A 140991-nucleotide genomic window follows, 5' to 3' on the forward strand; every position below is an offset into this window, starting at 1 on the left:
GTGGATGAAGTGCTGGCCTGTGAACTGAAAGGTCACTGGTTTAAATCCCAGTCAGGGCACACGCCTGGGTTGCGGGCCAGACCCCCGGTTGGGGGCGTGTGAGAGGCAACCAGCTGCTGTATCTCCCACACTCTGATGTTCCTCTCCCTGTCTTTGTCCCTCCCTTCCCCTGTCTGTAAAAATAAGTAACTAAAATAAAATAAAATCAACTATGAACATATAAACTATAGAGAGGAAAAGTAGACAATGAATTTCACAGTAAATATACTACCAATATATTTTTGTGTTTATGTTTAGTATGTACAAAAATCATAATATTTATGCTGTTTTCCTCAACTGAATGTTACTAATATTTGTAGTGGACACTCAAAGGAGATGGAAATTTGTTACTTAGTGCTTTGTAGTTACATGAAACTTTAAACAAATTTAAATTTTAATATATATACATATTTTGGTTGCAGTGATGTGATCAATAAAAGACTTTCAAGCATAAAAATAAGTTACATTAAGACTAGATTGTCGATGGGGGGAAGGAATAGAAATACAAATACCAGGAGAAAAAGAGATAATGTAAAATATTTTATTGCTAAAGAAGGGCTTGTCCATGTACTTTTAAGATGCATGATGGTGAGCATCAAATCACTGTGGAATTTGAGTCTTGTCCAATATATTTAAAAGGGTAACATTGTTTTATATTAAAATGTCAATATTGCCCTGTCTGGTGTGGCTCAGTGGATTGAGGGCTGGCCTGCAAACCAAAGGGTCAACAGTTCAATTCCCACTCAGGGCATGTGCCTGGGTTGCGGGCCTGGTCCCCGGTTGGGGGCATGTGAGAGACAACTGATTAATGTTTCTCTCTGTCTTTCTTCCGTCCTTTTCTCTCTCTAAAAATAAGTCAATAAAATCTTTAAAATGTCAGTATTTATTAAAGAGTAGAAATTACATTCATCCTCATCAACTGTTAAGTTTTAAACTAATAATGAAAAATATTAGATGTTACCTTAAAAATGTGCCAAGACCTATATTGTTTATTGTTCTGATATATTTTTTCAGAAGGAGAGGTATTACTGGGAATATTGGGGTCCCCCAAAGGGAAAGTTCCCCCACTGACCTGGGTGGGGGACAGAGAAGTGGAGCAGGGCCATCGAGTTACTTTGCATGTCTAAAGAACTTGGCCAGCATGTTAGTGATCCTAATACCCATGCTTGCCTGCCCTGAGCCAGGGAAATGGGTTGGACTCTAACCTGTGATGCTATGTAGCCAGAGCAGCTAGCCTGAGCCTGAGAGAGAGCAGGAAGGCAGTTCATGTGTTACTGGGAGAGGCCTGCCTAGACTAAAAAAGGCAACCTGAGAAAGGCAGAAGAAACCAGAGTACTGGCAGATGCAATACTTTGTGGGAGGAGTCAGAAATGGGATTATGGAGGAAGACCTGTGCCAGGATTTAAGCTCGAGCTCTCTCTCAACCATGAGGCTTGGGAGTGGAGGAGACTGTCTTGGCCATGCGGTTTGAAAGGTATACAGACTTAAAGTAGTGACCCAACGTCTTCATTAAAATATTAAAGTCTTCTAGGAGACTCACAGATGCACACAGTCCTTCATTCTCCCTCTGCCCTAATCTGGGGTACCATATCTCAGGAAAAGAAGCAGAAGTCTGTGATTCAGGCTCCCGGCACCATTAGCTGTGTCGCCACCAGGATCTCCAGCTAATCCAAAGCCATGTGGAACCTTCTCATGGCCCACTAGCAAGAGTCCTTTCACCCCTTTTCTTCCAGGCAAAGTCTCTCCTGCTTCCTAAGCCATGTGGCAAAAGGGAACACCCCAAAGCTGCGGGGTCTCCACTCTGCCAAAGTGGCATGATTCTCTTTCCAATGGCTGCTGCATCTGGGTTTAAGTCCCAGCGCCAATCTTCCTCTGCAGCCTTATTTCCGACTCCTACAATCAGTTACACCTGCCAGCATTACCGTATCTTTCCAGCTTTACTGGGCTGTCACCGTGAGTCTGGGCAGGCATAGCCCCATGGTGTGGAGCCAATCATCTCCAAGCTCTCACGCAGGTGTTGTAATGGGGGGGCTGGGAGTTGCCTCCCAGTTACATCTTAGGTGGAAGTCACTTCTATCCCAGTGGCTCAAAGCATGGCCAAAGCTATTTAACATATCTATGAAACCAGTTAAAGGTTATAGATATGTTAAATGATGGCCAGAGGTTAGCTGCAAGGCTGTTGCTATGCAAAACAGCTCTGCATGTTCCTGGTCCATGTGTCCCTTCCCCCAACTCACACCTGTAGGGGGAGTGGGGAGGACACTAAATATTTTTCTAATATTTTCTGGACACTTTGAGTTCTGGACCCCATTGCAAATCCCTATTTGGGGCCCCCTCTGGGCTGCGCCCTGCTACACTATGATGGGACACAGGAGAGCCAGGTGGAAGAGTCACCTGGCTGCCTGAATGCAATCCACACTGGGACTGGAAGAAGAAGCTGTCAGTCCTGAGGGCCATTACTAGGGGGCAGGAGAAGACATTTCCCACTCTTTCAATTCCAGGGTTAAAAAATAACTCCCTCGTTCTTTCCAACATTCTAGACAAAGCCAAGTGTCAGGATGGGCGGGGTAGGACAAAATGGCGGCTGAACTACAACCCAAAATGGTGGCTGAACTACAACCCGGAAAAGATGTAAACCAGAGATCAAACCAGAGAGCCGAAAGGGTGGGCTTTGCCAAAATGGATATCTGTGTAGCAAACTGAACCCAAGGGAAGCCACCAATGATATATTGCCGCTTTGTTCAAAGGGGACCAATCCCCAGCTCCCACGAAGAGAGCCAACCAAAATAAAACCCCAACATATTCCCTGCTTGGGCGCAACTTCCCCGGCCCCACTCTGCAGACTGGAGAACCTCTCCCGGGTGTGCAAACACCAATAAGGCTCCATACTGCCTAACTTTGTGGCTGAGCTCTCAGCAGAGCCTAAGAAAACCTTTCACCAAGTGTGTTCAATCTCTGGTTCTCTCAGAGACACCCAGAAACCTGGGGCCACATGGAAAACGCAAACCACGTGGCCCCCTTGGTCCCAGGTCACCCCTTCGTGGTTTGTATGTGAGGAGGTGACTGACTAGAGAGTAAGTAGCTTGTTGCAAATCCTTCCCAGAACCCACGAAGATCTCTGGCAGGTGCAGAAAGTGCTGCAGAAGCTCGGTGGGAGCCCGCTTTCCCCTCATGCTGTGCCTGTGGGCAAGTCTAGCCAAAGTGAGGATCTGGGGAAGCTGCATTAATCTGGGTTTGTGATTCAAGAAACAGACTGATTTGAGTAAAAATGAAATTTATTAATAGAGTTTAGAGAAGTTCCTTATGTAATTGGGAGGATGGAGGAGGCAGCCTGGAGGCTGTACAGTGAAGAGCAATACCAAGAATCATAGCACTTGCTGTTACAGAACAGGCGGGGCAGGACATATGATAGACTATTACCGAAAGGACCCGCCCTCGTGCTCCAGGGGTCCCCCCATCTGTGCTAGGTTGGCCCTGCCCGCTGCCAGGGAAAGATGTCTCTCAACGCCAGAGATTCGTGAAAATAAAAGGGATTATTTATTTAGAAAGTTATACAGACTTAGAGTAAGGACTTAATGTCTTCATTAAAAGTGCTGAAGTCCTTTAGAATACACACAAATGCATGGTCCTTCCGTCTCCCCTTTGCCCAGTCCTGTGGGTCACCGTATCTCAGGAAAAGAAGTAGAAGCCCGTGGTTCAGGCAGCCCCTCTGTTCTGGCACCATCTGCTGTGTCATCACTGTGATCTCCAGTTAATCCAAAACCATTTGGCACTTTCTCATGGCCCACCGGTAAGAGTCCTTTCAGCCCTTTTCTTTCAGGCAGTCTCTCCTGCTTCCTAAGCCACGTGGCAAAAAGGGAGCACCTGAAGCTGTGTGGTCCCAAAAAGCCCCAGCATGGCTGCCACACCTGGGTTTAAAACCCTGCACCAATCTTCCTCTGTAGCCCCATTTCCAACTATTTCCACAATCAGTTACACATGCCGGCATCCCCTTTTTTTTTTCAGCTTTACTGGGTGCCACAATAAGTCCGGGCAGGCATGGCCCCATGGCGTGAAGCCAATCATCTGCAAGCTTTTGCACAGGTGCTATACCCAGAAGGCGTTGCCTCCCAGGTACATCCTGGGTTGAAGTCACTCCCATCCCCCTGGGTCAAAGCATGGTCACAGCTATTTAACATATCCATGAAACCAGTTAAAGATTACAGATATGTTAAATGACCATGCCAGAGGTTATCTGCCAAACTGTTGCTATGCAAAACAGCTCTCAATGGCCTTGCTCCACGCGTCGCATCCACCAGCTCAAACTTGTGGGGATGAGGGCATCCTCTCTCTCTATATTTTTTGAAATATTTCCTGGACACACTGAGTTCTGGATCCCATTTCAAAACCCAATTTGGCCCCCCCGCCTGTTACAATAATAGTTTTCAGGACACCCAGGACACCCTGGGTGCTGCCACCTGTAGGTACAGAGATAGCTGCCTCGGTGGCTAATGTCACCAGTGCTGGACTCTGCTCTTACACTGGAAATTAGGTGGAACTGCTGCTCTGCTACTTACCTGAATGGATTATTTGTACTCCCTACTTCTTCATCTTCCAGATTCCAGTGTGTCTAATTGGTGGAGCCTTGGTCATGTGACTATGCTTTAGCTGCGGTGGAGGCTGGAAGCAAATGCCTGACATTTTCAGCTCCTGAAGTGGGAGATCCCCACATATGAGAAGGTGATTCAGAAGTTAGGAGACCCAAACCAACAAAAGCCTTGAACATGGTACATTTTGAGGCCAGCATTCTGGGTGGCAAAAGGCCCATGATCATTTATATGAGGAATGAAGGATGTTGTGGCTTAAAGGAGAAAAAGTTCTTTAGGGGCCTGGGGTCACAAGGGCTCTTATATGGAGAACAGTTTTACCTAGTGTACCTCCAAAGCCTAGAACTAAGAGGATGCAAATTTCCACAATATAAGGAAGATAATTCTGTTTGTTCCTAAAAAACAAACCATGTTTCCATTATGAGAAAAAATATGCTCAAAATAAAAATATAGAAAGATAAGAACTCACAGAACCACAACCCAAATGCAACTACTAATAACATTTTAGTGTGTTTCATTCCAGTTTTTTTCTATGCTAATTTTTAAAAGATTTTATTGATTTATTTTTAGAGGGTGGAGAAGGAAGGGAGAAAGAGAGGGAGAGAAACATTGATGTGAGAAGGAAACATCAATCAATTGCCTCTCCTAGGTGCCCCATCTGGGGACTGAGCCCACAACAAACCAGGCATCTGCTCTCACTGGGAATCCAACTGGTGACCTTTCTCTTTGCGGGAAGACACCCAACCAACTGAGCTATATCAGTCGGGGATATGCTAATTTTTTGTTTCCCAACCAATATACATGTCTATACACACATATATTTTTTGCACTGAAAATCAGGTCATAACACTTTTCACTTTTTCAACCAAATCTTTGTAGGCATTTTTTTTTATCCTCACCCTAGGAAATTTTTTGCATTGTTTTTGAGAGGGAGAGACATTGATGTGAGAGAAAAACATTTATCTGTTGCCTTCTTAGACCTGTTCCAACTGAGGATCGAATCTGCGACCTAGTATGTGCTCTGACTAGGAATTGAACCCATGAAGTTTCAGTCTGTGGGATGACACTCCAACCAATTGAGCCACACTGGCCAGGGCTGTAGGCATTATTTTTAATGGCTGCATAACATCCCATCAAGAGCATGTAGCATAATTTATGAAATAATTCTCTGCTGTGGGACAATTAGGTTATCTCCAGTCTTCATTGTTTTAAATGACATTGCAATAAGCAGTGGAATTATGGGGTCTAAACATTAAATATATATTTCTTAAACATATGAAATGTTATGTCCTCTTATTTTTTTTAAATAATTTATTTCTTTATTTTTTTAGAGAGGGGAAGGGAGGGAGAGAGGAAGAGAGGGAGAGAAACATTATTGTGTGGTTGCCTTTTAAAGGCCCTGCACTGGGGACCTGGCCTGCAACCCAGGCATGTGCCTTGACCGGGAATCGAACCAGTGACCCCTTAGTTCATAGGCTGGCTCCCAATCCACTGAGCAACACAAGCCAGGGCAAATATTATATCTATCCTTTTAAATATAAAGTAAAATGAGGTGAAAATGTTGTATCTTAACAGTGTTCCCTTTTAAGGAACACTGTTAGGGAATTCTTTTAGGGAGAGAGCTATCTTTTTTAGGGGAAATAAGCCTGTTAGGTGCCATTAACAGAAAGTGAGATCTTCAGGGTGTGAGTGTTGACGGGAAACCTAGCAATGGAGGAATGCAGCTAAGGTGTCTCTTTCTGCCTGAAAAGCCAGAGGAATTTGTTTTTTCTCCGGAGAGGGTGAGATAAAGAAGAGAATATCAGGGCAGGGAGGAAAGGTAGTATCATATTTTTTGGACTATGAGATGCATGGCCCCCCCTCCGCACCAGTTTGGGAGGAATAATGGTTGTTCACGCTGCTGTTGAGTTCTGTTTATATTTACATCGGTGAAATATTATGTTATTTATGTTATTAAATATTTTACCACATTTTTTGCAAAAATTTTTCCCTGTTTTCCTTCTCTAAAAGCTAGGTGCGTCTTATAGCCCGAAAAATACAGGTAACTTGAGGAAAGGCCCTAAGAGGTAAGAGGCCAGTTAGAGAAAACTTCAGTTGAGGAACTGATTGAGCTGAGAAGACTTAGCTATATCTACTTAAAAGGAAGAAGGTCCATGTACTATAAAGAAATGCAACAAATGTATAAATTTGTAAAGCCATGGAATGATTTGTGTAGAACCTCAGAATATTTACAATAGTCTATCAAAACCTAAAGTATATTTTTGAACAATAAAAGCCTTCCTTTTAAAAAAAATACCAAAGAAAGCCTCAATTGGGGGTGAGAACGGACTTTAAAGAATGTCTTTTGTGTGAGTTTAAACTGTTCCTAATGCACCATTTGCCCTGCCCCGGGGCCCAGAGTATCCTAGTGACTCCTATACCCATGAATGTTCTGTGTGGGACGGTGTGGGCTGTCCTCGGGAAGGGTGGGGCTTCGTCTCTGCTTTTCTGAACTGTAGGACTGCAAAGGCCAGGCTGAAAAAGGAGCCCACTTGAAGACACTTGTCTTAAAGTGAAATGGCTGTAAAATCAGTATTTAACTAATAAATTTACCTGTACTCCTTTAAAAAAGAAAGAAGAAAAGAAAAAAGAAAAAGGAGCCCAGAGGCAGAAAGATTTAGGAGAATATTAATCCCCAGAGATCTGTAGAAATCTTGGGGAAGGCTTTGACCTTCACAATCCATTCTCACTGTTACTGAAATGGAACCTGTGGGGTGTCCGAAACAAGCCCCCTCCCCTGGGGTCTTTCTGTTCTAGGTTCATCTTGCCTGCTGTCAGGTGTTAGGATCTACGGCTCTCAATGCCAGAGTTTGGTAAAAATGAAAGGAACTAGTTGTTCAAAAGTTATACAGGTTTAGAGTAATGGCAGAATGTCGTCCTTAAAATCCTAAAGTCCCTTAAAATATCCACAAACACACAGTCCTGCCTTCCGCTTTTGCCCAACCAGGCTAGGCAGGGGTACTGCATCTCAGGAAAAAGAAATGGAAGTCCATAGCTTGGCTAGACTCCCGGTTCTTCCCAGTAACCTGAGCTCGGCTGGGCAGGTCTCCCGCAGTCCCCAGCACCATCAGCTGTGTCTCTGTGATCTCCAGTTCTTAATCCAAACCCACGTGGCACCTTCTCATGGCCCACCAGGGAGAGTCCTTCCACCCCTTTCCTTCCTGCGTGGTCTTGCATTGTCCTTCCCGTCTAGTCCTGTGTTGTCTCTTGTACATTCTTTCAAATCACTAAGAGAGAGCTCTGCACAGCTGCTACATCTTGCTCTCCTGCTCCCTAAGCCATGTGGTCAAAGGAACCTCCTCTCTGCTCCCAAAACCTTGTGGCTAAGCCTCCACATGGCTGTCGTGCCTGAGTTTAAATCCTGGGGCAAATCTGAAGATTTGAGTCCTTTCACAATCAGTTATACCTGCTAGCACTCCTGTATTTTTCAGCCTTTCTTGGCTGCCATAGTTAGTCATGGCAGGTGCAGTCTCATGGTGTGGAGATAACCACCTCCAAGCTCTCACCAAGCCCTGTAAGGGGAGCTGCCTCCCAGTTACATCATGGATTTAAGTCACGCCCATCTTCCTAGCTAGCCTGCTGTTGATATGCAAAACATGGGTATGAAGCTGGCCTATTATTACTGGTATACAAAATAACTCTCAATGGCCCTGCTCCCTGTGTCCCATCCCCCAGCCAGACTTGTGGGGCTGAGGATTTCCTATATTCCAGGTTTTGGACCCCTTACAAATTCTCCCTTTGGGGGATCCTGACTGCACCCCATTACATTGCTTCGATCTCAAAAGGCAAGAAGGTTGACATTTGAATTACAAAAGTTATGAGTATTCATTTTATTTTTATTTTAAAATTTTTATTTATTTTTTATTTTATTTTTTGATGTTTATTTATTTATCTTTGAAGGGAACGGGAAAGAGAGAAGGAGAGAAATATCACTGATATTTCTCTCAATGTATGGTTGCCTCTCGTGAGTCCCCTGCTGGGAACTGGCCTGCAGCCCAGGCATATGCCCTGACTGGGAATCGAACCGCGATCGTGTGGTTCGCAGGCCTGTGCTCAATCCACTGAGCTACAACAGCCAGGACTAAAAAATTTATTTATTTTTAGAGAGAGGACAGGGGTGGGAGAAAGAGAGAGAAACATCGATTGGTCACCACCCCCTCCTCTTAACCAACTGAGCCACACCAGCCATATTAATTAAAAAAACTAGAAAACAGCCCTGGCTGGTGTGGCTCAGTGCATTGAGGATCAGCTTGCAGACTGAAAAGCACTGGTTCGATTCCTAGTCAGAGCACATCCAGGTCCCCTCATCCAGTGAAAGGCAACTGTTCGGTGTATCTCTCACATATTGATGTTTCTCTCCCTCTCTTTCTCTCTCCCTTCCTCTGTCTAAAAATAAATAAAATCTTTTTAAAACTCCTAGAAAATAAAAATAGAAGCAGAAAGGAAAAAAATCACTCAATAGTTCTACTATCTAAATATCTGAAGGTGTGGCCTGAGATATGTATGCCAGAGGGGAGGGGGGTAATCTTTAAATAGAGTGGAGAGGAGAAAGTTCCCCATTGATCATATATCCCACGACAAAAGAAGCTTCTTCCACCAAACTGTGTCCCAGCTGCTAGGTCCTTTTTTTTTTTTGAGAGGGGAAGGGAGGGAGAAAGTGAGGGAGAGAAATATTAATGTGTGGCTGCTTCTTGAGTGCGCCCTCCACTGGGGACCTGGCCTGCATCCCAAGCATGTATCCCAACCAGGAATCAATCGGACTGGCCAGCCTCTGGTTCACAGACCGGCATTCAATCCACTGAGCCACACCAGCCAAAGTTTTTTTAAAATTTATTTATATTTTTAAAATTATTTTAAATATTTGTATAGGTATTTTTTTGTAGTATATCTGAAAGGGCTGGCTGGGATAACAGGTCCCTTCCAGGTCCTAAAGACCTGGGTTAAGAAGCAAGAACAGAATTTTCTACAACTGCAGGGAGGATGCGCCCCATTTATGTGGGCAAGCGTATTAGGTAAGTACATGGAAAGATAGGTAAGAAGTCCAGAACCATAAATTTCTAGTTGCATAAAGCCTCTGGAGGGAGGAAGGTCCTTTTATTAAAATTAAAAGCAGCGCAATCTCCTCCAGGAGAGTCTGGCTGGAGTCTGAAGATTCGGGGCCTGTTGCTTCCTTACAGCAAGTCACGCACCTTTTCTTCATTGGGCGATGAGCAGGGTATACTGGATGATCCTCTAGTTCCCTTCCAACTTTAAATTCCCTTTTGTATTACTTGCTAGACTTGTTTTACAGGCCGGGCACTGCCTCCCAGCCCCTTCCCAGCTGCCGCCCGCATTTCCCACCAGAGGGCGCTGCAGGCAGGCCCAGGGCAGCGTGAAGTGGGCGGAGTGGCAGAATAAAGCAATGTCCAGAAGGCGTGGTGATTGGCCCCTTCACGGGTGGACAGGGGTGTGGGCGGGGAATCCGAGCTGCGCGGTAACGTCACGATGTCGGGGGCGGAGCCTGGCCGCGCAGCGTGTGACGCCGCAGCCGCGGCGGAGCTGGGGATTAATGGGAAAAGTTTTGGCAGGAGCTTACGGAGCCTCCGGAGCCTGCGGAGCCTGCGGAGCCTGCGGGACGGCTGTCGTGGCGCGAGAGGCTACCGGCACAGGTCAGTCGGGGTCGGGAGAAGCGGGTAGACAAACAGCGGAGGTAAGCGGCGGGCCCAGGTTGAGGCAACCATCGTGGCTGGGACGCGAGGCCAGGAGGGGCATGGGGTGGGGAGAACCGCAGGGGTCCAGGGACCGAACTGCTACCGCTTCCCGCCGCTCGGACCGGGTGCAATCTGAGTTGGTCCTTTGCTGTCCTGGCGCCCTGCCGCTTCTGTGCCTCCAGCCCTTTGGACCTGCATTGCTGTTTGAGCACAAACTGCAGGCCTCCCCACCCGACTCTGTGACCCTACTTGGGCCTCGTGGCTCCGTCTCCTCCCACTTGTGTTCCGAGAGTCGGGTCTCGGGCTTGGGGTTCCCCATCCTTGCTTCTGATACCTTACTTCATTTCTTATGTGGTGTCTCCAAATCCATTGCCCTCTACCCAGGGTCTCCGTGGGGATCTTCTCATTCCCCCTCGTTATCCTGTCTTCTGCCTTCGTCCTTCCTCCATCCTTTCTCTTTTCCCGTCCCTGATCCTTCCTTCCCCCGTTGCCTGGCCGCTCTCAGTATTAAGATTCTCCATCATCTTCGTTGTGGTGGTACTAGGCGTTTTCAGCCCGTGCTTACTTACCCTGTTTACCTCTTCCTCTCCTATTCTGGCTACTCCCCCATCTCCCATCTTAGCCAGAGGGCCTGCTTTGCCCCTCTCTCTGACGTCCCTATTAGCCCTGTCAGCCGACCCTCCCCTTCTCTCACAACGTGCTTCAGGGAGAAGCATGAGCTCCACACACTACTGTGCTTGTCCCTCGACCTGCAGTTGAGATACCGGTGGGGTTAGGGTGTTCAGCCCCTGATTGAAGTAAGGAGCTGAATTCTGAGGTAAATAGCAGGTTGGTTATGTCTACGTGGGAGAATTTCCTGGAGTGTTGCATCAGGGATGATGTTCAGTTTGTAGACCATTCTAATCTCAGCTTTAATACTTCTTTATGGGTTTGTTGACTTCCAGGAACCCTTGGGAAGAGACTGGCCGCCGAGTTGGGTGTGCGCCAGGCGTAGCTGGAGGCCTCGTCCAACTCTTTTCCCCTTCCAGGAAACAGGCTCTGTGTCTTTGCACTCTGAGTGTATTGAACACATTTAAACCACAACACCCCAGCCCTTTCTCTGCCCTGACTCCCACCTCTGCCCTGTTCCTCATCCCAAAGATCTAAGGGAAGTCTCTAGAAGATATGTCTCAGAGAATGCCTGTGTTTCTCAACCTTTTTCCTCTGCACTGACTCCAGAAATTTTTTTTTCCTGTTTGAGTTTTAAATAGATTGCTGTCCGATAGCTCTAGGGCTGGCAGACATTTGTCTCTTTTATTATTGGTGGCTTGAACCAGCTGCTGATTTTCCCTCGTGCATCTCTGATCCACTGAGTGTGTCCGGGCTTCCGGTCTTGGTCACTCCCTAAGCAGGTTCTCTTGATGTTTCTCCCTCCATTTTCCTTGGGACCTTGAGTTCCTGTGGATCCAAGAGTTGACACTGAAGTTCTCTTCCCTTTCCTAGGCGTGACATTGTCAGCTCACTACCTGCCTGGGCAGTTTGTGGGGCTGCATAGTTAGACTGTCAGGAACTTAAGTTCCCTCTAGTCATAGAGATCATTCTCTCTGGGGCTAGAGAGCCCACCACCTTTGTGGTATGTCTGGGTACTTACTTAACCTTCTGCAAGGTAGAAAGTTCTTTTCAGATGTCTTCAATTTGAAGTCCTTTGTTTGGCGTTAGCCCCCTGGAGAGATCGTGAGGAAATAACATATCCCCTGTTTCTGCCCAGGGGGGATTCAGAAAGCGTGACCCACTCTCACATTTAGAAGTGAAGGCCTGTTGTCACACCTGGCTCTGGGTTTCTAGGTCTTCTCTTTTGAGGATCATGCTTTCTTTGAGCCAGAATTGGACACAAAATTGGCAACTTCCAGGAGCTTTGGAGGAGAGCCAACTGAACCAGCTAGACCAGACTTTTACGTTTTGGAATTCTCTTATGCACTGAACTTTTCTGAGAACGGAATAGGATCGTGGATGGCTGAGTCAGTCCTATTTCTACTGCACTCGAGGGCCCCTTCCCAAGCAGCACTTAGGGGAATTTGGGCAGAACAGACCAAAAGGGGTCCCTTGTTCCTATGAAAACATCCTTCTGGGGTTTTAATGGGTCATTCTAATGAAGTTGCAGTTGTATGTTTGGTGGTAATTTAGTCTAATCTGTGGCTCGAGAGGATTTTACCTGACTCTTGAGTGTGCTAATCCTCTGTCTTTGCTCACCTTCGCTCTCCACTGAGGTGGTAGGTGAGAAAGACTTGAGAAGAGGTTAAGCTCAGTCCTTGTGAAGTAGCTTGGCCACCAGCAGCTCTGGCTGGATAGCTTCTTGCAGTTTGTCCCCTCTGTCCTTTTCTGTGTGGGTAGTCGTGATTGTCAATTACCAAGTTCCCACATGTGATTTTTATGAAGCCTGGGTCAGTCTGCCTCTCTTTTTCAAAGGTGTGAGCAGACAGGCCTCTGACATTATTCTACAGATGGCGTAGCCCATCACTTCCTTGGTTTAATGGACTAAGTTTACGGAACCCCTCCTTTGTTTGGCTGCCTTCCTCCCTGCCCCTTCACCGCTACTCTCTTCTTTCTTTGGTGTGTGCCTCAGCCTACTCAGGAAGGACTGCTGTTACTCAGCCTGCCGACACCACCTGTGGTTCCTCAGACCCCTTCCCCCAAGAACCCATGAGAGGACAGCTAGTGCTGGATGCTGGCCTGGAAGCCAGTGGGCCCTGCTTTGGGTAGACTGCAGCTGTCCCAGGGCCTGCAGGTGCTGGCATGTGGGACTAGGGAGCTCCTGTCTTTCAGGAGGAGTCAGACCTGTCACTTCTAAAGGCTTCACCTATATCCTGTCACTGAGCACCCCTCTCCCAGGTGTTCCCTGCCATCTGGAAAGCTAGATTGTGGGGCCCTCCTGGAAATGCCAGGAGCCGTGCATTATCCACATGGGGAACACTCTTTTCCCACACTATGGACTCTGTCTGGCCAGGCTCTTGCTTGTGTTGTGTCGGAAGTTCTGTGCGTGATGCCCTTGTCTGTGCCGTGTTGTCCCAGATTGCCCAGTGGCTGCTGCTTATAGGTGGTTTGTTGTCCCTGAGCATTTTTCTGTGCCTCTCCGGATCTAGGGGGAGGAGCTGCTTGCAGCAGCGGAGTTCCATAGTGTCAGAGAGCTGGGCTTTTGCTTCAGTCTGGTAGGGAGGAAGTGTCGCTTCACATCAGATTTCAGACATGTGGGTGTTCTTGCTTGGTAGGTAGTTCCTGTCTTCACAGCTCAGAGGCTGGTGACTGGGGTGTGACTCCAGTCCTGTCTCCACGGGCTTTGGTCAAGGAATCAAGCATGACTCAGGGAATCTCCATTTATGATCTGCTACCCACTGGGAGTGCTGGGCTCTGGCTCTTTCTTCACCTTGCCAGCTCCTTCAGCCCCACCCTGGTACAATCAGCAAACCCAGTGTCTTCGTACTTGGAAAGGAGCTGACTACTTCCAGGATTGGGAAATATTTGCTAACTCAGGCTCAGAATAACTACGTATTGGTATGTGTGTGAGGTACAGAAGCAGAGCCAGCTTGTCTTAGCAGCACTCTCAGAGCCCTTGTGTATAATTATAACACATAAGAGCTGCTTTTCTGACCCCTGGCACCCCTGAGCTAAAGATGTTGGGTTTCTTTCTATCCTGCAGTGTTGCGTGGTGTTTTGGGCATGTACGTGGTACTCACACAGTGGCTTCTGCTCACCGACAGATGAGGACAGATGCACCAAAGAGGTAATCCCATTTTCCTTACCCAGGGCCCTCTAATGACTGACACACACATCCCAGCTTTAGGGTGTGTGTGTGTCAGTCATTTCCTCCAGAGGAGGAAATAGGGCTGAGTCTCAGATCCCAGGTGCCTGTTACAATATCTGGTATTCATCACTTGCACATAGCAGGCACTTAATAAGTAATTATTGAATGTCTGTGACTTACATAGTTTTTGTGGGAGCATTGAGATTTTTACTTCTACACCCACTAAAACATAAACTCCACAAGGATAGGGACTTTGTTTCCTATTGTATCTAGGACAGTGCCTGGTACAGAAGATGATAAATAAATCTTTGTTGAATGAATAAATGTTCTTTCAGCATACTCCCTTCCCTGCCCGCATGGGTGCCAGGCCACCAAGGTGGTGTTTATCATTCTCTTTTCATTTGTGCAACAAACATTTTTGAGTGTCTACTATGTGCCAGGCACACTTCTGGCACTTAGGCAATGATGATAGTAAAAAAAACCCCAGAATCAGTCCCTGTCTCATGGGTCAGTAGTTTGCTGGCATATGTGAGAGCTGGGCGTGATACACAGAGTTCTTTCTTCCATTTCTGCTGGGGTAGTGGGCCCTACCAGAGTCTGAACAATGCTCTGGGCTTCCCACTGCCACTTCCCTATTCTCAGGATGCCTGGCAGGTTTTAGAATCTCCCAGAAGGGGAGCTCCAGGGAATTCGATGTTCATTGTCCCGAATAGGGAGGCTGAGCTCTGGTGGGGTCCCTGCTGGGGCCGGGGAAGCATGGGACTCCTGTCTGATTTGTTGTGGTCCCTGAGTCTCAGTGGTTCCAGCAGTTGTTTATGGGCTTCACTTCCCTTTCTCTGCCTTTAACACCCTGTGGGTTTTCCTGTTGCCAAACAGGGTGCTGAGCCCATGTGTCTCTGTCCGTGGGGGTCAGCTTGTTTGTGGATCTTACAGGAAGGCCTCAGGCAGGGGCCCCTCCTGGCCTCAGACCCGTATCAAGGCCTTTCCTCGGAAGGAAATGTGAAGGAGGAAGAAGGGGGGCTTGGGAGGCTTCTGCGATTCCCTGACAGGGCTGAAGTGGAAGTTCGCCTGAACAGGCAGAGCTTCTCAGCTGGCTGATTTGCTTTGTCATTGGTTTCGGCAGCAGCTGGCTGTTGTGGCAGCGGCGTGTGTGTCCAGGGGTCAGTTGTTCCGTTCATCCCTGAGCTGGACTCCCAGTTCCACCTAGAAGTGTTCTTTTTCAGGTTCCCCTGGCAAAGTGAGGCTGTGACTTTATCAGATTTTTCAGTGCTAGTATCGATATAAAAAAACGTGTTGCCATCTTAGTCTTTCCTACCTGAGGCACTTTTGCGGGCCAGGTGCTGTGAGAGATGTTCCGCACACGGTCCTGTGCCCCAGGTGTGTGGAATCTAGTTGGGGAGAGAAGACATGTGCACAGAGGGTTTTTAAGACGCCAGAGAGCCGGTGTGTACTGAGAAAGTGCTGCTCTCCGAGGATGCCCACTCGGAGGAACAAGTCATCGCTGAGGACTGGCTTTGTCCCTGAAGTGGTTTCAGATTGGCCTTTAACGAAAGGTGGCTCATTTTGAAGTCAACTTTAGACTGTTGTAAAACAGTGATTCTTAAACTTTTGGCCTTGAAACCCTTTTACACTCTTAAAAATTATTAAGGGCCCCAAGATCTTTTGTTTACCAAATTCAAAATTAAAACAGAGGAATTTTTTAAAAGATTTTATTTATTTATCTCAGAGGGGAAGGGAAAGAGAGAAGGCGAGAAATATCAATGTATGGTTGCCTCTCGTGAGTCCCCTGCTGGGAACTGGCCTGCAACCCAGGCATGTGCCCTGACTGGGAACCAAACTGTGATCGTCTGGTTCGCAGGCCTGCATTCAATCCACTGAGCTACATCAGCCAGGGGGGAATTTTTAAGAATTACTAACTTATTAATTCATTTATCGTAATAATACTTAAAACCCACATTTCTCACAAATGAAATTTTTAATGAAAAACAGCTATTTTTCAAAACAAAAATGTTGTGAGGAGTGAGATTGTTTTACATTTTTGCCAATTTTTTTAATGTCTGGTCTAATGGAAGGCAGCTGGATTCTCATAGCTGCCTTTATGTTCAACCTCTAAAAATACAACTTATTTGAAGGAGATGAAGCAAATCTGATTTCACATGGAAATCTAGTTGAAAATGAGAGGGTTATTTCATTATGTTTTGCAGGTAATTGTGAATATTCTTTGACAAAGATGATACCAAAATTTGACAAGTGGTAGAGTGATCTTAAAGGTTGGTTGGGATGTGGGGTCTAAAACCCTGTCTACAAGCTGTTTGTGCTTTATGACATTAAAATCCCTTTTGCACTTTGAATTGGATCTTTTACTTTGAATTGGTCATTGGTTCATTGAGTTACAGAGATCTTGTAGATGTTGGCATTTCATTTTACAACATCAGTAAATAATATTCATTAATAACACCAATGATCTCACCAAAAAAATCTTCAAGTATTGGGAAGCTGTCGAGTTCACAGTGGTGAATACAGGTTTTCCGTGATTTTGAATTTCTCATTACAGCTCGGTGTTTTTTTGTCACTGGTCATATACTGTCAGGGTTTTATTTTTTTCTTGAAGTGAATGTGTCACTCATTAATTTTCAGGAAAGTTTGTCAAATACCCAAATCTAGATAATTATAATTTGTTCATTTTTTTCTTCAAGTAAAAATTGTGTTTCGTGAGAAAAGTGGCTAGTTTAGCTTGCAACTCAAATACACAAGTGCTTTTTTGTATAATTTCTATTTTGTGACAGAAGATTTAAAAGACGTACACTCAAGGGTCATGATTTAATACATTAGTTTTTATTGGTTCATCTAGGACATTCCTAAGCGAAATTGGCACTTTATTGTCTTTAAGGGTTCTGTGGGTTGACTGGGCTCAGGTGGGCGGTCCTTGACTGGGGGCTGTAACTTGCTGTAGTCCGTTGGAGGCTGGGGCAGGAGTCATTTAAAGGCCCAGCTGGGCTGGACGTCCACGCTGGCTCACTCATGTGCTGGCTCACTCGTGTGCTGGCACTTGGGGTGGGCTCTTCACTAGAGTGTCTGCATGTGGCCTCTCCATGTACCTTCGGCTTCTCACAGCATGACAGTTGGATTTGGAGTAGAGACATCTCAAGAGTGAGTGTACTGGGAGATCCATGCATAAATGGCGAGATTTCTTATGACTTAGCTTTAGAAGTCACACAGTGTCACTTATGTATTTTCTTGATCATAAGACCAGTTCAGATACAAGGAGGGGTCTGCATGAGGGTGTGAATGCCAAGAGGTATGATTTATTGGGAGGGAGAGGCCTCCTGGAGACCAGCATCCCTTATGTGAGGTAACTTGGCCTGTATCCAAATACTTCTAGGAGAAAAGCGCATCTTCTCATGATTTCCATTCTTGGAAACCATGGTTGGCAAGTTTCTAGGTTGATAGAAGCTTTTGAATGCCAGATGAAGGAATCTGCACTTTGAGCAGTAGGTAGCTGTTGGTGGTTCTGAAGTAAGGAGTGATTGTATTAATGTTGCAAAAAAGGAGAAATGAATGGAGAAAAAATGGGGGTAGAGAGGTTGGGTAGGAGACTGACTACTGCAGTAATTTAAATGTTGGAAATTCTTCCTCTTAAATTTGAGTTTCTCACCCTGGCTGGTGTGGCTCAGTGGACTGAGTGGCAGCCCAAGAACCAAAAGGTTGCTGGTTTAATGCCAAGTCAGGGAACATGCCTGGGTCGTGGGCCAGGTCCCCAGTTGGGGATGTGTAAGAGGCTACCAATAGATATTTCCCTCTCATGTCAATGTTCTCTCCCTCTCTTTTTTCCTCTCCTCCCCACAAATAAATACATAAGTAAAATATTTAAATATGAGTTTCTCTGGTTACTGTTAAAATTACTGATTTTGATCTATGTGCCACACAGATTATGTACCCAGAGCAGGGGTGGAGTGGCACCCCCATCCTGTTATTTAGGGGTGCTGATACACGGGAGAGATTTATAGGTTCACAAAAGTTGAGGCAACTAAATTTAGGTTTTATTGTCAAAATACTTTAAAGTTACTCATAATTAATTTTGAAAAAAGCAGGGAATATAGAACTTCATGTAACACCACTAACAATGCTCCAAATACACTTCCGTTTCCTTACCATCGACCAGTAGTAAGTGCCAGTAGTAAGTGCGAAGAAAGAGGGGACAGACTAGAGAGTGGGAGGGAGAAAGACAATGGGGCAGGAAAAGGAGGAGGTCGGGAGGGGAAAACAGCAAGAGGAACTGGGAAGAGGATGGGATCGGAGGAACTGCGTGGGACCCAGCCGAGGCTCCGCATGGACTGGTGTTAGCAGAGCTGGCTCCTCTGTGGTTCCCTGTGGCCCTGGCTTCTGGGCTTTAGCGCCTCCTGGCCTTTCCCTGACTCTGTAGCTCTATCTGTGAAGACACCAGGGGACGGGCTGGAGTGGATCTGGTGTCGAGCAGAGTTAAGGCTTAATGAGTATGATTAACATGAACCTCAATAAGCGCTGGTTCGCCCCCTTCCTGAGCTCAGTGCTGAGGTGCTGGACTCAGGGAGGATGGCCGGTCTGCACCAGTCCCTCCCGAAGTGCAGGCTGTGGCACCAGGAGCCCAGCCTCTGCAGGCGAGTCTCCGCCTTCTGTGTGGGCGTTCAGGCAGGGCATTGAGGCACCCCTCCTTTTTGTGTCGAGCCCAGTGTTCAAAGCCTAACTTCTAACTCAGTTGCGCCCTTGTCTTAGGGGTTCTCCTGAAGCCATTAGCGAGTTCTCCATAGCTAATGGTGACACAGCTGTGAAAGAGTTCTCTCATGAAGAGGATGCTGAAGGAGAGGCTCTCGGGTGTCATGGGGGAACCACCTCAGGCCTAAGTTCTTTTCTACATTATTGTTTTAAAATAGATTTTCATTGCTTCCGTAAGTAATCTGCTTTAATTCTTTGAGCCTTATCTTATTACTGCTTTTCGCACTTTCCTCCTCCATGAGTTGTGGCTTCAGTGGCACAGAGTCCTTGGTTACCACCTCAGGGGCTGCACAGGCCGAGTTTGCTCTTTCAACAGCCGCGTTAGCCAAGCAGGCTGCCCCGCGTGCACAGCAGTCTGCGGGCTCGCCCGCCCCACAAACAGGCCGCCCTTGAGTTTGCCAGACTCAGAGTGCTACTCATCACCCTCCTTTCCAAACAAGCAAGTGTGGTATGCTTTTCCTCAATTTCCCTTAATTGCCTGAAACATTTCCTTGTTTATAACTCTCATTTTACTTCCTTTGCCTGCAGTTCCATTTCCTCTAGTGCACGGTTTCTCAGCCCCAGCACTATAGACGTTGTGGGCTGGGTAGTTCTTCGTTGTGTGGGCTATCTGTGTGTAGTAGGATGTTTAGTATCATCCCGGTTTCTGCCCACTAGGTGCCAATACCTGCCTCCCAGTCCTCCAGTGGCGAAAACCGAGAATGGCTCTAGACGTCACCACAGGCCCCCCAGGGGCCAAATCACCTGTGGTTGAGAACCTCTGCTCTGGCACCTCCCCACTAAATGTTTCTGGCCAACTGGGTCCAATAAACATATCAGTAAAATCAATAAGATAATACAGTTCTTATGTTGGAAATTTACCCTAGTCAGTCACCTCACAGAGGGTTTTGGGGGTGGAATGAAGTCATTCACAATGAGCAGGGTGTTCCAACTCAGAAACCATGTGATGTCACACGACGGAGGGAGGGTGTCTGAGGTGTCGAGCTGCTGTGTCCTGGAGTGGTTGTGTTTCTCCAAGTCGTCCAGTGTTCGGGCAGAAGCCACCTCCATGCAGCTCCTAGTGGTGCCATGTGGAGCAGAGCTGGTAGCACGTGGCGTGTGGACTGTCATTAACTGGTCAGTCCCTGGTGTCATATCACTGGCTGATCTGGCAGTCTGCTCACAGCAGCCTTCCTCTCCAGACCGAGATGGGTGCTCAGGACCCTCCGCCCCAGACAGTTCTCATGAGGGAAAGCTTACCCACCACCCTGATGTCAAGCTTGTTCGTCTGATCCAGACTGTTTTATTTTTGTTTTGTTTTGTTTTGCTTTCAGCTTTCCCTCCTATAAAAGCCTTTAGGATGGACAGTCTGGAGATCCTGATGGGTTCTCCTTGACCCTCACCACCTGTACCCTGAAATGAACTCCTGACCGGTCCATTGGGGGCTTCAGACCGGAGAACAGAAAGCTACCCTTCTCTTTTAAGAAAATCCTCCAAGGGCCCTAGTGCTCAGTTTCATGAAATTAATTCCCCACTCCCTAGTATTATACCCCCTGTTGCCCTGTAAAAAATCACCACGAATTTGTGGCTTAAAACATATTTATTTTCCTACTGTTCTGGAGGTCAGAGTCCAAAGTTCATTTCACTGGACAAAATCAGGACTGGCAGGGCCAGCAGCCGTCATAGCCACAGAAACACCCTGGCCTAGGATGCTGCCAAGACTCCTGGTCTGACTCTTTCATTCTTTTTTTTTTAATTAAAAAAAATTTATTGATTTCAGAGAGAGAGAGTACGAAGCAACAAGTTGTTGTTTCATTTATTTATGTATTCATTTGTTGCTTCATTTTTTAAAAATCCTCACCCCAAGATATGTTTACTGGTTTTAGAGAGAGAAAGAAATATCAATTGGTTGCCTCCTATACACACCCCAACTGAGGATTGAACCCACAACCTAGGTATGTGCCCTCACTGGAAAGTGAACCTGCATCCTTTTGGTGTATGGGATGACCAAGCCACCTGACCGGGGCCATTGGTCGTTTTTTGTATGTGCTGTGACCGGGGATCAAACCCACATTCTTGGTGTATCAGGATGACGCTCTAACCAGATGAGCTACCCGGCCAGGACTGACTCTTCTTTTGTGTGGACCAGAGGCCTGAACTATGTTTCTTCCTAACTCTCGGAGTCTGTCTTTCATGATGGTAGGCTAGGCAATGTCCCACAAAGATATCTGGGTCGTAACCCTGGGACCTGTGGATTCTACCCTCTATGGCAAAATGGACTTCGCAGATGCTTTGAAATTAAGGATGTTGAGATTGAGAGATTATCCTGCATTATCTGATAATCCAGGATAGGGCCCCAGGTGCAGTGACTCTTTTACAGAGGGAGGCAAAGGCAGGTGTGATGCAGGAGAGGGCGGTGTGACTGCTACAGCAGCGCGCTGCAGTGCCGGCTCTGAGGATTGGGAAGAGGCCGAGGGATGCGAGGGGTGCACTCTCGAAGCTGGAGAAGGCAAGGGAGCAAATGATCCCCGAGGCCCTCTGGAGGAAGTGGAGCCTGCGGGTACCTAGATTTTGGCCCAATGAAACTGACCTTGGACTTCTGACCTCCAGAACTATAGGGGAATACGTATGTTTTGTTTTAAGCCACAAGCTATGGTGGTTTGTTTCCATGGCAGTAGGAAGCCACTACAGGGCTCACCTACCGCTAGGTGACTTGGCTGGCCCTTGTTCTTATTTTATGGTGGTCTCAGAGCATCCCCTTCATGACAGTGGAGATCTAGGTTCAGCCTCTTTCCAGAACAATATTTGAGACAATATGCTCTCAGGGGAGTCTTCGGGGCTACCTGGGAGTAACAGAGAAGGCCTCAGGTAGTATTTGGTCCTCACTTGTGGACCTCACCCCACACATTCAATTAAGTCAGTAATTAAGGTTTCTTTTAGACTGTTGAGGATCCAAGATTAATTTAAATCTGACTGATTTCACCTTTTCCTCCTTTTGTCTTCCTTCCATTCATTCGACAGGTATTTATTGGGCACCTTCTATGTGCTAGTCACTGTTTGAGAAGCTGGGGATGGAGGAGTGAACAAAGCAGATGAAACTATTTCCTGCTTTTGTGGTGGTGGAGGTGGGAGACAGGGGAGAGAGCCAGAATTAAGTGGAAACTTGTCAGATGATGATAAATGCTGTATCGAAAAATAAAACAGGGAAGAGGTAGTGGCAGCTTTACATAGAGGACTTGGGGACAGCCTTGCTGAGAAGGTAATATTGAAGCTGAAAGAGGAGACTGGGCCATGTGTAGGAAGAATCTTAGAGGGAGAGGGAAAGCAAGTACAAAGGTCCTGAGGCAGATATGTTTGAAGAAGAGTCAGGAGGCCAGTGTGGCTGGAGCAGAGTGCGGGAGGAAGAGACTAGGAGACGAGGTCAGAGTTGTGATTGGGGTCAGCTCACCAGTGCCCCTGAAATACTATAAAATTTACCTTCGCATAGCCCTTTGCCCCTCCCTCCCTCCCTCCCTCCCCACACCATGTCTTGATCTATATGCCTGTGTTCCTTTGTTCCTTTCTGTAGAATGCTTGTCATATCATACCTAGGGAATATCAGCAGGTAAACATAGTCAACTTAAAATATTAGAAGGAGGGAGAAGAAGCATCCTTCTCATTGTGGTTAATGAGAGCAGCCCCACCATCAGCAGTGGGTCTGGAGTTGTGTACCTAGCAGTGGGGATTGGCTGCCCTCACTGGCGGTTCTGGGGTGGTTTCGGGGGTCTTCACTTACTGTCCTCCTTCTTAGCTCCATGAGGGCCCCCGAGCCTGCCACTTATTTCCACTCCACCCATCGTGGTCTACCGAGTGTGGGTCCCACAGTTGACCACCTGAAATGCTTTTTTAACAAGCCCCTCACCTCCCTGTTCTTGTCTCCCCAGAACAGTGCCAAGCCCGCCCTCTTCCCTGTTACTCCACCCAGGTGCCCCGGGGGCTGCCAGAGAAGGAACAGAGTACCTCAGCTGGTGCCGCTGCACAGTTACAGACATCACCGGGGTGCTCAGCTCCTCCCCATCCCCCACCCGTCCCTGAGCCACTGCTCATTCCTGGGAGTGGCCATTCTAAACCTCAGGACTCCTATAGAAAGAACCTCACAATGTTGCTTGAGTTTCTAAGAATCAGATCCCAAAAGGAAGCCCAGCGTGAAAATTCACTCCGTCAACAGTGCTACCCCAGGCAGTTCCGGTGCTCTGACAACTTTCCAGAACGACAGGCTGGCAGTAGTCTGCGCTAAGCTTCGCTGTCATCTGGGGGCCAGGTGCATGTCGTCTTTACAGATCCGATCCTCCAGGTCTGTGTCTCTGATTTTACAGTCCTCTGCCCATTACCTGCTTTTAATAGTGGCACCAAGTAGATTGTCATTGAAAAAAAACTTTGATAATAAACAGATCGACATTGAAAATGAAAAAATTTTTGGTAATGAACAAATTGACCGATATTAATTTCTGTCTCCCAAGTAAAAGCCACTCAAGGTATTCCCGAACTGCGGGATGCACCCAGTCACAGCTCTGTCGGCCCAGCCCTGTTTACAGGGTCGTACCTTCTCATTCCTGTGATTCTGTTCTTGGCATCTTCACACCTCACTGTAGTTACACCACCTACTTACAGTTTGCCTTTCGTATCCTTGCAATGTGTCCCCTTTCAGAAAAATATTTAGCCCGTTTTCTAGCCATTCCCTAATCCAGTAGGCACATCTGTATCCAGGCCAAGGCCTGTCTCTGTCCCCTGCAAGCCTAGGGTAGGCTTGTCTTTTCCTGCTCTTAGCAGGACCATCTGTCTCTGGTTCACTTTTGCACCCCTGCCCTGGGCATGTTGTGGATAGCTGAGGGGTACCCCTCACGGGGAGGTTCCAGCGCTCCCAGAGCCCCTGCCCGTATACTTATCTCTCTCCATGGACTGCAGCCTGAAACTCGTCCTCCCGTCTGCTTTCTACTTCTGTCATGAGAAACAACTGCTTTGCTCATCCGATGCACTCTGAATCAGACCTTGTTCAGTCTCAAGGGAGCGGCCCGCAGTATATGGTTATGTCCTCAGTCCTAGTGGGTGGTCATTGGCTGTGGTCGGAGATTAACTCCTTAGGAATTGGCTCCTTGATGGGCAACGGCCTTGTGCAGAGAGGCTCACCAAGCACTTGTTGTATGGACTGGAAATGGGGGACGGCCTGAGTGGCTTCCTTCCCACAGCATGGGCCTGGCACTAGCCTGCACCAGAGCACTGTCTGGGAAGTAATTTCATGGGGTAAGAGTCGTACACCTTTTGAACGAAATTTAGGCTGACATGTTCACTCTTGGACCCCTTTCCTAGTTGTTACCCCTCCCTTTGGTTGAAGCTCACTAGAGACAACTGAGATTTTTGGCTTTGACAGTCTTTCCCAGTTGCCTCCTTCTCCACTCTTTCTCCACTGTGGGTCACATTAGGCTCCCTCCTCACACCTCTAGCTTGGCGGGTGCCATGTGGGGTTTTGCTTGCATTCTAAGCCGTGCTGTTGGACTCTGAGTTCTTCAGGAGCTGGGCTCACCTCTGTATAATCCCCTTTCCGTGGTTTTCATGTGCTGAATGCACTGTTAATCATTCTGCCTCGCCTAGTTTTAATTCACACCAGCCTTAGAGGTGGGAATCATCAAACCTCTTTTACAGATGGGGATGCTGAGGACCAAACTGGTTAGGATAGTTGCCAAAAGCCGCACAGCTACTAGCAACAGAGCTGGGATTAGAACCCAGGTGATGAAAGTCTGTGTCTTTAATCACCACATGCGAGGCCTCCCCACAGAGGGCTGGCTGGCCAGATCTAATTCTTCCATTTCGGAAAATACCCGCTTGACTGGCCAGATTGGAGGTGGCTTCAGGGAACACTCCCTGCTTTCCAGTACCGCAGTCTTTTGCTGCTCACTGATCAGAAGCAAAACATTGGCAGGCTTTGGGCCCCCTGCAGAGTCTCATTTCAGGTCAGTGGACAGAGGAGCCCTGAGAATGGCTGTACTTTGTAGCTCCCTGGATGTGCTCCAAGGCAGTGAGCAGCCTTCTAGAGCCGAAAGAAATAACCAGCTGACTGGTAGGGTGGGAGGGGCTCATAGCAGGAAAAACAGTATCTTCTCCAAGTGATTAATTAGCCTGCTTTCAGTCTGGTGGAGGGAGAAGAGGAGAAGATGGCCCAGATGTGCACACTGGAGAGCAGGAATGAAGGGAAATTGCCTTTATTCAGATTTTCCCTTGGGCCAGCTGTTAACCCATGGATAAGCTTACTCGCCCTCACATCAGCCTGCAAGATGTGCATATTGGTGCTATTGCCACTTAACAGAGGGGGAGGGTAGGTAGGATCAGAGAAGGGCCAACAACTTGCTCAAGTCACACAGCTGATAAATAATGGAGCTGGGGTTTGAGCCCTTAGAAGCCCCTATCTTTGTCCAGTAACTGCTCTTCCTGTTCCTGTCACCTTAGCCTGAGCTTTCCAGTCAAGTGCAAATGGGCCCAAGTATGCACGCACAGGCCGTGAGCAGAGGCTGAGGGGAATCAGGGCCTCGGTACCTGTCCTGCCCAGCAACACGGGCCCTTCCTAGACCAGCAGCCCTTATTGGGCTCAGACCAGTGGTGACATTTCATTTTATTTCTTTCTTGTACCTTGCCATCCTGGTTTATTTTTGGAGAGCTGTATTTATTTCGGTTCCCACTTCCTGGCTGGAGGCAGGGGTTGGGCTGCATGGAAGGTGTTGGGAATCGAAAGAGGCAGGCATAGGTGGCATCTCATGGGTGACCTTGGCTGAGCTCTGGGAACTGTGCCCACCTGTCTGCCTTGATGGGCCCTCCTCAGGCCAACAGTGGGCCCATGGCATCCTAGACAGAGAGATGAGGCACTCCTCATTTCCCGACTTCTCAGGAGGAATGAGCTCTTCCCAGGAACAGAATAGGAAATAGCAGGAGGCACTCTGTATTTCCAGATCACTGGCTGTTTCTGAGAGTAAGGACTTAGAGGCAATATGGAGGGGTAATGGCTAAGAGCCAGACAGCGTGGGTCTAAGTCGGGGCTCTGCTGTGCCTTATTCCTTGATGGCTTCCTCATCTGTAAAGTGGGGCGGGGGGGGGGGTAACTCTGGGCCCTGCTGCTCAGTGCTGACTGGAGGGTTGAAAGAGCTCATACATAAAGGCACAGAGGAGGCACTCGGGGAGTGTTGATTGTTTTATTGTTAGTATGACTCTGGACCCCGGGAACCCAGCACCATAGATGGGTGCCAGTAAGTGTTGGTTGGACCAAACAGAACTTCAAAACTGTTTGTCTTTCTCTTTGTATCTGAACATTGGCTAGAGTGGGGGTTGACTCCAGACCGTGATTGCCTGCGGAACTCAACCCCACAGGGTAGTTTCCGTGAGCTGCCGTAGTCCACCCCTGCCAGCCCCTGCCTGGGCCCTGGAAGAGGCAGCCAGGTGAGGTGAGGAGGCTTCCAGTCTGAGGATGTCAGTTGTCCGAAGCCCTGTTTCTGCTTTCTTAGTCTCTGACTCCGGGTATGAGCTCTGGAGGGGTCGCAGCCTGTGTCTCACGGGTGCAGACACTGCCAGGTGCTTCTGGGTGGTTGGGCCTGAGGTTTTGGAGGAAGGGCTTGCTCCAGGCAAGCTGTTTATTTACTTATTTTAAATCATTATTTATTTATTTATTTTTAGAGGGGAAGAGAGGGAGAAAGAGATGGAGAAAAATATCGATGTGCAAGAGATACATCAGTTGGTTACCTCTTGCACACCCGTAGTTGGGCACCTGGCCTGCAATCTAGTCATGTGCCCTGGCTGGGAATCGAACCAGCAGCCTTTAGATTTGTGGGCCAGTACCCAATCCATGGAGCGGCACCAGCCAGGGTGCAAGTTTTTTTTTTTTTTAATATATTTTATTTTATTTTATTATATTTTTTTAAAGATTTTATTTATTTACCTTTAAAGGGGAAGGAGAGAGAGAGAAACATCAATGTATGGTTGCCTTTTGTGTGTCCCCTGCTGGGAGTTGGCCTGCAGGGAACTGGCCTGCAACCCAGGCATGTGCCCTGACTGGGAATCGAACCGCGATCCTCTGGTTCGCAGGCCCGTGCTCAATCCACTGAGCTATGCCAGCCAGGGCTTTTAAATATATTTTATTGATTTTGCCATTACAGTTGTCCTATTTCCACCCTGCACACCCCCTCCCCCACCATTTCCCCCTTTTAGTTTATGTCCACATGTCACAAGTTCTTTAGATTCTGTATTTCCCATACTATTCTTGCCCTGCCCCCTGTCTATTTTCTACCTACTGTCTGTGCTACTTATTCTCTGTACTTTCTCCCCCCTTCTCCTCCTCCCACTCCTCTCTTGCTAACCCTCCATGTGATCTCCATTTCTATGGCTCCACTCCTGATCTAGCTGTCTGCTTAGTTTGCTTCTGTTTTAGGTGTGGTTGTTAATAACTGTGAGTTGGCTGTCCTTTCACTGCTCATATTTTTATCTTCTTTTTCTTAGATAAGTCCCTTTAACATTTCATAGAATAAGGGCTTGGTGATGATGAACTCCTTGAACTTGACCTTATCTGAGAAGCACTTTATCTGCCCTTCCATTCTAAATGAAAGCTTTGCTGGATAGAGCAATCTTGGATGTAGGTCTTTGGATTTCATGACTGGAATACTTCTTTCCAGCTCCTTGCTTGTAAGGTCTCTTTTGAGAAATCCTCTGATGGTCTGATAGGAACTCCTTTGTAGGTGACTGTCCCCTTCTCTCTTGCTGCTTCTAGGATTCTCTCCTTCATTTTCATCTTGGTTAATGTAATTATGATGTGCCTTGGTGTGTTCCTTCTTGGGTCCAACTTCTTTGGGACTCTCTGAGCTTCTGGGATTTCCTGAAAGTCTGTTGCCTTTGCCAGATTGGGGACATTCTCCTTTATTATTTGTTCAAATGAGTTTTCCACTTGTCGCTCTTCCTTTTCCCCTTCTGGTACCCCTATAATTTGGATGTTAGAATGTTTAAAGATGTCCTGGAGGTTCCTAAGCCTCTCCTCATTTTTTTGGTTCACAGGCTCACGCTCAATCCACTGAGCTACGCCAGCCAGGGTTTCTCCTCATTTTTTTGAATTCTTGTTTCTTCATTCTTTTCTGTTTGGTCATTTTTTTTCTTCCTTCTGGGCCATTCCCTTGATTTGAGTCCCAGTTTCCTTTCCATCACTATTGGTTTCCTCTGCATTTCCCTTCATTTCAATTAGTTTAGCCTTCATTTGTTCCCCTAATTTGTGACTAAAATCAACTAGTTCTGCGAGCATCCTGATCACCAGTGTTTTGAACTGTGCATCTGATAGTTTGGCTGCTTCTTGGTCACTTAGAATTATTGGCTCTGGGGCTTTGAGTTGTTCTGGAGCCATAATGTTTTGGTCTATTTGTTCCTGTTAGGTATGAGGGGCGGAGCCTTAGGTATTCACCAGGGTGGGGTGACCCAGTCACCGGGTTGTGATGCTGTACATGGGGGCGGGGTCAGAGAGGAGCAATGGCAGTCCCCTCTGCTGCTTCCTGTAAGCTGCTGGGGCCTGCGCAGTCTGTCTCACTGCTCGCTCCTTCACCTGGTTTATCTGCACATGGATGTGTGACTGTGGTCAGCCAGCTGCCTTGAGCTCTCACTGGGTCCACTCGTTGCTACCCTGTGCTTGGGATCCGCCAACCACTGCCTGCATGCCTGGGTCAGTCTGGCCGATTTTTTCTGTGCAACCCTGCTCTGCCAGCTGCTGGCTCCGCCCCTCTTACCCGTCTGGCTGAATGGTTCCTTGTTGTCAGACTTCCGTACAATTCCCTTTTCTGTGTTTTGGTTGCGTTTTTGTTAGTAAAACTTTGTTGTCTTTAAACTTGGTTGTGCAAGGAGGCACAGTGTTTCCACCTACACCTCCATCTTAGCTGGAAGTCCAGGTGCAAGCTTTTTATCTAACTAGTAATAGTGAGAGACACCTTTGGAAACTTGTATTTGGAATCTTAGAAATTAATCAGATGCCATCAATGACCAGGATTGTAGGAATTGTACTTTTTTAGGATGTGGAGCTGATACTTTGGCACCAGAGTTTACATGTGTGTGAATTTTTATTTATTTTAAAATGTTCTAATTATATAAATAATGCTTAATCATGATAGACAATTAGAAAATACCGATCAGCACTGAGAAGAAAATGAAAGTCATACATAGTCATGCCAAATATAAGTGACTGCTGTAAATTTTGGTCTGTGTTCTTTCAGATTTTACCATGGCTGTATATATCTGTGGGTTTTTTCCTTCAAAAATGAGATATTGTTGCCATTGCTGAGGTGGCTCAGTGGACTGAGTGCTGGCCTTCGAACAGAAGGGTTGCTGGTTCGATTCCCAGTCAGGGCATATGCCTGGGTTGCAGGCCAGGTCCCTGGTCGGTTGGGGGCACACGAGAGGCAACCACACATTGATGTTTCTCTCTCTCCCTCCCTACTTTTCCCTCTCTCTAAAAATAAATAAATAAAATATTTTTTAAAAACGGGACACTGTTTATCACTCAGTTTTGTAACTTGCTTCTCACACATTTCAGGTAGTGTCGTTTTGTCTCTGCTTTCTGACCTTACTGCCATTTGTGAGTGAGCACAGAACGGCATTTTGCTCAAAGGGTGGCATTTGGAAAAAGCCCCCTGGTTGTTCATTGGTGTGATTGCTGAAAGGGTGGAAGGCAGAGAGGTGCATGGGGTCTGTCTTTGCCTCTCCCAACCCATGTTTCCGCCTGTCTCCTGCCCCTGCTTCAGTTTGGCTGTCCCTACCCACCCTCTGCCTGGTTTTCTTTCCATACAAACCCAGAGAAATGCACTACCTCCAGTCAGAAAGTGTTTTCCCATAGCTTTTAGGGAGAAACCTCTAGTGCTCAGAAAGAAAGAATACACAGAGGGGAGATGGGGAAGTTCATGCCTGGGCTAGAGAGGAGGGCCTGGGTCCCTGGCTCTGCCCGGAAGCAGTGAGAACAAGGCAGGGCAGGTAGCAGGTGGCTGTGAGGACTTCCTGCTGAGTGGTGATCAAGCTGGCCAGAAAGAGGCCTGGAGGCTAAGGGGCCCATGTATGGGTCAGAAGTAGGGGTGAAGGAAATACGTCTTGATGGGATTTGCTCCTGCAACAGGCCCTGCTCTTTCCAAGTCTCTTTGCCTGGTCTGTTTTCCCCACCTGGCAGTGCCAAGGCCAGGTGGTTTGGCAGGTCTGGTGTCCCTGGCCATCGTGCTGTACTGATGGCTGTGTGCCAACAGCTGCTGCGTGGCGTTTCCCTAGGTAGTAGATGGGATCTGAGCATGGCATTCTCAGGCGTGAGGAACATGTTATCAGTATCCTCGTGATTGATAGCTCAGGTTCCACTCTAGAAAAGCAACTCAGAGCCAGGGAGAAAATTGGAGAAGGGCATTCTGGGAGGAATAAGCTATGCCCCGCCACTTTACTTCTGACAGAATACAATGGGGTCTCTGGCAGTAGGTGAGGAGAAAGGCCTGTGTGAGACTTGGCATCCTCGGCTTTTATCTGGGCTGCTCCAGCCGGCACACAGGTTGGTGTTGCATGACAGGGCCAAGAATTCACACTTACGAATGGGATCCTTTCCGTAAGCTGTGCCCTGTGGACCTCACTGGATCGTACTTGTTTTCCTGTGCATCAGGGTAGTTCCCCTGTAGGGCTCCTCAAAGCCGGCACTGCTCTTCTCCCCTCCTCCACTCCTGAGCTATAATTAAGTTCCTGTGTGAAACTGTATCCCTCAGCTGACACACACTTGTAACCGCAGTCCTGGTCATTGGGCAGCTCATCTGGGGTGACTCCTGGGGCTGGTGCCACAGCCTGCAGATGGTCTTGGATAGGTCTGAGTAGGAGGTGGGGACCCACCAAAAAGGGGTTGGTCAAGCCTTGCCCAAGAGCCAGAAGTGGAAAGTCATGAGGAAGTGAAGGGCTGGTGAGCAGCCAGAATGCCAGGGGACACAGAGGTGGAGGAGACGGCAGGCAGATTTGCAGGGTGGGAGGACGTGGACAGGGACAAGCTTCCGAATCACTGAGCCATGAGGCAGAATGTGAGATTCTTTTGTAATCTGTATGTTTCTATAGCATTTAAAAATTGCTGTATACTTCACATAATATAGAATTTACCACTTTAAAGTTTACACTTCAGTGATTTTGAGTATATTTACTATGTTGTACAACCATTACCACTATGTAATTCCAGAGCATTTCATTGCTGTCGAAACAAACCCTGTACCTCTTAGTAGTTACTCGTACTACCACCCTCATCCACCTCCAGCACCACGAGTCTGCCGTCCTTCTGTACGGACGTCCCCGTTTTGGGCACTTCGTGTAGATAGAACCGTACTCTGTGTGGTCTTGTGCCTGCTTCTTTCACTTAGCATAATGCTTTCAGGGTTCATCCGTGTCATTGTATGTAATGGTGCTTCATTCCTTTTTATGGCTGCTGAATAATACTTCATTGTATGGGTAGTACCTTTCTTTGTTTATTCACTTGTCAGCTGATAGATGTTTGGGTTGTTTCCACATTTTTCTGCTCTGGACATTCATTTTCAGGTTTTTGTGTGGACATGTGCTTTAAGTTCTTCTGGGACTATACCCAGGAGTGGAATTGTGCAACAGGGGTAACTGTTGAGTTTAATATTTTGAGGAACTGGCACACTGTTTTCTCCAGTGGCTGCACGATGTCCTCCTTCTCTCCCTCCCTCCCTCCCTTATCTGTTTGTTTGTTTGTTATGTTTACTGGTTATTTTTTATTTTAAAATATACGTAATTAAAGTTTGCCATCTTAACCATTTTGAATGTACAGCTCATTGGCATTGAGTACATCATATTGCTGGGTAGTTATTACCACCATTTATCCCCAGAATTGTTTTTTATTTTGCATATACGAAACTCGGTACTTATGAATAACTCCCTCTTTTCCCTTTTCCCCAGTCCCTGGCGTCCACCTTTCTATTTCCTGTTGCTATGAATTTGACTACTTTAAGCATCTCATATGACTGGAGTCATTCAGTATTTGTCCTTTTGTGGCTGGCATTTGTGTTACTTAGTAATAATGCCTCAAGGTTCATTCGTGTTGTAGCATGCGGCAAAGCTTCCTTTCCAAAGCTGTATAATATTCCCCAGGATGTATACCCACATTTCCTTTAGCCATCTATTGCTGCTTTCACCTTTTGGCAGTTGTGAATGTGCTGCTATAAACATGAATATACAAATACCTGTTCATGACTCTACTTTCAGTTCTTTTGGGTATGTACCCAGGCGTAGAATTGCTAGATCACATGGTCATTCTGTTTTTCATTTTTTCAGGAATGACCATGGTAGCTGCATCATTTTATAGTCCCACCAGCTGTGTACAGGGGTTCCCATGCCTTACTTTCGATTGATAATTTCATTCCGTACAGAATCCTAGGAATTTTGAGATCACTGCTCCATGTTTCAGGATGAATAATAAAGTTAGTTGGATTGTAATCTGTTTTTTCCTCTCTGAAAGGTGTAAGAATTTTCTTTATTCTTGGAGTTCAGGCATTTCTCAAAGTGTGTGTAGGTGTTGGTCTTCTTTCCCCCTTTTCCAAAGGGGCCCTTAATTGCTGAAGACAAGCCTTCTGGGATCTTCAGGTAATGTTTTCCTGTTTGTTTTTCTTCAGCCTGGGCAGAATTGCAGCTGGCGGAGATGTAGGAAGGGTAGGTGTGAGTAAAGGAGCAACAGCTCAGATGACACTGGGGAAATCGGAGTATTAGTTATCTGTTGCGTCATAACAAATTACCCCAAACTTAGTGGCTTATAATGACATTTATGCTCTTGCCATTTCTGTGGGTTTGATTACACAGGAGTATGAGTACCAGGAGGCAGCTTTACTGTGAGCTGATTTAGAAGGCTGCCTCCAACAGCAGGTTGCAGGTCAGGGTGGCAGGACGGAGCCATTATTAAAAATAATCTTACACGTTTCAGAATTTGGGTTTGATTTGAGAACAGTTGAAGTCATGGAAGGCCTTTGCACAGGAGAATAAGTGTGATTGGTGTCACCTAGGGCAGTCAATCTGCTGGCATCACACTAGAGGGTCAAAATGGAGAGAGATACACAGGTAGAGACTAAGGTTAGGAGATGTCTGTATTTACCCAGGTGAAAGTTTCTGGCTATAGTCACACTTGCTACATATGAAGTGCTTCTACATTATATACTTTGGCTGCATTTTCTCTTTGAAATGACCACAAAAAGAGGCATTGCTGATTTCTATTTAGTTTGCAGCGGAGGAAACAGCCTCGGAGAGGTTAGAAACTCGGATATGGTCCACAGCTGGTGCCTTGCAGAAGGGCAGGTCGTCTGCTCGGCCTGCAAGACTGCCTTTGGTGCTGTTGGGAACAGGAAGCTTGGGGTGACTGGGGAGGTGAGGTATTGGCCTTTCCCTGGATGCTGAAGGAAGACAGACAAGTCTGAGAGGTTGAGTTCTTGAACCTAGGTGGCAGGGACAAAGATGACACTGTGACAGGAAGAAGAGAGGCCAACAGGAACACTGGTGTGGTGGGGTATGGTAAGTCATTCCGGAAGATTGAGCACATGCTGGCAGGGTCCTTCTCAATTATTAGGGGAGCTTAAATAGTTCCTGTACTTTGTATGTGAAGATGTACCCTGGGCTACAAAGGGGCTCTAAAAGGGGGAGCTTGTTGGCGAAAGGCTACTTACTGTGGGGTTGTTGTTTGTTCAGACACTGGGTTTACGTGTTCTCTTGGCAGCCTGTAGACCGTGTGGTGGGACCTCTGCCATATTCTCCTGGGAAAGCAGTCACTGGGCCAGCCCAGATTCAAGGAGGGAAACTGGACTTCACGCCTTGATGGGAGGAGAGTGGCAAAGAGGTTGCAGCCATATTTAGTCCTCAGACATCCAGTAAGTGATGAAGAGCAGGGGCTTTGAGCCCAGATCTGTGTGACTCAGGCCCAGGACTCTCTGCAACATCACGCTGTATCCCTTTCTGCTTCTGACTCCTTGGGGGTTGCCAAGCTTGCTGGCCCATGTGTGTTGCTAGAGGGAGTTGATTTTTATTTTGACCTAACAGAGAGGAATTTGCACGAGTCACTGTTTTTCCCAGCACCCAGGATCACTTGCTGAAAGAACCTTCCAGATAGTCTTTGTCCTAGGGATTTGCTATCTGCCCTTCAGGCTTCAGCACCAGTTATCTGACACACATGGAATTTCCCCGTGGAGTTTCCCTCTCTGCACTTAGTGAGCAGCCTTTTGGTCTGGACTGCTGGCATCCTGGGAGCCTTGTGGCCAGATGTGCAGGCTGGCTGTGGTGCTGCTAGCTGTCCCAGATGGTGTCTAGTCCAGTGATCCCCAGACATGGTTCGGCTGGCAGATTTGCCAGGGAGTTTTGGGGAAAATGTAGACTCCTGCACCTTGCCTTAGGCCTCTTGATTTAGAATTTCCAGGAATGAAGTCCAGGAATTGTAAAGCTCCCCCGTGACTTGAGTGGGGAGCCTGGTTGGGGAATCACTGACTTCTCAGAGAGGTGCTCTTGAAGTCACTGATTAGAGGTCATAAGAGGCCTACAGATCATTGTCTTGAGGGCCTCACACTCTACATCCTAGAAGTGACTCTTGAAAGTGTCCAGGGGGGACTTCTGGTCAGAATGGTGGCATAGGTAAACACGGCTTGCCTATTCACACAACCATATCAAAATTACAACTAAACTATAGAACAACCATCATTCAGAACAATCAGAAATCGAACTAAGTAGAAGTTTGACAATTGCAGATTTAAAGAAGAAACCACACTGAGACTGGTAGGAGGGGTGGAGATGTGGAACAGGCTGGTCTCATACCCACATGTGGCTGGAAAAATGGGGAGGGATATTTTGGGAGTGAGGGGTCCCAGCCTTATATCAGGCCCCCAGTTCAGGGTTCCAGTGCCAGGAAGATAAATCTCCATAACTTCTGGCTATAAAAATCAGTGGGGATTGAGGCTGTAGAAGACAGAAACTTCTGGAGTCCCAGGCAGCTCCTCTTAAAGGGCCCATGCATAGACTTACTCAGACTCACTCCCTCTGAGCTCCAGGATGGGGCAGCTGATTGAAAGGCACCAGAGACATATCGGGAAGGAACTGAATTGTACAGCATCAGAGCGAGAGCTGGAGGGCAGCTTTCTCCCAGACAGAAATCCTGGCAGAGGCAATTGTTCCTTTTCTGAGCCTTCCCTCTGCCCAGAACCACAGAGCCAGCAGGCAGGTGCCATATCTGAGTCTCCATCAACCTGGCTCACACTGTTTGCCTCACCCTGGTGATTCTCTGAGGTCCTGCCTCTCCCGACTTTCAGGCCCACCAAAGCTTTTCCATAGGAGTGGCTTGTTTGGGCCCAGGCTTCACACTTTCCTAAATTCTCTCCAACAAGCAGTATCTGGCTTCAGTGAGCCCTGTACCTCTTGCTAAGTTGCCCCAGGAGTGGCACTAGCAGCAGCTGGCCTTGGTTCACAGCTTGGGTTCATTGGGCACCTCCAAGTCCAGCACAAGTAGCAGCCATCTGCAGATCACTTTGTAGCTTATGCTGTGTGACCCCAGACAGAACATGGATGGTTGCTGACCTTGGATGTGCCAACAGCAATCAAGGTCCAACTACTACGGGAGGATGTGCACAGCTCACATGATGGGCACACCTTTAGTACACAACTCTGGTAATAGGGGAGGCTGAACCACTGGACTCTATAGGACACCTGTTACATTAGGCCACTCTGCCAAGCCTGGGAAACATGGCAGCTCCACCTAATACATAGTAACAAACACAGGGAGGCTGCCAAAATGAGGAGACAAAGAAACATGGCCCAAATGAAAGAATAGAACAAAATTCCAGGAGAAAAAAAAAACCTAAACAACATGGAGGCAAGCAATCAACTAGAGGCAGAATTCAAAACACTGGTTATAAGGATGCTCAAGGAACTTAGTGAGACCCTCAGCAGTATAAAAATATCCAGTCAAATGAAGGACACACTAATTGAAATAAAGAGCAACTTACAGGGAAATTAATAGTGGATAAAGCTGAAAGTGAAATAAGCGATTTATAGTATAAGGGATTAAAAACAACCAGTCAGAACAGCAACAAGAAAAAAATCCCCCCAAAATGAGGATAGTGTAATGAGCCTCTGGGACAACCTCAAGCATACCAACATTCACATCATAGGGGTGCCGGAAGGAAAAGAGAGAGACCAAGAAATTGGAAACCAATTTGAAAAAAATGACAGAAAACTTCCCTAACTTGGTGAAAGAAGTAGGCATACAAATCCAGAAAGCAAGGAGAATCCTAAACAAGATGAACCCAAAGAGGCTCACACCAAGACTCATCATAATTAAAATGCCAAAGGTTAAATACAAAGAGAGAATCTTAAAAGCAACAAGAGAAAAGCAGTTAGTGACCTAGAAGGGAGCTTCGATAAGACTGTCAACTGATTTCTCAAAAAAAAAAACCAAAACCGTTGCAGGTTAGCAGGAGTTGGCAGGAACTATTTAATGTGATGAGAAGCAAAGACCTACAACCAAGATTACTGTACCTGGCAAAGCTATCATTTAGAAATGAATGCCAGATGGAGAGCTTTCCAGACAAGCAAAAGGTAGAGGAGTGCACCACCACGAAACCAGTATTATATGAAGTGTTAAAGGGTATTCTTTAAGAAAAAGAAGAAGAAGAAGATCAGAAATATGAGCAATAGCTCTGGCTGATATGGCTCGGTGGACTGAGTGCAGATCTGCAAACCAAAAGGTCACTGGTTTGATTCCCGGCCAAGGCACATGCCTGGGTTGTGGGATGGGTCCCAGTTAGGGGCATGCTAGAGGCAATAGCTGGGTGTTTCTCCCACACATCAAAGCTTCTTTTCTTTTTTCCTCTCTCCTCCCTTCTCTCTAAAAAATGAGTAAATACTTTAAAAAGTACATATGAACAATAAAATGGCAATAAGTACATATCTATGAACAATTGAATCTGGAAAACAATAAAACAAGCAGAACAGGAACAGAATGATAATGCAGAGAATATTTTGATGCTTGCCAGATGGGAGGGGTTTGGGGGATAGGCAAAAAAGGTGAAGGGATTAAGAAATACAAATTGGCAGTTACAGAATAGTCACGGAGATGTAAAGTACAGTGTAGGGAATAGAGTAGCGAAAGAACACATGTGTATGATCTACAGACATGGACAGTAGTGAGGGGATTGAGGGAGTGAGGGGCTGGATGAAAGGTGGCAAAGGGAGAAAAATTGGGCCAACTGAAATAGTATAAACAAAATATAATTTAAAAAAGCATCAGTTCCAGGAGGCTTTCAACTGCATTTGTTCAAATCTTTGACATTCTTTTTTTTAATACCTCATGAAATGTTTTTCTAAAGATTTTATTTATTTATTTTTAGAGAGAGAAGAAAGGAAGGAGAAAGAGAGGGAGAGAAACATCAGTGTGTGGTTGCCTCTCATGTGTACCCTACTGGGGACCTGGCAGAAACCCAGGAATGTGCCCTGACTGGGAATAGAACCAGCAACCCTTTGATTTGCAGGCCCATGCTAAATCCACTGAACTACACCAATCAGGCAAATCTTTGATATTCTTTAAAAGATTTTTTTATTGATTGATTTTTTTCAGAGACAGAGAAAGAAAGACATCAATATGTTGTTCCACTTATTTATGCATTCATTGGTTGATTCTTGTATGCGCCCTGACCAGGAATCGAACCCACAACCTTGGCGCATTAGGATGATGCTCTAACTGACTGAGCTGCCTCGCTGAGGCAAATCTTTTGATGTTCTTTTGCATTCTTTGATAGTATCTGAGCTTTATGGTGACCACTGGTTTTCTTTTAAAGTGTTTTCGTAGGGGAACAAGCTCTGCAGGGGTCAACAAACCCTCCCTAACTGGGAGCTACTGGTCTGATTTATCTGGAACACAAAATTCCTTTGCTTAGCTGTCTGGTTATTTTTGGTGCAAAGGACATGACATCGTTAGGTATACCCGAGTTAACTCAGTTGGACCTTTTTGCTTCTGTGCTTTAGACTTAAAGTTTAGTTATAGATTTTAAAACCCTGGCTCATTTCTTTTGTCAGGTAAACTCACATCTACATTTTAGAATATTTGGAAGACACAGAGCAACACTGTCAAGAAGGAAATAAAAATTATCTAGAACTTTCAGAGAATCACCACAGTTAACATTTTGATGGATACTCTTTCATATTCTCTCTCTCCCCCAACATGCATACGTTCACACATCCTTTTTTTTTGAAAACCGTAGTGAAATCATGTTGTAATACTGTTATTTAGCAGCTTTAATGAGCATACTTCAAATACCATAAATTCACTCATTTAAAATATACAATTTGGCCCTGGCTGGTGTAGCTCAGTGGATTGAGCGTGGGCCTGCGAACCACACGATCGAGATTCGATTCCCAGTCGGGGCACATGCCTGGGTTGCAGGCCAGTTCCCAGCAGGGGACTCATGAGAGGCAACCATACATTGATGTTTCTCTCCTTCTCTCCTTCCCTTCCCCTTTGAAGATAAATAAATAAAATATTTTTTAAAATGTACAATTTGATACATCCGCCAAGGAAAACAATATGGAGCTTTCTCAAAAAATCAAGAACAAAGCTGCTATATGATCCAGCAATTCCTCTTCTGAGTATCTATCTGAAAATTTTGAAAACATTAATTTATAAAGATATACATATCCCTAGATTCACTGCATCATTATTCACAGTAGCCAAATGTGGAAACAACTTAAGTGTCCTTCAGCAGATGGCTGGATAAAGATGTGGCACATGTGAACAGTAGGTACTGTGTGGTCATGGAAAAGATGAAGTGTTGCTGTGCGACAGCGTGGATGGACCTTATGAGTGTTGTGCTAAGTGAAATAAGTCAGACGAAAAAGGACAAGAACAAGAACTAACTATACAATTTCATTCATACGTGGGATCTAAAACAAAAAAGAATAACAGAACAAACAGAAAACAAACTCACAGATACAGGCCACAGAATGGTGATTACTAGGGGGAGGGAGTGGGGGAGGACGAGAAAGTGAAGGAGATCAGATACATGGCATTGGAAGGAAGCTGGACTTCGGGCGTGCAGGTGTCGTGTTGTGACGTTGTACACCCGACATTTATGTGTTATTAACCAGTGTTAACTGGTTAATAATATATATTAATTTTGTAAATAATTAACATTTCAAATCAATAAACAATTTGATGGGTTTTTAGTATACTTGCAGATTTGTGCAGTCATAATGATAAAGTAACTTTAGAAACTTTTCATCGTCCTAAAAGGAAATCTTTTTTTAAATATATTTTATTGATTATACCATTACAGTTGTTCCATTTCCCCCTTCATTCCCCTCCACCCTGCACACCCCTCCCCTACTCTTCCCCCCCTGTAGTTTATGTCCACGTGTCTCAAGTTCTTTAGATTCTGTATTTCCCTTACTATTCTTGCCCTCCCCCTGTCTATTTTCTACCTACCGTCTATGCTACTTATTTTCTGTACCTTCTCCCCCTTCTCCTCCTCCCACTCCCCTGTTGCTAACCCTCCATGTGTTCTTCATTTCTGTGGTTCCACTCCTGATCTAGCTGTCCTCTTGGTTTGCTTTTGTTTTAGGTGTGGTTGTTAGAAACTATGAGTTTGCTGTCCTTTCACTGTTCATACTTCTTATCTCCTTTTTCTTAGATAAGTCCCTTTAACATTTCATATAATAAGGGCTTGGTGATGATGAACTCCTTGAACTTGATCTTATCTGAGAAGCACTTTATCTGCCTTTCCATTCTAAATGAAAGCTTTGCTGGATAGAGCAACCTTAGATGTAGGTCTTTGGATTTCATGACTTGGAATACTTCCTTCCAGGTCCTTCTTGCCTGTAAGGTCTCTTGAGAAATCCGCTGACAGTCTGATGGGAACTCCTTTGTAGGTGACTGTCCCCTTATCTCTTGCTGCTTCTAGGATTCTCTCCTTCATTTTAATCTTGGCTAATGTAATTATGATGTGCCTTGGTGTGTTCCTTCTTGGGTCCAACTTCTTTGGGACTCTCTGAGCTTCCTGGATTTCCTGGAAGTCTATTTCCTTTGCCAGACTGGGGAAGTTCTCCTGTATTATTTGTTCAAATACATTTTCCACTCGTGGCTGTTCCTTTTCCCCTTCTGGTACCCCTAGAATTCAGATGTTGGAATGTTTAAAGATGTCCTGGAGGTTCCTAATCCTCTCCTCATTTTTTTGAATTCTTGTAACTTCACTTTTTCCTGTTTGGGCATTTCTTTCTTCCTTCTGGTCCACCCCCTTGATTTGAGTCCCAGTTTCCTTTCCATCACTATTGGTTTCCTGTGCATTTCCCTTCATTTCAATTAGTTTAGCCTTCATATGTTCCTCTAATTTGTGGCTAAAATCAACCAGTTCTGTGAGCATCCTGATTACCAGTGTCTTGAACTGTGCATCTGAGAGGTTCGCTATTTCCTGGTCACTTAGAGTTATCGGCTCAGGGGCTTTGAGTTCTTCTTGAGCCATATTTTGGACTGTTCGTGCCTGTTACTTATGAAGAGCAGAGCCTTAGGTGTTCACCAGGGCCTGGCGACCCAGTCACTGGGTTGTGATGCTGTATGTGGGGGCGGGACCAAAGGAAATCAATGTCAGGCACCTTTTGCTTCCTTCCCCTGCCACTGAGGGCCATGCGATTCGTCCCTCTGCGCACGAATGGGCCTCGCAATTCGTCTCACTGCTTGTGAATGTGCGACTGCTGTCAGCTGCTGCTGGGTTCGTTGCTGGGGGCTGCTCAGTCCGTCTCACTGCTCACTCCCGCTGTCTGGAGCCCTCACTGGGTCAGCCCGAAGCTACCCCAGATGCCTGGGCGCCTGGGGTCGGGGGATCTTTCCTGCCCAACCCTGCTCCGCTGCTGGCTCTGCCCCTCTTACCCGTCCCGGTTGAAGGGTTTGTTGTTGTTGGACTTCCGTATAGTTCAGTTTTCTGTTCTTTGGCTGCGTCTTCGTTCTCCAAACCTTTGTTGTATTCAAACTTGGTTGTGGGAGAAGGCACAGTGTTTCCACCTATGCCTCCATCTTGGCGGAAGTCAGCCTAAAAGGAAATCTTGTATCCATTAGCATTCACTCCCATTCTTCCCCTTACTTTCTATTTCCACAGATTTGCCTCTTCTGGACACTTTATATATATGGGGTCATACAACATGTGGTCTTTTGTGACTGCCTTCTTTCACTGAGCATAATTGTGATGCTGTTTTGAAACCTGCTTTATACATTTATATCACTAGTGATTAGAGTAGAGTTTTCAAGAATGCATTAACAGCAGATCAGTATTCCTTCTTATGGGTGCATCTGAGCACATTTAACCAGTTCTGTTGATGATATTTAGGTTGTTTCTTATCTTTTACAATTGCTTCTAATGCCTCCTGTCCTCAGAAATCATCTCGTTTGTTAATTGTCTGCATCTTGACTATCACAGCAGCTCTCTGCGGGGGGCTACCTTGTCTGTCTGGTCAGCATTGTCCTCCTGCTCCCTGCAGAGTCCTGCACTTCGTAGGCATTGTTTTACCTTTTTAAAAGATTTTATTCATTTATCTTTAGAGGGGAAGGGAAGGAGAGAGGGAGAGAAATATCAATGTATGGTTGCCTCTTGTGAGTCCCCTGCTGGGAACTGGCCTGCAACCCAAGCATGTGCCCTGACTGGGAATCGAACCGTGATCCCTTAGTTCACAGGCCCGCACTCAGTCCACTGAGCTACACCAGCCAGGGTGTGTAGGCATTGTTTTCAAAGTGTGGATGTGCGTGCATGTGTGTATAATTTTGTGAACCAAAATGTAAGGGCATTGATACTTTGCCAAATTCCACAGAGTTGTACTGATTTACCATCTCTGCAATATATGAGAGCACCTGACTCAGTAAATCTGAGTCAGTATATAAAGGAAGTCCTGTGAGCCAGTTAGTTTGGTAGTCAGTGGTCACACGCCCCTTTTCCTGGGCCATGAAACCCTGCCTGTTGGGTGAGAAGGTGGTGTCTAGGAGCTCTGACCGTGGTCGTCATGCGGCCCTGTGGTATCACCTCATTTCCTATTGCCTTGACGGGGGCTGCATGGCATTCTCTGGCCACTTCCCCTGTCATGCGTGGACACACTGGGGAGTGAGTCAAGTTGGGTTGGTCGAGTGTATAAGAAGATGTTGGTTTCAGCTGCTGACTGAAATGTCTTTTGAAGTCATCAGAGAGATGTCACCCTGGAAGTTGTGTACCTTAAAAAATAGAAATTAAGAAATATTTCCAGGAAGTCTGATGCAATCAACCCAGTCTGTCCCCTCGGAGGTGGTAGGCACCCACACACTGGTAAACACTGCCTGAGTCACCCGCTGGCTGCACTCCCTACTCCTGTCCACACAGTTCCTGTGTGGAAAAGCCTGCTACCCGCCCACGTCAAGGACCATTGCCAGGGTTTCGGATTAGGTCTCCCTGGGTCATGGCAGCAGCCTCCTGATCCTGGATTCACAGCACGTCTTTTATTCAAGGAGGAATCGTAGCATCTGCTTGTTTTTCAGATGAGTAAGTGGAGTACACACTGGGGATGTGAAGGGAGAGCAGGATGGCAAGGCAGTGCTCGTGTGCAGCAGAGAGCTCGTGTGCCCCTGTGTGGGGTCAGTGCAGGCCTGAGAAATTCACCTTCCCCAACAACAGCTGGCTAGTTATCCTTTTATTCACCTCTCCTGGTTTTCATAGCACATTTCCCTGGGAATTTGCTCTAAGCCTTCCCCCTCCCCCATCCCTCTCATAAGGAGCTGCCTCCTGTAACTGCAGAGATCACCTGTATTACATGTGCCTTAGCTTCTTTTCTTTGCATCTCAGGCATCTCTCATGTTTGGCCTTTCATATAAGTGTTCATTGTTTTATTATTTAGCAGTTGTGGTTAGCACCGTAATTAGACTCTGGAAATACACAGCAGGAAGAGATGGGCCCTGCCCTCTAGCAGGCGAAACATCTTCCCTCCCTGGCCTGGTTTCTCTTCCTCTCTGACTTCATCTTTGCTGCCTAGGTTCCTCTTGCCCCTTCCTGAGTGTGAGGGTCCTGGGGGCTTCTGGCCTGCTGCTTCTCTCCCCCTCTCCCCTTGGCCCTTCCTGTGGCTGTGACCTCCTGTAGATACCAATACTGAACCTCTTGCCTTAAATCCTCTGCTGAGTGCAAACCCACGTGTTCACCCTTTTTGAGGGAGAAAGGAAGGGAGGGAGAAAGAGAGGGAGAGAAACGCTGATTATTTGCCTCCCCTACAGGTCCCAACCAGGGACCGAACCTACAACCCAGGTGGATCTGGTGCCTTGACCAGGAATCGAGATGGTTACCTTTCACTTTGTGGGATGACACCCAACCACCTGAGCGCTGGATCAGGGCTGGAGCACTCAGTTTTCAAGCAGAGCTCCTCTTTGTCCCCCTCTTCCCATGTCTCCATTTCCTTCATTATATGCCATTCTTTCAGTTCCCAGGAGCCTTTGCACAGCTCGAATGCCTCTGTCTGCCGTCCACAGGTGTCCTTCCCATTCTCACAGTGTTTGTTGTCAGCATTTTGATTTTGCTACCTACAGTGGGCTGGATAGTGCCCTCCCCCAAAAGTAGTCCATGTCCTACTCCTCAGAACCTGTGAATGTGACCTTATTTGGAAAAAGGCTTTGTAAGATTCTTCCCTGTGCTGCAGCCGTGTATATATCTGCGCTTGTGGACCTCCTCCCTGGGCCTGAAATAGGGGCAGTGTTTCCAACTTACAGTGATTACATGTTCATTACTTCCCAGGTCCGAAGGCAGAGTTGGCTGCCTTCCCTGCTCCCCCAACTCCTGCCTGGGTCAGGGGATGAGCAAGGCTGTGTACATAACTGCAAGTGCTGTCCTTGGGGAGGTGGGTCTGAGTTTGAGTCCTGGTTCTCTCACTCATTAACCAAGGGCCTTGGACAGATTTTTTATTTATTTATTTATTTACTTATTTATTTATTTATTTATCTTTAGAGGGGAAGGAGAGGGAGAGAAACATCAATGTATGGTTGCCTTTCATGGGTCCCCTGCTGGGAGTTGGCCTGCAGGGAACCGGTCTGCAACCCAGGCATGTGCCCTGACTGGGAATCAAACTGCAATCCTCTGGTTCGCAGGCCCACGCTCAATCCACTGAGCTACACCAGCCAGGGCAAAGATTTTATTTATTTATTTATTTTTAGAGGGGAAGGAGAAAGGGAGAGAAACATCAATGTATGGTTGCCTTTTGTGCGTCCCCTGCTGGTAGTTAGCCTGCAAGGAACCGGCCTGCAACCCAGGTATGTGCCCTGACTGGGAATTGAACCGCGATCGCCTGGTTCGCAAGCCCGCGCTCAATCCACTGAGCTACGCCAGCCAGGGCTAGATTATTAACCCCTCTGAGCTTCAGTTTCCCCTTCTGGAAAATGGGAGTAATGGACCATTTTGATGGTTAGATTACAGTGTTTAGCACTGTGCCTGACTCTGTGTGCTTTGTAATTGGAGAGAGTCAATCAGCCTGTATTTTGAATATCCGAAGCTTGGACTAGCCTAGGAGCTCTGGCTCAAATCCAGTTCCTCCCTCTGCTGCCCCACCATGGCGCTCCTCATCTGTCCGCTGTGCCCAGTGCTGGCTGCAGCCGGGGCCGTGACGGTGGACTGCAGAGTGGGTGGTCTAGGAGGGTAAACAGAATATGGACATATATGAGGTTGTATGACAAAGCAGTGTGTCATACAAGAGTGTGGGTCTGGCCCTGGCTGGTGTAGCTCAGTGGATTGAGCATGGGCCTGTGAACCAGAGGATCTCGGTTCGATTCCCAGTCAGGGCACATGCCTGGGTTGCAGGCCAGTTCCCAGCAGGGGACACATGAGAGGCAACCATACATTGATATTTCCCTCCCTCTCTCCTTCCCTTCCCCTCTAAATATAAGTTTTTAAAAAAAGAATTTAAAAAAGAATTTTAAAAAAAAGAGTGTGGGTCTGGAGTTAGACCTGGGTTCACAGTCAGGCCCTGTGCTCCTACCTCAGTGACTTGGGGGGAGTTTTCTTCGCCTCTGTGCACCTCAGTTTCCTCATTTGAAAAATGGGAATAATGGGGCACACACCTCAAGGGTAACTGAGGGAATTAAATGAAAGAACGTTCATAAAACATGCAACACGTGTCTGACTCTTTGTAATAAGCACTTCGTATATTTGAGTGGAAATAGCCAGCTTCACTGTGGAGCATGGTGAGTGCATGGAGGCCTGAGCCCCTGAGCAGCACAGCTGCAGGGGCGGTGGTGCCCTGGAATGATGAGCAAGGAGACCTGGAGAAGCACATTCCCAGTGTTGTCTGCTCCATGAACTGCTGATTCTGCACAAGTGAATAGCACACAGGGATTTGCCATTCTTCGAACCACAGAGCCTTTGGCATTTTTCTGGTGGTGTTTTTTATGGTCTTTCTTTATTATGGTTGTCCTTTATTCCACATCAGTNATCAAACTGCAATCCTCTGGTTCGCAGGCCCGCGCTCAATCCACTGAGCTACACCAGCCAGGGCAAAGATTTTATTTATTTATTTATTTTTAGAGGGGAAGGAGAAAGAGAAACATCAATGTATGGTTGCCTTTTGTGCGTCCCCTGCTGGTAGTTAGCCTGCAAGGAACCGGCCTGCAACCCAGGTATGTGCCCTGACTGGGAATCGAACCGCGATCGCCTGGTTCGCAAGCCCGCACTCAATCCACTGAGCTACGCCAGCCAGGGCTAGATTATTAACCCCTCTGAGCTTCAGTTTCCCCTTCTGGAAAATGGGAGTAATGGACCATTTTGATGGTTATTACAGTGTTTAGCACTGTACCTGACTCTGTGTGCTTTGTAATTGGGGAGAGTCAATCAGCCTGTATTTTGAATATCCGAAGCTTGGACTAGCCTAGGAGCTCTGGCTCAAATCCAGCTCCTCCCTCTGCTGCCCCACCATGGCGCTCCTCATCTGTCCGCTGTGCCCAGCGCTGGCTGCAGCCGGGGCTGTGACGGCGGACTGCAGAGTGGGTGGTCTAGGAGGGTAAACAGAATATGGACATATATGAGGTCGTATGACAAAGCAGTGTGTCATACAAGAGTGTGGGTCTGGCCCTGGCTGGTGTAGCTCAGTGGATTGAGCATGGGCCTGTGAACCAGAGGATCTCGGTTCGATTCCCAGTCAGGGCACATGCCTGGGTTGCAGGCCAGTTCCCAGCAGGGGACACATGAGAGGCAACCATACATTGATATTTCCCTCCCTCTCTCCTTCCCTTCCCCTCTAAATATAAGTTTTTAAAAAAAGAATTTAAAAAAGAATTTTAAAAAAAAGAGTGTGGGTCTGGAGTTAGACCTGGGTTCACAGTCAGGCCCTGTGCTCCTACCTCAGTGACTTGGGGGGAGTTTTCTTCGCCTCTGTGCACCTCAGTTTCCTCATTTGAAAAATGGGAATAGTGGGGCACACACCTCATAGGGTAACTGAGGGAATTAAATGAAAGAACGCTCATAAAACATGCAGCATGTGTCTGACTCTTTGTAAGCACTTCGTATATTTGAGTGGAAATAACCAGCTTCACTGTGGAGCATGGTGAGTGCATGGAGGCCTGAGCCCCTGAGCTGCACTTATACACAAAATTATACACACTCCACTTACTCATCCACCAGCTGCAGGGGCGGTGGTGCCCTGGAATGATGAGCAAGGAGACCTGGAGAAGCACATTCCCAGTGTTGTCTGCTCCATGAACTGCTGATTCTGCACAAGTGAATAGCACACAGGGATTTGCCATTCTTCGAACCACAGAGCCTTTGGCATTTTTCTGGTGGTGTTTTTTATGGTCTTTCTTTATTATGGTTGTCCTTTATTCCACATCAGTACAGGGTCAGCACTGGGTAACGAACTGTGATTACTTGAACCAAACTTTGAGATTGAGCAGTAGGAGTGGTGAACTCATTGGTAGCAAACTGTAGGGTGTCTAGCTCCTGATCCAGATGCTGTTTATGGTGAGTCTGGCTTCTGGTGAGTCTTTTTCACCTGTGGCTGCACAGACGCAGGATTCCTCCTTCCAAGGAGCTTTTCCACTGTGTGTGTGGGACTGGAAGGGCCCCGGAAGCCTGAGGCACTCACACTCTCACCGTCTTCTCGCCACCCGGCAGGAGCACGGCTTGGAGGGGCCAGGAATGAGTGGGAAACATGGGTTTATAGCCATGGTTGTGATAAGTCCTGGGATTGGGGCTTAGGGTTTGGTTGCTTTTAGGATTTTTTAAAAGAAAGAAATAAGAATTATATATATTCTCTTTTTAAATGTCTTTTTAAAAAGATTTTATTTATTTGTTTATCTATTTATCTATTATTTATTTATTTATTGAGGGGAGGGGAAAGGAAGAAGAGAGGGAGAGAAACATCAATGTGTGGTTGCCTCTCACGTATCCCCTACTGGGGACCTGGCCCCACAACCGGGCATGTGCCCTGACTGGGAATCGATCCAGTGACCCTTTGGTTCACAGCCCATGCACAATCCACTGAGCTACACTGGCCAGGACAGAATCAGGTACATTCTTAATACTGTGTTGTTAAGAGTCTTCTCTGAAAAACTCTGGAATAACCACTGACTTTGGGATTGTGTCTGTAACTGCTTATGGGGCATCTTCACCTGGGAGTCTCCAGAGTTCCTGAATCCCAACGTGCCTCCAAATGCCCCTTCTATTTTTTGCCAGACATGCTCTTCCCACAGCCACCACCTTAATTGGAATATCCCGGTGCCTTTGGTCACCTGATAGTTGTCCTCCATGTGTCCCCTCTCCCCAGTGTCTCTTTTAATCAGTCACCACGGCTTGTTGATTCTTCATTTTCAGTGTCTCTCCTGCTTTGCCTTTGCCTTCAGTTCTCTGAGTGCCACTGATGATACTGGTGCTGCCTCAGCTTGTGGTTATTTGCCTCATATTTTCGTCCTTCCTGTCTCATGATGTTTTAGAAGTTTCCTTCATAAACAGAATCCAAAGAATCTGTCCTAAGTGCATTTAATTTATTTACATTTTTGGGATTTGACTTAAATATATGACAATGTTTTGAGTACTGACCATATACCTTCTGTTTTGCTTTTCTCTTTTCCTGCCTTAGATTAGATTTTTTTCTTCATTCCCTTTACTTGTTTAAAAATTTTTATATCTTATTTCTATTCTTACTCTTACTTTTCCTTCATGTTTTTACTATACGAAAATAGTACAGTGAGCCCTAGCTGGTGTGGCTCAGTGGGTTGAACACCAGCCTGCAAACCAAGGGGTCGCCAGTTCGATTCCTGGTCGGGGCATATGCCTGGGTTGCGGGCCAGGTCCCCCGTGGGGGTGTGAGAGGGGCAGCCACACACTGATGTTTCTCTCTGTCCTCTTGCTCTCTCTCTTCCCCTCTCTAAAAATAAGTAAAATCTTAAAATAGAAATAAAAGAAAATAGTACAGTGAACATCTATAGTTTTACTTTAGTTGGTACATTTCTTTATATATTTTTGTTTTGAACCTGGAAAGTACGTATGGATTTGTTTTTAATTTTCTTGCTTAGGCTTGGTGTGCTAGGTCTGTTTGAAGACTTAAAAAAACTTATTTTGGAATCATTTTAGATAAATTTAGATTTTGAGAGTTTCTGTATCTCTTCACCCAGGTTCCCCTAATGTTTAACACCTTACATTTTAATTTTATTTTTTTTTAATTCTGGGAAATTCTTGGTCATTATCTCCTTGGTTCCCTCCCATTTTCCCTGCTCTGGCTGTCCAGAACTCTTCTGAGACCGTTCCACCGTCAAGTCCCGTGTCTGTTTTTTGTGTGCTGCTTTATCTTTTTAAACATCTCAACTTTTTCATTTCTTGCCTCTCCTTCAGATTGTTTTATTATTTCTGATTCTTGTGCTCCTACTTCATCTTTTTGTGTCCAGTGCTTGTCCCTGCTGATAGTTTATCATCAGGATGGACTCTATTTTTATGGGCAAGTTTTATGTCCTGGGTTGTGAAGGTGTTTCTCAAAGCAGTTTGCTTCTGCTGGGCCTTCTATAGGTGTTTCAGTGGTCCTGGCTCACAGTTTTGTGGGGGTTTTTCTTAAATCCTCATTCAGGAAGATTATTGTTTCATTGCTTTTAGAGAAGGAGGAAGAGAGAGAGAGAACATCCGTGTGAGAGAGAAGCATCAATTGGTTGCCTCCCCTGTGTGGCTGGACCAGGCTGGTGGATGCACACGCACCCGCTCAGGACTAGAGATTGAACCTGCAGCCTTTTGGTTACAGGACAACACCCCCAACTGAGCCATATCAGCCGGGGCCTGGCTCAGTTTTTATGTTCATTTCTCAGTTTGGCAGCCCATTCACCACTCTGTTAGTATAAAGTCGGATTCATGTCCATGGGTGGGGCTAGCTTAGTAGTTTAGTTTGTTATGGGTGACCTCCCCCTCTCCACACAGCCTTGGGGAAATGGCCGGCTTCTTGTCGCTTTACTGTGCTGGGCAGCCCTTTAAGGCTCTCATCTTGTTTCTGGACTCAAAGCCACAGTGAGGTACTAAAACCACTTCATACGTGGTTTCAAAAGTCTGTAGGTCGTTTTGGTGTTAGTTCCACTTACTGTTCATATTTCAGTTTTTCTTGTGATTTTTGGAATGTGGGATATTTTTCTTTTAAGTTTGACTATATGTTTAAGGATATCATTTGTTTTATACAGTGTTTCTGTGTGACTGTAGTGGAAAGGGAAGTGCTTTCACATTAATTCAGTCCACTGTATTGCTGAAAGTTCAAGGCTAAGCCCTTAACATGGTGGACAAAGCCCTTCATGATCCAGCCTTGCCTGTCCTATATAAACTTACCTTTTTTACACTTCAGCATGTACTGTAATGCTTAAAAGCTCGTGTTTTAGAGTCAGCTGTTTGATTTAGAACCTACATTTATCCTTTTGTAACTTGTAATTTTGGACAAGTTGCTCATCCTCTCTGCGCCCTACTTTTCTCTAAAGTGGCAATGGCTGGCGTATGGTAAACTGGGTCCTTATTAGCGCCCTCTGCTCGCGGACTCCAGTAGAACACACTCAGGCTTCTGCATGCTTGTTCCTCCCAGGAAGTGCCTCTCCCTTTGTCTGCCCTTCTCATCCCTTTCAGAAGAGTGGCCTTTGCTTCTTTGTGCTGGGCCTCTTGTACAGGAATTATCACTCTGTGGGTTGCTGTTGTTTACATGTCTCCTTTTTTCACCAGACTCTGATCCCCTTGGGAACATGTTCTTGCTCTTCTTGCTGCTTGAAGCTCCTGGCATTCTACCTGTCGCCTGTTGAGTTGAATTTTTGTGGTTGAGTAGAGGCGAGGGCTGAAAGTGGTGAGGCACAGATGCAGGAAGAGAGAGCAGGAAAGTTTGTTTTTTTTGAAAGTTGTGTACCGGGTTGGTGGAAATGTGGCTTGGACACAGGGTAGCAATTCTCAGTCTAGCTGAGGGGCCAGAGATTAACAGCCGGAAGCCAGAAAAAGCCACTACATCCCTGCAAACTAAAGTGGTTTCTGGCATTAGGAATTCATGTCTCACATTCCATCCCCAAAATCAGTTCTCTGAGTGCCAGGCAGAGGAATACAAACTAATTATAATCCTTAGTGGGCCCTCAGAACCTTTAATTATAGAATAAGCCTTCACTTCTAGAAGAAGCCATTGCTTTAGGAGTGGATGATTCCACATATTGGGGCCTCCAAGGAGACCAGGGCATGAAAGCTCAGTAGCCTGGTGTTTAGAGAAAATGTCACCATGACTGCCCATCGTTTCCAGCCCAGTTAAGGTTTCTACCGCTTTTGAGATTTCAGCAGTGGAAAATGGTGGATTGAGTAGGCGCCTGTGCTGTCCTCCCCCTAAGGTTCACCTGAATTCTCTGCCCTCTTGGGACTATCGCAGGAAGATTCTCAGAAGATCTCTGAAGATCCCTAAAGGGTGTCTGGCAGACCGTCATCTGGTGGGAGCAGTGAACGACCACAGCACTAACTCTCAGGCCCCTTCGCTGGGATTTCAGGAATCGGCTTCAGCTCAGAGGTAGGTAGGGTTGGTGGATAGCTTAGGAGCACACACACAATCGCCATTGGTTCTTCCAGACAACTTGGTCTGTAGTCGTGAATTCAGCACCTGTGTGTGTACCACTGCGCTCCATGCTATTGCTGACGATACTGAAATGGTAGTGACACAGCCCCTCTCCTCAGAGAGGGGAGCTTGTAGTTTAGTTGGAGGTAATTCCTCGCACACAGGAAGCAGGAACCAGCAGTGCGAGACTAATGCCATGTGATGCTGCTGTGTGCACACCCGTGTCTTGGACAGCTGGTGCTCAAATTCAGAGGAGCGATTCTCTTTCTGAGATTTGAACAGTCAGTTTGTTTTCTTGGATGATTTGTTAGCACCGTTATAGACTAGTCTGAGATTACTCGGACTACCTTTCATGTTTCTGGGGAATGGCCCCAACTCTGTCTTTATGAACTTCTCCTTTCTTCCATTTCTCTAAATAATGACAGGTTAACTTTACAGTGTCACTTCCTGATCGCCAAGGTCTCCTGAGGGCAGGTCACCAGCCATTGCTGCTTTTAGGCATCAAGGTTTTTTCCTGTGCATTCTCAGATTGTTTCTTTACCTTTTCTAGTTTGACTCCATTTTCCTAGGAGAGTGCATCTCAAAGTGATCACTGAATCAGGATCTCTGGGAGTGGGCCTTAAAATCTGTTGTTGAGGGTCAGAGGAAAGTGGAGCAAGTTGAGATCTGAAGCAGTTATGGATGAGGACTCCAGGTCAACAGACCATGTAGTCTGTCATGTCAGGTGATTGTGGAAGTGCCACTGGATCACAAAGTATCCTAGCTTCTTCCAGTTCACTGCTCTGTGATTCTTGGGGCATAGCTATTGTCTTTATTGTCCAAAATGGCTGCCATGGATCCAGCTACCACATCTATATTCCAGGCTGTGGAATAAAGAGAAACTGAAGGATGATGGGCCCCCTCCCTCCCATTTAAGGAAAAGTTTGTTCAAGAAAGTCTTCTATCTCTACTACTTAATGTGAGGGAAAGTTATTTAATAAATATCTCAGAGCCAGAGTTACCTCATTTGTGAAGTGGGCCTAATACCTCAGGAGGGCGAGGATTACAGGGAATGCGCATAGAGTGCTTAGCACAATGCCCAGCCTGCAGCGAGTGCTCTCTCTGTGGTCGCTGCTGCCACAGCACACCCAGACATCATTCCCGACCCTCCTGTCCCCTACTCCATCTCTCCGTGGTCTCTACCTGCCCCTCAGCTTCCCCTTTCCTTCGTTCTGGCACCTTTCCCTTTGTTCCTACCCTGCCTTTCCACCTCATTGCCTCTCTTCTCTGCCCCTAATTTTCCTGCTCCCCTCCTGCCTCCATCCAGCCCTCATCGTCTTCTTTATTTAACCCACCCTCTCCATCCTTTCCTACCTTTTCCTGTATTACCTTTGTCCCTCTGTCTTTCCGATGGCCCTAATTAATGGCAGGGTATCATTATATTACAAAGGTTACATGTGGTAGATGGTCTTTGAACTGAAAGTTAACAATGAGTAATTTAAGAAAATCAAGTTTAATTGGTTTATTCATTAATCAGTTATGAATTACATTTGGCAGTTAGTAAGCAGAGCCCAGTAATAGCAGTGGCTTAAACCAACAGAGGTTTATTCTCTGTAGGTGTTTAAAAGAAACCTGGGAAGACAGTCTAGAGCTAGTTTCCCTGTTCTGCCATCCTTGGGGTTGTGTCATGGTCTGAGATAGCTGCTGTAGCTCCAGCTGTCAGGCCAGATTTTCAAGAACAAGGAGGAGAGACAAGCAGGACACATGCCAACTGTTTGTCTCCTTTCTAAGGACCTTCCCTGCAAGTCCCACCCAGTAGTTTCCTCTTTGCCTCATTGGCCTCCCATAGCTGCAAGAGAGACTAAGAAGTCTCTCAGCTGTATGCATTCCTGCCTGAAATAAAACTGGGGGGGGCACGTGGGGCGTACACAGTCTGCAGGGTCTGCCACCACTCACTCAGCATTAACTTAGCGAGTTATCAGGACCAGTGAGGGGTGCCATCCAGAGGGGAGACCTGGATGAGTAAACAAATGCAGTACAGGGTGAGAGGATGGCAGGGGGGAGGAAGTGTGGAAGAAGACTTGAGAAAATGTGCCTCACACACCTGCCAGGAAGCCGTTGGAGCAGCTCCAAAGTTTATCGAATCAGTGTTCTCCTCTGCCATTTAGTTTCTCTGTGCCGTCTCCTGTTCTGTCTCTCTCCTTTAGTGCCATTGCCTTTGTCATTGTTGTTGTAGGTTGTTTTTGCCCTTTCTTTCTGACCCTGGCAGTAGCCCTTTGAACCCGAGGAAGTGGAAACAGTTGGCAGCTTAGTGGGAGCCTCTGGGACGGGAGCCATGTGTTCAGTGAGCCCAGCCCCAGGCCCGTGGGCACCCGGAGGCTAGTGGCAGGAGTGCCTCCTGTTCCTGGACATGCCTCAGCGCTGCCAGGAGACGCTGCTGCAGGAACGGGGTCGCCCTCAGGAGGGCGTTTCTGACCGGGCACCTGGCATCTGCTGCACTGTGCTGTCCCTGGCAGCTTGTCGTGAAGTGAAACCATCATAGCAGTAAAATCCTTCTCCAGGTCTCTTAGAATAGATGTGAGTGTCTTGTCCATACTGATTCATCCAGAGTCTCAGGATGCTGTAGTTAGTCATTTGTTAAAAAAATACATACAGCTTCTGCTTTCTGTAAAATTTCTCTGCCATGAAACATTGATACTCCTTCGTGGAACTCGAGGAGAATTTTAAGAGTAATTTGTGTGACCCGCAGTATTTTTGGTTTCCAACTTAGGAACACCTATGCCCTCTTTCCTTCGCACCCCTCACCCAGTTCCTAGTGCAGCGTCAGTGAGGCAAAGGGGAGCCGCTGCCACAGGAAAAGGAAGGCATATCCCAGCCCTTGAGGGTTTAATCTTTCAGGGAAGGCAGAGGGGGTAAAAAGGTCATTAGTTCTAATCCAGTACATTCCTTACGAGCTTGGACTGTGACCCTGGGTAAGTTACTTAACCCTCCTGTGCTCAGTTTTCTCATCTGCCAAAAAGAAATCCTGGTTGTTACAGGGAGTAAGAGGTGCTCAGGAAGCGCTTGGCACGTTCAGTTGCTACTACGATTGCTCTTACCCACTGTCGTCAGACCAACAGGTTGGGGGCCCGTGTGGGAGGCCTTGGGTGCCACGTGAAGAAGCTGGGTTTTATTCTTCGAGCACAGAGAGCTGCGGGAATGGGCAGGGGTGTGACCAATCATGTGTGGGCTTAGGAATGTCACCAGCAGGAGTAGGGAGGCTGGACTAGGGGCAAAGAAGTGTTTAGAGGTAGGTTCAAGTGGGGTGGCCAGGGCCTGAGCCAGGACTACCACAAAGTCAGAGAAAGGGGACAGTGGATGGTTGAAAAGAAACTAGTGAGGAACAACCCACATACATAACTGGCGACACTTTCCATTGCCCGGTACCAGGGGGTGGGGGATGTTGGAGGAGGAGCAGGTAAAGGTGGTAGGAGAGGAGAGAAGCATGTGGTTATTTCTGGCCCCAGGAGGCCCTGCCATGTGCTGTGTGGAACTCTGCGCTGGGAAGACTAGCAAGCCCCTCTGGAGGCCCTTGTCTTTCTGCCTTCTCCCTTGGGTTGCTTCTCCCAACTTTGGGTTTGCACATTTGTCAGGTGGGAAAGCCAGGCCTCTCCCAGGCCTGGATCAGTCTGAGCCACAGGACCGGGTGGGCAGCATTGGTCTACCGGTGGCCCTGACCCCTTGCTCCTGCTTCGGCCCTAGGCTGTCAGCTCTCGGCTTTAGACAGAGGTGGAATCGCATCAGTTGCTGCTCCTTCCGAGGCTGCAGGGCATGCTCTGGGTGAGCTCACTGGCTGTTTTCAGCCCTTCCACCTCTGCCCCTGAGCCTGTTACAGTGTCTGCTCGGCCAGGAGGGCCTGCTCCCTGGTGTCAACAGGCTCCCTTTGGTTTACCCTCAGGATGAACTTTAGGCACTTGTGGAGGACTGTGGTGGTGGTACAGCTCAGCCCCTCATTTTAGCTTATTTTTATGTTAAAATATTTAGTGATAGAAAAATAACACCTTGGCAGATGAGAGTTATGTGACAAAAAGGGATTGGATGTGGGATCTCCAGCCCCACTCCCCAGGGGTGAAGATAATCAGTTTCCTGTATATTCTTCCAAAATTTTTCTTTTTCTTTTTTAAAAAATATATTTCCTTGATTATTATATTACAGTTGTCCCATTTTCAACCCTGTATTCCCCTCCGCCCTGAACACCCCCTCCCACCCTTATTCCTCCCCTTTATTTAATGTCCATGGGTCTTACATATAAATTCTTTGGCTTCTACGTTTCCCACACTATTCTTGCCCTCCCCCTATCTATTTTCTGCATACCATTTATACTACTTATTTTCTGTACCTTTTCCCCCTTCCACTCCCCTGTTGATAACCCTCCATGTGATCTCCATTTTTGTGATTCTGTTCCTGTTCTACTTGTTTGCCTAGTTTGTTTTTGCTTTTGTTTTAGGTTTGATTGTTAATAACTGTGAGTTTGTTGTCATTTCACTGTTAATATTTTTTACCTTTTTCTTAATAAGTCTCTTTAACATTTCATATAATAAGGGCTTGGGGGATGATGAACTCCTTGAACTTGATCTTATCTGAGAAGCACTTTATCTGCCCTTCCATTCTAAATGAGAGCTTTGCTGGGTAGAGCAATTTTGGATGTAGGTCCTTGCATTTCATGACTTGGAATACCTCTTTCCAGCCCCTTCTTGCCTGTAAGGTCTCTCTCTTTTTTTAAAATATTTTATTTATTTATCTTTAGAGGGGAAGGGAAGGAGAGAAATATCAATGTATGGTTGCCTTTTGTGAATCCCCTGCTGGGAACTGGCCTGCAACCCAGGCATGTGCCCTGACTGGGAATCGAACCGAGATCGTGTGGTTCGCAGGCCCATGCTCAGTCCACTGAGCTACACCAACCAGGCCTGTAAGGCCTCTTTTGAGAAATCAGCTGACAGTCTGATGGGAACTCCTTTCTAGGTGACTGTCTCCTTTTCTCTTGCTGCTTTTAAGAGTCTCTCCTTATTTTTAATTTTGGCTAATATAATTATGATGTGCCTTGGTATGTGCATCCTTGGGTTCAGTTTCTTTGAGACTCTCTGGGCTTCCTGGACTTCCTGAAAGACTATTTCCTTTGCCAAATTGCAGATGTTTTCCTTCATTATTTTTTCAAATAAGTTTTCAACTTCTTGCTCTTCCTCTTCTTCTTCTGGCACCCCTATGATTCAGATTTGGGAACGTTTAAAGATGTCCTGGAGGTTCCTAAGCCGCTCCTCATTTTTTTTTTAATTCTTGTTTCTTCCTTCTGTTCTGGTTGAATGTTTCTTTCTTCCTTCCGGTCCACACCATTGATATGAATCCCAGTTTCCTTCCCGTCACTGTTGGCTCCTGTACATTTTCCTTTATTTCACTTTGCATAGCCTTTACTTTTTCCTCTAATTTGTGACCATATTCAACTGTGAGCATCCTGATCACCAGTATTTTGAACTGTGCATCTGATAGATTGGCTCTCTCTTTGTTGAGTAGTAGTATTTGTTCTGGAGCTTTGATCTGTTCTTTCATTTGGGCCATTTTATTTGTTTCAGCGCGCGTGTTACATAGTAAGGGGCAGAGCCTTAGGTGTTCACGCTGTATGTGGGAGAGGGGTCAGAGAGGGAACAGTGCAGCTTGCTTCACTCTCTGGCAGTCAAATTGGGGCCCTTCTGGTGCTGATTCCTTGGTGGATGGGTTTGTGTACATTCTAGGACCCTGCGGGTCTCTCCAACTAACTCTACTATGAGGCTGGGAGTTTCTCTCACTTGTACCTCAACCCCCACAGGTGTTTTCAGTCAGAGGTTTGAGGCTTTATTTCCCGGCGTTGGAACCCTGGGTTGTGCATGTGGTCTGTCTAGCTCCCCAGTTGTTCCTCCCAGTTTATCTGCACGTGAATGTGGGACTGCCGTATCTGCCAGCCACCGCCTTGCTTCGAGTCCTCTCTGCCCCGCTGTCTGTCTCCACCCCTCCTACTAGTCTGGATGGATGCTTCTTCTTTAACTCCTTGGTTGTTGGCTTTCCATACAGTTCGATTTTCTGTCAGTTCTGGTTGTTTTTTGTTTTTAAATTTGTTGTTGTCCTTCTTTTGGTTGTGTGAAAAGGCACAGTATGTCTGTCTACCCTCCATCTTGGTTGGAAGTCCTCTTTCTTTTTTAAAAAGATTTATTTATTTTTAGAGAGAGAGGAAGGGAGGGGAAAAGAGAGGGAGAGAAACACTGATGTGTGAGATGTACATCATTTTGTTGCTTCTCACACACCTTCAACTGGGGACCTGGCCTGCAACCCAGGCATACGCCCTGAGTGGAATCAAACAACAACGTTTTGGTTTACAGACTGGCGCTCAGTGCACTGAGCCACACCAGCCAGGGCCCAACAACATTTTTTTAATGCACATACGCATGTGTATGTGCACTTTTCCTCTTCCTGTAACTGAGCAAAAGGAGGTTCAGCTGAAAAGCCAAACTCTTGAGGCAGATACTGGTGCAAAAGGAAAGAGGTGTTTTATTCAGGTGCTGCGTGATCTGGGAGCATGGCAGACTCCCATCTCAAATCCTGTCTTCTCAGCAAGACTAAGACAAATACCAGTGTCTAGAGTTCCTGTTCCAATTTAAAGTACAGCCCTTTGGAGCCTGTGAGCAGCTGCTAAGCAATCATAGCCCTCATCCAGGTAGATTAGCTTGTTCCTGACTGTTGTTCATTTCAGGCTCCTTCCTGGAGCCTGTGTGTGGAGCACACACAGCCATGGGCTATGTGGCTGCTGTGGCTGCAAGAGCACGTGAATGCATCTCCTAGAGGCTGTGGACCATATGGCTGCTATGGACACATGGCCTGTCATGGGGAGAACCAGCGTGTGTCCTGTGCGAGTGCAGGTCATAAGCCAGAAAGTCACTTTGTTTCTCTGGGATTATATTAGCTTGGGTGTAGGACAGGCCGGTTGCTTTCTCAAAATGACCAGTCAGCCTCCCAGACTTTTACATGTTTCTAGTGGTTTTACCTCCCAACCAGTCCTTTCTTTCCCCAGGCTAGACTGACAGGCCTCTTTGGTCCAGTACCTCCCCCTGTGCCATTTGCACATCTGCAGTGCGTGTGCCGACCTTCCCCTGCTCGTACCTCCAATCTGGTACCAGAGCTGTGGGGAAGGACTCTTTTCATACAGTTATCTTTCTAGCTCTTCACATTCTTGGGCCCTATCCATTGATATTTCTAGCTTTGCACGCGCTCAGTGTAAGAACCTCTCCCTGTTGCCGTCTTGGCCGATGGGGGAGATTTGCTGATGCTCCGGCAGACTGTCAGCCGGTAACTTTCCTGCTCCCCCTGTTCCCTGTGGCCGTGGGGAGGACACTTTGTTGTTTTGACACGTAGCTCTTTTTACTTAGGTATATGTTAGGGGTTTTTCTACATTAGCACGTACAGATCTACTACATTCTTTTTTTTAAAAGGTACACTTTTCTTTAGAATACTCAATTATATTTTAAGGCTATAGTTAAAATCCTTTTATTTTTTATTAAAGGATAGTTGACACTGTATTCTTTTTTTAAAACTTTTTTGTTGTACATATGATATGTATAGTTTAACCAGTAATTTTCCAGAAACATTCATATAACTAGACATTTAAATGCCTTAGATTTGTCAGGTGAACTGTGGTGTATAAGACATCTTCCCAGCTGTTTTTTGGTGTGATCCTCATAGTCCGGTATGGAAGAGAGACCAGAAAAAAATTCTTTGCAGCCCAGGATTGTCTGTAAACAGTGAGGAGCTGAGAGAGGTTGGTGTTCTTTTAACGAAGAGTAAAACTGGGTCTCTCCTTTGAGAGGCTCAGACTGTTTGGGGAGCTGAGTCTAGAGGTACGCACACACATACCCAGAGATAACATGCGAGCAGCATCTGTGGAGCGAATGTGGTGGGTGGTGGTTGCCTTGGGGACGAGCTTCCTCAGAGGGGATGGAGGTTGAGCAAATAGTAAGAGGGGCTTAGAAGCCCTGGCTGGCGTAGCTCAGTGGATTGAGCGGGGGCCTGTGAACCACATGATCGAGGTTCGATTCCCAGTCAGGGCACGTGCCTGGGTTGCAGGCCAGTTCCTAGCAGGGGGCTCACGAGAGGCAACCATACATTGATAGTTCTCTCCTTCTCTCCTTCCTTTCCCCTCTAAAGATACATAAATAAAGTCTTTAAAATTTTTTTTAAAAAAGAGGGGGTTAGGAATGAGATGAACGGTAACAGGAGGGCAGGCAGGATAGCAGCATCTGCAGAGGTTTGGGCCCCTGGGAACTTCGTTCAGCCAGCGGATATTTGAAAACCTCTGTGGCCAGCACTTTTGGGGTCCTGAGAGCAGCAGGGGCAACTTAATGCCTGCCCTTGATTGGCTACCACACTCTAGCCGTAAGATGCGGGATGCACAACAGGCAACACTAAGTGATGGTGAGAGAGTCAGAATAGTACTCACTTCTTACTGGGGCACTGCTGGGAAGGGGCGTGAAGAGGCGTCTGGGGTGCTGGAAAGGTTTGTTGTGCTGAGCTGGGTGATGATTGTACGATGGTAAATAATGTAAGATGATTGTGTGGGGGTATGTAATGTAAGGCTTCATGGCACTGCATGCTATGTAAGTTAATGCAGACTGCGCACTCCAACCGTGAGAATGTTACAAAGCAAGCAAGCAAATAAATAGCACATCCCCGAAAAAAATAAATGTAGTAAGTAAACTGCAGTAGTGGAAGTGCGGAAGAGACATGGGAAAGTCCAGGGACTTCAGGAGCATGCACCACAAAAGGCTTATCTGAGGAAGTGATACATAAGCTGAGACTTGAAGGATGAGGGAGTGTTAGCCAGGTTAAGAAGGGGACGAAGTGTCCCAGGTGGAAGGAACAGACTGTGCCAGGGAGAGATCCTGTGTGCTGGGAAGTTCAGTGAACCAGAGTGTAGAGTTTTGAAGGGATGAGAAATGAGATTTCAGACCCTTCAGCTTCTTTTACTATTGTTTCAGAAGACCCCAGTGAGTCCCACTGGCTTTCTCTGTTCTTACAAGCATTGAGACCAAAGCACTTGTCTGGTTCTACCCTGCCCCTTTGCTACAGAATTAAGTTCACCATTAGTAACTAGGAAGTCAAGGCCATGTCCGGGTGCCTTCTCTGTCCTTCAGAGAACTGGATGCCCCCCCAAAAGGACAGCTCACCATTTCCAGATGGTGTTCCACAGAATACAGATGTGCACTGTGTTCTCACCCACTGTGCCTGGCTCACTGTGGCCTTCTCTGAAGTGCCTTTTTCAACCTGTGGCACAGCTGGGACAAAAGGCCATAACACCTGCTCCGATATTATCCAAGCCTCTGCCAATTGGAAATATTACTCTCTTTGAAGTGCCTTGCTCCTCTTGGCATCTCCCCCTGTAGCATTCTGGGTCAGAATTGTTGCACATAGTTCCTAAACCCATCCCTTAAAAGACCCGTTAATTGGATGGGGCTCTGTGGAGAGGAGTGGAAGGCTGCTGTGGGGCCGTAGCCAGGGCAGCCTGGGGAAGTGTCGAGACTTTGGTGCTTCCGAATTCCTGACACTAACTTTCAGAATTTGGGGAAAAGGCATAAAATTTCCTGGGAATTCCCAAAATCGTATCTTTCATAACACTTGTATTTGTGAGTTTTTAAATAAGAATGGGAGAGCATGCATGATAAACTCTACTTTTTTTGGTCATAAAACTTTCAGAAGTTTTCCTGTAAAAGAATAAACAAAGATACACTAGCAAATGCATGGTTTATTATTATTTAGGAAAAGTATGTTCTTACAAGATTATATACTCTATTAACATGTAAAAGTGATCTTTAGCTTATATAGATATTTGAGAGTGGAAAATGTTAAAGGAAGAGAATATTAACAAAATAAGTTCTAAATAAAAATCATTTAATGTTTTAAGGGTAATGCACGAATATTTAATATTAAAAAGGGACTCTTAATGTGACATTTAAAATCTTTATTTTTAAATTTCCAGAATCAAATTTACCAGAACCTTTTGGTGTGCAGTTCTGAGTGTTGGCAGATTCATAGTCCTTAACCGCCACTGTAGTCCAGGTAAAGAACGCTGCCAGCACCCCCAAAGTGACGACATTCCCTCGTGCTACAATAGCCAGAGCTCATCACGTCATTAACCCCTGGTCTACTCCCTGTTCTCACAGTTTTGCCTTTTCCAGAATGTCATGCAACTGGAATCATGAAATATGTAGCCTTTTGAGTCTTTCACTTAGCATAATGTATGGAAATATATTCATCATTGCTGCATGTGTCAGTAGTTTGTCCCTTTTTGTTATTGAATAAGTATTCTATTGTAAGGATGTGCAATGGTTCGTTTATGCATTCTTCAGTTGAAGCACATTTAGGTTGTTTCTGGTTTTTGGCAGTTTGGATTCAACATTCATATGCTGGTTTAACATAGGTTTTTATTTCACTTAGATAAATTCCTAGGAGTGAGATTGCTGAGTGTATGATGAGACTACATTTCCTGGCCAGACCTTTTCCTGGACCCGCGGTGCCATTGCTCACCCCCGCCCCCCAGCAGTGCATGTGAGTTCCAGTTTCTCCATGACCCTGTTCGCACTTGGTATGGTCGGTTTTGGTTTTTGTTTTGTTTTGTTTTGGCCTCTCTAATAGGTATGTAGTGGTATCTTACTGTGGTTTTAATTTGCTTTTCCTTAATGACTCAGGATATTGAGCATCATTTTCATGCATTTATTTGTCATCCATGAATCTTCTTTGGTGAAGTATCTGTTCTGATATTCAGATCTTTTGCCTGCTCGCCTGTTTCTTAATTGGGATGTTTGTTTTCTTTTCTCTTTTATTTTTAACTTTAAAAAATATCCTCATTCTAGGATATGTCCATTGATTTTAATACATTTAATGGATTATGCCCTTACAGTTGTCCCATTTCTTCCTCTTCTTTCCCCTCCACCCTGCACACCCCTCCCTCACCATTCCCCCCTTTAGTTCATGACCATGTGTCACAAGTTCTTTAGCTTCTACATTTCCCATACTATGCTTGCTCTCCCCCTGTCTATTTTCTTCCCACTGTGTATGCTACTTATTTTCTGTACCTTCTCACCCCTTCTCCTCCTCCCACTCCCCTGTTGCTAACCCTCATGTGATCTTCATTTCTATGGTTCTACTCCTGATCTAGCTAGCTGTCCTCTTGGTTTGCTTTTGTTTTAGGTATGGTTGTTAATAACTGTGAGTTTGCTGTCCTTTCACTGTTCATATTTTTATCTTCTTTTTCTTAGATAAGTCCCTAAAACATTTCATATAATAAGGGCTTGGTGATGATGAACTCCTTGAATATGACCTTATCTGGGAAGCACTTTATCTGTCCTTCCATTCTAAATGAAAGCTTTGCTGGATAGAGCATTCTTGGTTGTAGGTCTTTGGATTTCATGACTTGGAATACTTCTTTCCAGCCCCTTCTTGCCTGTAAGGTCTCTTTTGAGAAAGCAGCTGACAGTCTGATGGGAACTCCTTTGTAGGTGACTGTCCCCTTATCTCTTGCTGCTTCTAGGATTCTCTCCTTCATTTTAATCTTGGGTAATATAATTATGATGTGCTTTGGTGTGTTCTTCCTTGGGTCTATCTTCTTTGGGACCCCCTGAGCTTCCTGGACTTCCTGGAAGTCTATTTCCCTTGCCAGATTGGGGAAGTTCTCCTTTATTATTTGTTCAAATAAGTTTTCCACTCGTTGCTCTTCCTCTTCCCCTTCTGTTACCCCTATAATTTGGATGTTGGAACGTTTAAAGATGTCCTGGAGGTTCCTATGCCTCTCCTCATTTTTTTGAATTCTTGTTTTTTCATTCTTTTCTGTTTGGTTGTTTCTTTCTTCCTTCTGGTTCACTCCATTGTTCTGAGTTTCAGTTTTCTTCCCATTACTATTGGTTCCCTGTACATTTTCCTTTTGGTACATTGCCCTTTAACTTAGTGTAGCCTTCATTTTTTAATCTAATTTGCAACCAAAATCAACCAGTTCTGTGAGCATCCTGATCACCAGTGTTTTGAACTGTGCATCTGATAGGTTGGCTATCTCTTGGTCACTTAGAAGTATTGGCTCTGGGGCTTTGATTTCTTCTTCTGATTGAGCCATTTTGGTCAGGTTGCCCCTGTTATGTATGAGGGGCAGAGCCTTAGGTGTTTACCAGGGCAGGGCAACCCTTGTTGCTGGGTTGAGAAGCTGTATGTAGGGGCGGGGTCAGAGAGGGAACAATGGGGCTTGCTCCACGCTCTCTCAGGTTTTGGTCCCCTTTGCCGCGTCCCACAAGCAAATTGGGCCCTTCTGGTGCTGGTTCCCGGGTGGTTGGGCTTGTGTACGTTCTAGGACCCTGTGGGTCTCTCCAACTAACTCTCCTGTGAGGCTGGGAGCCACTCCCGGCACCTCAACCCCCACAAGTTTTTTCAGTCGGTGCTTTTAGGCTTTATTTCCAGGCGCTGGGGCCCCGGCTTGCGCAGTTTATCTCACTGCCTGTTTCTGCCCGGTTTATCTGCGTGAATGTGGGACCACGGTCAGCCAACCGTCTTGTGCTCCTCACTGTGTTTGCTCGCTTCCTCCCCGCACCCAGGTCGCCAACCACCGCCTTTTCCTTCTGGGATCCCCTCTCCACCCGCCGCCAACTCCATCCCTCTTACCAGTCTGGATGAAGGGTTCCTTGTTGTTGGACTTCTGTACAGTTCAGTTTTCTGTCTGTTCTGGTTGTGTTTTTGTTTCTAAATCTTTGTTGTCCTTAAATTTGGTTGTGTGAAGAGGTACAGTGTTTCCACCTATGCCTCCATCTTGGCCGGAAGTCTCTGTCCATTGATTTTAAAGAGAGGTGAATGGAGTGGGGAGAGGGCCAGGCTGGGCAGGAGAGAGAGAGAAATCAGCTGGTTGTGTCCTGTACCTGCCACCTTTTGGTGTATGGGGCAGTGCTCCAACCAGCTGAGCCACCTGGCTAGGGCGCTAATAATCTTGATCTTTGTCTCATGACAAATATTCCAGATATAGAAAAGTTTATTTCTTTTTGACTTGATGTCGGTGTCCAGAAGTATTTTCAAGATGAACATCGAGGTATATATTGCTTTGTATAAGCTCATTTTCTTTTCTTTTTTAGTGATGAAAATACTAAAAAATTTTGGTTTAGCTATTGCTTTTACTAATCAATACTGCGTTTACTAATTCAAATTTTAGATCAGTTTCTGATTTTGTATCCTAGAATTCTGCAATATTCATATTTTCCCCCTATTTCTCCTATAGCAAATAGTCAAATGCTAGAAGGTGCCGGTGAACATTATTGGGTAATATTTGAATCACCAACAAGGGTATCTCCTAATAAAGTGAATAGCACTGTACAGAACCAGTTTAAGGACTTACTTGTTTCCAAACTTATTTCGTAGAATACCACTTGTAGGATTTGCATATACTGTGTATATTGACATATTAATACACACTTGCAAGAATGACTCACCATTAACAGCAGAGCCGGCCGTGAGCATACGCTCACAGTGTGGCAGTGCTGCGGGTGAGACCCGATTAGATTGTGGCCACTCCCGTCCCGGTTCCCAGGGGCGTCAGCCTGCACCTTCAACTCTGCGTGTTCTTATTCTTGCTTTGACTTGATATTAGTGATTCCTTCAAACCAGTAACATCTCTAGGCTGATCATTAAGCTTTAATTCTCATCAGAGGATTATAATACTTTTCCCCATTTTCCCAATTTGTTAATATTGAGATGTTTCTCAGAGTTTGGGATTCAGTAAAACATAAGTTTCCCAAGAAAAGTTGAGAAGAAAGTCTTGTATGGAAATGCTGGTCAAGAGAGGGCATAAGGCAAGGTTTGATGAAAGCCAGGTGTTGAAGGGAAACCTGTAAGGTCAGCCCCACAGAGCCAGCCACTGTACCTTGTCCATCACAGAGACTCTGGAACCTGGCTGGCCCCTGCCCCTGAAGGGTGCGCAGGAGAGTTGCTGGCTGAACAAACGGCTTTCCAACCACTGGCTGTTTGGAGCCACCATGTAAACAACGTGGGCTGACAAGGTGGTTCAGGTTATAGAGTTTGTGGAGGATAAGCTTAGCCACTGTGAGGTCCCTATTGGGCCAGGCCTTGAACAATGAGCAGAGAAGCTTGGGTTGTTCTATTCTGGACACTGGGAAGGGAATCAAATGTAACACAACCGAGTCTTGGTGGGCTCAGAGCCACGGCGTGAGCTGACGGCAGAGCAGCCTTTTTTCTCTCTTTTTTTATTTAGGCAAAATACCAGAGCTAAAAAAAATGGAAAGAACACTACCGTGAACATCTGTATTTCCTTCACTAAGACTCACTGATTGCAAACCACTGGCTGTACTTTTTCGGCACGGTGTCGTTGGCTGTCCTCACTCCGTGTTTGTGTGACTGCTTCCCCGTGATCACAGCGAGGTTCACATTTTTGGTGGGAGCCCGCATGGGTGGTGGGGGCCTCCTGTTGCTTCACATCGGGAAGCAAGCCAGTTGTCCCCAGTAAAGGTGATGCTACTTTTAATTACCTGGTTGAGTTGGTGCCTATGAGGACTACTTTCATTTTAAGGCAGAGAACTTTGGGGTTTTGTCATTTCTTGGTTGGTCGGTTGGTTTTTGAAGACAGAGAACTTTGGAAGGAGCTTTTCACTGGCTTTTGGGACTAGCTGACAGGCATTGTGGAAAAGATTTTTTCGTTGTCTGTTGTACCTGCCCTTGAGAAACATCTTGATGTAGTCCAGCAATTTCCAACCCTCTTCATCTCATGGAACAGTACACTGGTTACTAAAATTCTGCAGCACACCAAAAATATGTTATGGCTTTTGCCAATCTGACAAAAATTAAGTATGATTTCGATTCATTCACACCGGATGGCTATTGTTGGGGCTGGCTGTTGTCATTTTTTTTACTTGACAATCTAAGGGAAAAGAGGTCAGTGTCCCTGACTGAATAGTCAGGCACTGTGTGCTTTAAACTTTCTTGCAGCACACAGTTGAAAATCACTGGAGTAGTCAAAAAAGCCCTGAGATCTAGGAAATGGGAGTGGGGCCAAGCTCAACGACATCGCTCCGCATGACCGTAGACAAGGTTTGTCATCTTTCTGGGCTGAGCCATTGCACACATAAGGAAACAGATATTCAGTGAGGTGAAGCAGTTCGCCCAAGGCCACTCAGCTAGTAAGTAGCAAAGCTAGGATTCCAACCCAGTTCCGTTTGGGCCAAAATCCCGCCCTTGCTCTTAGGCCAGTCTGCCTTCTCTGAGGGGCCCGGTCATTGTTGTGGTGGCGCCAAGCACTAGGTACTGGTGCTCAGAACCCAGCAGAACACTCACCCTTGTGGGGTCCGAGCTGAAAAGGCAGAGAGAGGTGCTCCTCCTGCCCAGGATGCTCTCCTGCATGTGGCAGGCCATTGCCCGGGAAGGGCCGGCACTTTGGACAAGCTGGTAAGCAGGTTGTTGGGCGCTGCTTAGCCGTCTTTGGAATAAATGCTTTGGTGTGGGGTGTTACAAAGGTGAGCTGCTGGCGCTGGTCCCCGCCCAGACAGGGAAGTGCAGGCTTCACGTACCTGGTGGTGGCCTGTGTTAGGATCAGTGCCCAGGATCCCCAGCTTGGCCGGGATCAGTCCAGGGGCAGTCCAGGGATCAGGCCGGGATCAGGCCAGGTAGATGGAGAGGGTATAGCCTAAGACTCCCTGAGCTTAGTTAGGGGAGGGTGGGAGAAGGGAAGCATTAATGGGGGAAAGGTGTGCAGAGCCTTGCCAAGCAGGTCTCCGTGGGTGGGGAGACACTGCCTGCGTGCTCTGTTTGCCCCAGGGTTTGGGTGGAGGTTCTTGAAGAGGCAGCCAGGAAGGAGGGCCGTGGCGGTGACACTGAGGACTCCAGAACTGTTCCTGTTGGCCCTCTGCTCTGGTGTCCCTCTAGCCCACCAGCCTGTCATCTTCCTAGTTAGCAGCTCCCCCCGAGGCAAGGAGCACCCTCACACTTGGTGAGTAGTGTCTGCTCCTCGTGCTCCCATGGCGTTCTTCCCTGGAGCAGTTGTTTTGAGGAAACATTGGCTCTGGCTCAATCAGGAGGTTATGGTCTGTTAAGGCCATGTTGTCCTAATGCTGTGGGGTGGAGAGTCCAGGAGAGTCCCTGTTCTCAAGTTCCGTCTGCTTCTCCCTGCACTATTTATTTACCTTCACAGGCCTCCAGGGAATGGGGCTAAAGTTGGGGCCAGGGCCAAAGGGGCCTGACAAGGAGCAGGCCGTGCAGTGTGGGCCCTGAGGGGATTCTGGGGAGTCTTACTACCTCCTCTTACAGTGCATCTTGGAGGGCCCCACCCCCACCCCATCCCGGTTACTGGCAGCCAAGTAGGAGGGGACAGAGTGGACCCTGGAGACAGAGGACCTCAGAGGGAAGGCAGTCTGACCACCAGGCTCCCTGTCATCACTGGTTATAGCACAGGGGACAGAGGCAGTACTTTACCTTGAGTCTTTGGCAGGAGCCCCATCTCCATCCTGCCAGCAGGGTCTGAACTCCAGGCTGGGAGATGACGTGACCCAACGTGTAAAGCCTTCTGCTTTCTGAAGGAATTCCCAAGTCATTGCTCAGTCAGGCCAATCCTGGCATTTCCCTGTCACCTCCCACACACCACTCCTGACTGGCCCCAGGTCCTGAGAAGTAAGGGTGCCGTTTTGGACCCACTTTTGCACCGAGACCTCTTGTAGGCTGTCATGTTGGCATGAAACCCAGAAGCCGTTTGCTGTCAGAGCAAGAGAATTGGAAGGTGAGGAGGTCATGAGCCAATTTTCTGGCTCTCCAAGGTGCTTTCATGTTTAAAAAGTCTGTTCCAGACTCCCTGGGATTGAATACCCTTGTTTTATTTATCCTTTCACTCCCTCACCTCTGGTTCTCCCTTCCTTCTTTGGGGGACTTCATGCTTTTCAAATATTTGTTAAATAAGTTTTTATCTGGGACCTCAGAGAGCAACCAGATAAGTACACTTGGAAAGATGTGGGAGAACAGAAACCAAATAACTGAAAGTGTCTTTGAGGTCCGACACCAGCTGAGCTTTTAGTTCCTGAGCTGGTTTCACTCAAGTGAGAGCCAGAGCTTTTGTGAGAGAGAAAGCAGGAAGTGTTTGAAGGAGGTGCTGGGCGCTTTTACCGAGCTTCATGGCAGAAGACTTCTCCAGACTGCGACTGCAGACCCTCACTCTCCCCCCCGCCACCTCCTTCCCCTCTCCCACCCTGACTCTGTTCCCTTATCAGTCGTTTATGCTGTTGGACAAGTGTGTGTTAGCTCTTTGTTGTCTTACACAACGTGGACGTGAGGCAGACAGGCGCACAGCTTGACCCCTTGCTCCGTGTCAGGACCATCCTGCCTGAGCACCACACCTGCGTCGCCTGCTGCTCTTGGAGGCCAGCAGAGAAGTCTGTGACATCGAAGATGTCAGCTTTTTCTGTTTCTTGGGACTTTCTAAAATAATGTCTCATGTGTATCATGCTTTCAAAACCTTTTTTTTTTTTTTTTTGCTTACTGAACACAGCACACATTCATTATAGAAAAATCAGATAAACGATAAGGGAAGAAGTAAAAATTACCCTTAAGAGATCGCCATCATTAACATTTTGGTGTATGAATTATATAATACATGTGTTTTTCACATTTATGCTCTCATCTGAGCCTGGCTGCCTGCATCAGGGCAGGCCTGTGGGTGTTAATCCCATCTTAGAGACGGGAACTCGGAGCCACGGAGGGAGGGTCAGACAGTTGCCCGGAGGTACGAAACCTAGCCATAGAGCTGCAAGTGTGCCTGTCACACAGTCCAACACTAACGTCCTGTCTGCTGTGTCCCACTGTCCCCTCACCTGCAGGTGGAGAGGAGGGGCCTGCAGTCCGGACTTCAGCAGGGCCTGGGCGCTGGCTGTGATTCATTGAGTGACCTTATCCAAGGGTTAATAAGCAAATGGCACCTAGGTGACACTTCGGCCTCTTACTGACTTAGGAGAAAAGGTAGGAGATTGCCTCTTAGATTTAAAGTATTGTCATTCCAACATGTCAGCTTCATCTTGGTCTTGGGAGTTTTAGGAGCAACACATTAAGAGGAGTGATCGACGGGGACAGGAGGGTCTGGGAAGCTGTCAAATGACGAATGCCACAGTAACTGAGAGGTTTCACCTGCAGGTGACGGCTTTGGGGAGGAAGGCGAGTGCAGGCCGAGACTTGGTGACCAGAGATCAGGCAGGAACAGATGAGGGATGGTAGTTGGAGGGAAGGATCCACTTACCAGGATGTGGGCCGCCTTTTGGCGTTAGAGGTTCAGGAATGGAAATGAGAGGCGGTCCCATGGAGCGTTGAGAGTGCCCACCCTGAGGCAGACCGGCCCCGGCTCTGCAGCCAAGCTCAGGTGGTCATGGAAATTATTTCACTCTTCCTTGCTCTGTTTTTCTCTTCTATAAGTGGAGATAATAATAGTACCCACTTCACAGTCCTCACTTGTGCTACGTAAGGAGCTTACAGCCTGGTACACAGAAACGCTATGTACTGTTTGGTTCGAGCAGAATTTTAGTAGGCACCATGTAACAAGCGTCGTAGGAATCATTCTGCATGTGTCTGGCTATGACCTGCTTCCCCAGCCCTCTCTAGCCCCTGCCGCCCTGGGCTTCCTGTGTCTCTACCCCCCTCTCCGGGGCCTGGGGAAGCCCGCGTGTCCCCTTCCTAAAACATCCTACCCCTCAGTCTGTATAGAAAAGTAATCTGTCCACTTCTTGATTTTATTTTCTTCACTGAACTGTGTTCTCTAATGAGCATATTTTACTTTTATGATCATTTCTGCATGACCCAGCTCTCCTTGGCCTCGGAGGACTGAGGCCTCAAGCAGAAGTCATTTCCTGCTCCTCATCCACACTCCTCCCCTTCGCCTTGGTAGTGGCAGGTGCTGCCATGTAAATATGTTAAAGTCACCTAAGGGTTTGTCACCTCCCCGCCCCCTCCTCTAAGAAAGGCCAAGTCCCAGAGGTGAGCCAGGCCTGCTCCACTGGGCTCCTCAGGGGATCTGCTCCGAGAGAGGGCTGGAGAGTCTGAGTGGGAGGGAAGCGCCCAGCACAACTTCCCCGTGGGGAAGATGGCGCCCGGACAAACGGACTGCCTCCCCCAGGTCTCCTGGCAGATCAGTAGACGAGCCGCTGCCTGGACCCCTGTGCGCCCTGCTCTGCGTGGCTGCCGGCTGGTTGTAACCCTGAAGAGCCCCTTTGACTGGGATGCGCTGGAGGGCCGCTTGGTGCCCTAGAGAACTACAGCCCGAGGACAAGTGATCCCTGTGGGGCTGTTTCAGTCTGGTCAGTAGCAGAAATCTTTTTCCAATTATAAAAATTATTCATTTATTCGGCAAACGTTTATTGAGCAATTACTGTCTGCTAGTCACTTTTCCAAAACCTGAGACCAGTATGAATCCAGCATACAAAATTTTTTGCTTCATGGGGTTTATATTCTTTCGGGGTGACACAAGCAGTAAACAAACGAGGTTTTTTTTTAAGAGTTTATTTAATTACTTTTAAATATTTATTTATTTTTAGAGAGGGCGGGAGGGAGAAAGTGAGGGAGAGAAACATCTGTGTACGAGAGGAACATTGAGTGGTCGCCTCATGGATGCCCCTACCTGGGGGCCTGGTCCGCAACCCAGGCGTGTGCCCTGGTCGGGAATGATCTGGTGGCCTTTCAGTGTGCAGGTCGGGACTCAGTCCACTGAGCCACACCAGCCAGGGCTATTTATTTGCTTTCAGAGAAAGGGGAAGGGTGGGGGAAAGAGAGAGAGAAGCATTGATTGGCTGCCTCTCATACCTGGACCGGGAACTGAACCAGCAACCCAGGCATGTGCCCTGAGTGGGGTTGAACTGGCGACCTTTTACTTTGCAGGACAGTGCCCAGTCAACTGAGTGCTGGTCAGGGCAACAAAAGAGTTAAAAAATACATGTGTATATATATATGGATATACCATATTTTGCCATGTATGATGTGCACTTTTTTGCCCAAATTTTTGAGGGAAAAATAAGGATGCTCATTATACCTGGGTACAGTGATTACATACCCGGGGTATAATAATCCTGTATATAATGCTCATAAAAACATGGTGTGCATTATACATGGGAGCACATTAAACACAGCACAATATGGCATATGTCTATATGCATCCATGTGTATATACACACATGCATGCATGTGTACTATTCCAAGTAGTGTTAAGAGCTACAGAGATGACTGAAACAGAGGAGGGAAAGGAAGTGCCCAAGGGTGGGCTGGGTGTGATTTTACGTACTGTGGTCTGGTTGACTGTCCATTTAACCTAAGTCCTGAGGAAGTGAGGCAGCCAGCCATGTACATAGATTCCTGGGAGAAGACATTTTCAGCCGGAGGGAATGGCTGCAAAGGCCCGGAGATAAATGTGCCTGCTGTGTTCAAGACCAGCAGGAGGCCACATGCCTGGCACGCAGCACATCAGGACAGGAGCAGTAGGCAGGGGCCACCCCAGAAGGCCTTGCAGGCCACTGTAAAGACGGGAAGCTTCTGGAAAGATTTGATCGCAGGTGGGAAGAATCTGACTGCTGCGTGGGGGGTAGTGGGATAAAGCCAGAAGCAGAGAAGCCAGTTAGGAGGCAGCCAAGATAATCCAGGCAAGAGATGATGTTGTCTTGGACCAGGGTCATAGCCACAGAGGTGATGACAGGTGATCAGATTGTGGGTATTTACGAAAGGCAGAGAGCCAACAGGATTTGCTGACCCTAGCATTTTGGGCTGACAAACCAGAAAGTTGGGAGTTACCATTAACTGAGATGGGAAAGGTGTTGGTGGGGGAGGTCAAGAGCTTGGTTTTGGATGTGTTAGGTTTGTGATACCATTGGGCATCCACGTGGGGATATCAGCAAAGCTGGGACTGAAGGAATAATAAATAAGGGAGTCGGGAGGTATTGAAGGCCATAGACCAGCATAAGAAGATCATGGCTCTTGTAAGTATAAGACTGTAGAATAAAAGAGTCCTGACGAGACCAGGAAGAAAACAACTCAGGGGCACCAGCGAAACAGATGGGCAAGGAGCAGCCAGTGAGGTCGGGAAACCTGGAGCCAAGTGAAGGCAGGTGTGAAGGAGGAAGCGTCCAGCCATGTCTCGTGCTCTGGTAGGTAAGTCAGGCGAAGGCAGTGCGTGTCCAGAACAGAGAGTTTAAGAAGCACAGCGACATCAAAACAGTGAATCACCTGCTGTCCTGTTCATGCACAGAAACTTCCTTTCATTCTTTCCCTAGTCAGTTTTGCGGGGTTTATGCTATATAATTTAATTCTGCTGTTTTCCACTTACCAAGTTACTAAATATTCCAGGGAAACATGAGTTTAATGGCTGAGTAATACTCCATTTTCTGAGGATACCCTCATTTAACTATTTCTCTATTATTGGACTTTGAATCACTTCTGTTATTTTTCAGTATTATAAAACTTGATTTCATCATTATAAATAACACTGCCTTGAACAACAGCTCGGTACATTTTCCTAGGAGGGGGACTGTTGTACAGGGTCAGAGGGCATGGATACTTCCAGGTGAAGCTTGAACTTAGGGGCACAGTTTCCCCTGAGTGGAACTGACTGGCGCTGCCCAGCTATAGGGTTCTTCTCTGTCTCCTCTGCCCTTGGGGAGGCTCAGAAGTCGCTCAGCCCTGCTGACCCGTCGTCTGCCTTCCCCCTCCACAACTGTGTGTCCTGTTTTTCCTGAGCTGGTCAGAGTTTCGTTCCCTGTCACCAGGCCCGTGCACCCCTCAGTGCACTGCACGTTTCCTTGCCACCAGCCTCTGTCCCCTCACCCAGTTTGTCCTTTGGGTCAGTAGGAGTCAGAGCTTCCCTCAGAGGGCTGCTGCAGTGTTAAAATGAAACAATCCCTTGTAGGTGCTTAACACATTCTTGTCTCGTCTGCTTTCCTCTTGTTACTAGGCGAGGGTCTGGCCCTGTGCAGGTCTGCCTGGGCCGGTGTGGCATGTGGGTGCTTGACTTCGTGTGGGAAAGGTTTCACAGTATGAAACCTCCAGGTGACTATTAAAGCTGGGGACGGTGAAACAAGGGAGGGCTTAGCATAGAAGCAATAGGAAAGCCTTAGCTGGGCTGCCTTAGCTCACCGGGAAGTCAGAGAAAAGGGGGCTTTGGGGACAGGTTTGGGGGATCAGCCTGGGACAAGCTGCCTGCTGCCCATTGCCTTAGAGTTTTGGAGACTCCTGCCTGTGAAGAAAGAAGTGGGGGAGGGGGAGGGAAGAATGGAAAGGGAATAATGGGAAGGACACTGGCTTCTCCCCAGAGGGCGAGCGTGTGCTGGGTCCTTTGTCTTCAGGGTTTTCTCTCTCTCCTGCAGGCAGGAATCTTGGGGGAGGTCTCGTCTCGGGGGGAGGGCTGCAGCAGAACAGCCATCCATTCTCCAGGTGTGCTCTCTCAGGGTCGTGGTCTCCACTGACTGGTCAACTCCAGGGCAGGGGGTCTTTAGTCATTGCATCGGTTCTGGCTTCCCCACCTGGTTTTGCAGCTTTTCTGGGCCTGGAGCTAAAACACAGCTGGGGCCTAGATGTCACTTCCAGGGAGGAAAGGCCAGTGCAGGAGAGGTTACCCTGGGGGTGAGGTCTCTGTTTTTCCCAGTTTTGCCCCCTGCCGTCTCTCTGCCCCTGGCTGTAAACTGCTCAGGCCGTCGTGCTCAGCTGTCTCAGTTTCCCTGTTCCACTTGCCCAGGAACTGCCCTAGCTTCTCACTGTCCTGTCTCACTCTCACAGGGTCGATTAAATGGCATTATTATATAAAGGTGCTTCATGAACTTTTAAGGGCTGGCTGATGCTGTCTTAGTTGTTTAAAAAGGAAAGGGTACCCTGACTGGTGTGGCTCAGTTGGTTGGACATTGTCCCAGAAAGCAAAAAGGTCACAGGTTCTATTCCCGGTCAAGGTACATGGCTAGGTTGTAGGTTTGAGCCCTGGTCAAACCAGGGTGCTTGCAAGAGGCAACCTATTGACATTTGAGAACCTATTGAGAACCTCTCTCACATCCATGTTTCTTTCCCTCTCTTCCTGTGTTCCATCCTCGCTCTCTAAAAAATAAAGTAAAAACTAAATACTTTCAACAAATAAAAAATAAAGAAAAAGATGTGAGCAGCAGAGTCTGGCCCATGCCCTGTAACCACATAGCTCCTAGAGTGGGGCACTGACCCACACAGAGGCTGGTGTGCTGGTCAGAGAGCGGTGTGTCAGAAGTTTGAGGGGCTTGGATGGAGTTGTCAGGCCTAGGAATGTGCCAGCCAGTGCCAGATGCCACTTCTGCTTCCAGATGTGTGTGTTGTAGCTGGGAACCACCGAGACCCGAACAGTACTGGGAGGCTGGCACTGGGGGAGGCCTTAGGCAGGAAGGGCACACGCACAGAGCGCCTCTGCGCTGCCCTGCGCTTTACTCAGGGAGGGCACAGGAGAGGCACTCAGCTCTGCGTAGGGCCCTCGTGCCTCGGCTCCTCAGCCTGGCTCTCCCCAGGAGTTGATGGAACGAGCAGGTTTCCGGGGCCCTGGGGTAGCCTTCCCCTCCCGCAGTTGCCCCGGTGGGGTTTGCTGTAACCTTGGCTCTCAGAGTCCGGCTGAAATCATCTCCAGTCCATCCTCCACAGCAGCCAGAGGAATTTTTTTTTAACTGCAGCTCTGATCCTGCCCATCCTCTCTTCATAACTCTTCTGTGCTGTCTGCTGCTTTTTGGATAAACTCACATCCTTAACTTGCCCTTTGATCGCTGGCCTCAGCTAGACCAGCCTCCCTGCCTTCCCAGCACACCAGCCACACAGCCCTCTTTCCACCCCTCAGAGGGTCCGTGCCATCCTCCCCGAGGGGCCTTTTCACATATCTTTCCCCCATTGCCTTGTAACCCTGCTTGCCTTCTTGAGCCGAAGGCCACACCCTCCGGAACGCCTCCCCTAAGTTACCCAACCTAGGCCAGCTTGCTCTACTGTGCTCCCCATTTGTCCTTTGCCGCCCTGTCGCCCTTCCCAGTTGTGTGGTTGTGTTGCTTTCTTGACTCATGTAGCCTGGCACGTGGTGGTAGGTGCTTAACAAATATTTGATGAACGAGTGAATGAAAGCAGCTGGCAGGGACCAGAGGAAGAGTGGAGGGGCATCGATGGCATCAGCAGCCATAGACCTGAGGTCCTGGGATGAGAAGGCCTCTAGAAGGGCCCCTGGTCCAGCCCCCTGGTTGTGGCACAACTGCCTTACCTCACAGCCCTCTCTGAGCACCGAGGGGCCCTCAGCTGCCTGAAAGCGTCCAGAAAGAGATTTTGGTCTCCTCTGGAACCTGGGCGGGCCTCTCCTTTCCCTCCTCAGTATCTCTCAGCAGTCTGGGAGATTCGGTCTGCTGTGCTCAAAACAGTGCTTGAAACATTTCTCCCTTTTCCCTCAGTGACAAAAGTTTATCTCACCATTGTAAAGGATTGGAGAACACAGAAAAGGTAATTAAGAAAATAAGAATCGCCTATAATGGCAATGCTCAGAGAAAACAACCATTAAACTCTTTGAGCCATGTCTTTCCACTTTCTTATACATGTTTTGACCTTGTTGAACTTCTGTTGCTTGTGAAAGCTGTACATTTTTAGCATCTCGTCAGTCTTCACTGGCTACAACCAGAGGCAGCCGGGACTGGGGCGCTGCTGGCTGGAGGCCCTGCCCTGCTAGGCTGCCCACACGCCCGGGGCGCCTTGCAGTCGCTGGTGAGGATCCTGCTTTGCACTCTGATCTCTTCTCCAGCACATTCTCAATAGCTCCCGAAGGCCAGCATTTCCTTTTATTTTAGTTTAGCTTCATTCCATGGGCCTTAGGGACTGGTCCTTGGTGGAATTTGGAAGAGTGGTAGAATGTGAAGGGCAGGGGTGGCCTCCCGGGTGTCTTTTCCCGGGTTCTAGCACTCTGAACAAAACTATCCCCAGGCCACTTCTCGGGGGTGAACTGCTGGGCCAACTCAATTCCAGCAAGAAGACTACACAGGCCTCTGCGAGCCCCAAGCGGGCGTAACCCGGCCTGGCAGACGGGAAGCAGAGAGCACCTCGGAACAGCTTGTCTGGGAAACCAGGGCACTGGGTCAGTACCCAGATTAATGACTGATTGGAAAGCTAGGGGGAGAATTAACCAGGCCTATTCTCTCGTGACCTCCATCACTGCCTGTCCTGAGAGCACCTGCCAGAGACATGGGGTAACCTCTGCCCTGTGTCTGGAGGCGGCTGATCCTCATCTCCCTGAGGTGGTGGGGGGTTGGGGAAAGGAAATGGCAGCAACTGGGTCAGCTGTAGGGTAGGGGTGGGGCAGAGGGAGAGAGAAGTGGAGGAAGGTTTGGACTCATCTCTGAACAGTGAACCCTGGGCCGGAGTGGGAGCTCCCTGTCAGTTCTCTGTTCCCACAGTTGGTTCTAAGGCAAGGGATTGGGAAAGTCGGTCTAGGTCCCTAGAATGCCAGCAGGCTGGTGCAGTTCTAGACCCGAAGTACCGCTCGCTCCGTATGATCCCTAAAACGAGCCAACAGTGATGATAATAGCAGCGGCCGCAGTCCCTCTTTGTTGGGCACCTACTGTATACCTGCACTATTAGGCAGTTGCTTATGGCAATTTAATCCTTATGTCTGCTGCTCAGGTTAGGTAGTAGTATCCCAATTTTAGGGCTGAGAAACTCCGAGGGGTTGGTGTCTTCTAATCACAGAGCAGGAGGGACAGAGGTAGGGCTTGAACCCAGGCCTCACACAGAAGTCAGGGAAATTCACTTCTGTGCAGTACTGCACCTCAAGGGCAGTAACAGGTGAGAATCGATACAGTGGCAGACACTACAACTAATAAGTGACAGTGGTTAATATTTTTGTCTGTTTATTCAACAAGTGTATGTTGAACACCACTAAACGCCAGGCACTGTGCCAGGTGCTGGGAACCTACCTCGGCAAGATAGAAGCACTGTCTGGGTGACTGATGGCAGGGTGAGGCCAGAGCAGCTAACAGACATTGTAGTTTGCTACAGTAATTGCGGAGCTGGGGGGGCTGGGCCAGGGTTGCTGCAGGAAGGAACAGGGTGGAACTGGTCCAGGGGTTTCCTAAAAGAGGGGCTGCAGGTGGGTCCTGAAGGAGTGGCCTTGGCTAGTAGAGGGAGCAGCACTCCTGGCCAAGGCCAGTCCAAGCCTCCGTGTTCAGGGAGTGATGCAGGAACACGGGCGAGTGGGGCAGGGCTAGAGGAGGAGCAGGGACCCGAGCCCATGGCTGTCGTTAGCACACACTGGTTATCTTTTGGCAGGGAGTGTCCAGGAGGGCTTTGACCAGGGTGTTCTCCACAGAGACAGCAACTGGCAGCCACGCAGAGGTTTCTGGGGTGGTGGATCCAGACCTCTGGGGGCCCAGCTGGGCACTCAGCTTCTGGCCGGTCTTGCCCAGCACCACATTCACGGTGTGCAGCACAGTGAATAGGACTTGAGCCAAGCTGCCTGGGCTCAAATCCTGCTCCTTCAGTTAATGCGTGACCTGGAGCCAGTTCCTATCACTCTGTTGTGCGGTTTCCTCCTCAGTTAACTGGGGATAGGAATAGTGCCTGACTTAGGGGTGTTATGAGGATGAGACGTGTTCGTGTACATAGAGCCTGGTGTGTGGGAAGCCCCAGAGAATGGAGGCTGGTACCATCTTGATGGAGGTGGTGAGTCCAAGGCTCTGCAGCTGTAGCCGCTCTTGGGCTCTTGTGCAGGGAGAGGCCTCTCGGGCTGTGTGACGTGGTGGGTGGGGCCCTGGCACATGGACTGACCCCACTCAGTATACAGCCTGCCAGCGGGGGGCGGGGCAGGGGGCATCAGGAAAGCTCCATTTTCTGAGGATGACTAGACTTAGTGGGAAGGATTAAGACTCCAGGTGTCTGTTGCTCTGGCCCTAGACCAGGCCTCTCTATAGCTCCAGGTCATTTGGGTTAAGCTCCTAATTCTCTCTGCCCATGAAATTTACCTGCCCAATGGAAAATAAATGGGGTTATGCCCCTCGCCCCCTTAGCTCCCAAAAGGCCTGAGTTTCTTCTTGGGGCCAGGGAGTGGGTCTTGGAGTGGGAGCGCTGGGGCGGCGTGTGCGCTGCAGGCTGTGTGTGTGTGTGTGTGTGTGTGTGTGTGTGTCGGAGCAGTCCAGGCATTCGCTTGTGAGGAGTTCTTTGGTGCAGGAGGTAGGAGAAGGTGGGTGGAGGTAGAAGAGGATGTAAGGGGGATAAATGGTAATGTAAAAAAGTACAATAAAAGTAAATAAAAGAAATAGAAGATATTTAAGCAGGTTGCTGGAGGAAGGGGAAGAAATCCTTCGTGAAGCTGTGTTTCGTGGTGCGGGTGTGCATGTGTGCACCTGGGTGTGTTTTATCTTGTGATAATGCAGTGTATTTCTTACTGATGGTCATAATGCAAAGAAAGAAAGAAAAATTATTTTGCTAAATTATCCCACTCTTTGTCCAAGGAGCAGCAGAGCGGGCCCTCCTCATTCTGGCTACAAGACCCTTGTCCTGCCTGAAGACAGCACCAGCTCCTGAAGTGGGGTGGAGCAGTGACGTGGTCAGAGTTTCTGGCCCTGGCACAGTATAGGAGGTGGGGGGCGATGGTGAAAACCAGGATTTCGTAGCCATGCAGAAGTTAGACCTGGTGCCAGGGTGTGCTGTTCTCAGTGCCAGGCCTTGGGAGAAAGAGGAGAGTAGGATTCATCATAAGGATGACAGTGGGTGGCAGCTCTCTGGGAACATCCAGCCTGTGGGCCTGGGCCCAGCGGTGGTGGAGGGGGGTGAGGGGCTGTCAGAGTCGCTCCTGGCCAGACAAGCTGGGAACAGTGGTAGTGGTGGGGGGCAGCCCTCAGCTGTAGACAGAATAGTTGGGCTGTGTGAAAATCAGTGGCCTCTGGCAAAATGCAGGGATGGGTGCAGCACAGTGGTTACATCTAAATATGAAACAGCCCGAGGGGTGTGTGTGGGTTTTAGAACAACCTGGCTACAGCCCTCCCCCTGCTTCATCTGTGTCCTCAAGAGGTCACAGCCAGAAGAGACAACACCAGGCAGCGGGGTACACCTGCCTGAAATCTGGGAACCCTGGCCCCAAATCCCACACTCTCACCAGAGCCCAGAACCACATCTGATCCCAGGAGGCAACCGTGTGCACCCCCAGAAACTGAGAAGAGCAGCCCTGATCATGGTGAAATAACCGACCAGCTGGTGTGGAAGCGGAAGCTGAGGCTCAGGGGTGTCAGGGGCATCATCTCCATTGTGTCTGAGACCCGTGGTTGTCTCCTGCATCCTCCGGCCCGTTGCAGAGACACCCTGCCAGGCTCCGCAGGCCTGCAGGCTTCGTCACGTTTCTCATCTGCCCAGAGGAGCTCACCGGGCTCCCCTCGTGGATTGAGCAGAGGCTGTTTGTCGTGTACCCGGCAGGTGCCTGGTGTGTGGTGGAGACCAGCTCCTCCCTTATCCTCCAGGACTCGGTCCTGACTGTGGACTCGGTCCCATCTCCCATGGTCACTGAGAGGATGTGTAGCATTGTAGTTTTTTCTCCCCTGTTTCCACCTACTAGGGGAACCCCCAAATCTTCATGTCTCCCCCTCTCCCTTGCTCTCGTCACCACAGCCTGGTGTGCATTTCTCCCAGTGTTGACTGACTTCCAAGCTGCATGGATCCCAAACAGCATTCTGTAGAGTCAGTTTCATCCCACTTTCCGTGTGGCCAGTGCCGCCGCTGTGCTTATGGCTCCCGGACATCGCGCCGCCCCTCAGGGTTTCTTGATGCTGCCCCTCAGAAACCTCCCGGGGCCCGTCAGCTGCAGGGCCGGTTGAGTGTATCTCTTCCCTCACTTGCCCCAGACTCCTCCACCTCCAGACATTTCCGTTGTGTGGAACATGAAGAATCAGTGTCTCTGGTCCTTGTTGTTTGGATAGCAGCTAATTTATTTAGATAGTTTAATACACACCACAACAGCCACAGACTGCTCCTTCCCCAGCGCTGTCACTGACCCCTCCCCACAGCCCCACTCTCCTCTTTGGCTAAGTGACCTTTTATCCTGTGTCACTTAGGAGGGTGTTGAGCTGTATGCCTGGAAATCTGGCACACGGTGCCTTGCAAAACGGGCGCTGTTTTCCCACCTGGCAGGCAGTGTGGAGGTGGGCTTTCCAGGTCGGCTCAGCAGCTCCGCAGTGCCACGGTGACCGGGCTCCTCCTCCGTTGTCCATGGTGGGGCATCATCCCGCCCCCTCCAGCATTAACGTTTTACATAAACATCATGTGCCCCTACCAGAACTAAGAAGTGGACACCGGACAATACCATTAACTCAGTAAGCAGGGGTTGTTTGGGACTTAACCAGCTTTTCCACCACCATCCTCTTCCTGTTCCAGGATCCCACCCACAGCCCTACATGGCACCGAGTTGTTTTGTCTGCAAAGCTCCCTGTCTGGGGGCCTTTCTCAGCCGGAGAGCAGGAGTTCTGCCTGACTTTTCCTGAGTTTTCCCATTCTACTGTATTAACTAGGAAATGATACATTCTGTTTATGGTATCTTGGTACCTTTGACATTTTTCCATGTATATTTGACTTCATTACCAGTCCATAATGTCATTGTTCTTCTTTGTGGCTGCGTAGAATTCCATGTTTCCGTATCGTGATTTATTTAATGAGTCCCTTATGAATGGGCTTTTAGGTGGTTCCCCACCTCCTACTAGTCAAGTAGTACTGTAATAAATAACCTTGTACTAATATATTCTGTTGGTTTGCTCCAGTGGAAGTGTAGCTTAGGCTACAACCTAGAAGGGGTGTTTCTGGATCAAAGGGAATGTGTGCCTGTAATTTGGATCGTTGTAGCCGAATTAGCCTCCTTAGAGGTTGTGCCAGTTTACCTTTTACCAAGGATGTGAGATTGTTTCCTGTGTGCTTGGCAACAACGTGTTAGCATTTGTTTTAATCCGATCCAAAAAGTGTATTTCAGTGTTTTTTTAATTTGCATTCCTCTTTTATGAATGATGTTGAGTTGGCTCATATGTTTATGAGCCAAAGGTATACTTTTTCTATATACACTTTTTATACCTTTGGCGCATTTCACTATCCACTGCTGGTCTCTTGCTTATTAGTTTGTAGGAACTATTTTAGGGAAACTAGCCCTTTGTCTGATGAGAGTTGCATACACTTTTCTCAATTTATTGTCTGCTCTTTTCTTCTGGTGGTTTTTTACCGTGTTGAAAGTTTACATTTTTTGTAATCAAACTTATTAATCTTTACTCATAATCTTTTTTAAGATTTTATTTATTTATTTTTTTAGAGAGAAGAGAAGGAGGAAAAGAGGGAGAGAAACATCAATGTGTGGTTGCCTCTCATGCAGCCCCCATTGGGGACCTGGCCTGCAACCCAGTCAGGTGCCCTGACTAGGAATTGAACCAGCAATCCTTTAGTTTGCAGCCCGCGCTCAATCCACTGAGCTACACCAGCCAGGCTTTACTCATAATCTTTTAACTCATAAAGTTTTATGGGTTTAGTGTCATTCTTAGCTATTGCCCCATCTCAGAACTGTTTATATAGTTTGTGCATGTTTGTTTTAACTTTAAAGTCTTTGATTTGTGTGGTTCTCATCTAGGTATAAGGTGTAAGGTAGGGTCCAGCCTGGTTTCCCCAGACGGCTACTCAGCTTGTCCCAATGCGCACCGTTTATTGAAGGTTCAGCCTTTCCCTTGGATTTGCAGGGCTGTGTTTATAACGTATTTAAGTTCCATGTGTGTTCGCATCTACTTAAGGACTTTTGTATTCTCTTTCATTAACTACCTCTTCATGTGCTAGTACCACACTGTTTTTCTCTTGTTGTAACTTTCCTATAATTCTTTTTATTCCTTCCAGCTAATTCCCTATCATGTTTGCCAAAGTGGCTCCTCCCAGCCCTTCACCTTCTTCAAGTCCCGTCTTTTACTCTCAGACTGAGACCACGTGAGCGTCACCCGCCCCTCACACACTGCTATGATGCGTTTTTGTATTTTCCTCATCCCACAGCCTGGAATTATTCCCCTCCCATCAGTCTTTCTGCCCGGGCTTCCCCTCCTTCAGTCCTCCCGATCGTCTTTCTCCACATACCTCTCCTCTGCCCACGGCTTCTTGGAGTTCTGTCTTCTCTAAAAAATCTCTTCCTGGCTTTGCTACTCTCTCAGTCTAGTGCGTTCTTACAAATTTCTTTCCCTAGTGCAGTCACCAAAAAATTAATCTCCATTCACTGTCCCAGCTTCCTTGCTCCCACCAATTCTTCAGAGCCCAGGTTTCCATCACAACCACTTGGCAGAAACTTGTAAATATACCCTCAGGTGTGGATTTTTTTAAAAGATTTTATTTGTTTATTTATTTTTAGAGAGGGGGGAAGGGAGGGAGGAAGAGAGAGGAACATCTGTCGTCACCTCTCCCAAGGGCCCCAGCCGGGGACTGAACCTGCAAGTCAGGCGTGAGCCCTGACTGGGAATCGAACTTGCAACGTTTTGCTTTGCAAGACAATGCCCACCAACTTAGCCACACCAGTCAGGGTATCTGCTGAAACTTATTTTGCAAGGTCATTGATGACCTCACAGTCACTGAATCCAGTGGTGTCAGTTTATCACCCTTAGAACGGCAGCGTTTGAGCTGGTTGACCCCTTCCCCCGAAGACAGCCCTTCCTGTGGCTCTGAGACACTGGGCTGTCCTGAGTATCTCCTGCCTCCGCCCACTGCCCCGCTGTCTGCCCTGGCGCCTCTTCTGTCCTTCCTTGATGTGTCACTGCCTCCTCCTTTGGTGAACTGAATCCCTTCTTGGGATCCACAAGGGTGCCCCCAGACCTACAGATTCCCAGATCCCTGGCTCTTAGACTCGAGGGCTGAGTTTCCAAACTGCCTTCAAGAGACCATCTGAGAGGGTCCTGTGTCTGTTCAAGCAGGGGACAGTGAAGTCCTGTTGGAGAGGAATGATTACAACCATCAGGGGAATAAAATAAAAATACCAGTGTCCAAGCTGCTCCCAAACCAATTAAATGAGAATTTGGGGGGATGGACCCAGATACCCATATTTCTAAAAACTCCCCAGGATTCCAGTGTAGCCACATTTGCAAGCCTAGGGCAGGGTGAGAGAGAGGGAGGAATCTCAGGTGATTGCTACCTTTTGGCTTTGATAAGTAGGTGCATGGGCATGTGAGTCACTAGAGTAGGAATTACAGAGGAAAGGTTTGGGGGAAGATGGTGGTTCCTGCTGGGATATGTTGCATTTGAGCTGTGTGGGGACATCCAAGATAAGGGTTCCACAGATGCTGGAATCTCTGTAAAGCAGGTATTTTTTGCTCCTAAGCCTTCTAGGCCTGCCCTGATATGGGACAGAGTTCAGTTTCACTCCCAGGGCCAGGGTATTGAAGCACATGCCTGGGTACAACCCATCTTCCCAGCCATCCCACCAGATCCTCTCTCCCCTACTGCAACCCACTCCCCAGCCACAGGACCCCACACCGTTCCTCACTGTGCTGCCTCTGAGTCTTTTCTCAAGCTGTATCCCCAAGAGGCGTTCCATGCACCGCCCCTGGTCAAGACCCTCCCTACTCTCGGGGCATCTCCTCCGGCTCCCTGACGGGAAGACCCTCCCACAGCACCTCAGGGTCTCAGCACCGATGACTGTGGCATTTGTGGGCAGTGTCTTAGTTGTTGAGGGTGGGAACCGTCTCCTCCTGGGTGATGATAGACGTGGGGGTCACCATCTAGTAGCCCACCTTTGGGAAGATTCCAGGACAGAGCACATCTCCCCTTGCCTGATAGCTCTGCCGCTGAGGGTCTGGTTGCAGGTCTGTCAGTCGTGGCTGAGCCCAGCGTGGGCTCATGTCTTTTATCCGTACCCGGACACTCCCTTCACGAAGGGTGGCTTTGGAGAGCAGTGGTTCCTGGGTGTGGGTACTGGTGGGGACAGGACAGGGGCTGGGAGGCGTGATGCTTATCAGGATCTCCAGGGGAACTGGAGCGTTTGAAAGCCCCCGAAGTCATTCTCGTGTGTCTCCTGAAGATTCAGGGAGCAGAGTGCCCCCGAGGAGGCAGGGGAAGGTGGCACAGGGGTGTCACCCCTAGCTGGTTGACAAAGAGTGCTCTGAGTCCCACAGACCTGCTGCAGGGGTCCAGTGGGCGACGGGTGGGAGGGGAAGTGACTTTTAGGCAAGGAGAGGAGATTATGGGATCATACTGCAGGGTGAGGTGTTCCTGCTCTGAGGCAACAGAACGGGAACTCCCATAGGGTCCCCCCAGATGGTAGCCCTTAATTCTGGCCCACGCCCACCACCCTCTCATCCTCTTCCTGTCATTCCCGTTGGCCAGGCTGATGGGAACTGTGCTCTAGAGGTCCATCTGCATTCAGACTCAGATGATGCCGGAGCTATGACCTGGCCTGCAGGCGTGGCGCCGAGGGGGAGTCAACCATGGAGCAGCCACCGGAGGAAGCCCCTGAGGTCCGGGAAGAGGAGGAGAAAGAAGAAGCGGCAGAGGCCCAAGGAGCCCCTGAGCTCAATGGAGGACCAGAGCACTCGCTTCCTTCCAGCAGTTGTGCAGGTGAGGAGGGGTGGGTGGGAACACGGCACGGAGAGTCATGCTGGGTAGGACGGGCCTTTCGCACACAGCCTCGTGGGAGTGCAGAGCAGCAGAGCGGTTAAGACCTGGAGCCAGGCAACCTGGGCTCACACCCCGGCTGTGCTGCTCATTGGCGGCCGTGCCTCGGGCAAGCGCCCTCTTCTTTCTGTGAAACAGGCAGGGCTCATAGGGGATGTGATGGGTCTATACATGGGCTTTTGTGAGAATGACCTGAATTCGCATGTGTCATGCATGTTGTCGTCATCACTCCACTACTGCCACAAGGGATCTGGGACCCAGCTGCATCAACAACACGCTAGAAAGGTCACTGTACCTGTGATTGTCATGATCCCTCCGAATGTTCGACTCAGCCAATCAGCTGCTAACTATGCACCTGACCGAGCTGTGCCATGATTAGGCAAAGTGCTGAGCCATTAATCTGAACAACTATAATTAATAATACTTTTGTGCAGTCAGTTTTTAGCTTCTCTTGTCTCCCTTCTTGGTTCCCCATTATCCGTCCTCGGTCAGCCACAGTGTAGACGTTTTCCTCTGGTATCTTGTACTCTGTCATCATCCTCATCCTCATGAGGTTGTGACCACCTGCAAGGACTCCCAGATCCCCCTCTCTCAGCCCTTGGCTCTCCCTGCTCCCTGCCCCGTCTTCCCAGCTGCTCTTCTCTCCCTCTACCTGAGCGCGTCACATCCAGCTGCTCCTTGCTCCCTCCTACAGTGGGACCCTCAGGGTCAGGATATACCGCCAGGAGGGGATGCCCTGAGCTGGCTGCTGGCTTCAGCTGATGGAGATCCTGGCCGTAGGTGCTGAGTCCGAGCAGAGGAGTAGGCCTGTCTCATCAGGATGGGCCCTGGACCCCTGTGCCTGTGTGGGGAGAAGGAGGTGGATGGTGTCTGAGTTAAGGTGGGGGACGGGATGCTGTTTAGGTAGCACAGGCTCCTTTCTGGACGCCACCTCAGAGAGCCCCGAATCCTTGAGTCATGCTGCTTTGAACCTGCAGAGCAAGTCTGGGGTTTTGCAGAGTTTCTTCCTCTTCAGGGCACATGGTGGGGTAGAGTGAGGGGAGAGCTGTCACCCGAGCCCCCTGACCCCACCCAGACACCCTGGAGTGACCAAAGTAAGCTTATGTGATTTTAGGACCCAAAAGAAGGTATTCCCCGTCCCCTAGAGCACTGGTGACAAACACAAGGCCCACGGGCCAAATGGCACTCCACCTTGTTTTCTCCGCCCAGCACCTTATTTCTACCCGGCAACAGCACCGAGCCCCTTGACCTAGTGAGGAGTAGTTACATTTATGCAGTCCTAAAATTACATTCCGCCCTTTGAAGGCAACCTCGAGGCTGGTGTGGCCCCCAGTGAAATGAGTGTGACGTCACCCTGCTCTAGGGCAGCCTGCCCCTTGTTGGTTGGCTGCTGGCTGGGATGGCTTTGGAGACCCAGCCAGAAGAGGTCAGTCACTCGTCGGTAACAACCTACTGTTCTGAGCCTGACACAGGGGAGGAGGGTCAGGATCCAGAGGGAAGACCCTGGGAGCTAAGAATGAGCAAGCGATGTCACCGAGGACGTCAAAAGACAGTGAAAGGGAAGAGAGGACCCGGGTTTGTGGCCTCACTGCCTGCCCTGGCCCACCCCATCCCTGCATCTGGGCCCAGGCACACAGAAGTTGCTTGAAGACTAACGTCCTATCCTTAGACCCTTGTGGGGACCGCCTCCCCAAGTGCTGCTGCTGCTGTTCACATGCAGGCCAGAGTGTGGCGCCTTGGTGCATGGGCAGGGCCGGGCAGGCATAGTCATGGCATCCAGGGACTTTTATTGGTGGGGTTTAGGGCACACGGGGAGATGTCTGGGGAAGAATTTGCCCAGCCGCCCATGTTTGAGAGATTCCATTTATCAATAAATCAGTGAAGTGGGGGTAGAAGGACTTCCTTGTTCAGTAATTCAAAAAGGAGGGTTAACATAATCACTACATGTTAAAGACACAATATATAAAATTTCCCACAAAGTCTATAAGACAAACCACCTGACAGAAAGATAGAAGCAGGCAATTCTCAGTAGGACAAATGCAAATGGCTAGAAAACACAACACATTTTCCAGTCCACTCATCAGTCAAAGACAATATCCCCAGATGAGGGTGGCAGGGAGGGCGGTGTTGGCCAGAGCATGAGGACCTGGCCTGCAGCCGCTGTGGGGTGCGGGCAGTTCAGCAGCGGCCAGCACTTCTATGTGCGTCCCTTCAGCCCCAGTCTTCTGGGGAGCACGTCCCCCGTAAACACTCGCTCACTGCGTTTCCCGTAGCACTGTTCAAAAAGCAAAAAAAGGAAAGTGCCTGTCTGTGGGAGCTGGGTGTGTGAACTGTGGTAGAGCCACGCTGTGGGATGCTCCAGTCATTATAAAGGGGAAGGCGGGTCTGTAGGTGCTGACACAGAGGACGAGCGGGGCTGACTCGGAGGAGGGGTTGTGGGTAGAGAGGGTCTGCCATAAGATGCCCTACACCCTAATGCATTTTTCCCAACAAGCCTGGAATACTCCCATACTTTAAAGAGCAATTATGTTGCTTTTATTTTAAAAGTTAAAGAAATAAAAATTTTAAAAGCCCAGCAGGTGAGGGGCACTGGAGCAGTGCCTCCTCCTGTCTGTGTCGGGGATCACACACACCAGGCAGGAGTCCCAGTTCGGCCACGTGAGCTGCGGCCCGCTCCATGCCACGGTCTCTCCACCTCAAAGGCTGTGTCCTGCCTGCCTCAAGGGCCAGCCAGGTGAGCAGTAAGTGGTGCTGTCCAACACAGCACAGGTCTGAGCACCTGCCAGTTCCCTGCCTCACCCCATTAATTTATGACTTGACCTCTGGAGTCCCCTCAGAGACCCGTGAGGATAGATGCAGCTCAAGCCTGACATGGCAGGAAGGCTGCATGGTTTGCTGCCCTCAACGCTCCAGAGGTTCTGCGCTGAAGTGCATCTCTGTCTGGACCCAGCTCCGCAGCTGCTGGACCCCTCCTCCCCTCCCACTGGGAGGCAGGCAGGACAGGCCTCATCATTAGCACTCAGCATCAAGGAAACTGACATGGCCAGAGCCCCCAGCTGGGTGGGGAGAGAAGGTGCAGGGGCAGCTGGAGCTGGTGCTCATAGCCCGCTTCTGTGTTTGTCCTGTCCTGCTCCAGCGATGAACGTCCCAGCCACACTGACAAAGAGGCCTGGGGCCTGGGTATGGGGCTGAGAAGATACAATGTCCTTCCTCTTGGCCTTGGCAGCTCCCCTCACTCAGCAAATACTCGGTGGGTACCCAGGCAGCCATTCAATGGAGGACCAGGCTGGGTAGCTGCCCTGAGGAGCCCACGGCCCAGGCAAACAGGACAACTGAAGTAAGGAGGCTGCCGGGTAACCAGCCCCCGAGTCCTGCAGAGTCGGTCCTGGCTTCAGAAGCTGTTTGCCTATGGGGTTGTGCCAGCAAATAAACAGAGAAGGCTGCCCTCCTGGCTCCCGTCACAGTGCTGACAACAGCATGCCTCTAGCGATGGAGACAGATAGGCCGAGCACTCTCAGCCAAGCACAGTGACGTCAGCAAGGTCAGCAGTGCGTTTGCTGGATTTGTAATCAGAGATCCTTCCCTCTCGGGGTGAGGGGCTAGTGTTTATGCTGAATCCAAACAGTGAATAATGGCATAGTGTCATGGTCACCAGCAGTGTGTCTTGTTTATCATAACCACAAATGATTGGTCGGTGGTAGTGAACACGTGTTTGTAAGTACGGGGTGTTGTGGAGTGCAAGGGTAAGACCTCAGCCCCAAGCGTTGGGTACGAATCTCACTTTGCCACTGTTTTACGGTTCTCTAGGGAAGCAGAACTAATAGGGGTGTGTGTGTGTGTGTGTAGAGAGAGTGAGAAAGGGAGAGAAACAGAGAGAGTGGGAGATTTGAGGAATTGGCTCAGGCATTTGTGAGGGCTGGCAAGTTGAAATTCTGTAGGACAGGCCAGAGGGATGTTGATATTGAAGCTCAAGTCCAAGTGCAATCTGGAGACAGAATTCCTTCTTCCTTTTGGAGGCCTACTTACTTGATGGAGAGTAATGATTTAAATGTTAATCACATATAAAAAATACCTTCACAGCAACATTTGTCCTGGTGTTTGACCAAAAACTGGGTACCATGAGCACCATGTCCTGGCCAAGCTGACACAGAAAATTAACCATCAGAGCCACTGTCAGCATGTAACTTAGCCTCTGAGCCCCCCTTTTTTTCCTTGTAAAATGGGGGTAAAAAGACCTGCTGGAAGGGTTGTCTTGAGGTTCACAAGATTAATAATGTAAAGTCCGGTGGAGTGCCTAGCACATAGCAGGCATGTGCTAAGAGAGATGTGATTGGTGCAGACACACAGCCTTTGCAGGAGACTCAGGTCTAGGTTCAAGTTCCAGTCCCACCATGTATAGGCAGGTGACCTTGGGCAGATCCCATAACCACATGGAGCTTCAGTTTCCTCATCTTTACATGGTGCAGTACTGTCTTCCAAAGTGACATGAAATGATACTAACAGGCATACAGACACTTGTAACATACTCGGCATTTAGTGGGTGACCCATAAAGGCTGGTCCTTTCTCCTCCCCTCCTGGGGGTAGTAAAGGTAGGAGATATTTGTGGGGTGAGGGTCAGACAACACGTGGCTACAGAGTATCAGAGGCGGAGCTAATGGCCCATGTGAGGGCCAACAGGGTGGGCGAGTGCATTTCCTGAGAGCAAAGGAAGGTGGGTGCCTGGCTGCAGAGAGTGGCTGTGCAGGCAGACGGCCTTTGAATGGCGAGCTCGGGGTCTTTTCCACCTGGCATGCAGAGGGGCACCAAGGCAGGGGGTCTGCCAGTGTAGAGGAGGGTCTCGGAACCCCAGTGTCCCACTAGGAGCTCGTGGGAGGTAAGGGGGCCTTCAGAACCTGGTGCCTAGAATGGGGCCACCCTGCCATCATTGCTTTCAGGTAGGACGTGATGGGGGTTTGAAGGTGAACCCTTAAGCCAGGTAGTTAATCGGGGAGAAACAGAACCTTTATCTTTGGAAAACTCATCCCCCTGTTACCATCCCTTCAGTATCCCCAGTACAGTCCCCAGCAAAAGCTCTCCCTGTGGGGTGTGTACACTTCTGCTCACCCTAGCACCTCCCCTCCTCTGCCTCTCTCTGCCTTGCATGTCAGTTATTAGTGTTTTCTTATTCCCCTCAATAGGCAGGGGATGCCCTTATCACCCAGACTGCCAGGCCTCTGCGACTGCTTTCAGGCTCAGCAGCCTGCTCCTGTCCACCACCTGGGGCAGGGCATCTCCTGGCTCCCCCACTGACTGGGGCCCCTCTGTGACTCCTGCCCCGGCTCTCTCCTCACTGTCCAGAGCTCTGGCTAAGTGGCTAGTAGGGCTTGGGCATCTTGGCTTCTTCCAGGGTTTGGGGTAGTCCTGACGCCCCTGAGCCAGGGGCCAGCAGCAGGCCAGATGACACGAGAGGAGGTTAGGTCTTGTCCTGGGGGTGCTCCAGTTCTCATAAGCAGAGAGACATCCTCTCCACACATACACATGCCCTGGGTTTCTATGAAGCTGTGGGGGGAGAGAGAGAACCAGAAGGAAGAGAAGAGGCAAGGATGGTCCCTGCCTGTGTGGGGCACACCACTGGCAAACTGCAGGATCGCAGCTTTCTAGTGAGCATCACTGAACTTACAAGGGGGAACCCCTAGAACCTGGATTTATCATCTGGAGTGTGGGCCCCTTGTAGTGCAGGATTCCCCCGCTGGGTGAGGGTTCTAGGAACCCATCTGTACCAGTAGACCAGCTGGTGGCGTTGTGAGAGGCTGCATTTGGCTAGAGTGAATTTTTTTTTGAAGACTTCTATGCACTTGCCCATTTCATGATGGGTGATTTACAAGTGCACCTGCCCACACTGTACTGAGTGTTCAGCAGTTTGGGACCAAAAATGGCATGACCCCCATGCCCCACCCTCCCTGTTCACCCAATCTCGCCTTGAGCGATTTTTGATGTTGTTGTTTACCAGGGTGAAAAAGTCCTCAAAGAGAAATGTTTGGCTAATGTGGAAAAAGTGAGACAAAAAATGGCAGGAGCACTAAACGGCATCAAAATTGATGAGTTCAAAAGCCATTTTGAGCAGTGGGGAAAAACCTCAATAGGCGTGCTGATTGCACCAAATGGAGGGGACTTGGAAGGTGACTGAAGTTTAAACATGTGAGAATAAGTCATTTTTTATAAATAAATTCTGGGTTTGGGAGGTCCCCCTCATAAACTGATATTTACACAGCACTTCCAAGTTCCAAGAGCTTTCTCTGTATTAACTCCTGGGTGCCTCACAGTGAGGCAACCCTGAGACAGACACCATTGCCACCCCTCTTTGACAGAGCAGGAAACTGAGGCGCAGAGGGCAGAGCTGGGTGGTGAGCACAGGACACTGATTGACGGGCTGCATGGCTCCTGAGCCATGTTCTTCCGAGACTGCTGTCTCAGCGCCTGGAGGCCGGCTGGGAGTTCATCCAGAGCACATACCCTTGAGCTAGAGAGGGGAGCAGTCACCTTCCCTGACCACCTCAGGCCCCGGTGGTGGCTCCTTTGCAGCTGTGCACCACCCCACCTGCCCCTCGGCTGGCCAGTGTGGCCACTCGCTGTGTTTTCTTACCTCAGCCAGTTGAGGGCAGGGTCTGGGTCCTGTCCTGCACACAGCAGGCGCCCATCAAATGTCTGCTGAATGGAAAGAGAGTGGCATTGCTACACGCAGCACCGAGAGCAGCCAAGCGACTGATAACTGCTGAGCCCCAGGGCCAGGAGAACGGGGAAGCACCAAAAGTGGGAACACTCTGAGGTGACTGGTGCCTGTGGAAGGGGCTTGGAGCTCTAGAGAGATCAGTGCCCATGCACACAGCCCACACGGCCTGGGCCAGCATCTGCGCCAGCCTCTACACAGGGTCTCTGTGCGACCTCATCTCCTCCCAGCAGCTGGGACTGTGACTTCCTCGGCCCCAGTTTAACATCTCCAGGAGTGGCAGTGCTCCCCCCAGCCAGGTGGTGCTGGGCCAGGACACCCTGGCAGCTCAAGGACTACTTATTCCACAGTCACTGAGTGTCTGCCCCCTGGTCCTTATGTTCTAGTGGGGGCGCCAGAGCTGCGGAAAAACACAGGCCAGCAGGTGGTGTCAAAAGTCTGCTGAGCAGCCCTGACTGGTGTGCTCAATGGATTGTCCCGTAAATCAAAGTTTGTGGGTTTGATTCCCAGTCAGGGCACATGCCTGGGTTGTGGGCCAGGTCCTCGGGTGGGGGTGTGTGAGAGGGAACCAATTGATGTTTCTCCCTTCCTTCCCCTCTCTCTAAATAAATAAAATCTTCAAATTTACCCAAAAAAGACTTCTGAGCGGTCCAAAGTGGCCTCCCCCTCCTCCCAGGCTGCAGTCTTCAAGTCCACTGCCCCCCCCCCCCCCCCCCCCCCGTCTGTGGACTGTGCTGGGGGTGGAGTACGCTCCTTGGATGACTGGAGGCTGGGAGCTGAGGCTTTGGCACAGGGCAGGCCGTTTTAGGAACCTGGGCTTCGTTACCCCTGTGCCGTCTGCCGGGTCCTCTGCTGTGCTCTGGTGCTTATGCTCCCCTTCCATGTCCAGGGCAGGGCCTGTTGCAGACAGGAGGCTTTCCTCCTGTTCCCCCAGGACCTGGAGTGGGGGTAGGAGAAGTGGGGTGCACTTTGGAGGTTACTCCATGGTGAGGAAAATTGGCTTTTTTTCAGAGCAGAAAATGTTAAATCTGAGCTTATTGTCATGGCTGGGGTCGTCCTTAGAGCTCTCCACTCTAAGCCACCGATTCTCTGGTTTGAGGTCCGGACCCTGCCCCTGAGGGTGTTGCTCGGTCCTCAGGGAAGAGAGCAGAGAACAGCAGATCGGCAGGCAAGCGCGGCAGAGGCAGGACAGGCAGTGAGGTCCTGTAGCCCTGGGCTGGTGGCCAGGAGATGGGGGCCCGGTGCAGGTCCCCTTTCCAAGGGAGGTGCGCACTTCTGAGTGTCCAAGGCAGGGATTCAGGAGAGGCTCCCAGCAGTTCTTACGACGCCGCCCGACGGTCTGTACACCCTGAAGCCACTGCCACGGGCAGCTGCTTTCCTTGCTAACACTCAGCACCTGGTTCAAACATTGTACATTTAATTGAAAAACACTCGTGGAAATTCAGTGTGCGGTCCTGTCAGTGTGACTGATACCTATGCTCTCTACACGAGCAAGTTTCATGGGAATGAATTTGAGCTTCTTGGGAGATCCCTGCAGGGGTGTCCAACCGTTTGGTCTCTGTGCACCACACTGGAAGAAGAGTTGCCTTGGGCCACATGTTAAATACATTGCGACATGTAATCACAAAAAGAATCTTATAATGTTTTAAGTAAATTTACGACTTTGTGTTGGACCCCATTCGTGGCCATCCTGGGCCTTGGGCTGGACCCCTCGCTGGCATCCCTGGAGTTGGTGCACGAATCAGATCTCCTCGGCACAGGTCTGCGCTCTGCCATCTGCACAGCATTCCACACGACCCCAACAGGGCCACTTCCTAAGGACAGTTTAAAGAGATTCCGTCTGCTTCCTCCCCCTTGCCCTCCTCAGTCAGAACCATGCCTCCACACCCTCTCCTCCCCGAGGGTGAGTTCAGCCCAGGAAGGCTCTAACCTACCCCAGGCAGAGGTAGACACCATTTCGGGAACACCTGCTGTGGGTCAGCTCTGGGGGATGCTCTGGCAACTTCGCCATCCTCCCAGAGAAGCTGTCTCTAAGCCCACATTCTAGAGGAAGAAACCTGTCCTCAGAGCGGCTGCCTTCCACAGCCACACAGCTCTTGGCTGAGCCGAGGCCGTGAGAGTGGGGGGGCATGGGCCTGGCCGGGCAGAATGCAAAGCCCCCACACTGTGTCCGCAGACCTCTCCCGGAGCTCCTCCCCACCCTCACTGCTGGACCAGCTGCAGACGGGCTGTGACGGCGCTTCGTGTGGCAGCCTCAACATGGAGTGCCGCGTGTGCGGGGACAAGGCATCAGGCTTCCACTACGGCGTTCACGCATGCGAGGGGTGCAAGGTATGGGCAGCAGGCAGGGCTGTGGTGACCTGGTAAATTAACCTGCTAGAAAGGCTTTCCCTGCCCAGGGGCAGGTCCCCGAATATACCCACTGTGGGATTCCCGCCTGGGCCACAGCCAGGGTCTGGGGCCCATGCCAAGCCTCTGCTCTGGGTCCTGCTGGAGGGTGGGGTACCTGTGTCGGGGCTGCCCTCTGGCCTCCTACAGGGCTGATCCAGCCACTTCTGGGCTCCCTGGGCTGCGTGCGCCCCCTGGGGACCTGGCTGGAAAAGACAGGTGGACCGAACCAGGGGCTTGGGCTGAGGTGTCTTCCTGAGCCTTCCAGAGGTCGGGGGGCGGGGTTGGGGGGGGGTCTGCCCTTCAAAGCCTGAGGGAGCTCTTTGAGGAGGGAAAAAAAAGGAATCATTACATTTCTTTTTTCAGTGGTGCTTTTGGGTTCTTCCTCCTAAGTGCACACCCATCAAAATTTCACATTGTATTAAACCTAGAAAAATACATAGAACCAGTTACATTTAGGAATAAATCAAGTTAGCCACTATATAGCTTGTTACCAAACTAACAAAGGAGCATTTAAAGTGAATGTGGCATATTATTTTGACTATTTCAAAAAAGAAACAATGGAGTTCCTGATGAGCACAGATGTGTGCTGTTGTTTACCTCCCTTCTACTCCTTTCCAAAAACATTCCCCACCCCTTCCAAATTTTAGGAACTTTACATCTGTGTGCACAGTGGGGCCCCCAGAGGGCAGCAGACCCTCAGGCTTCCCCCTCCCTGTGGCTTTTCCTCCCCTGTGCACCATCCCTCAGGGCTTCTTCCGGCGGACGATCCGCATGAAGCTGGAATATGAGAAGTGTGAGCGGAGCTGCAAGATCCAGAAGAAGAACCGCAATAAGTGCCAGTACTGCCGCTTCCAGAAATGCCTGGCGCTGGGCATGTCGCACAACGGTGAGAGCCGACCTGGGCAAGCACAGGCTCTGCGTAGCTCGAAGCCCATTTCAGGGAGCCCAGGAAGGGGGCGCCCGCACTGCCAAGTGTCAGCTGCTGACCTTGCTGTTCTGGACCCTGAGTCTTGGAGCCAGCACAAACCAGCCCAAGATCTGCCTTCCCCAGGCTGCCCAGTGTCCACCATGGGTCCCAGGCCAGGGCAGTCACCACCCCCTCTGGCCCTGAGGGAAGTGGGAGTTGACCCTAGCCCCACTGCTGTTGGAAACACTCCCCAGGACCGCAAGCCTGTCTCAGGTGGCCTGGCACAGCAGGGGAGGCCCCCACAAAGACCTGGCATCCCCTCAGTGCTTCTTGGTTATCGAGGGCAAGTGGGAGCCAGGAAGTGACCAGGTGTTTCTGCTGCCAGGAGCCAGGCAGGAGTTTCCTGGGGCCCAGCCACTCCTAGGACACAGCCTGCCCTGCGCGCCCTCTCGGCATCCTGCAGAGTCTTATCTTCAGACCCCATAGAGAAGGACTTTGCCCCCTCTTTGCCCCTCTGACTCAGACCCCCAGAGGACAGGGAGAGCCTCTTGTTTAAACGTCCTCACCCGGGGATGCCCTAACTGCCTTTCGTCTTAGAGGGTGGCAGGACCTGAGTGCACTGTCTGCAGCTTTTTCAGGAGGTGGCCCCTGGCAGGTCTGGGGTTTGACCCCTCCCCGCAGTGCGTATCTGCCCGAGCCCCGTTCCTCTGCTGAAGTGAGGGGATTTCCCAGAGACCTCAGAGCTGACTGAATTCTTCTCCCTTTTTCTTAAGAGAAGCTGGGCTTGTTTCCTGTTTCCTTACTACTAACTGCAGTTTTTAAGTGCTTACAGTGGGAACTATTTAATTGTCCTGATAAGCCAGTGAGACTTCATTGTCAGCCCCATTTTTCTAATGAGAAAAGAAGATAAAGCAGCCTGCCTGAAGTCACGGGGGTGTCAGTGAGCTGCTGAGCTGGAGGCCCAGGCCTCTGACGCCACAGGCCGTCTTCCCAGCCAATACGCAGCACGGGGCAGTCACTCTGAGTCCGGGCCTCGTGTGCCGTGCACTGTGAAGACTGAGTCCCTGCACCCCTAGAGCTTCTGAGGGCCCTGGGCTTAAAATTTGTGTCTCCATCTTTGGCCTGTGCACCTGTAGAGGGATGAGTAGGTCAGAGAGGCTGGCACCTGTGTGGACTCCTTGATGACGATTGCCACCTCCCCCCCCCTCCCCATGCAGCCATCCGCTTTGGCCGAATGCCGGAGGCTGAGAAGAGAAAGCTGGCGGCGGGGCTGTCAGCGAGCGAGGGAAGCCAGCACAACCCACAGGTGGCTGACCTGAAGGCCTTCTCCAAGCACATCTACAGCGCCTACCTGAAAAACTTCAACATGACCAAAAAGAAGGCCCGTGGCATCCTCACTGGCAAGACCAGCCACACGGCGGTGAGTGTCACCGCCCTGGCTCCAGGCCCCACGGCCGCCTGCCTCACTCCTGGGAGAACCAGACCCCTCTCTCCCCAGCTCCGCTGTACAGCCAGGGGCTATGGGGAGCACATGGGCGGGGTCCCCGCGCCTGGCCTCTAATGGGGCCTGGTTTTCAGCCCTTTGTGATCCACGACATCGAGACCTTGTGGCAGGCAGAGAAGGGCCTGGTGTGGAAGCAGCTGGTGAACGGCCTGCCGCCCTACAAGGAGATCAGCGTGCACGTCTTCTACCGCTGCCAGTGCACCACGGTGGAGACTGTGCGGGAGCTCACCGAGTTCGCCAAGAGCATCCCCAGCTTCGGCAACCTCTTCCTCAACGACCAGGTGACCCTTCTCAAGTACGGTGTGCACGAGGCCATCTTCGCCATGCTGGCCTCCATTGTCAACAAGGATGGGCTGCTGGTGGCCAATGGCACTGGTTTTGTCACCCGTGAGTTTCTGCGCAGCCTCCGAAAGCCCTTCAGTGATATCATCGAGCCCAAGTTTGAGTTTGCTGTCAAGTTCAATGCCCTGGAACTTGACGACAGTGACCTGGCTCTCTTTATCGCGGCCATCATTCTGTGTGGAGGTAAGTGAGGGTGAGGCTGGTGGGCCAGCCCATCACAGCCAGCCCCACTGAGGACCCGGCCCTCCTATAGGGTGCCCAGCCTGAGCCCGGGCCGCAGGGAGCGGCGTCTGTGTGATGATGGCAGTGGGTCATGCGAGGCACCAACTGCACACAGGGGCAGCTCTGTCCTACGTAGGTGCAGATGACACAGGGAAAAGACCGGAGGGACGTGCACCAGCATGGCGATAGGGCCTGTTTCTGGTGGCAGTGAAGTTTTCTGTGTTTTACCAACATTTTCTGTTCCAACACAATAATTGTAATACAAATCATGCTGACAGCGGCCAAGAGCCACTGTGAGCCAGGCCCGGTCCTAGCTCCTTTCTCTAGCTGGTCACTCATTTGACCCTCACAACCTCCCTGTGCACGGGCACTCCTGTGTCCCCGGTTACAGGGGAGGGACAGGCCAGGGGCTGAGGGGGCTGCCTAGGGCCTTGCCACTGGTCCGGCAGGGCCAGGGTGTAGATCAGGCAGTGAGTCTCATAGCCATGATGCTGCACTGACTGGTCAGGGAAATGGGGGTCAAGGACACTCAGTGAGGTGACCGCTGGCAGGATGGGGCTAGGGCCGCCTCAGCAAGGAGGTCTGCTGCCCCTGGGCCAGGTCCCCAACTCAGGGTGGGCTAGGGGAGCTCCTCTGCCCTTCTGAGACCCCGGAGTGTGCCTGCTCCCTCCCACACCTCTGCCCTGTGTCCCCACAGACCGGCCAGGCCTTATGAATGTGTCACAGGTGGAGGCCATTCAGGACACCATCCTGCGTGCCCTCGAGTTCCACCTGCATGCCAACCACCCCGACGCCCAGTACCTCTTCCCCAAGCTGCTGCAGAAGATGGCTGACCTGCGGCAGCTGGTCACCGAGCATGCCCAGATGATGCAGCGGATCAAGAAGACAGAGACGGAGACATCGCTGCACCCCCTGCTCCAGGAGATCTACAAGGACATGTACTGAAGGGCTCGCCCGGGCCTCCCAGCAGGCCTCCGGGAGCCGAGAGCCAGGGGCAGGCGGACAGCGCTGGGACGGGGCCACCATGGGACTTTCCTGCTGGCTGCCCCCCAGGGCTCAGCCTGCGCTGCCGCCCGGGGCAGCGGGGTCACACTCATGTGAACAGACCCACGCCTCGCCTCCTATTTTCCCTTCCTCCCTCTCCCTCTTAGTTGCTCTTTCTTCCCTGATGTCTTTGCTCTTTCCCTTTCTTCCCACAGCTTTCCCTTTTCCTTCCTCCCTCACCCTCCCTTTCTCCCTGTTCCCGTGTGTGCCTCCTTCTCTTTCTTTGAGACAGTCTGTGTCCTTTCACCGGCAGCACAGAACAGGACCTCTGCTCTGCCCCTGCCCCTGGTGCGAAGGGAGCGGGGCCTGCTCTCTGCACCGACCGTCTCCTACGGGGTGGGGGCCTCGTGCTGCTCCCGTCTGCACTGCAAGGACTTGAGCCATCCAGAGAAACACTAAGCCCTGGGCCCAGCTTCCTGGGGAAGCTGAACAGCACCTGGGCTGACTCAGCAGTGGCCCCCTCGTCACTGGGCCCCTGCCCTGAAGGCCAGGATGCCTCCCTGAGACATCTGCCCTCCTAAGGCTGAGGCTGGCACCCCCTGACCCCTCCAGCCCCATTCACACCAACACACTTTTTCTTTTCACCTGTCTTCCAGGCCAGTGTTGCTGATGGCCCCTGCGCTGGCTGCTGGGGGACCAGTCCCCAGCCTGGAAGGAGGTGGGTTCCCTGCAGGCGGGAGCCCCAAACCCCCATGAAGAGGAGCGAGTCTTAAGGGAGTTAGAGGTTGGTGGGGAAGCAGTGAGCAGGCCTCAGGGTTGGCCCTCCATCAGCACTCACCCCCCACCAGTCTGCAGCAGCCTCGGCCTGCCTGTTAGCGCCATGGCCGTCACCTCCCTCCCTGAGGCCAGGCCTGGCCTCACGCACGACGGTTCCTCTGTCCAGGCAGGAGACGCTCATGCCTCGCACACTCCCGGAGCCGCCACTCCAGCACAAGCACTGAATTCACTTTATCCGCAGCCCTGCCCCCGCCCCCAGGCAGGTGTGCCCCCAGAGGGGCCTGTAGGGCTGCAGGCAGAGCTTTGCCCATTCCCAGGGCTGGGCCAGATCTCTGGTCTGCAGTGGTGTCCCGTGAGTCAGCCCAGCACCTACTCACAGGGGAAGGTGCCAGGGATGACCTGAGCCTATTTATTGAGACATCTGTCTGTCCCAACAGCTCTGCTGCCCTCCCTTTCCCGGTATTCAGCCCAGCTGGTCACCTGGAACCCTCCCTGCACAGCCCCTGGTGACAGGGTCCTCTGGTCCCTGCCCCTCCCCACCCCTCCCAGGTGCCCTCAGTGCCGCAGACAAGGTGCTGAAGGTGCTGTCTGAGCAGGAGGGCGGCCTGGGCTGCCTTTGCAGGGAGGGACTGACTGGGGTCTCTGAGAACCTGGGGTTAGAGCCCAGGCTTCCTGGGTCCTGTGATCCTCCTTCGAAAGGGGCCTTTCTGTCTGACTACAGCCCTGGGGCAAATGTCCCAGGTCTGTCCCTGCTGGTGTGGTGGCCTCCCCTGTCCCAGGTCACTCCCTGCTGGCAAGATTCTTCCCTCTCCCATCCCCACCACGGCTGACCAGGGGTGCAGGCCGGGGTCCCCTCCCACCTTAGTGCTGAGAGTACAGCTCTTCTCAGTGTCTGAACAATCTCCAAAATGGAAATGTATATTTTTGCTAGGAGCCCTCATTTCCTGTGTTTTTAATATAAATAGTGTACACAGACCGGTGAAACTTTAAATAAATGGGAACTAATTATTTAAGAGTCGACTTAGGCTGAGTCACTTCTCTGCATGTGTTTTCTGGGGGGCTGATGTGTCTTACTCTCCGTACCCACTGAACAGGGGAGGAGACAGTGGGCAGATGGGACTGGAGCCACGAGAGCCGGCAGAGTCTGGCTTGCGGGAGCTCCTCGTCTCCCCCCCACTCTGCTCCCCGCTGCTCTTCTGTCAGCAAGGGCTGCGGAGCACAGAGAAGTTTGCGGGTGTGCAGGCAGCAAGACACACCGGGGCTGGGGGGAGGGTCTCTGAAGGGTCTCAGAGAGGCATCCCCACCCCCCCAGCTGTGAGCGGGATGTGGGCCTTGCACACCCAAAGCTTGTCATTCACTGTCATCACTCAGTTTTGTGCCCACACAAAAGATCAGGGTTTTCCTCCTTAGCCAACACCCGGTTTTCTCCTTTACTCCCCGGGGCGCCATCTCCACAGAGGCTCCAGGGAACCCAGCCCTTGGCAGCCAGCCGGCCGGGCTGCAGTGTGAGGCAAGGCCAAGCTGCGTCTCGGGGCTCGTCCAGTCAGAAAACAGTCACTGCTGAGTATTCCAAAATGGGGAGTTTACTCCAGGGGGTCTTTACAAAAATATTGAAGGAACTGAAAGATCCAGGCATTGGTAACTGCGGGAAGCCACTAACCCCTGGGGCTGGACGGAAAATGTTATCAGGAGGCCATCGAAGCTAAAATACCCACCAACACTGCTGAAACCCCGGAGCCCAAGCCACCTGCTGGTTTGACTAGAAGCAGTTCAGGCCCACTGTGCATCTCAGGCTGCCAGGGTGTCGGCAGCCTCCGCTGCCGCCCCGGCGCCCCGGGACCCGGCCACTGGAGCAAGAAGACGAGCTCAAACTCAGCTGCTCCTGCCACAGGTGCCATCAGTTTGGGGTAGGAGGACAGTGTCTCCCTTCTCCCTGTCTTCTAGTCCCTTGCCTGTACCTGTCACTGAAAAAAAATAGCTAAGGGAGTTTAGGAAATGTAGTTTGCAGACTCCCGGCTACCCTGTGGGGTGGAGGGGCAAGTGGAAGAGCCAAGAGCCAGCAAATAATGAGCACAAAGTGCACGCAGCGGCCCAAGGGGCTGGGGGCACTCACAGACCAAGGTGGTGGTCAAGTCTGACCCTGTTTTCTCTCACTGGCCAGCTCTTCAGAGCCATCTGAACTGTCAGGTCCCTATGGTTCGTCTCAGCCAGGAGAGTGACATTTTCCGGGGAAGAGGAGGGAAAGAGGAGGAGGAATGGTTGGAACAGGGGCACCTCTGAAGGTGATGGGCTTGCTTGTGACGGAATCTTCCTCTGGTTTGCTTGGTTGATTTTTCCCACCTCCCTACCCCCTCCCATACCACCAGGTGGGAGAAAAGCAGTTGAGGTCTGTGGCTCCGTGCGTAAGGCCAGCCCTCTTCCCAGTGCTCCAGGGGTATGACACACGGCACAAAGGAACGTAACTCAGTTCAGAGACGGGGAGCTAAGCGTCGGTTCTGTTGTTACCTGGCACCTGCCGTTCCCATCGCTAACGGAAGTTTCTATATTAAGCACCTTCTGCATGCCAGGCATTGTGCCTGTACCACCTCTAATTCACCGTAACCCTACGAGCAGTGCAGTGACAAAGTGCAGCTCAGCCTGGGTCACTCAGCGGGGAGGAGGCGTCGCCAGGTCTGCATGGATCCAGGCCCTTGGGGATGCTTTCTACCCAGGGGCAAAACCTTGGGGACAATCGGTAGAGTCACCTGGTCTCTTTTTCCTGATGCTCAGGACAAATGAATCAAATACTGAGACTGAAAAAGAAGAACGCAACTCTAAAAGAATTACAATATACTATCTTTGCAGTAATTTTATAAAATTCTTAGGAAATAAAGGGGAAAAAAGGATGGAAGCAAGGAAGGAAAAGAGAAAGAAAGGGGACCTGCCCTGACTGGTGTGGCTCAGTTGTTTGGGTGTTGTTCTGCAAAGTGAAAAGTCACCGGTTCGATTCCCAGTCAGGACACATGCCTGGGTTGCAGATTGGGTCCCTATCGGGGCCGTATAAGAGGCACCCAGTTGATGTTTCACACATGAATGTTTCTCTCCCTGTCTTTCTTCCTCCCTTCCCCTCTCTAAAATAAATCAATGAATAACTAAAATCTTAAAATAGAAAAGAAAAAAAAGAAGAAAAAAGAGGGGAACACCCTGGGCAGGCTTTAAGGAGCAGTCACAAAGCCTCTGTGGGGCGCAGGTGCAGGCAGTGCGAGCTCCTGCAAATGATGGCCGTGAGGAAACAAGCCCGCATGAAAACACACAGGCCCATCAACCAGTGAGATTGGAGCCCTGGGGCTTCAAAGAAGTAGAACCATTGACGATAGTGTAGGAGAGGTTTCATATTCTTAAACATACAAAGAAATCAAGTCAAATAAGAAAGGAATAGTTTGCTTTTTAAGGAGAGAAAGACAAATATATTTAAAGAAATATCCAGGACTTCCAGAAAAAAGAAGAAAACTCAATGAGTTAAAAAAAAAAAAGACTAGAAATACCCAAAGAGATCATTATTGCACACCAAGAAAGACCTGGAGAAGTTATCCAGCAATTAGCACAGGAAAATCAAGATAGAAAATGGGGAATGGAAAGAATAGCAATACAAATTCTCATATAGTGCCGACGTTTATACAAACAACCTTAAAAACAATTCAGCAAAATCACTGAAGTTAAAATGTGCCTGTGGGACTTCTGGCCAAGATGGAGGCCTTAGTAGACACACTGTGCCTCCTTGCACAACCAAAATAAGGACAACAAAAATTTTGAAACAAAAAACAACCAGTACTGACAAAATTGAACTGTATGGAAGTCTAACAACCAAGGAGTTAAAATAGACACATTCATCCAGACTGGTAGGAGGGGTGGAGTTGGGCAGCCGGGCGAAGAGGGGTCGAGGCAAAAAAGCAGCCTCTGGCAGACCCTGGTGCGGGGTGGCAGCGGGCAGACCCAGTGAGGCGGCGGATTGTGGAGGGGCACGCTGTGCAAGGCGATTGATGGACCAGGCGGACCCACATTCACATGCAGATAAGCCAGGCAAAACTGGTTGCAAGACAGATCACGCAACCCAGGGTCCCTCTGGGAAATAAAACCTCAAAACATGGATTAAAAACACCTGTGGGTGTTGAGGTGCCAGGAGGGACTCCCAGACTCACAGGAGAGTTTGTTGGAAAGACCTGCAGGGACCTAGAATGTACACAAACCCATTCACACAGGGATCAGCACCAGAAGGGCCCAGTTTGCTTGGGGAAGGTAGGGGAACTGACTGAAAATATGGGGGCAACTTTGTCCGCAAGTCCCCCTGTCCACCACGGATGAAAGTAAATCTGCTTGGGGAGGAGAGGTGGCCAATTTCTCAGGGGAAAAAGGCCAGGAGCCCCTTCCTCCAGAGGCTTTTATTGGGTTGTAATACACAGGAATACAGGGTGGCGAGGATCAAACAGTAGATAACATTTCAAAGAAATCAGGGCTTAGTCTGAGTCAGTGTCTGTCAGGAAAGGGGGTTGCAGAAACTTTGGGAGACATACTCATTTCCTGCTCGGACCCTTAACATATGAATGAAAGCACTCAGCAAAGCAGGCTTCACAGGACTTTTAGGAGCTCTTTCTTATGCTCGATTACTCTGGATCCCACTCTAGCCAGCAAGAGGCTACACCACCTCCCCCATCATAGGTTTTCAAGTTTAAGCGGATTAGAGCCAGGAAGCACTTCTCCCAGATGGACATGGGGACTCAGGCTATGTCAGAATAGCCGAGGGGTGAGGGTCCATTACTCCCTCTTTGTTGCAGCCCCCCAAGTCCTTCCATGATGGCCTCCCAAGTGATCGTGTCTGGCTTAGGTTTCCCCGTCTGTGAGGAGTCTTACCCATCATGGACTATCGATCATGCTTTGGGAGCAGGGGAGTAAGCAGAGGCAGCCTTTGCTACCAGAGACAAGCTTTGTCTCCTTCTGGCTTGCATTCCGGAGGTTGCTCACTCAGCCTTAGCCATGGGGGGTAGTTACAACTCCTGAAACCAGGCAGAGCGTTTCCCAACATGAAAACCCAAACAGAGCAGAACAAGTGCCATTGTTCCCTCTCAGATCCCTCCCCCACATACAGCGTCACAACCCAGCCACCTGGGTTGCCCCTGCCTGGCAAAAACCTAAGGCTCCGCCCCTCACTATATAACAGGTGCGGCAAAACAAAGGAAAAAAAAATGGCCCAAATGAAAAGCTCCAGAACAAATACATCTAAGCAACAAAGATAGCCAACCTATCAGATGCACAGTTCAAAATACTGGTGATCAGAATGCTCACAGAACTGGTTGAATTTGGTTGCAAATTAGATGAAGAAATGAAGACTACACTAAGTGAAATAAAAGAAAATGCACAGGGAATCAATAGTGATGGGAAGGAAACTGGGACTCAAGGAAGTGGACCAGAAGGAAGAAAAAACCAAACAGAAAGAATGAAGAAACAAGAATTCAAAACAACGCAGAGAGGCTTAGGAACCTCCAGGACATCTTTAAACGTTCCAACATCCGAATTCTAGGGGTACCAGAAGGGGAAGAGGAAGAGCAACAAGTGGAAAACTTACTTGAACAAATAATAAAGGAGAACTTCCCAATCTGGCAAAGGAAATAGACTTCCAGGAAATCCAGGAAGCTCAGAGAGTCCCAGAAAAGTTGGACCCAAGGAGGAACATACCAAGGCACATCATAATTACATTAGCCAGATTAAAATGAAGGAGAGAATTCTAGAAGCAGCAAGAGATAAGGGGACAGTCACCTGCAAAGGAGTTCCCATCAGACTGTCAGCTGCTTTCTCAAAAGAGACCTTACAGGCAAGAAGGGGCTGGAAAAGGATTTCCGCCAAGATGGAGGTGTAGGTGGAAACACTGTGCCTTCTCCCACAACCAAGTTTGAATACAACAAAGGTTTAGTAAACAAAGATGCAGCCAAAGAACAGAAAACTGAACTATACAGAAGTCCAACAACAACGAACGGTTCAACCGGGACCAGTAAGAGGGGCAGAGCCAGCAGCAGAGCAGGGTCGGGCAGGAAGGATCCCCCAACCCAGGTGACCCAGACGATCCAGGCACGTAGGCAGCTGGGGTAGCATTTCGGACCCAGTGAGGGTGCGGAGCAGGGTGAGCGTGGTCGCACATTCGCGCGCAGATAAACCAGCAGAGGTGTGAGCAGTGAGACGAACCGTGCAGGCCCCAGCAGTGGGAGGAAGCAGAGGGGACTGACACTGATTTCCTTTGACCCCGCCCCCACATACAGCATCACAACCCAGAGACTGGGTCACCCTGCCCTGGTGAACACCTAAGGCTCCATCCCTCATACATAACAGGCCACCAAAAGACCAAAACATTAAGGCTCAAAAACAGCTCAAAGCCCCAGAGCCTATAATTATAAGTAACCAAGAAATAGCCAACCTTTCAGATGCACATTTAGAAACACTGGTGATCAGGATGCTCACAGAACTGGTTGATTTTAGTCACAAATTAGAGAAACAAATGAAGGCTAAATTAATTGTAATGAAGGGAAATGCATAGGAAACCAATAGTGATGGAAAGGAAACTGGGACTCACATCAATGGAGTGGACCAGAAGGAAGAACAAAACATCCAACCAGAAAAGAATGAAGAAACAAGAATTCAAAAAAATGAGGAGAGGCTTAGGAACCTCCAGGACAGCTTTAAATGTTCCAACATCCGAATTATAGGGGTACCAGAAGGGGAAGAGGAACAGCCACGAGTGGAAAACTTATTGGAACAAATAATAAAGGAGAACTTCCCCAGTCTGGCAAAGGAAATAGACTTCCAGGAAATCCAGGAAGCTCAGAAAGTCCCAAAGAAGTTGGACCCAAGGAGGAACACACCAAGGCACATCATAATTACATTAGCCAAGATTCAAATGAAGGAGAGGATCCTAGAAGCAGCAAGAGATAAGGAGACAGTTACCCACAAAGGAGTTCCCATCAGACTGTCAGCCAATTTCTGAAAAGAGACCTTCCAGGCAAGAAGGGGCTGGAAAGAAGTATTCCAAGTCATGAAATCCAAAGACCTACATCCAAGATTGCTCTATCCAGCAAAGCTTTCATTTAGAATGTAAGGCAGATAAAGTGCTTCCCAGATAAGGTCAAGTTCAAGGAGTTCATCATCACCAAGCCCTTATTATATGAAATGTTAAAGGGACTTATCTAAGAAAAGAAGATAAAGAACATGTATAGTAAATGACAGCAAACTCACAGTTATTAATGACCACACCTAAAACAAAAACAAACTAAGCAAACAACTAGAACAGGAACAGAACCATAGAAATGGAGATCACATGGAGGGTCAGCAACAGGGGAGTGGGAGGAGAGAGGGGGAAAAGGTACAGAGAATAAGTAGCATAGATGGTAGGTAGAAAATAGACAGGGGGGAGGGCAAGAATAGTATGGGAAATGTAGAAGCTAAAGAACTTATAAGTGTGACACGTGGACATGAACTAAGGGGGGGAATGTGGGTGGGAGAGGGTATGCAGGGTAGAGGGGAATGAAGGGGGAAAGTGGGACAACTGTAATAGCATAATCAATAAAATATATTTTTAAAAATGTGCCTGTGGGTGCGGTGACTCTCCCCACCACCACCTCCCCCCCCCTTAGGACCCAGGCACTCGTTTTCATGCCGCTGGGAGAGTTGGCTGCTGAGCTCTCAGCTGAGTTTCTCTGAGGAAACTGCCCTTTCTGAAGGGAGCTGCCATGCCCAGAATGAGCGTCCCCCCCACCCCGCCCAGGGGCAGTCTATACCCAACCCGGGTGTAAGGCCAAGCTTCTTTGCCCCCGTTTGCGACAACTTGGAGGACCATCCCAGCCCCGGTGCTGAAGTATCTACTATAACTGCGTGGCAGTTCAGCTTCTCCCCATGCCCAGCCCTGCTTCCCTCAACTCCTTGCAGGTGTTGTTCCAAAGAGCACAACCAGGCCAGTGTCCTGCAGCTGAACCTCCAAATCTGTTTCCTGGAGAAACCAACCCAAGACAATGCTGTGCAGTGAAACCCACCAAATGACACCTCGTATGTTCGTCACAGCAACAGCAAAATCTTGGAAACAACAAAATTATTCTTTAACAGAAAAATGGATAAACTTGATATGTTTATAAAATGGAAAGAAGAAAAAGAAAGAACCTTCCTTGTTCTCCACCCCAGCATTGGCAGAGAAAGAACTAAAGAAACACATGGGGGAACATTTACATAATCCTGAAGTGGATAGATCTTTCAAAGGTCTAGTGCATACCTCCGAATTTCTAAGTTTCACGCAGTACCCATGAAACTTAGAGTTTTTTAATGTCTATAAAATTTTAAAAACAAAAATTTTACCATATACACATTTTTAAATTTTCCAGGGGACAAAATAAAAAACTTTAAATCAACCATGTAAACAAACTGACACAATCAGGCAAAGGCTAACTTTCTTAAAATAGAAATCAATGAGCAACCCAATAGAAAACTAGGTAAAGGATATGAACAGGAAAAGAAACACTTAAACATATGAAAAGATGCTTAACCTCACTCACAGTAAGAGAAATATATGTATTAAAACTATGAGATACAGTTTCTTTTACTTACCAAATTAACAAATGCTACAAAGTTTGATACCATTGCCTGGGCCAGGCTGGGCCGAACAGGCGCCCTCACTCCGCGGTGGGGGGAGGGAGAGCCAGAGCAGCCTCCTCAGAGAATGGCTTGGCAGCACCTATGAAAAAAATGTTTACATAATTTGGATCCAGCAAAAGTAAAAGAAGTACTAGATGTCCAAGAGTAGTGGTTTCCCAATCTAGCATCTCCATTTTCTGATAGACATGGAAAGTTGTTTAAATTGCCCTGCCTGTGTAGCTTAGTGGGTGGAGGGCTGGCCTGGAACCAAAGGATGGTGGTTCAATTCCCAGTCAGGGCACATGCCTGGGCTGCAGGCCAGTTCCCAGCAGGGGACGCACAAGAGGCAACCATACATTGATATTTCTCTCCCTCTCTCCTTCCCTTCCCCTCTAAAGATAAATAAATAACATCTAAAAAAAAAAGTTGTTTAAGTTCAATTTTAAAATCTCCCCTTTAATTTTTAAAGACATTTCTCTTATTTGCTGGTTTTTAACTTCCCCAATTTACCTCCCTCTGCAGCCGGGGCAGTGTAGCGGAGAGAGCATCGGCCTTGGAGGAGTACGATGGGAGCAGAGGGGACTTAGAAGTAGTCGGGGCTGGAAGGACTCTTAAAAGTCACGGTTCCCCTCCCCTGCCTCCACCCAAAGGGTCCAGCCCTTCCCTCCCCCCTGCAGGCTAGAATCCACCAGGCATCTATACAGCCCAGGAGCGGGCTGGGATGTTGGACTCTCTATCACCCGATCTGGAACCTCCTCATTGGAGAGAGCCTCAGGCAAGCCCCCTGCTGAGCCATCAACACTAGTCTGATTTCTTGTGATCAGGATAGCAGGCTGGCCTCAGTGACAAACAGACCAGGCCACAGTGACTTTTTGTAGAAAGAATATCTTGGGCCTGGAGGCAGGTCCCCAGGGCCTCTTTCTTGGGTCTGTCCAGTACAGGGCCAGTCTGGGACAGGCCTTCCTGTAGTGCTCAGCTGGCTCACACCACGTCCTCGAGGCTCCAAAGACTCCCAGCCCACTCTGTGACCTGTCCATCAGCCTCAGCTCCACGTGGGGGATTCACACTGCCCTGAGGTGGGGGAAGCTCCCCTCTGGCCTCCTCAGTTATAAATTCCCCTCAGACACTAGCCCAGGCCTCTCAGACTCCCAGGCCCTTGGTCCTCATGGGCCCCTTCCAAGTCACCACACCTTCTTGGACCCTTAAAGTCTTTAACGCCCAGTGTCTCGCAGGAATCACTGAGGGATTCCTAAAGGCCTTCATGCCCATCCCACCGACATCCTAGGTCCCCAGCAGTCCTGCTTTCACCCTTCGTCCCTCCTGCCTGAAGGCCCCGGGTCCTGGGAAGGGGTGGGCCAGGCCACAGAGCCCCTCCTCCCATTGGCCCTGCCCAGAGAGGGCGGGATAAAGGGGCGCCAGAGGCGCCCTGCCTCATTCTCACGAGGGGCAGCAGCCAGGATGGACCCTGCCTGGCAGGAGGGCAGCAACAGTCATGGTGGGGAGGGCAGACCCCACTACCCGTGGCCATTCAGGTAGGGATCTGGGTCCCAGGGGGACACAGGGAGGTGGGGGGAAATCCTCTGGGGTTTGGCCTGGCCATTGAAAGCCCAGTCTTTGAGAATTTGGGGGTGAATTCAGGGGAGGAGGGACTTCCTTGTTCTCCACCCCAGCATTGGCAAAGTCTAGAGATCATCTCCCAGCCCCTCGACGTCCAGAGGAGGAGACTGAGCCCGGGGCGGGTAGAGGTGTGCTAGATCTCTGCGCAGGTGGGTCCAAGACGGCTCCGGTTTGACCCGAGGGCAGGGCTTTCTACTCGCCTGCTTTCCCTCTCACCTGACAAAGGCTTCTCTGCCCAGAAGCCCTCACAGCTCCGTGCCAGCAGGACCTGGTCTCCTGGCCACCTTTGCAGACCCAGCACTCAGCACAGAGTGAGGTGCTCATAAATATTAGAGTGGAAACACTTCAGATTGAACATTGCACCATCACAGAGTCGTTCTTTGGGCGTGCTAGCTCACTAGGCCTTCCGTCAGATTTGTATGCCTTAGCGCAAATTCATTTTGCCGACAGGTAGAATAGATGGGCTCCCCAGAGAGAACTGAAGTTTGGGTGAGGCAGGGATAATTGTAGATCTTAGGTCTCAGTGTGAAGTGGTTTTCCTGGTTCCTTTTAGTGGAAGAAAGGCATCCAGGTGGCCAGAGGGCGGCAAAAAGAGGCAAAGAATGTAGATGCTCTCCAAAGCAGATTTTCGCTCGTTCTTTCCTGGGCCTTGCAGATGGTCAGGAAGGTGGGAATCCTAGACTAACTTTGGGCCCTCAGGTTCAAAAGCCTGCTCAGGGGCTCGAGTGGCAGGCTCCACCTCCCCCATTTCTGTCCACAACCCTGCCCTCCCCAGCCCCTGCCCTCCTCCCACCCCCACCCTGTCCCAACAGGGTCTGTCCTGATTCACCAGGCTCCCTGCTCTGAGCAGGTCCATCTCTCCAGCCCCCCAGCCACCAAGCCCCTCTGCTGCCTCCAGAGGTCTCTGGCTTCTCCGTCCCCACCCCTTGGCCCCAGAAGTTAGCTCTCGAGAAACTCCCCAAGCCCAGCAGCCCTTACCCCCGACAAGTCCATATTAGTTAACTAGGGAGTCACGGGGCGAAGTGAGGACACCTGGGTGTAGTGCTGGCAGTTACTTTGCCTCTCGGAGCCTCAGATCTTGAAAACAAAAAATGACTCCTGACTTTCAAGGCTTGTTTTGAGAATTAAATGAACTAATCTGACATTTCCCCAAACAAAATGTGTTTTATTGCTATGTCAAGGGTGTGTGGATGGAAGCCCCAAACAACCAACAGAAACAAGTTTGAGCAAACAGGTTCCTCTGCAGAACTTGTCAGAGCCTCTAACGTGCTCTTGTACAAGAAGCAATACGCAACATGGCTCTAAGAAACCACAGTAGGAAGAGTTTCTCAAACAGATCACAAGGCTCTTAACCTTATCTAGGGGCTAAGCCCCTCTGGACGTGCGGGGAGAGTCACTGGCCTCTCAGCTTGTGAAGGAGCTAGTGGGGCGGCCTCTCTAGGCAGTCCTGGAGGTCAGCCTCCCGGGTGGTGTTAGGGGAAAAGCAAAGCTTTGCCAGCACGTCTTCCCTCCAACCCCCACCCCCGCCGCCAGAGGCTTCCCATTGGTGGACTAGGGTAAGCCCTTCCTCTGAGCATTACCGGCTCCTCCCCTAGAACGCGGGCGGGGGTGGGGGGGCGCGGGCTCCTCTCACGGTCACCCACCTCTTCCACAGTGACTCTCATTTCCACCTCACCCCTCATCCAGCCCTCCCTAACTTCCGCTGTCACCCACTGATCTGGTCCCACCCCAGGCCGGCCTCTGCCCAGCTGCTCCCCATACTGTAACTGGGATCGGAAGTTACCTGGGATCAGGCATCTTCTGTAAACCTCCTAAAAGAAACTGGAAAAGCCACATATCCCCTCCATACTCCGAACTACCTAATGCTTTTTATCTTAATGTAAAAGGTTATTGTTTCTAAAGTACTATAAATGCTCCTATTTAAAAGTAAAATGAGTGTACTACCGTTTTTTAATTCCAAAAGATTTTTTCTTACTGTGTAAAATGCTAGTATTTCGCATGAGCCAGCTGGACTCAGGGCAGATGATTCCAGGTCTGCCGGCATCACAGCCAGGAGCCCGTCCCCCACATGCCTCCTTCTCCCCATCAGGCCTGGTCAGGTGTTGACCTTGGCCACATCAGTGTCACAGAGCTTCTTCATAGCCTCTTTGACCTGCTGCTTGCTTGTTGGCCTTGACCTCACAGTGAACACAAGTGTGTCCGTCTCCTTCTGTGTCCTTCGCAGCTGACTCGGTGGTCAGGGGAACCTGTGTGGTGCAGTGGTCAGGCCTGTTCCTTGTGGGGGCATCCTTCCGAGGGCGCCTAGGCTGCCTTTGGAGCCTCGGTGTCTTTGGCCAGGGGAAGGTGGTGACCGTGTGGACCACCTGTGGCAGTGGACGCCTTTCAGCACTGCTTTCTTGGTTTTCAAAGCCTTTACTTTGGCTTTGGCCTTGGCTTCGGCTTTGGAAGGGGCAGGGGCTTCCTTCTTTGCTTTCATCACCATCTTCATGAAAAGCCCAAAAGATTTTAAAAAGATGTTTTTAAAGAGAAGTCACCCTATTTTTCAGACTATAAGATGCACTTTTTTAAAATCACATTTTCTGCTTCAAATTTTTTTTCCTGTTTTGCTCCTCTAGAACCTAGGTGCATCCTAGGTCCACACCTAAGACACACCTAGGTTTTAGAGGAGGAAAATAGTAAAAAAAAAAAAAATTGAAGCAAAAAATGTGGTAAAAAAAAGTGTGTCTTATAGTCTGAAAAATACAATACATCACTAAATCAAATGCTTTTCACCATTTCTGAATCTTTCTTCTTTAAGGCTGGCACTTCAGGCAAGATTTTGAGGGATGTGTTTATTTTTTAAAAGATTTTATTTATTCTTAGAGAAAGGGGAAGGGAGGGAGAAAGGGAGAGAGAAACATGCATCCATTGCCCTGGGACTGGGTCGCAAACCTGGCATTGGGAATTGAATAGGTGACCTTTCTCTTTGAGGGACAAAGTTCAACCAACTGACCCACACCGGTCAGGGCAAGGGATGTGTTTAAAGCAGTCAGCCCACAAAACTCGCTCTTGGTCCTCCTGCGGGGAGTTCTCCATCTTCCCAGGTCTGGCAGCGAGAGCGACGTGGGCACCACGGCTGGGCCGGCTGCAGCCTGTGGGGAGCCCGCATGCAAGGTATTCCAGGCGGCTCACGTTGGGGCCGCCAGTGAGCTTGCCGTGCGGGCAGCTGACCAGAAGCGGCAGGCGAGCAGGGTGCATTTGCGCAAGTGCGTTGTTCTTGCCATGTGTCCAGCGGCATCTAAGTGCCAGAGAGATTTAACATGTAATCTCATCTGCTTAAAAATATATAAACAGGCTCTTACACTTTTATGTAATTCCTCTTTCTCCTTGAATGCCTATTCTATTCCCCCACAAAATTTTATTCTAATGTCAATATTTTTACTCTCAGAAGTCTTTTACTGATCACAGTATTGTCTATTCCTGCGAGAAAAATCTCTGTGAAACAGAAATTTAATTTTTTTTAGATTTAGGTATTAGTAAGACTCAATCAAAACAGCTTAGGTATATTATACACTTTAGCAATAATTACTAAGTAATAAAGCATTTTCTTCAGAGAACTATTCCCCTACCCAGATGCACTGCTGCTAGCGTACCCGTGAGTACACATCACTTATTGCTAGAGTAAGACGGGGTTCAGCATCGACTTCAATGTGTAATCGCCATAACTGGAAGCACTGAGAAATCTGTTCACACAAATAAGTGGATGCAAATGAGCGAAGCGACAGTTTGTTACAGGAGGGGCACTCAGTTCTGTGAATTTCCTCTGGATTAAATGCCCACAATGACACTGGCCTATCATCAAAAATGGCTGTTTAAAGATCTCACTTCTTACCCCAGGCCCTCATAAAAGCTTCCGTAAAAATAATAAAGTAACTACTGTTATTATTATAAATACATTATGTAATGCTGTAATCTTGATTACTTTAATAAATAATGATTATTACCACCGGCCCCGCCTCCGTGGCTTCTCCTTCAGGCAGCAGCAGGCGCCCGCCCCGCCAGCCGTTGATTTCTTGTTCGTCATGAATATTTTTTGCATTAATTTTGATCTTTTAAAAAATTGCTCTCAAGTGTGATTTCTTCTTTATCACTGAGCTGTACTGGTGTCCCCTGAAGTGTGGGGTCTGAGGGACCCTAGGGACCCTAGCCTCCCCCAGTCCTGGCCCTGGTTTCCAGGTTCTCTGCTCCGTTGCCCATCGCCTCTGCGGGGCTTCCTAGGCAGATTCCCGGTCCAGGGGCCCCAACCGTGGTTGTAAATGAAGGACCATGTGATGACAGTCTGGGACCTTCACCACCAAGACGTCGTGCCTGTCGTCCATCTTTCCCTCCCTTCACTTGCTTCTCCACCAGGGCCTCACCTCAGACAGAGTCTAGGGGATGCTTCGGCTGCTCTCGGCATGGCTGGCACTCTGTGACCTCTATGGCCTGGACATAGAATAGATTCTCAGTGAACATCTGCCCAGCTCACCTGCCTCCCACCCTTTTCTACCTCACACCCTGAGCTTCAAAAGCCCCTGTAATAGTGAGGATGGTGGCGGAGGTGGTGGTGATGGTGATGATAATGATAACAGCAGAGTGATGATAACAACTAATATTTATTGAGGGCTTGCTCTGTGCCAGGTACTTTACATGCATTGTCTCATTTAACTTTGACATCACCTCGTGAAGTAAGTACTAATATTATGTTCGTTTTACAAGTGAAGACACTGAGGCTTGGAAAGGTGAAATGCCTTGTCCAGACTCACATTACCAAGAGGTACCAGGCAGAAATGGCTATACAATTTGTGGGACACAGTGCAAAATGAAATCAGGGCCCCTTGCTCAAAAACTTAATAACTGCCAAGGCCCTGGCTGATATGGCTCAGTGGGTTAAGCACTGGACTGCGAACCAAAGGGTCATGGGTTCAATTCCCAGTAACGGTACCTGCTTGGCTTATAGACCAGGTCCCCAGTGTGGGGTGTGCAAGAGGTAACCACACATTGGTGTTTCTCTACCCCTATTTCTCCTTTCCTTCCCCTCTCTCTAAAAAATAAATACACAAAATCTTTAACAAAAACCCAACTTAATAACTTCCAGACGACACCAGCATAGCACGTGACTGCACAGGCCCGTGCCCACGGAGCCAGCTCTGCTACCAGCATGGGAACCCAGATCCTGACTCTGGGGCCCATAAGACCAGTCCTCCAAGTGCTAACTTGGAGGAAGGAGTAGTAATCACTGTGATTTACTGAGCACCTGCTATGTGCATTACACAAAATCTCTAGAAACCCTCAAAACAACCCTGAGGCATTTTGACCTTATGTTTAAGGGTGAGTTACCCACCCAGGGTTACCCACTGGGGCTTGGATTTGAACACAAGACCAACTCAGGAGCCCGCGTCCTTCTCCTATCACACAGCCTGTCGACGACTGACTCAGATAATCTTTCAGGACCTTTGCCCATGGGACCTATCACTGGGGGTCGAACAGCCGTTCTGCTCAAGATGGGAAGGTGTCCCGAGTCTGCAGATACTTCCAGTGAGGCTTCTGCTTCCACGGACATCGCTGCAGGTGAGCACCGAATGGGGTGGGGTGGGGGGTCCCAGGACGACTTGTCCCTCGTGGACCATGCATCTCCCTCGAGCCTCTTCTCCCCTCTGCACCAGCTTCCAGGCCGAGCTAGCTCCAGGCCCCAGGGGGGCTATCCCTATGTCCTCAACCTTCTCCCCACACAGCTATCAGCACCTGCAGCCCCCTGGCTGCCTGCAGTGGGGCCGCCGCCATTCGGAGCAGCTTGTCACCTTGCCAGGACCCCTGCTGGGGCTGACCCGAAGGGGCTCGGAGCCTGTCTACTTGCCCTCAGTGGCTGCCGGTTGGGCTGGGGCCAGCTGGGGCATGAAACTTGGCCTGGAGGGGTTGGCCAGCCAAAACGAAGAGCTGGGTGGCAGCTCCTGGCAGTTCCTGCCGCCATCATGTGAGTCAGCAGGGGCACAGCAGGTGGGCGCAGGTGGAGTCTGAGGCCTGGGTTCCTGCTGTCCCTGAGCAAGGTGCGTGTTTCCTTCCACCTCTCTCCCTCCTCAAGATTCCCAGCTAGAGAGACACTTTCCTCCTGCTCGGCTGCTCTCTGTGTTCCAGAAGCAGAGTACTCTGGAGCCTGTGGCACCAAACCGCACAGTTTAAAATGTCAGCTCCACCATTTAATAGCTGTGTGATCTTGTAAAAGTCACTTAACCTCTCTGGGCCTCAGTTTTCACATCCACAAAAGGCAAAAGGGCACTGATAATTGTACCTACTGCACAGGTCAGTGTGAGGATGTGGTGAGTTCATGCATGTGATATGCTTAGCAAAGTACCAAGTGCCTGGCACAGAGAAAACATTAAATGTTAGTGGTTATTAAACTTGCTGTAATTCAGCACTGTCTAACGGAAACGTAAGTCACACACATGACTTTTTGTAACAGCTTTATTGAGATATAATTCACAACCCCAAAATTCACCAATTTAAAGCATCCAATTCAATATAGTTTATTCAGAGTTGAACAAACATTACCGCTATCTAATTTTAGGAGATTTTCATCACCCCCAAAGAAACACACTGGTAGTCGTTCTCGATCCTCCCCCAGGCCCCTGCCAGCCACTGGCTACCACTAACGTACATTCTGTCTCTGTGGACTTGCCGTTCTGGACGCTTCATGTGAGTGGAACGCTATGATGTGTGGCCTTTTGGGCCTGGCTTTTTTTTACTCAGCATAATATTTTCTAGCTTCACACATGTATCGTGGAGCAGTACTTCGTGCCTTTTTGTGGCCAAATACTGTTCCACTGCAGACAGCACTACTCCTGTTTTGTTTATTCATCGGTTGATGGACATGTTGGTTGCTTTTGCTTTTTGCCTATTGTGAGCGATGTTGTTATGAGCATTCATGCACCAGTTTTGGTGTGGACATAGATTTTTACTTCCCTTGGGTGAACATGTAGGAGTGGAATTGCTGGGTCGTATGGTGACGTGTTTCATATATTGAGGACCTGCCAAACTTTTTTCCAAAGGTCACATCATTTTATAATTCACATATACAATTTAAAATTTTCTAGTAGCCACACTTAAAAGAGTAAAAAGTAACAGGTAAAATTAATTTTAATAATATATTTTATTTACCCAATCTATAAAGAGTTCTATATCTAATATCATACCATTATTTCAACGTGTAATCAATATAAAAATTATTACTGAAACATTTTAGTTTTTTTAATACTAAGCTTCAAACTCTTACGTGCACAGTATAGCGCATCTCAGTTCTGACTAGGTCCATGTCAGGTGCTCAGTAGCCACCTGTGGGCGGGGGCCGGTAGCACAGTTCACTGTGGTTGCGTTAGAGATTTTACAGTACCTGCTGGGCTCTGGGCTGCTGGCGCAGGACTTCGTGCACCCACGGAGCCTTGCACGCAGCAGTCCATCCGTAGATGCCTCTGGAATGAGTAAATGAGTGAACAGACCCAGTTTTCCCCCACAGCTGTTGATGGAGACCACAGCCACTTCCAGGAGTCTTGGCCTAAGCCACAGCCTGTCCAGGAGCTCATGGTCTCACTTCAGAGCATGGACCTGGAGGTATAGCGGGTCATGGGGGAGGGGAGGAAGAGTGAGAGAGGTGGGGCCGTGCCCAACCCTGAGGATGCCCAGACCCGCTGGCCAGCATATGGGGTGGCAGTGTACGTGTGTGGGTGTTCTCTGACCCTTCCCATGGCTGCAGAGGGAGCAGGACAGTCGGGATGTTGTGTGTGGCATCTGCATGGACAAGGTGTGGGACAAGCCAGAGGCTAAGCGGACCTTTGGCATCCTGCCCAACTGCACTCATGCCCACTGCCTGGGCTGCCTGCGCACCTGGCGGAAGCGCCGACAGGACTTCCCACTGGATGTCATCAAGTCAGTGTCCCGGAGAGGCCAGCAGCCTGCCGATGAGCGCTCCGGAGGGGTGTGGGCTTGGAGCCCAACCTGCGAGCCGTGACTGTTCTCCCCCTTTGCAGGGCCTGTCCCCAGTGCCGGGTCCATTCCAGCTACATCATCCCCCACAGGTTCTGGGTGAGCAAGGGGGCTGAGAAGGAGCAGCTCATCAGGAACTTCAAGGCTCGGACCAGGTAGGGCAGGAAGGGGCCACGACCGGGGTTAGGGAACGGGGTTAGGGAAGAAGGGAAGGCAGCCCTTGGTCCGTTGCAGCTCAGCCCTGGTTTCCCCATGCAGGGTCCCCCACATCCTGGAGGTTCAAAGTGATGGAGGTAGCAGGCGAGAGTGTGAGCTATTTCCACTATTTCTGAAAGCCCCATAGATCAGTTCCTGTCCCAAGCGGCCCAGACAGCAGCAGTGGGGCAAGGTCGAGCTCCTCGTTAGCCCAGTTCAGCGTCGGTGCAGGCAACTCGGTTCTTGCTTAGCTTTTATTTCTGATGTTTTTAAAGATCTTATTTATTTATCTTTGGAGGGGAAGGGAAGGAGAGAGGGAGAGAGATATCCATGTATGGTTGCCTCTCATGCATCCCCTGCTGGGAACTGGCCTGCAACCCAGGCATGTGCCCCAACTGGGAATCGAACCCCGACCGTGTGGTTCACAGGCCCGCGCTCAATCCACTGAGCTACGCCAGCCAGGACTATTTCTGATGTTTTTAAACAGGACAGTAAATTGATAGGAATACATATTGTGTGCTTAATAACCTTGGAAATTTGGGTCTCGGAGGAGACTAAAAGGCAGCCCTTAGAGAGAGGGGAAATTTGGGTGGGTTCCAATCTTCTTGTGGAGGGAAGACATTTATCCAAAACCTGGAGTTAGCTACAACTCCAGGTTCTTAATTCCACCTTCCCAAATGTTTTTTTTTACACTCACGATATGCAAAGTACATTTGGATAAATGGTGGCATAAAGAAGATTTTGTCTACCTGTGAGACATTCAACCTTGTTGTGAAGACCCCTGGTTTTGCCTGAGAACCGTAATGGCTCTGTCAACGAAGTTACTGAGACACATACCTGGGCGAAGTCTCACCCTGGGGCGGTATTTGAGCTGGTGCTGGGAGAGGAGCAGGGGCTCCTGGGGGTGGGGGAGGAAGGCTCTCCGGCCGGGAGAGGCCTGGGTGGGGAACTCCTGGCAGCTGCGGTGCCAGCTGGGGGTCTTCACCTGGGGACGGTAGGCAACAATGTGGGGGGTTATTATGTACTACAGACTTCACACACCTTAAACTCAATGAAGTAGAGACTCTTACTGTCCTCACACTGAAAAAAAAAGAAACTGAGGCATTGTCTCTGTGACGTAGTGAGGAAGTGGGTTTGAGCTGGCATGCTGAGTGGGTGCTGGAAGGAACCGTGGCAGCTGCACTGCCTTGAGAGGAAGAAGGACCAGACCAGTGTGGCCAATTGGCCATGAGGTTCACAGGAAAATGCAAGATGACTAATATCCCCACCTTGGTGACCACGGGACTGCTGCTGTCATGAGAGCTGGGTTAGGGGGCTAATGGGAATTTGGACCAGTCAAAGTGGGGGTTTTGTGGGCTACTGGGATGGGGTTGGTCCTGGTGCTAGCTTTGGTCAAGTGGGAGGAGGAGGAGGAGGAGGAGGAAGAGAAAAAGATGGCTGATCAGAGGAATTCCCAGACTTCCAGCTTGGGTGGCCAGCAGGGTCCTGCATGCACACTGGGACTGCAGGAAGTGGGAAAGAGCTGTTGGAATGGTGCAGAGTGATGACGCAGGAAAAAGCCCACAAACACGCACTCTGTCCCCTTCCTCCGTCTTTCTCACAGGAATGCTGCTCTCGCTCAGGCGGGTCACAATTTACCCACATACCCGTCCTGTATCTAACCTTTCACGGAGTGAATTTGAAACTTTAGAAGTGAGAATCTTCTTAATCAGTTTCATTAACTAGCAATTATCAAATCATAAGAATAGGACATTGTTCTAATTTGGTTCCAGAGACATATTTTAGGGTTCTCTGCTATCCCCCCTCCTTTGGTGGTATTACTGAAACAGTTCAAAGGAGGAAAGGAGATTCTTAGCTGACTGCTGGCCTGAGTCCAGACTGTGGGAATTAGAGAAAGGCCCTCTTCCTTTAGACTTTACTGCCATCTGCTGGGAGACAGTTGTAATAAATGTAAAATCAACACTGATGCTGGTTGTGGTTGGTCCAGCCTTTGTGCGGAGTCCAACCTGACAAACCTTGTGTGTCAGCCGTGAGTGCCCCTCGTTCCTGGGGCAACAGAGCCTGAAGGCAGTGAGCATTCTCCTCCTGTCACCTCCCCCATAGCCAGACGCCATGCCGGTTCTTCACGCGGGGGAAGGCCACTGCCCCTTCAAGTCTGACTGCATTTACCTGCACTAGCTCCCGGATGAGGCTGGGGCCTCGGACCCTCCCTGCCCTCAGAGTTTCCAGGTGGCTTCTGGGACTGAGATGGTAACAGCAGGGATATGGGGCATTTTATAACAAATGTCTGTGACAAATGTGAAACCTGTATGATGTCTATGACGTTAATGGAGCACGTTTAAATGTGGCACCTGCCCAGTCTTCTGCGGGAGCCCAGTTGTATTGCTCCTGGGCAATGCGGGTTGAAGCAGACATCTTTTCACGGATTTCTCCCTTCACCCCCAGGTGCGGGGCCCAGCAGCGTTGCTAGAGGACACAGTGTTCCCAGATTATGCCCTGGCCGTGGCCTTCTGGGGTTTTGACTCCTGCTGGATCCCAACGGTTCTTTCCACAGTCTCCTGTAGCCAGGATGGCGTGTGAGGGTGGGCTGAGGGGTCTTTCCCTTTTGGGGTTCATTGGGGGGTGCAAGTAGCCAGCCCTCTGTCTCCGTGAGCAAGGGAAGAAGGGTGGGGAGTGCTGGGGAAAGGGGAAGTATTGTCACTTTCTCTCTAGGGACTTGGATTTTAACTTTGCTCTTTTGTAGAAGGATTGTAAAAGAAAGCCAATAAAATGCACCTAAGCCATCACTGCTGGTGTCTGAAGAGTGTCCGCTGGCAGCCTGGGTGCCCCGCCACCATCCCAACCACAGGGGGCTTCTTCATTCAGTCTGTTTCGGTATCAGCCATCACTCAGCCTCTGGAAAACTTCACTGAACACTCATAAGAGTATGAGTGCATCTGACATCTTAGTATTATAAAAATAGTAAAGCTGTCACAGATCCCATAAAAGTATGTGGGAGATCCCCTAGCGTTATTGAATCATGCTTAGAAATTTCCTCCCTGCTCTCAAGTTGGCGAGAATGCAGACCTTGGTGGGCACGGGTTGGAGCCACCAGGAGGTCGAGCTGCTTGTTGAGGACAGAGGGGCAGGACAGAGGGCTGTCAGGCATCCTGGCTCAGCCCACCACTTGTCAGCGCCTGCCCCTACCTCAGCTGCTCGTCGGAAGACCAAAAATACCTCCTCTAAAGTTAAAGTTGCTAACCTTAGAGGTTAGCAATATAGAGGTACCTAGAAAAAGGTTCTCGGCTACTATTTTGGACTTTGTGGAGCAAGTACCATCTAAGAAAGTACCATCCTTAGTCTTTTCCAACAACTCCCTTGAAATTATTTGGGGGAAATTTTTTTTAAATATTTTATTTATTTATTTTTAGAGAGATGGGAGAGGAAGGAAAAAGAGAGGGAGAGAAACATCAATGTGTGAGAGAAACATTGATCAGTTGCTTCTCACACATCCACAAATGCGGCCCTGGCCTACAGCCCAGGTATGTGCCCTGACCGGGCATCGAACTTGGCAAACTTTTGGTCAGCAGGCCAGTGCTCAACCCACTCAACCACACCAACCAGGGCAGAAAAATTTTTTAATTTTGGTTTCAATGGAAATTAGATCCAGCTCAAAATATTCCTTATAGCTTCCCATACTTTTCAGAGGAAAAGCTAAGTTCTCCTCTATGACCACAAAACCTCATAAGATACAGCTATTTCTCTGATCTCATTTCTTATTATACCCCAGCCACATTTCTGCCCCAGGGCCTTTGCATTTGCTTTTCCCTGTGATTGAGATAGTCTCCTCACAGACCTGACCACCTATTTAAAATTACCTCTCCCTTCCCTACTGTATTCTTCTTAAAAGAACTATCACAATGAAACATTCTGTTATTTACTCATTTCATTATCTGTGTCTTCACACTTGAGTGTCAGCAACAATGTAAGCAAGGGTGTTTGTTCTGCTCCCTGTGTCCTCAGCTCCAGGTGCACAGTAACCACTTGTTGAACGATGGGAATGCAAGGCTGGTACAACATTCACAAATCAGTAAATGACATTCACCCTGTAAACAAAATGAAGGATTAAAAACCACATGATCATATCAATAGATGCAGAAAAAGCATTTGGTAAAATCCAGCACCCATTTATGATAAAAACTCAGCAAAGTGGGATTAGAGGGAACATACCTGAATATAACAAAGGCCACATGCGACAAATCCACTGCCAGCATCGTACTCTGGGCAAAACTACAAGGGTTCCCTTAAGATTGGGAACAAGACAGGGATGTCCGCTTTTACCTCTCTTATTAAAAATAGAACTGGAAGACTTCCGCCAAGATGGAGGCATAGATGGAAACACTGTGCCTTCTCCCACAACCAAGTTTGAATACAACAAAGGTTTGGAGAAACAAAGACACAACCAAAGGACAGAAAATTGAATTATACGGAAGTCCGATTACATCTAACTGTTCAACGGGACGGTAAGAGGGGCGGAGCCAGCAGCGAGCAGGGTCGGGCAGGACACGCCCCCGACCCAGGTGCGCAGGCAGACGGGAACCAGTTGGGGTGCGGGGCAGACCGCGGGCACATATTCGCGCACAGTGAGACAGACCACGCAGGCCCCAGGGGGCGAGGGCTGACGGCGGTGGCACACTCGCGTGCAGTGGGACGAAACTCGTGGGCCCAGTGACGGCAGCAACTGCGGCACCAGTGAGGGCCGTGGCGGCAGGCGGCGGACAGGACGCCATAGTCCCACTTTGACCCCACCCCCACATACAGCGTCACAACCCAGCGACTTAGTTGCCCTGCAAGACCAGAGAGAGCCATTGTCCCTCTTTGACCCCGCCCCCACCTACAACGTCACAACCCAGCGACTGAGTTGCCCTGTTCTAGTGAACACTTTAGGGCTCTGATCCTGCTATGGAACAGGCACGAACAACCAGAAAGATGGCACAAGAAAAACTCAAAGTCCAAGAGCAAATAACTCTAAGCGACCGAGAAATTGCCAGCCTCTCAGAAGCACAATTCAGGACACTATTTATCAGGATGCTCACAGAACTGGTTGATTATAGTCACAAATTAGAGGAACAAAGTTACAAATTAGAGGAACGTGTGAGGGCTGGACTGATTGAAATGAAGGGAGATGCACAGGAAACCAATAGTGATGGAAAGGAAACGGGGACACAAATCAATGGAATGGACCAGAAGGAAGAACAAAACATCCCACCAGAAAGGAATGAAGAAATGAGAATTCAAAAAAATGAGGAGAGGCTTAGGAACCTCCAGGACATCTTTAAACGTTCCAACATCCGAATTATAGGGGTACCAGAAGGGGGAAAGAAACAGCCACGAGTNCCACCTCTGGGGCCTATGTAGTCTCTCATTCTGTGGGTTCTCTCTCTCTCTTTTTTAAGATTTTATTTTTAGATAGAGGGGAAGGGAGGGAGGAAGAGAGGGAGAGAAACATCAGTGAGTGCTTGTGTATCACTCACCCCCTACTGGAGACCTGGCTTGCATCCCAGGAGTGTTCCCTGACTGGGAATAGAACCTTGGTTCACAGGCCGGCGCTCAATCCACTGAGCCACACCAACCAGAGCTGTGGTTGTCTTTTTATTTTGTTGATGATTACCTTTGCTGTGCAAAAAAATTTTAACTTGATGAAGTTCCATTTGTTTATTTTCTGTTTTGTTTTTCTTGCCTGGGGAGATATATCTGATAAAAAATTTTTACAAGCAATGTTTGAGATTTTGCTGCCTATGATTTCTTCTAGGATTTTTATGGTTTGGGGTCCAACATTTAAGTCTTTGATCCATTTTGAATTTATTCTTGTGTATGGTGTAAGAAAGTGATCTGGTTTCATGTATCTGCATTTTTTGCATGTAGCTGTCCAGTTTTCCCAACACCATTTATTGAATAAATTATCTTTAGCCTTTTGTATGTGCTTGCTTCCTCTGTCGAATATTGACTATAAAGCTGTGGGTTTATTTCTCGGCTCTCTGTTCTGTTCCACTGACCTGTGTGTCTGCTTTTATGCTGGTACCGTGCTGTTTTCATTACTATGGCCTTATAGTAAAGTTTCATGTTGGGAAGCGTGATTCCTCCAACTTTGTTCTTCTTTCTCAGGATCACTTGCTATGTAAGGCCTTTTGTGGTTCCATATAAATTTTTGAAATATTTGTTCTAGTTCTGTGAAATACATCATTAAAACATTTTTTAAAAATATTTTGCCTGGCTGGTGTAGCTCAGTGGATTGAGCGCAGGCCCGCGAACCACACAATCCCGGTTCAATTCCCAGTCAGGGCACATGCCTGGGTTGCAGGCCAGTTCCCAGCAGGGGACTCATGAGAGGCAACCATACATTGATGTTTCTCTCCTTCCCTTCCCCTCTAAAGATAAATAAATAAAATCTTTAAAATATATATTTTACTTATTTATCTTTAGAGGGGAAGGGAAGGAGAGAAGGAGAGAAATACCAATGTATGGTTGCCTCTTGTGAGTCCCCTGCTGGGAACTGGCCTGCAACCCAGGCATGTGCCCTGACTGGGAATTGAACCGGGATTGTGTGGTTCGCGGGCCTGCGCTCAATCCACTGAGCTACACCAGCCAGGCAAAATATTTTTAAAAAATGTTTTAATGATGTATTTCACAGAACTAGAACAAATATTTCAAAAATTTATATGGAACCACAAAAGGCCTTACATAGCAAGTGATCCTGAGAAAGAAGAACAAAGTTGGAGGAATCACGCTTCCCAACATGAAACTTTACTATAAGGCCATAGTAATGAAAACAGCACGGTACCAGCATAAAAGCAGACACACAGGTCAGTGGAACAGAACAGAGAGCCGAGAAATAAACCCACAGCTTTATAGTCAATATTCGACAGAGGAAGCAAGCACATACAAAAGGCTAAAGATAATTTATTCAATAAATGGTGTTGGGAAAACTGGACAGCTACATGCAAAAAATGCAGATACATGAAACCAGATCACTTTCTTACACCATACACAAGAATAAATTCAAAATGGATCAAAGACTTAAATGTTGGACCCCAAACCATAAAAATCCTAGAAGAAATCATAGGCAGCAAAATCTCAAACATTGCTTGTAAAAATTTTTTATCAGATATATCTCCCCAGGCAAGAAAAACAAAACAGAAAATAAACAAATGGAACTTCATCAAGTTAAAATTTTTTTGCACAGCAAAGGTAATCATCAACAAAATAAAAAGACAACCACAGCTCTGGTTGGTGTGGCTCAGTGGATTGAGCGCCGGCCTGTGAACCAAGGTTCTATTCCCAGTCAGGGAACACTCCTGGGATGCAAGCCAGGTCTCCAGTAGGGGGTGAGTGATACACAAGCACTCACTGATGTTTCTCTCCCTCTCTTCCTCCCTCCCTTCCCCTCTATCTAAAAATAAAATCTTAAAAAAGAGAGAGAGAGAACCCACAGAATGAGAGACTACATAGGCCCCAGAGGTGGGAAGCAGCAGAGGGGACTGCCATTGCCCCTGTTTGACCCCACCCCCACATACAGAATCACAACCCAGCAACTGGGTTGCCCCACCCTGGTGAACACCTAGGGCTCTGCCCCTCATATGTAACAGGCCATGAACAGACCAAAACATTGTGGCTCAAGAAGAACTCAAAGCCCCAGAGCCAATAACTCTAAGCGAAAAAGAAATAGCCAACTTATCAGATGCACAGTTCAAAATACTGGTGATCAGGATGCTCATAGAACTGGTTGATTTTAGTCACAAATTAGAGGAACAAATGGAGGCTAAACGAAATGAAGGGAAATGCACAAGAAACCAATAGTGATGGAAAGGAAACTGGGACTCAAATCAATGGAGTGGACCAGAAGGAAGAAAAAAATGACCAAACAGAAAAGTATGAAGAAACAAGAATTCAAAAAAGTGAGGAGAGGCTTAGGAACCTCCAGGACATCTTTAAATGTCCCAACATCCGAATTATAGGGGTACCAGAAGGGGAAGAGGAACAGCCACGAGTGGAAAACTTATTGGAACAAATAATAAAGGAGAACTTCCCCAGTCTGGCAAAGGAAATAGACTTCCAGGAAATCCAGGAAGCTCAGAGAGTGCCAAAGAAGTTGGACCCAAGAAGGAACACACCAAGGCACATCATAATTACATTAGCCAAGATTAAAATGAAGGAGAGAATCCTAGAAGCAGCAAGGGATAAGGGGCCAGTCACCTACAAAGGAGTACCCATCAGACTGTCAGTGGATTTCTAAAAAAAGACCTTACAGGCAAGAAGGGGCTGGAAAGAAGTATTCCAAGTCATGAAATCCGAAGACCTACATCCAAGAGATGGAAGGGCAGCAAAGCTTATCCAGCAAAGCTTTCATTTAGAATGGAAGGGCAGGTAAAGTGCTTCTCAGATAAGATCAAATTCAAGGAGTTCATCATCACCAAGCCCTTATTATATGAAATGTTAAAGGGACTTAACTAAGAAAAAGAGAATAAAAAATATGAACAGTGAAAGGACAGCAAACTCACAGATACTAAGAACCACACCTAAAACAAAAGCAAACTAAGAGGACAGCTAGATCAGGAGCAAAACCACAGAAATGGAGATCACATGGAGGGTTAGCAACAGGGGAGTGGGAGGAGGAGAAGGAGGAAGAAGGTACAGAAAATAAGCAGCATAGACAGTAGGTAGAAAATAGGGGGAGGGCAAGAATAGTATGGGAAATATAGAATCTAAAGAACTTGAGACACGTGGTCATAAACTAAAGGCAGGGGTGGTGGGGGAGGGGTGTGCAGGGTGGAGGGAATGAAAGAGGGGGAAATAGGACAACTGTAATGGCATAATCAATAAAATATATTTTTTAAAAAGAAGAAAAATTTTACCCTTTCTGACAATATGGAAGGACCTGGAGAAAATTATGAAAGACTCAGAAAAGACAAATACCATATGATTTCACTCATATGTGGAATCTAATGAACAAACAGAACATGCAAAATAGAAACAGACTCAGAGAGAGCAGGCTGACCACTAGTGGGGTAAGGGTAGGTAAGGGGGGGTGGAGGGATTGAGTTAAAAGGGAAAAGGACTCATGGACATGGACAACAGTGTGGTGATTGCTGTGAGGGAGGGGGTATAAGGGGGCTAAATGGTAATGGAAAAATCCAGTAAAGATTAAACAAAAATGTAGAACTCTATGAAGGAAAGAGAGATTTACTGCATGAATGGATGTGCACAGAGCAGCAGAAGTTCAGATGATGGGGAATACAAGATGATACCCAAAGAAGGGCTTACGGAGTGCTGTGGGGCTTCTCTGCCCTCTCCCTTTGTCTCTACCTTGCATGCTGTGATCCCTCCTGAAAGGATTCCAGGACTCAGTTCCAGCGTGTGATGTGTGGAAGCTTCCCCACACCAACAAGCAATTCTCAGAGGGCAGCAGAGATGGAGAATTCAACTCAATTCTGATACCGTCTTTGCGAAGATAGAATCAGATCCCACAGGTAAAGGGCTCGGTCCCACAGACCACCCTCCACTTCAGAGGCCAGTTCGTGTGAACCCATGCTGTTACCTGTGCTTCTGACCCACCAGCTTCACACCAGAGAGCCCTGAGATCCTTTCTTTGTGTTTGGTTAGTTTGCTAGAACATCTTACAGAACTCAAGAAAACCTGTTTACTCACTATATTACTGATTTATTAGCAAGGGAATTAAATAACACGAATGAACAGCCAGATGTTCATTGAATACATAGAATGAGCGCCAAGATGGAGGCATAGGTGGAAACACTGTGCCTTCTCCCACAACCAAGTTTGACTACAACAAAAGTTTTGGAGAACTAGAACACACCCAAAGACCAGAACATGGAATTATACGGAAGTCCGACAGCTACGAACCGTTCAACGGGGACGGTAAGAGAGGCCTAACCAGCAGCGGAGCTGGGTCGGGCAGGACAGATCCCCTGACCTAGGCACTAGGCACGCGGGCAGCCCAAAGCCAGTCGGGGTGCGGGGCAGACTGACCAAGGTCACACATTAGCGCACAGTGAGACGGACCACGCAGGCCCCAGGGGACGAACCCATGGTGGAGGGCTGACAGCGGTGGCACACTTGAGTGCAGTGGAACAAAACGCATGGGCCTGGTGACAGTGGTGGCTGCGGTGCCAGTGGGGGTCGCAGCAGCAGGCGGCAGAGGGAAGCCATTGTACCTCTTTGACCCCGCCCCCACATACAACGTCACAACCCAGCGACTGAGGTGCCCTGCTCTGGTGAAAACCTAGGGCTCCGATCCTGCTACTTAACAGGCATGAACAGCCCAAAAGATGGCGCAAGAGGAACTCAAAGTCCCAGAGCCAATAACTCTAAGCGACCAACAGATTGGCAGCCTCTCAGAAGCCCAATTTAAGACACTATTTATCAGGATGCTCACAGAATTGGTTGATTATAGTCACAAATTAGAGGAACATATGAAGGCTAAACTAATTGAAATGAAGGGAGATGTCCAGGAAACCAATAGCGATGGAAAGGAAACTGGGACTCAAATCAATGGAATGGACCAGAAGGAAGAACGAAACATCCCACCAGAAAGGAATGAAGAAATGAGAATTCAAAACAATGAGGAGAGGCTTAGGAACCTCCAGGACATCTTTAAACATTCCAACATCCAGATTATAGGGGTACCAGAAGGGGGAAAGAAACAGCCACGAGTGGAACACTTATTTGAACAAATAATAAAGGAGAACTTCCCCAGTCTGGCAAAGGAAATAGACTTCCAGGAAATCCAGGAAGCTCAGAGAGTCCCAAAGAAGTTGGACCCAAGAAGGAACACACCAAGGCACATCATAATTACATTAGCCAAGACTAAAATGAAGGAGAGAATCCTAGAAGCAGCAAGGGATAAGGGGCCAGTCACCTACAAAGGAGTACCCATCAGACTGTCAGCTGATTTCTAAAAAAAGACCTTACAGGCAAGAAAGGGCTGGAAAGAAGTATTCCAAGTCATGAAATCCAAAGACCTACAGCCAAGATTGCTTTATCCAGCAAAACTTTCATTTAGAATGGAAGGACAGATAAAGTGCTTCTCAGATAAGGTCAAGTTCAAGGAGTTCATCATCACCAAGCCCTTATTATATGAAATGCTAAAGGGACTTATCTAAGAAAAAGATGATGAATAACATTAACAGTGAAAGGACAGCAAACACACAGGTATTAACAACCACACCTAAAACAAAAGCAAAACACGAGGACAGCTAGATCAGGAGTGGAACCATAGAAATGAAGAACACATGGAGGGTTAGCAACAGGGGAGTGGGAGGGGGAGAAGGGGGGAGAAGGCACAGAAAATAGCATAGATGGTAGGTAGAAAATAGATAGGGGGGAGGGCGAGAATAGTGGGGGAAATATAGAATCCAAAGAACTTGAGACACGTGGTTATAAACTAAGGGGGGGAGAATGGTGGGGGAGGGAGTGTGCGGGTGGAGGGGAATGAAGGGGGGGAATAGAACAACTGTAATGGTATAATCAATAAAATATATTAAAAAAATACATAGAATGAGGTCCCAAAGGAAGAAGCCTCTGTCTCCTGGAGTTTGGGGCCCAGCAAGGTGGAAGTGTTCTGATTCCTCAACGTGGAAGCTCATGGAAGAAGGCCCAGGAGGTATTCTTTTTGGGGGATTTTATGGAGGCTTCACTTAGGAAGTCATGATTGACTAACTCATTGGCCACTGGTGATTAATTCAACCTCAAGTCCTGCCCCCTCAATTCCCTCAGTCAGGGGGTGGAACTGCAAGTTTGTCTAACCACATGATTGGCTCCTATTGGGTGGGATCCAAAAGTCACCTGATTAACATAACAAGAACGGCCGCTTCGGAAATTTCAAGTGGGTTGGGAGCTGTAAACTAGGAACTGTGGAAGACTAAATATGTCTGCCGGGTAAATTTCAGTCATCTGAATGAATAAATATCTATGTATTTCTTAGAAACCACAAGATTGCACCTCCTTTTGCCGAAGCCTGCCTCCTCTAACAAAGTTCCTTCAACTGAAACCCTGAGAAGTGGAGCCAATCCGGCCCCATATAAGCAATCAGAGCAAGGCTACTTCTTGCCTTTAGGAGGAAGTTCCAAGCAAGACCTTTGGCTATACAGAGGGCGTGTAAGCTTTTACTGCGACCCCATTATCAGGAATATTCGTACAACAAATATTTCTGGAGAGTACTAAAACCTAAATGAGGGCAGTCGATGGCCTGTGAAACAAGTGAAGTTATGGTGGGGTGGTAAATTGTGATCAAAACCTATCTCAGAGCTCATGATCTACAAGCAACATGGGCGTCAACTAAAATTAAATGATGGTTGGATACCGAAGTACAACAGGATCCCTGACGTCCTTTGTGCACCCCCGTTCTCAGTGGAGGACGGTTGAGGACCGCAGCCGATGACCCGCCCCTCCTCCAAGCCCCGCCCCACCTCACTCTCTTGGGTGTGACCCCACCCACAAACTAGACCCCTCCCCTCGCCCTGTGGCCCTGCAAGTTCCAGAGATACGCTCTCCGCCTTTCTAGTTCCCCTACTCCGTTCCCTTTACGCTCTTGTTGGCTCTGCCCCTTCCGGCCTGCCCCTCCGCGGCACCTCCAGGCGCGCTTCTCGCTTCTTTCACTTTTTCACAGCATCGCAGCTGAGATCCTGCTGCGGTCGCGTTTTGAGCCCTAAGGAGGGAATGTGGCGGGCGCGGGAAGGTTCCTGCCGCGGCGTCCGGGCGAGTGCTGGAGTCCTCACTTTCTCCAGGACTCGGAGCTGAGGCTCGAAACACGACAGGAGCGGGTGGGCGGGAGGGGAGGCGACGCGGGTCCCAGGCATGGCATCCCGGGACACAGCGCCCTATCCGGCTGAGAGCTCCGAACTGGCGCCCTGGGCTCAGCTGGAGGCCCCCGCCCGCCTCCTGCTGCAGGCGCTGCAGGCGGGGCCGGACGGGGCGCGGCGCGGCCTGGGGGTTCTGCGGATGCTGGGCAGCCGCGGCGGGGAGCCCTTCGCGTGGGGCCGCGTCCTGGAGGCGCTGTGCCGGGAGGAGGCCGTCACGGAGGGCCCGGACTGTCGGCTGCAGTTGTAAGTGGGCCGGTCGGCTGCTGGCGGAGCACCCGGCGCCGCCTTTCACCCTCCACAGTGGGTGAGGCAGGGGCTGGTGCCTCCTCCCTTCTCCAGAGGAGGAGCCTGAGGCTCGGTGAGGTTAATTCCCCATATCGAGAGGGTCCTTGCCACGCACCCGGAGGTGCATCGTACCTAGTGTGTGCCGGCCAGTGCCGCGTACCTGGACGCAAGGCTCCCCTTCTGCTGGGTGTAAATGAATAATTATGTCAGTGGGCTCAGATCGATCTTGATCGTACATTCATTCCATCTCTGCAAAACTGAACTCGTACCTTCAGTATAGGCATACTTAAGTACAGAGTGGACACGTGTTAAAATACGTACGTCATAACGTATACAACAATTGATATTTAAAATGAGATAAATGACAAACATCTGGCTGTGGTGGCTTTATATTATTTCGGTTTTCAAAGCATAACATACATTTTGCGGCGACATCACTTGCCTTAAGGACGGTGTTCTCCATCATTTCTAGTCTTGGGTGAATTTGAACTTTTCTTTTTTGCCTCTGTGGCTGATAATTCCTACTAAGTGCAGAGGTGTCAACCCTGTCATTTTCTTATTTTGTTGTGATTCCGTTATTGGTATTCACTTTCTTTTCAGTCAGCCTTATAAGCCACGTGTCCGTTTTGTGAAGGTTCCGTTTTTCTTAAAAAGAGTTAATACTGTACTCAAATGCATTTAACTGATCCGTTAACTAGAATACGTACACTGGAAGTTAAAAAACTCAGTGCCACCCGCAGCCTCTAGGGGTGTGAAGAGCCCGCCTTCCTCTTGGAAACCCCTGCCTCGGAATTGGGCCAGGGCCAATCCACGTATTAAATTTTGGTAATATGTAATTTCTTGTGTTTTAGATAAGTCGAAACAGAAGTTCTTATATCTTCTTCACACAGTCCTCTTTAAGTTTATTTAAAGAGATGGGTCAGGAGAACTTTCAAAACCCCCAAATCAGAGGCTACAGAAATGCTTTCCAGCAGTCTGGCTTTTTCTGCAGAGTAAGGGGAGTGGGGACTTAACCTGAGGTCCCTGAATAGAGCTGTACTTAAGTATCATTGGTTTCTTTTGTAATCATATATATTTTATTTTGTACATTTAACACTTATTCTGATAAGGGGGGGGGTCCATGTACAAAAAAAAAAAAACCTAAAAGGCTAAAAGCCTTTTAAATAGGGTCTTCCTCACCTCTCTACTTCCAAATATCCTTCCCCACGAATTGATCATTTTTTTAAACCTACACTCTAGTTTTCTCTCTCACTTAATGTTCATTTTCCACGAAGAAAGTTGCTTTTTCTCTCTCATACACATCCAAGGACCTGTGTGTGTGATGTTGAACAGCTCTTCGAAGCTGTGCATAGAGAGGAGCAGAAGCCTGATGGGTGGTGAGCTAGATGCACCCATGACTTGCCACCCTGACAAACTTCGCGTCACGCAGCATCTGGATTTGTGCCTTCACAACATTATAGACGGCGACATTGCTATGTCCTCAGTAGCCCTTGCTTGTATCTGTACACTTATTCTCAGAGTTATTTCATTCAGTGAATGTGTACCTAGGGGCTGGTGCTGTGCTGGGTCTGGGACACAGGAAGGAGGCATACCGTCTGCCTCCCGGAACTCATTTTGGTGTGGGGAACATCAGGGTTGGGCAGATGTCACTGTGACTTCCAAGGGAATGCCAAGTGGAGCACAGGGCCACAGACAGTATGGCAAAGCATCTTGGAGTATTTTTACATAAAGTTTGGGCAAGGACTTTTTTCTTTTTTATGTAAAACAAGCGTGAATTTTTGAGCTGAAATAGGAAGTGTCCAAGAGCAGGGCCCAGCACTGAATAGTAGATGCTCAGTGAACACTTGTCGGGTGACTTGTGCTGTCCCCCTCCATCCACACTGACTCACGGGTACCTCCCAGCCCCCCATCTGTCCATTCCCATCTAGCCTCGAGGTCTGCCCAGTCTGCCCTGTGTTCCTTTCAGCAAGACCCTTAACTGCTTGCCTCCCTCTGCTACTCAGGAAACCACTGCTGCTGCAATTGCCCGTGTTATGCCAGCGCAACCTGATGTCCCTGCTGATGGCTGTTAGGCCGTTGCTCCCTGAAAACAGACTGCTCCCTCTGCTGCATATCGTCCGGCAGGACCCAAGCCCTGACCCTGATGCCTGGCTCCAGGCCCTGGGGAAATTGCTGGAAAGGGACCTGGGTGTTGGAGTCTCCATTGAGGGAGCGTCCCCACTGTCTAAAAGGTGCCAGACGCAGCTCAGAGACCTGTGTAGGCAGCTGGGTTCCGGGGGCAGGAGGTTGAAGTTGGCCCAGTCTCCAGATGCTGAAGAGGAAAAAGAGGAGGACAAGTTCTCCCAGTGGCCTAGGAAACGTAGAAAGGAGCCAGAAGAAGAGCCTGCCAGTCCTGAGAGGGAAAGGGCCCCCAAAAGGTTCCGGTGTTTGGAAAGGGCAGAAGAAGAGCGTTATGAGGAGGAGAGAGTGGAACGTGAGCCTTTGGAAACTCCAGCAGGTGGAGGAGGCACATCACCTGTTAAGAACCAGCCTGTCGTGGGGGCTGAGCCCACTGAGTCTGGGCAGAGTCTGCAGGATGCGAGGGGACCAGCTGAGAGTTTGGAGTTGCCGAAAACTATCCAGGTAACAGGGTGAGGAGGCTGGGTTTAGAGTGGTTCTTCAGGCAGGGGGTTTATCCGGGGCAAAAGCCAGTTGGGACACTTTCTCAATTTGTCTATGGAGGATGGGGTTAAGGGCGTGTAGTCTGCTCTGCAGATTCTGGGGAAGGGAGTTAAGGGAGGTGGGAAGCCCTTGACCTAATGATCTGTAACTTGAGTGGCTCCAGAGCCACCCAGCCTGAGGCCTGGGTCCACCCCCATTGGGGTGGGTACAGAGAAAACAAGTCTAGACAGCTGGATTTGCATGGCCCATGTCTACTTTGAGTTCTTAAGCTTTTTTTCAAGGCTTAGGCTTTATGTTCTTGGCACTCTTGTGTCATCTTTGCCTACTAGCTCCCACCAATTTGGGATCTTCTCAGGAGAGGGAGCTGAGGCTGGGCTTGAGGCCATTCCCTACCATGTGGGTAGGGAATTGGCAGTGACTGACTCTCCTTTACAGGACCAGGTTCCCAGATTGCAGAAGGTGCTCAAGACCTTTGGGGAGGTGAGTGGCCCTCCCCTGTTCACGTAGCCCCTCACCTTCCTTGAGCCAGCTGTGCTCAGGGAGGAGCCAGTGCAGTGAGGCACAGGGCATTTGGACTGGAGATCCGAGGGCAGTCACTGCAGGCCATTTCCAGGCCCAAGTACAGATATGTTGTCTGGTAGCACCTTCCTGAGTCCTCAGCCACCTACTCCAGTCGAAGGGGTGGCCTCAGTGACTTGTCATCAAGCACTCTGCCAGCCCTAACGCAGGGTTTGCCTTCCCAGGGGTTGGAGGGGCTGGAGAGCGGCCCCCCAGTTGAACTGCGGCTTCTCCATGAATGCAGTCCCAGCCAGGTGAGTCCAGAAAGATTGCCTGGACCTGAGGTTACATCCCCTCTCCCCAGCTCTTCCATTTAACTTCATGTTTCCCTGCCTCATGTGGCATTTTGGTAGGGGATTTTTTTTTGTCTCTTGTCTCTCAAGTGGGGGTCACCCTGAGTGGTTTTTTTAAGCCCTTGACTCCACCGGGGGGGAGGGGCAGCTCTCCCAGCCTTACCTTCCCCCTAGGTGTCCTTGCCCTACCCCTCTGCTGCCCAGTTGGCTTGAGACAGCCTAGCAGAGGCACATGGAATGTCCCTCTGTCCTCCCTCCTGCCTGGCAGATGGACCTGCTGTGTGCCCAGCTGCAGCTCCCCCAGCTCTCGGACACAGGCCTTCTGCAGCTCTGTACCTGGCTGCTGTCCCTTTCACCAGATCTTAGCCTCGGCAGTGCTACTGTGCTGGCCAGGAACCTCTTCCTTGGACGGGTAGGTGCACTGGGTGCACTCAGACTGCCAGGCCCAGGCGGGGAGAGTCTGAGCCCTCGGAAGGGTGATGTTTGGGGGAGGGTGTTCCAGCTTTGCAGGCATCTGGCCTGTCCAGGCAGCCTGGGGCAAGAGAAGGGCATGGGCCCCTGGGCCCTCTACCCCCATGGCATGTAATTCCTCCTTGAACTTCAGACCATTCCAGAAGGATTTGGGCTCAGGGGTTTGGGACCTGGGGAAAGGAGCTATGTGTCTTTTCCAGTGGGTGGTCCATGTGAGTCCTAGATAAAAGAACTTTTTCCCTCTGTAACATATATCACCGTGTGAAATATGTGTCTGCTAAACATTTATGGAAGGTAAGAAGAAATGAATTTGATAGTATTTTCCTCTCCTTTGGCTGTAGATCCTCTCCCTGACTTCCTCAGCCTCCCGCCTGCTCACAGCTTCCCTGACTTCCTTCTGTGCCAAGTATACCCACGCCGTCTGCAGAGCCCTGCTGGGCCCCATTCTCCGATCCCCAGAAGCAGGTAACTTGGAAACAGCATTCACCCCAGCGTGACCCTGGCAGGAGCTGGACACCCAACAAGTAAAACCCGTTACTTCCCTGATGGTGCCCTATAATGAACTGAGCATTCTGTTCCCTGCAGTCCCACCCTCTCCTGCCACTTTGTCCAGACTTTCCCCGCCTGCTGTCCCCTGCCTAGGTCCAGCTCAAACAGAGTTATTGTGTTGCCTTATGAAGGACGAGGCCCTGGAGCCAGACAGGCAGCTTCTAGTCCTCGGGTGAGTGTACAGGCCTCCACGGCCCCACGCCCCCTCCCACCTTCTCCCCTTGACCATGTCTGCTCTGGGCGTTGTGGAGTTGGAGCCCCTGGGCACCAGCCCCTGTGCCTGAAAGACTGGAGGCACCCCTCCTGCTGCTGTCTGAGCCTGACTGGTACCTGCCCCCCTGGGCCGTGCAGTCTGCTGTTTCCCGGGCCCGGGATTTCAGTCTTCCTGCCGGGTGCCTTGCAGGATGCAGGGACGAGGCTGGGGGTCCCTGCTGTTGAGTGGCTCACAGTGTAGTTGGAAGCTGGCTCTGTGGTGAGGAGCACTGGCTCGGAGTCAGACGCTAAGACGTGGCTTTAAATCTCAACTTTGCTTTTTTTTTTTTAATGTGTGATTCAAACAGAATCACACATTAAATATAAGAAGCTCTCGGAACTTTATTTGAAAAATGGGCATAATTCTCACTATGTATGATTTTTCTAGCTATTAAATGTGATAATTCATATAAAGATCTCAGTACAGTACCTGGCACTTAGTCAATGCTAAGAACTTGTTATTTAATTGGAATTAAAACTGGGGAGTCAACGCACAGACATGTAGAAATAATGAGTAGGCAAGACCCCATTGGCTACCAACATGAAATATAACATGCTGAGAATAATATGAGTAGGGGACAGTCTCAAAAATAATATTAGCCTCCACATATTGAACACCATCTTGGTGCTTTAGGTGCATTATCTCAGTTAGTCTTCATGCTGTCTGGTGAGGTATGTGCTGCCATTGTCTTAAAGATGCTCAAAGAGATTAAGGGGTGTGTCCAGAGGTCACATGTTGAGCGAGAAAGGCTTAGGATCAAACCCAAGTCTGGCAACCCAGGAAGCCACACTGTCTATGTGACATGTTGCCTTTCCAGACGAGCTGAGGACCGCGCGGTGGGACAGGAAGCACAGCTGGAGAGGACCCCACTGTGGGTAGGGCCCCATGGGGAAGGCTCCCCTGCTCCAGGAGGTCTCGTGTGTGTCATCCACCCATCATTAGGTTCCCTGGGTCAGCTTTTGTATTCAGGATGTGTTCTTGACTCCTGATTATTTTTCAGGGGACCTTCATACACCCCACTGTTAAATCCATTGTCAGCTCCCAGGGTCTTGGGTTGTGGCCTTCCCAGCACTGAGTATGGGCTCTGCAACAGTGGCTACAGGGCAGCCAGTGGAGTTGGGGAGTCTGACTCCTTCCTCTGGTGACAGGGATCTTGGCCTTGCCCTGCCTTCAGGTAGGAGCAGTAGATACCCAGGCTTGGGTGAGGCCAGGCTTAACCAACACCAGGCCCTGTGTTTTACAGACAGATCTTGGAGTTGCCCTGGAAGGAGCAGACTTTCTTGGTGTTGCAGTCACTCCTGGAGCGGCAGGTGGGCAGGCTGCCTTGGGGAAGATGGACGAAGAAGGGCTGTAGGGCTGTGGATGGGTGGGGGTTGGGGGGAGGGCCTGGGTTTCTGAACCTTTCTGTGAGGGAGGGGCAGGCAGGACTGCTGCCCTGCAGTCCCTCCCCAGGCTGTGGCTGTGGGGGAGTCCTGGGGCTTAAAGGCTGATGGTGGAGAGCTGACTGCCTGGTAAATCCCATCAATGCCTTTTACAGGCTCTGGGGCTTTGGGGAGGGACTTTCTGATGTGTGTGTGTATACATTTAGTTTTATCTCTGAAGAGGTAATATATTCATATGTTCACAATTTTGGAAGCTCAAAAAGATAATAGTGATATCCCCAGCCACAGATTCCCCCCTCCAGGGTGAATGGTGTTATTAGTTTCAGGGGAGGGTCCCCCTCCAGGGTGAATGGTGTTATTAGTTTCAGGGGATCCCTCCCAGAGATGCTCTGTATCTACAAGGATGCAGGTATAAATGCACTCTTCCTCCCCTCTTTTTTTTTCTGGTAGGTATTTTATTTTATTTATTTTTTATTTTTTAGATTGTATTTATTTATTTATCTTTAGAGGGGAAGGAGAGAGGGAGAGAAACGTCAATGTATGGTTGCCTGTCATGAGTCCCCTGCTGGGAGTTGGCCTGCAGGGAACTGGCCTGCAACCCAGGCATGTGCCCTGACTGGGAATCGAACCGCGATCCTCTGGTTCACAGGCCTGTGCTCAATCCACTCAGCTATGCCAGCCAGGGTTCTTCTTCTGCTCTTTACACAGATGGTAACAGCAAGCTTGGTGCTCTGTAGTTTGCTTTATTCACTTAACATTATATTTTGGCAATTTTTCCATATCAGTGCCTAAACTTCTGCCGCATTTGTTTATAGCCTAGGTGTTGACCTAACCTCATTATGCCTCAGCTCCCTCATCTACTAAAGGGAGTGATGATAGCTGTGATGAGGTTTAAATGGGGTGATAGGTGTAAAGTGCTCGAGCGTGCCTGGTACGTAATAATGTTTGTTCAGTTATTAGTGTGAAGAGCTGTTGCTGCGCTGGCAGTACTGCTCCTGTGTGTCTGTAATCACTAAGCCAGGCTGGGGGTCCCTGGCCTCCCTTAATTCTAATCTGAACCTTTGCAAAGGTTACCACGATTTTCTGAGACCTAGGTGCCAGCTGTATGCATTATCTCATTTAATCCTTTTCACAGCCTTCAGAGTTAGATTTTATGAGTCCCATTTTATAGATGTGGAAACTGAGGCTTAGTTTGGTTAAGTGATCTGTACAGGGTCACCTAGTTAAGAAGTGGTGGGCCTGGGAATTAAATGTGAGTCCTTTTCTTGTGCTACTGTCTTAAATCCCAATGCGTGCAGGTGGAGATGACCCCTGAGAAGTTCAGTGTGTTGATGGAGAGGCTCTGTAAAGAGGGGTTGGCAGCCATCACGTCCATGGCCTATGCCAAGCTCATGCTGACAGTGATGACCAAGTATCAGGCCAGTGTAAGTGCTGACAGGGCTGTGAGGGCTGGTCCTGCTGCTCTGAACCTGCATGAGGGTGCGCATGTGTTTGCCAGGGAGAAAGCTTTGAATGTTAGCCAAGGAATCCACAAGTTCAAGCCCAGGACTAGCCGTGAGAGCTGAGGTCGGGATGAGGTTGGCTAAAGCACTGGGCGCATAGCTCCTGCTACATCTCGGGCTCTGCTCTGAGTCCTTTACATATGTTAACTCGCTGGTTCCTTATACGCCTTAGCATGACGAGAAGATATTATTAGCTCCATTTTACAGAAAAAGAAATTGAGACTCAGAATGGTTAAAGTAACTTGTCCAAGGTCACCTTGTCAAGCTGTGGTAGCATCTTACAAAGGGCCCTGTAGGTTATGGTGAGGAGCTTGGACTTTATCTTTTTTTCCCTAAGATTTTATTTATTTATTTTTGGAGAGAGGGGAGGGGAGGTAGAAAGAGAGGGAGAAAAACCATTGTGTGGTTCCCTCATGTGCACCCCATACTGGGGACCTGGCCCACAACCCAGGCATGTGCCCTGATTGGTAATCAAAGTGGCGATCCTTAGGTTCATAGGCCAGTGCTCAATCCACTGAGCCACACCAGCCAGAGCTGGACCTTATGTTGAAGGCCAGGTATTCCTGGCTGTGGGTTCTTTACCTTTTTCTTGAGAGTCACAGACCCATTTGATGATTTGATAGAAGCTATAACTCCTCCCAGAAAAAAAAGTAAATACGTGAACACACACCTTGTGAACACATATCAGGATCCTCCTGGACCCTTTAGGACAGATCCTGGAAGGACCTCCAATACGAGGCCTCAGGAGGTATCCCAGGGCCCTCAGCTGGTCAGGTTTGCATTTTGTAAAGAAACCTCTGGCCTCTTTAAGGAGTGGGGATTAGAGAGTGAAGATACAGGGTTGACACCTATCAAGAGATTGTTGCAACAGGTTAGGGAAGGAAAAGTGTGGCCCATAAGGAAGGTGGCAGTCATAGTTACTGTCTCTGAACACAGTCTCCCCTCATCTGTAACTAGGAGGATTGTGAGGATTTTATGAACTAATGCAAATAATGTACTGCCACATAGTAAGCACTCAGTTGTCAGTTGTTATTAATATGGCTGACTTAGCAAGTTGTGCAGTTAGTACCCAGGTCCACCTGAATCCAAAGACTTTGCTTCACTGTAGTGAAATAATGAGGTTCGCTTGTTCAGGGAGTCATTGCTTCCCTCCATTGTCCCTAAGTCCTAGACTCCTCCCCTTTCTGAGTAGAGCCCAGGGTGGGATGGGAGGGGAGAGATCAGCAGCTGGAGTCCTGCCACAGTTCTTCCTTCTCCCTAGATCACCGAGACCCAGAGGCTGGGCCTGGCCACACCCCTATCGCTCAACACCACTTTCCTGAGAAAGTCCCTGCAGGCCGGGCTGAGGCATCTGGCCCCCTGACCTTCCACCTGGGTCCGCTCTCCTAGAGCTCTCTCACCAGCTTCCTGAAGGATACTTCTGCCCTCAGCCCCTCTCCCAACCCCTTGCCTGGGGGTAAAGGCTGAGCCTGTCCATCCCAGGCATCAACTGCCTACTGTTCCAGGCGGCAGAGAGGCCATCTTGACCTCCCAAGCAGCAGCAGCGTGCCAGGCTGAGGGGGCTGCATTTCCAAGGGCTGCTGACCCTGGCTCACTCCTTGTCACTTCTACCTCAGAAACTTTCCTGTGAGCCCCAGTAGGGTCACAGCAGACACAGAATAGAGGAAGATGCTCCGGGGGCCCTGTGTGCTCAGCATGAATCTCTGTGCTCCAGTGTGTGTTGTGATCCTTTGTACTGTTCAGACCTGAATAATGATTTATCAGTGGTATTTAATAAAAAGTGAGAAACTCAACAGTGTCTTACTAGAAGCAGTCCTTGCATTCCTATTAACTCTGGGTATTTGTTGAAAGTCAACTCACCAGCACCCCCTGCCACCACTCCACCCTGCCCAGTGACAAGGAGCATTTTTCCCTAGTGAAAGGTTCTGTAGAGGAAGGTGGTAGAGTTCTGAGGTTTATTCATTCATTTTCTGTGAGGCAGGTAATGTGTGACACCACCTACTCCAACCCTATTAGCTGTCTGTTGAGTAGGGGAGATGGACAGCAACCAAGGTGAGAGGGGGCAGGCTTGAAGGTGGGAGTGACACCGTCTGGAGTTGGGGAAGGCTTTTCTGTAGAAGACATTTGAGTACAGATAGAGGGGGCCTGCGGTTACTGTGGGCTGAGAAGAGGATGTGGCCTATGGAACATGAAAAGTCAGGAAGGCTGTGCAATATTGTGGGTGTGTCTGTTCTACACCTATAGCACCTGGGTAGGCACCTGGGTCATAGTAAACACTGGTAGATGTTATTGAAGCAACTGTTGAGTGAAAGTTCTTTAAAGTACCTTTCCAGCTCTTCCTCATTGCAGGCTGTGAGGGGCCAAGAACACAACTTTTATTGACATGTCCCTTCTCACAACTCTCCCGGAAGCCGGGAGCCCCATATTAGAGCCAGATGAGGGAGAGAGGTCAGGAGATATGTGGGGACGGCAGGAGGAAGTGGGCAGAAGTCTGAAGACAAACGTGCAGGAATTGCACCCTCTCAACGGCCTAATATATGTGACTTCTGAAGTTCAAGCCCTGGCTGGACCTAGGAAGGGCCTGGGAAGCTGCTGCCGCAAACGAGCACAGTCTCAACCTGCCGCAGAGCATCCAGGACTGCAGCGTCTAAAGAAAGTGGTTCGGGAGCTGATCTAGCGGTGCCACGAGCGGCAGCGCCCTCCAGCGGCCGCAGACGCCGGCGCTCCTGAAGATGAAGGGACCAACCGCACTCTCGAGGGAAGCCACAAGGAATCTCTCGCGAGAACAAGAGCCCTATTTGAGCGCATGCGCGAATAAAGGTAGTCCCTTTTCCGGTTTTTGCCGCGTAAGGAGTCATGAGGTGAGTGACTTTTAAGGTGCTATCCGTACTCATCCAGGTCCTCAGGCGCCTCCGTGGGGAAGGAGACCCATGAATGAGACTGGGGGGAGGTCCCTGCCCTTGCATTGCTGCGGGGCGTTTCTTGCCGGTCGTCTGCCTGCAGCATCCATGTTCCAGTTCTTGCGCCAAGACAGGCCACCAGTGGGGTCCCTCTTTCCCGGGGCCTGCATCTGGTTCTCGAACCCAAATCTTCTAACCTGGTGTCCGCAACCCCTCATTCGCTAAGTCGGAGGCGCCTCACCACGTCGAGGGTGTTGGTCCGCGGCGCCCGAGTCCTGAGCGCGGGTCTTGATTCTCTCTCACAGCAGCAAAGTCTCCCGCGACACCCTCTACGAGGCGGTGCGCGAAGTCCTGCACGGGAACCAGCGCAAGCGCCGGAAGTAAGCGCGGGCCTCCGCGGGTG

General features: G+C 49.0%; 3 protein-coding genes and 1 long non-coding RNA gene across 12 annotated transcripts in view; all 4 read left to right on the forward strand.

Annotated features, from left to right (window-relative positions):
• Positions 1-10172: 10172 nt before the first annotated feature.
• Positions 10173-99443, forward strand: PPARD (peroxisome proliferator activated receptor delta). 5 transcript variants are annotated; one of them, XM_037052831.1, is made up of 9 exons: positions 10173-10312; positions 14028-14111; positions 68828-68966; positions 84309-84539; positions 93480-93634; positions 94442-94580; positions 95819-96021; positions 96180-96630; positions 97367-99443. In XM_037052831.1, the coding sequence occupies exons 4-9, from the start codon at positions 84410-84412 to the stop codon at positions 97612-97614; spliced, it is 1326 nt and encodes a 441-aa protein (XP_036908726.1). In that variant the 5' UTR covers positions 10173-10312; positions 14028-14111; positions 68828-68966; positions 84309-84409; the 3' UTR covers positions 97615-99443. The 5 variants fall into 5 exon arrangements, with proteins under 5 accessions (XP_036908726.1, XP_036908725.1, XP_036908728.1 ...); XM_037052830.1 differs by lacking the exon at positions 68828-68966; XM_037052833.1 differs by lacking the exon at positions 68828-68966 and having other exon boundaries at positions 96216-96630.
• A 16741-nt stretch (positions 99444-116184) lies between these two features.
• Positions 116185-119195, forward strand: LOC118991532 (uncharacterized). Its single transcript, XR_005067438.1, has 3 exons — positions 116185-116313; positions 116456-116840; positions 118984-119195. It is a non-coding gene; the product is annotated as an uncharacterized LOC118991532 (long non-coding RNA).
• A 10351-nt stretch (positions 119196-129546) lies between these two features.
• On the forward strand, positions 129547-140349 carry FANCE (FA complementation group E). Of its 5 annotated transcripts, none has more exons than XM_037052835.1 (10): positions 129547-129977; positions 132023-132641; positions 133116-133160; positions 133424-133492; positions 133800-133943; positions 134344-134467; positions 134588-134723; positions 136048-136114; positions 137485-137610; positions 138950-139481. In XM_037052835.1, exons 1-10 carry the CDS (start codon positions 129730-129732, stop codon positions 139049-139051), a joined length of 1680 nt encoding a protein of 559 aa, XP_036908730.1. In that variant the 5' UTR covers positions 129547-129729; the 3' UTR covers positions 139052-139481. The 5 variants fall into 5 exon arrangements, with proteins under 5 accessions (XP_036908730.1, XP_036908731.1, XP_036908732.1 ...); XM_037052836.1 differs by having other exon boundaries at positions 134645-134723; XM_037052840.1 differs by lacking the exon at positions 129547-129977 and adding an exon at positions 129993-130844.
• Positions 140350-140457: 108 nt separating this feature from the next.
• The window catches only part of RPL10A (ribosomal protein L10a), a 2411-nt gene continuing 1877 nt past the window's right edge, over positions 140458-140991 (forward strand). The window contains exons 1-2 of the mRNA XM_037052850.1: positions 140458-140549; positions 140894-140968. Of these exons, the coding sequence (XP_036908745.1) occupies positions 140545-140549; positions 140894-140968 (80 nt within the window). The 5' untranslated portion in view covers positions 140458-140544. The remainder of the gene's footprint in view (positions 140550-140893; positions 140969-140991) is intronic.

This window comes from Sturnira hondurensis, unplaced genomic scaffold (assembly GCF_014824575.4).
Source record: "Sturnira hondurensis isolate 20B ecotype Veracruz unplaced genomic scaffold, ASM1482457v3 Scaffold0007578, whole genome shotgun sequence".
Lineage (NCBI taxonomy): Eukaryota > Metazoa > Chordata > Mammalia > Chiroptera > Phyllostomidae > Sturnira > Sturnira hondurensis.

Coding starts and splice junctions, on each gene's coding strand:
- PPARD (XM_037052831.1), top strand. CDS start 84,410: ATGGAGCAGCCACCGGAGGAAGCCCCTGAGGTCCGGGAAGAGGAGGAG. Junction 93,635..94,441: donor ACGCATGCGAGGGGTGCAAG/GTATGGGCAGCA, acceptor ACCATCCCTCAG/GGCTTCTTCCGGCGGACGAT. Junction 94,581..95,818: donor GCTGGGCATGTCGCACAACG/GTGAGAGCCGAC, acceptor CTCCCCATGCAG/CCATCCGCTTTGGCCGAATG.
- FANCE (XM_037052835.1), top strand. CDS start 129,730: ATGGCATCCCGGGACACAGCGCCCTATCCGGCTGAGAGCTCCGAACTG. Junction 129,978..132,022: donor CCGGACTGTCGGCTGCAGTT/GTAAGTGGGCCG, acceptor TCTGCTACTCAG/GAAACCACTGCTGCTGCAAT. Junction 133,944..134,343: donor GGAACCTCTTCCTTGGACGG/GTAGGTGCACTG, acceptor CTTTGGCTGTAG/ATCCTCTCCCTGACTTCCTC.